Source organism: Mustela nivalis (genome assembly GCF_964662115.1).
Source record: "Mustela nivalis genome assembly, chromosome: 1".
Taxonomy (NCBI): domain Eukaryota; kingdom Metazoa; phylum Chordata; class Mammalia; order Carnivora; family Mustelidae; genus Mustela; species Mustela nivalis.
Genome location: NC_139020.1, coordinates 102,356,998 through 102,501,176, shown reverse-complemented (window position 1 = coordinate 102,501,176; position 144,179 = coordinate 102,356,998). Strand labels below are relative to the sequence as shown.

The 144,179-nt window shown below is 39.8% G+C and overlaps 2 long non-coding RNA genes across 7 annotated transcripts; one reads left to right on the top strand and one right to left on the bottom strand.

The window, feature by feature from the left end:
* Nucleotides 1-28,619: 28,619 nt before the first annotated feature.
* LOC309871599 lies at nucleotides 28,620-101,631 on the bottom strand. 6 transcript variants are annotated; one of them, XR_014315364.1, is made up of 6 exons: nucleotides 101,545-101,631; nucleotides 100,421-100,590; nucleotides 99,254-99,353; nucleotides 51,886-52,091; nucleotides 50,299-50,488; nucleotides 48,069-48,395 (listed from the first exon to the last, which is right to left on the bottom strand). It is a non-coding gene; the product is annotated as an uncharacterized lncRNA (long non-coding RNA). The 6 variants fall into 6 exon arrangements; XR_014315366.1 differs by lacking the exons at nucleotides 48,069-48,395; nucleotides 50,299-50,488; nucleotides 51,886-52,091 and adding exons at nucleotides 81,767-81,831; nucleotides 82,501-82,641; nucleotides 84,099-84,242; XR_014315361.1 differs by lacking the exons at nucleotides 48,069-48,395; nucleotides 50,299-50,488 and adding an exon at nucleotides 28,620-29,086.
* LOC309871610 lies at nucleotides 90,100-107,534 on the top strand. Its single transcript, XR_014315372.1, has 3 exons — nucleotides 90,100-90,195; nucleotides 99,635-99,769; nucleotides 107,313-107,534. It is a non-coding gene; the product is annotated as an uncharacterized lncRNA (long non-coding RNA).
* The last annotated feature ends 36,645 nt before the right edge of the window (nucleotides 107,535-144,179 follow it).

The window sequence follows — 144,179 nt, the reverse complement described above, 5'->3', positions numbered from 1 at the left end:
GAGTGTGAGCTCTGGGATCTGTGTGGCAGTAACCCAGGCTTCTGTCTGCAAACAGTGACAGAGGTAGGCTAGATAGAAAGTGATACATGGCCCTAAGTCATATGTCTAATAACCACAATGAGGCTACATCCAACATGATGCGAAAACAATCTGTCAGGTATGTTTCTTGACCAAACAACACCTTGTCTCATTGTGCTTTATAGTAATTTTCTATAGTGAGTTCCTTTGCTGTGGATCATCTTTTGTGACTGAGATTAATACGAAAAACATATTTAAAACAAAATTGTTTGGGAGAGTTTGTGAGCTTTTGGGTTTCTTTGAATGCCTCTGTGGGCCCAAAGCCTACCTTTTTACCATCTTCTCAGGTGTTGTATTATATGATCATTTAGCTTGTTATGATCCAGGTGGGGTCGATGGGATGGGACAGACATTCACAAGGGGCCTCAAAAGAGGTTCTGCTTCTAGTGATCCATTAGTGAAACCTTCTTAGGAAAAGGACACTTCTGTGAGATTTCACTCAGAACAATTCAGAGCCAAACTTGATAGAAATACTTCATTTTATCTTTTATTCTCCCCCCAAACTAAAGGGGACCTATTTCTCTCCTCTCGGGTCTGTGCTTACCTGGTGAGGCTAAGAATTGGAAGAATTACTGCTATTGCTCTGATCCCAAAAATAACAAAACAATTAAAGCAAGAGCATAGTTTTTAAAAATTAGCTAGAAAGTAAGTCAGAAACCAAGCTTGTTGTGCTTTATTGTATTGTGATCTATTTTTCACAAACTCTAAGGCTGACAACAGTACAATGGGGCAGGGATGAGGCGGTGGGTCATGCATCCTGATAGTCAGATATTTCTCAAGCCATGTAAATACCATCTTTTGGGTTGTTTCTTTTAGGTGCTGCCTCTACTTGATAGGGCAATAGACAGTTTTCCCTGAATGGGAAACACAATGAGCGCATTTTATAATTCTACTGTTTGAGATGATGACTGACACCCTGGATTATGGGTATGTCATGCTCATTTGGAGTTTTACATAGTTTGGTATTTTGTAGGGTTCACTCTGGGAGCTCTACAAATCTGTTCAGCTTGCGAGTCCTATTCCAGGGATATCTGCACTCTTACCTTTTGATTGTGTCCATCTTATCTGTCCAATCTCACCCAAAAAGTGAAATCCTGAGGGAGAATTCCATAGTCTTCATTAGCTGTGATTCTTCTCCATCAGAAAATGCTATTTCCTCTTCCACAGAAACAACACAATTTCATAAATGACAGACTACCAGCAGCCCAGACCAACATACCAACCGTGTAAGTGAATAATATCAGATTCTCCAGCCCCAATCAAACCTTCAGATGGTTACAATCCTTGCAAATATATTGGTTACTACCTTATAAGAAAACCTGAGATACAACCACCCAGATAAGCTCCTGAATTCTTGGCTTACAGACACTGAGATAATACATGTTTATTGTTTTAGGCCGCTAAGTTTGGGGCAGTTTGTACTGCGATGATAGATAACTAAACCTCCAAGATTCAGAAGTGCCAATTCTTAATCTTCTTTCTCATCAGGCACCTGGATGTCATGTCTAACTTCATTGGAGTCATTGTCATCTCATCCCCACTCTCATGAACTCCAGAAGCCTTTTGTCTACACTCTAGGGAAACATAGTGGCCAAGAGAAAAATTCCAGTTCCACCAGATAGACCAGACACACTATTTAATTTCTCTGAACCCCAATTTCCCATCTATGGGCATTTTATCCTGCCTACTTCGCAGGGTCTTGGGGAGATGAAGTAAGATTATTTTATGAAAGAATTTTTAAATGAGAAGTAAATGTAAGAAATACTTTGCAACAGCTGAGCATTTCAAAGAAGTTCTTAGCAAGAAGCATTCATTAATAAATAATAATTCATGAATAAATGGCCAACTCTATTGCAATTATCATTGTTGTCCTAACATTCACCAAGTATGACTCTCTAGAACTACCTAGCCATCTGTGAAAGAGACTTCAGGATAGATGACAGATCGATAGATAGATAGATTCAGTATCCAGCATCCTCAAGAGATGGATGTCTCATTTTCATTCTAATAGGAGATATAGATAACAAACTAAATGCATAACTACATAATATGTTATATGGTGAGAAGTGTTATGAATTTGACATTAATCAGTCACAAAAATGTTTCCCTGCACACTGTGGTAAGTGCCATGAAGGAAAAGAGTGCAGGCCCTGAGAGAATAAAATGGTGGTGGGGAGACCAATGCCATCAGCTAGGAGGGGACAGCAACCTTGAGAAAGACCAGTCTGCCCAAAGGGGTGTTGGAGCTTAAAGAAGGGGATGGAGAACAGGGCAGAAAAGAATTCCACATAATAATTATCCAAAGGGGCACGTGCACCTGAATGTTTATAGCAGCAATGTCTACAATAGCCAAACTATGGAAAGAACCTAGATGTCCATCAACAGATGAATGGATAAAGATGTGGTATATATATACAATGGAATACTATGCAGCCATCAAAAGAAATGAAATCTTGCCATTTGCAACAACATGGATGGAACTAGAGGGTATTATGCTTAGCAAAATAAGTCAGTCGGAGAAAGACAACTATCATATGATCTCCCTGATATGAGAAAATGGAGATGCAACATGGAGGGTTTGGGGGGTAGGAAAAGAATAAATGAAACAAGATGGGATCAGGAGAGAGACAAACCATAAAAGACTTTTAATCTCACAAAACAAACTGAGGGTTGCCAAGGAGAGATGGGTAGGGAGAGGGTGGTGGGGATGTGGACATTGGGGATGGCATGTGCTTTGGTGAGTGCTGTGAAGTGTGTAAACCTGGCGATTCACAGACCTGTACCCCTGGGACTAATAATACATTATATGTTAATTTAAAAAATAAAAAAATTAAAAAAAAAAAAGAATTCCACATAAAGGAAGCAGCAGGTGCAAAATTTTCTTACCCTAAGTGATATTTAATGTCTCTGGCTGTCCTCGATGTCCTCCCTTTATCCTAGGAGTGAGGATCAAAGGTTTTCATGTCTTACAGGCCAGATTTCGAGTCTCAGTTCCAATAGTCCAATAGTACAAATTTGTTCTAGGTGTACAGACTTGGGAGCAAGTTATTGAAACTGTTTGCACTGGATTCCTAATATGCAAAATGGGGATATTAACTCCTATCTCACAAGGCTGTTTCAAGAACTGAATGAATAATGAACATAACAAACCCAGTCCAGTATCTTGCTTTATATTTATAGTAAGCACTCAAAGAATGATAGCTATATAATTATATATTATATATATATATTTTTTTTAAATATAATAGTTATCATACCATTATTACCATACAAAGAGTGAGGGGTTGGATAAGATTTTGCCTAATTTTTCTTCCAGCTATAGGATTTGATGGACCACTAGCTATAGGTATTTGCACAGATTCTGTTGGGAAGTTGTTAATTATGGTGCAAAGGCAAAATAAAGTATGGAGTCTATAAAGAATATAGGTGTAAGTATAGGCATCTTCTCTGTCAAATTCTAAATCTGATGCAAAGAGAAAACCATTTGGAAAAAAAGAAAACATGAAAATACATTTGGGGGAAATTAAAAGTGCTAATATGATGTGAAAATCCAAAACAGTAAAACAAATATAATCAGTCATTTTCAAGGGAAGAAAGTAGGTGAAGATTTTCTGGTTGTATATAATTCAAACTAAACCAGGTGCTTTTAAAATTTTCTCATTACTTAACAAAATAAAGCAAGCTTAATATATTTTGGCTTTTCTGAATTCAGATGCTACAATTAATCAATAATTTAGATGTGTTTCATGGCTACAATTGGAAAGAACTTCTTGATGCCACACTTATGGCAATAGAAAATGGAAATATGGAGGATTAGATATAGACATAAAATAGAAAAATGGAGGATTAGAGCTAGAAGGATCTTTGGAGACCTTATAATGTCATCCCAGGTCTAGGATGAGGAAACTAAGATCCAAGGTGAAGAGGGACTTGCCTCAGGCCAGAAACCAGACCAGAAAGCAATTTTTAACTCTGTTTCCCCAACCACATCATTCTTAAACCACAAAGTCCCCAGGTGCTGTGAGCTCTTCAAATATGACGCATCATAAAAAGAAGTCCTATAGCTCCGAAAAGCTAAGTAGAGAAAGAGCAAGCTAAAGGCCACAGTTAGGAAATACCTTTGGCAGACTGTAGTAGGAATAGTTAAAAACAATTTCAATCACAATAAAAAAAATTATTCTAGCTTAATCTAAGCTGGCTATAGTGTGAATTGAATTCCTCTTAAGAGATTGTCTGGGGGAGGAGTGAAAGGGTTAAGTCTGTGAAGCACTTCATTTTTTCAGCCACTAGCTGTGGTGTCCTAGGTAATTACTGGGGCTTACCTGAGACCGCACCTTAGATAAACCTGTAATGCTGGAGTTTTCTGCAAACATTTTCTTCCCTGCAAGCTGTGGCTTGTCTCTTTCATATATTTGTCCTATGTTTTCAACTTGATTTTCCAGTGGCTAGTTTATTCTTGGTTGAGCCAACAAAATCAGGGGCTGTTGATTTAGCTTCCTATCTTCTTGGTGCTTGCATGAGACAACCACACCAGCTATGTGATGAATACAGTCAGGCTGGATGAATTATTTTCCTACTTGAGAAATAAAGTTAAAAAAAAAAAAAAAAGAAAAAGGAGGAGTAGGAACTGGTTTAGGTAAAGGTTATCGTTTTATTTCCCTCATTTTACTCATCGCTTTTTAAAATAGTACAGGCTTTGCTTATGACTGAAATTTCATTCTTATTTCACTGCTTAAATGAGCATTTAATTTTTCTCATCTTAAGAAATTCTTTTTTGTACACAGAGCCCAATACAAGAACACAGTCAAAGTGCAAGGTAGGTACTCAGTGTGGCAAAGGAAAGGATGTCCTTGAGGAGGCCAGTTCTCCATCATGGTGCCCTATGGAAAGTGCAATGACAGTACGGGAACCATTTTTAGGTCATATCAGTCTATAAAGAGTACAAAGCAAAGTGGTTTGTGTTTTAAGTTTTAGTGGTTCCTAAGTACAAGGTACTTCTCGAACCTGCATATTCCTTTGAGAAAAAAAGACTCATGACATCTAGGTCAATGGGGGCATATCTTTTTTCCTTTGTAAAGAAAAATGGTATTTCCTTCTCTCCATCTCCCTGCACCTTATCTCCACCACCACCATTGTCATGGACCTAGGAGACAGTGCAATGAAAAATCACAAACTAAGCACAAAATGTCACTGCAAATTTTCAGCGTATTGTGGGTTAGCAAGAATGACAGTATTACTTTTTTTGTTTTGCATGTGAGATAAAATATTAGGCCAAAATTATGGGCATTTGAAGCTACATGCTCAAAGTCCTGAATGAAAGAAGCTAGCGGTGGTAGTGGGATTACCACCCAGGCTGACCACTCTTCAGATGCCCTCTACCCACTTGTTGGGTAATGTTCAACATCGATATCACCCAACAGCACCTCTTGCACACACATTAGTGGAATTACTTTAATCAAAGTAATTATTAGTAGGATTAGGGAAATAGGAATTTTTGTTAAGCTGGGATGGAAGCAAGAATGACTTTTGAGCTAGAAGACTTGAGGGAGGTGAGCAATAGAGGAAGGAAAATGTGTTTATCAACTTTTTTAAATTTCAAAAATAATAAATGTTGAAGCAACAAGTACTACAGTCCAAAAGTATGTAGTTTTTAAAGTGAATATCATCACTCTCCCCTCCAAGATGAGTTAGTATTAACAGGCTGATACATATCTTTATAGTTTTTTTAAAATGCCACACACACACACACACACACAAAATATATATATATATATATATATATATATATATATATATATATATATATATATAAAGAGAATCTTGGAAGTGGAAGAAGTCAGGGAGGCAGGAAAAGGATTCAGTTTCAGGAAAAGAGGTGGGAGTGCTACACTCCCAAATTACCCTTGAGCTGGCCTCAGTCTTGACCAGGAGGCTGAATTCTATGTTGGGAAGGCAACAATTTCATTTTCTCTAGGTTAGCCTCATTGCCCACCTGCCCCTGTATAGGCTTGTGAAACCCATACTCTCCATTTAAGCCCATTTTCTCCCTACATAATCTCTGCTTTCCCCCACTCTCTGTTCCTACTCCCATTTCACACATTCACCTACTATTGCCCTACACCACCCATGAAGACAGAAAACCAGAAGACACAAGTGATAAGAGATGGTCCTCTTATTACTATTTTTTGGGGTGGTGGAGGGAAGACTATTGGAGGCATCTGGCTTCCTAATACCTTGGCACACAGGTCCTGGAATTTCAGGGTCTTCTGCTTCCTGAAATCAAAATAGCTCAAAAGTAGAATGGAATGGAATGCTCATTAAGTTTGCAGGCCATTGTTTCTGGAGATGTTTCAGGTCCTGGTGGGACCTAGAGCTCTGAGATTGCTGTCATGTCCTAAAGGTCAGCCTGAGGTTGTTGATCATTGAATTGGAGTTCACTTTTGGAAAAGCTAATGGTACTGTGGGTTATGGGCTAGTTTTAGGCTGGGCAGCCCTAATTCCTGCCTCCATTCCTCTACACACACACACACACACACACACACACCCTTTGAATATTTTGCCTCCCCAGTAAAGCTTCTGCATACAAACCCAGCCAAAGCAAGAACTGCCCTCTTGTAAAACACCATTTCAGAATTCAACCCATTTGCCAAGTCTCAGACAACCACTGGAAGCCATAGTTCTTACATAACAGGTTGTTCAAGGATAGTGTCGGGGTAATGAAGTAAGTTGTGAACTGATGACAAAATCCTAGAAAACCCAGACTGTATCCTTAAGCTTGGAGGAAAGCTGCCAACTAAAACTGATGTTGGCTTTTCAGCCACCCAAATGATGATGTACCTCCCCCCCCCCAGAATTTTATTTACCCTTCTGTGAGTTAAACTTCCACTATTCTTCCTGACATACAGTTGGTACCAGAACAGGGCAAGTCAATACCCTTTGAGAAGTTCTGTGCTGGAATTGTCTTTCCAGAGTAAATCTGAGTAGAAAGAAGGGAAATCTTTTCCTAGTGACCCAAGAAGTTCCAGAGTACATTATTCATCATACACACACTGGAGCACAACAGAGAGCTATAACAGCAATGGTTGATATGGTCTTCTACTTCTTTTTCTATCTGATTTGAATGAAATCTGGGAGTTTTTCTTAACAGTATTATAAGTGCTTTTATTTATTTACTGCTTCATGTATGCCAGACTCTGTGCCTAGCACTTTATTAACCTTATCTCATTTATTTTTATTAAACTGCTTGAAAAATACCTCCCAATTTGTCCATGAAATCAAGAAATATTCATTAGACCCAAGGTTTGTAAATTGGGGCAAAAGCTTTGCAAGAATTAAACCATTCTTATTTTTTTTAAAATTTTTTATTTTTATTCAAGCATAATTAATGCACAGTGTTATATTAGTTTCAGGAGTACAATCTACTGATTCAACAATTCCATGCATTACTCAGTATTCATCACAATAAATGTAGTCACTGTCTGTCACCAAACAATGTTATTACAAGATTATTGACTATATTCCCTCTGCTGTACATTTCATCGCTATGACTTATTTATTTTATAACTAAAATTTTATACCTCTTAATCCCCTTTATCTATTTCACACATCTCCCCATCAAACTCTCCTCTGGCAACCATTGTTTTTTTGTTGGTTTTTTTGTTTTGTTTTGTTTTGTTTTGTATTTAAGAATCTTTTTTTAAACTACTCTTCTTATTTTGAAGTCAGTTATTGATTCCAGCCTCTACTCTGAGTAATAAAGTAGGTACTGGTATGAACATCATATTCACTTTCTTGACAATCATTTGACTGTTGAAAACCTAGTCCTTGCCAACTCTCCCAAAATCAGCAAGGAAGAACAAAGTACATGGTGAATAAAGACATTCAGCTCAAGAAGGCAAGTAGATCAAAGTACTAATGATACACAATGACTTGTCACACCATTTTAAAATAATCGTCATAATAATTAGATTATTAATCTCTAAAAATGAATGACTCAGTTGAGCTAAGAACATGTGACATAACCATTTCATCATGGAATAACTTTTGAAAAGCAAACAATTTATTTTCCGAAAACACTGCAAATACACAAAAATACTTAAAAACAACAGATGGTTTTCATTGGGACAGTATTTATTTTTATTTCATATAAGAATACAACATTTTTCAAACTAACTTTTGGGCATTTATCACATTAGGTCATGGAACTGGGACCATTCAGGGTGGGCATCTCAATACTGTGTGCCAAGTAGAGTCTTCCAAGAGATTATTCAGAAATAATCTCATGAACCTACCTGCTTCTTAAATGCCAACTAATAAGGAGAACAACCTGTGCAGTGTCCACACTTGTTATTAAGATACCTCCTAAACAGCATTTGAACCTGCCCACTGCATCACATAAACAAACTGACCTTGTCAAAGATCCTTATTTACCAGGCTGGTCTGGCCTATGCTTCTTTTTAGTACAGTCTGCCATCCAAACTTTCAAAAACCTTTGACTTTCCTCTCAATCCAAATGTGTGGAGTTTCACCATAAAATTGAAACGAGAAAAGCAAAACACATCCTGGGATGGAAATATCGTCACTTCTACCTGTTGTTCGGAGAGTTAGGACTTCCAGGGATGTGAAGTAGACCTAACTAAAATGGCATTCGTTGGTGAGGGATTCGTGGAGTCAAAAGCGGGATAAGAAAAGGAACCCAGGCACTGGAGGGCTGGGCCAGGAGAAGTTCTTGGGAGTGCCTCACAGGCCTGAGCCTGCAGCCTCAGGCCCTGGAGCAGAGAGGTGCGCATGCTCAGGATGACACCTGCAGAAAGGCGTCTGAAACCCCAGTGATCCCAAGGTGATAAAGTCAACAAGCCTGCCTGCCAAAGTGCGCAGTCTGAAACCGACTATTTTTCACCTCACACATGAAGATACCATTCCTGTTTAAATATTTATTTGGGCTTGTATTCTGAAAAGGCTTCTTCCTCTGTTAGGTTTAAGCACTTCCCCATTCCCTTCTACTTCTGTTTAAGGTTATATGAGGATTTCCTTGTCGTTTGTCCTAAGGGACTGAGGTTTTATTTATTGAAATAGTAGCTGGAGCCTGAAAATGGTGAATTCAGGAACACATAAAGTTGTAAAAATTTAAATTGTTAGACAAACCCAAGTCTCATAGTCAAATCTTGAACTGACCATTCTAAAAACATCTTTTTTCTTTTAATAATAACAAAATACCCTATGAGATTTTACATCATTGGTTTCTCCCTTGAAGAATGTTTGGGATACATCTGTTTTGTTTTTCCTTTAAGATTAAATTCTTTAAAAGCAAATTAGCTTTTAATATGGATATTATGACTCAGCATAAGAAAGCTCCAGCCACATTATAGCTGTGGAAATTTTTCAAGAATAAACTATTCTCAGAAACAGAGATGATGCAAAAGTGAGCTTTTAGATAAAAATCTGTAATGGCTCTTTGGCAGGGTTCTGTACTGAATTCTACTGGCCAAAAAAGAATAAATAAAATTTTATAAAGTCTTTCAGATACCAGATACTCTCTCATAAACACCGGTCATTCCTTCCAGTGGGTAAATCCATGATGAAGGTACTATTATTTCCAGTTTACAGATAGGAATACTGAGAGCAGATGATTTGTCAAAATTGCACTGCTGAGAAAGTGCTGGGGTGAGGATGTATTCAGTTTTCTGACTTAAAATTTGGTATTCTTTTCACTCCATTGTGACACCCCTTGGACATAAATATTCCAATTTATGGAACTGTATTCCAATGGTTGCTTTTTAAAATGAGAATTAATTTGAATTTGCACTTTCCCATATCCTACTCCAGATATACACTTTAAGGATTAAATTACAATATAGGAAAGATGCTTTCCCTAATAAAGGAGACTTCTTTGAATCCTTTTTTTAAATAAAGCAGCCTATGCATAAATAAGCCAAGAAATACATTTTAATTAATTAAAATTTATAAATTGCTTTAAAAAATGGTATTATATATCATCTGTTAATCATTAGAATGCTAGAGGAGGTTTCCCTAAATGATACCCTAAATGAAATATCATTTTAAAGTATTACCAAGAATCTTAGGATTCAAAGAACTTTGGAGAGACACTGTCTCTTTAGTTTTCTTTAATATAGGTCTTTGAGATAAATATGCCGATGCAATAAACATTGACTGAAACATCCTAGCTTTGCATTTATGGTTTGCCATGATATCAAAGGAAAATTCTAATGAACTGTGCAAACGTATGACCTCATAAAGAGGTAGGTAATGATACGGTCAACGGCAAAACACACAGTCCTCAGCAAGAGCTCAAGCTTAAAGTGACATTTTATTCCTTTGTTCCATATGTTTATTTTTTAAATTTCTTAAAGACTATTAAAGGAAGTAAATTAATATCCTTCAATATTCATTGGCTCATGGCAATGGCAGTTTATGTTCCACTAGCAAGTTTGGTTTGATTTGAATAATACAAATAAAAAGCAGAATGTTCTCTCCCCTGTCAACCACAGAATTTGCATGTGTCTGTGAGTGTACATGAGTACAGAATATTTGAAACTAATCAATGCCTTTTAGAATACAAATCAGGGAAGATTTAGTTGGGTTTGTGGAGAAAATACATCCAGGAAAGAAATGTCAGTAACAGGCACTCAGAAAGCCAAATGTAGTGCCAGTGTTATGACATTTTAAACATGTATTTCAGAAGTGGGTTTAAACCGTTTAAACCAAAGCTCAAGTGTAACTAATATATTCCCTGATGAGGTTGGTTCCTCAGCTGTCTCGTTGCCCTGGGTCTTAACTCCTCCCACAGATTTCACAGTTTGTGTGTATCAGGTTTAGTCATTTATCTAGTGAAGCAGTTATCATATTCCACTATTCCATGGCTAATCATAGCATAAACAGTTAGCACTTTTCATCTTCAAAGCTCTTAACAGCAGTTAATTAATATAAACAACCCCCTTAGGAGATAAATTAATCACACTATAACAGTTCCCATTTTACCAATTGAGAAGCTGAGGTAAAGAGGCTAAGTAATTGGCCCAAAGCCATTAAGAAAACAATATCTGAAGACAGTGGTGGCCTGAGGAGCCCTGAGATCTCAAACTTTAATAAAATGTTTGCTTTCTCATTAGTCTTCTGGGCATAGTATAAAATGCCATTCAACCAATAGCTCTCTCCAGATGGCCCAGTAAAAAATGGGGTGTTTTGCTATCTACTTTAAGAGCATCAGCTTGATTCTCCGTGATATCAACTAACTGGTCATTAAGAAGTTAAATATTATCACCAACAAATCCTGGTCTTCAGACTAAATTTTACCTCTGTTTACTTGATCCTATCAAATCAGTCCCTATATCTCTATGGTCTCAAATATGATGGTAAACATCTGGTCTCAAAATGAAAATGTACATGAAACCAATGGCTTGATTTCCCATACCATGGAAGGACTGATATTAAATAAAATTTAGAGAGTCTTAGCTAAACTCCCTAGATGTACTGATATTGTTTAAAATTTAGATCAAACCACACTGGATAATTTCTGATAAACAATATATGCTTAATTCAATATATTCAAATGTATAATTAGCTATACAATTTAATATACTAGTTTTGGACTAGTAAATGGAGCACCTAAAATGTACTTTTTTCTCAGTATACATTGACTCACAAAATGAACTTATTTTTAATTTCTTCTTGTAATAAAAAAAAATCTTGAACTGTTCTTGAGTATACATATGAAACAGAATATATATGGACATATATTAACAAGGTAAAAAATAAATTTTGGGCATGCCATGTTAAAATTACTATCATGACAATCGTGACTCTCCAATTATTACTTCAACTGGAACTATGTGAACCCATGCTTGTATATTTTTTAAGATTTTATTTATTCATTTTTAAATTTATTCACTGAGAGAGAGAGAAAGAGAGCATGAGGGGAGGGGCAGAGGGAGAGGGAGAGAATCCTAAGCAGACCCAGTGCTGAGCATGGAACCCAACACAGGATCCAATCTCACGACCCGGAGATTATGACTTGAGCGAAAACCAAGAGTGGGACACTCAACTGACAGAATCACCCGGGCACCCCAACCCATGCTTGTATTAATCACTTCATTTGCTAACCAGAATCACGGTCTTTTTCTCCTTCTTTCTTTGGAAAATTAGGATATGGATAATGGGGATCACATTTTATTTTATTTTATTAAAAAGATTTTATTTATTTATTTGTCAGAGAGGAAGAGAGAGAGAGAGAGCGCACACAAGCAGGCACAGAGGCAGGCAGAGGCGGACAGAGAAGTAGGCTCCCTGCTGAGCAAGGAGCCCAATGCGGGACTCAATCCCAGGACTCTGGGATCATGACCTGAGCCCAAGGCAGCGGCTTAACCCACTGAGCCAACCAGGCATCCCAGGGATCTCATTTTAAACAAGAAAAGTATACATAGGCTTTATTCAACAAATTTTACTTTAAAAACAAACACTATACCCAGTCTTATGAGCACCTAAAATGCAAACACAAAAAATTTTTTTGAAGACTATAATTATTTATTTGACAGACAGAGATCACAAGTAGACAGAGAGGCAGGCTCCCTGCTGAGCGGAGAGTCCATTGCAGGGCTCGATCCCAGGACCCTGAGATCATGACCTGGGTGGAAGGCAGAGGCTTTAACTCACTAAGCCACCCAGGCACCACCCAAAACAAAATTTTTAAGAAAGAAAACATTCAAAAAATCATCTTAGGGAAGCTGGGGTAAAGATATATGGGAATATTCTGTACTATGTTTGCAACATTTCTCTAAATCTAAAATTATTCTGAAATTTTAAAAAACTTATTTAAAAAAAAAAAAGGCAATATAAAAATGAGTGTGGTAGACTGAAAAATAGCCCCGCAAGGATATTCACAGGTTAATCTCTAGAACCTGTGAATGTTACTTTATTTGGTGGGTGGGAGGTGTGAGGAGCTCTCAGAAAGTATGATTAAATTAAGGGTCTTGAAATAAGAAGATTATTTTGGGTTATCTGAGTAGACCCTAAATTTGATCAGATGTATCCTTACACGAAGGAGGTAGAGGAATTTTATAGGCACAGAGGAGAATATCACGTGAAGACAGAGCAGAGAGAGATTTGAAGATGCTAACCTTAAAGACTGAAGTAATACAGCCACAGCCAAGAAATACTGACAGCCAGCAGAAGCTGGAGGAGGTGAGGAGCACATTGACCCTGAGAGTCTCCAGAAGGAGTACAGTCCTGCTAACACCTTGGCTTCTGACCAGTGATACTGATTTTATCTTCTGGCCTCCAAAACTGTAAGAAAATAAATTTCTGTTGTTTTAAGTCACCAGATTTGTGGTCATTTGTTAGAGCAGCCACAGGAAACTAACGTGATTGGCAAAGAATATGAAAGAGCCGACTACAGAAGAAGTACACATAGCCAATGAGCGTATGTGGGAGATGTTTGATGTCACTAATAATTAAACAACTAAAACTGGTAAATCTGTTGCCTATGATATCACCAAATTAAAGGGATTGAGAATTTTTAAAGTCCCTTGGTACAATTTTTACCAAAGGTATCAAAACCCCCAATTAATTCTCTTTATAGACTAGTCAAGGCCTTACAAGCTAACTTGACTTACTTTCTTCAGGAAAACATGGATATCTTAAAAATATAATTCAAGGAGTGAGTGAATAATGGAAATATAACTTTTGCAACCCTTTATAAAAAATGTGTTATTACATAAAACGTCAAATATATACAAACATGGAGAGTTCTCATGGTCAATCTTATTTTGTCTATGCCTTTTTTGATCTCTCCCAACCTAGATTATTTTAAGCAAAATACAGACATCATATTTCAGTATGTATCTCTGCCTATAGATATTCATGTTAATAGATGCATATTTTATGTATAATATAAATTTCTCTGTAATTCACACATTAAAATTTATATGTATTATATATTCATATAAAATTAATATATGTTATAAATGCACACCGACCTATTTATTTATTCTGTTTGGTGCTTTTGGTGGAATTCTCTTTTCCATTACTTTCATTTTTCTAGAATTAGGAATTTTACAATAGGAAGTTTTGAGAAATCAAAGCAAGAGAAACGACTTCCCTATGAGAGTCAAAAGATTCCAAAGTCTGATGCTTATACTCTGAGAAAGAGACTCATAGGTTTTTTTAAGGGGTATGGAAAAGTGGACTCAGGTTTTTTAAGGTGTGCGGATATTGTGCCACCTGGATCTTAATCTATCAGTATTCCTTCCTTATCTTCAGCCTCTCTTCTACTTCTTTTGCTACTCTTACAAACATGTTTAAGATGCTTCCAACATCCCACACCACCAAAAATACACCTCATCTGATTCCACAGCTTCTCTAGCCATCATCTCAACCCTACTCAACCAAACTTCATGAAAGTATAGATCACGATTGTCTTCATTTTTATTTCCCATTGACTTTGCAACACAAAGCAATGCAACAAAAATGTTAACCTGAAACCACACTCATTGGTAAATGTTCATAAAGTAAAAGGATGTGACAATAAACAAAACAGATCTGACCCCTACCCTCAGAGCTCTGTGGTCTAGCTGCCCTTTAAGTCTAGGTTCCCTGGGTAAATGTTTGGGAAATTGAATGAATCTCTAAGCACTCTCTTCCCACTGTTCTTCACTGACTCCTTCCATCCCCTAAATTCTACTCCTGAAAGATTTCAGGTGACCTAGAACTTGAATGAGATTGAAAAACGATGGCTCATTTTCACTCCCACCAGACATCAAATCTCTGTGTGTGACAGGTCAGTGAGATAATAACTGAAGATGGCTATTTCTTTCTAGATACCTTCACGATTCATATGGAAGGATCTGTTAGGGCTCTAGTGGTTCCTAAGACTACCAGAACTGTTCATGTCATATTCATTCCTCTGCCAGGCACAGACAGAGACAGGTTCCCTAAGAAGCCATTTAAACCTTCAGGAAGGGCTAATTTCTTAGCATATCTGAATCTTCAAGCTCTAAGAAGAGTGAGCAAAAACATAAATGAAATGAAACAATAACGAAATATTGGGTCATTCCAAAGAAACTATTTGTATTTTGGACTTAAACTAAAAGAAACAGGAAATGTCTAGTCATTGCAAATGAGAGAGTTTAAAATAACAAAAGGAATGGATTAGTTAACAGAAAAGGATTACTGAGGAATTAGATGATAGTGCAATCTATTAAAATCTATGTTTTTCCCAGTCAACAAGAGATTACCTATTGCAAGTGGGGAAAAGTGAATAGAAAGGTGAATCTCTGAATATTGATTTTTTTAAAAATACACCATTGAGTATTTGAGAGTAGTCAATAATGGCAAAGTAAAAAAATGTCTCCATAGATAAATATCAACTAAAGAAATATCACGTGAACTATTACATGGAAACTCTGACCATGCACACATATGTGCACATAAACACATACACGCTCACCAATCTTAGGGGTCAAAAATACTGGTAGAGAATATGATTTGCGTTTTGATATTTAACTAGGCTATTATTTTAGCTGTTGTATTTCAGAAGTTAATAAATAAAAAAGAATACAATTATTGACCTATGATCTTTATAGTAAAATGAAATTTTCCTATTTAAGTGAGAGGATTATATGCACATACTTGAAGCAGAGAGACTGAGAAAATCAAAGGTAGTGAAAAGGAAGTATAATCACTCATCTCAGAAAGGACAGGCCCACGATAATTGCAAGCTCTGTGAGGACAAGAACCATGTTTGTCTTGCTAATTGTAATGGCCTCAGCAGTCGGTGAATGGGCGAATGAATATACTCCCATTTCCTGTCTTACCCAATTCCCACTTGATCAGAAGAGATGTAGAGCCAGAAACAGAACAATTAAGATAGAAATGGAGAAGAACGATTGGAATTGAGAAATATTGTTACCAGCTAGCCTCAACTGAGTAGTGGTATGTTGTTGAGTGAGTGTGAGAACACGGAGTCAAGGAGAGTAGCTGATCTTTTAAAAAGTATAGACGTGGGGGAAAAGAAAGGAAAGGGCAGAGGTGGTGGCTGGAGGAGGTGCTGGATCAAGGAAGAGTTTCATTTGTTTGTGTAGAAAGAGTAAACATAAGGGCAAAGATAAAAGGGAATGATTTCTGAGGAAGCAGGGGTACGTCCTACCCACACACATTTATACTGGCTTAAAAACCACATGGTTTGATTGAAAGAATAGTGGAAGGAGAATCTAAAGGTCCCTGTGCTGGCCCTGCCTTTGGTATTCATTTCCAAATGAGCAAGCTGGGCCAGGCTACTTGAGCTCTCAGACCTTCAATTTTGTATCTACGCAATAAGAAGATGGGAAAATATGTAAGTGGTTTCTCAAAAGTTGACCAAGAGGAAAGGGATTTAAGGAAACACAGCATAGGAAGACACACAATGCACTGTTACAATGCACTTGAGGGGAACTCGTGAGCTCTCACCAATGACTATGTCCCTTGGGTAAGATAGCAGTTTCCAACATAGGGACAGAACTGCAGACCCAACTGTCTTAGTAGGCCCGTTATCCACCATATCATTGGCCTTTTCGGCATTGACTTGGCTGAGCAGGCCTCCATGGGAATTCTGTTGTCTAAGCCAGAAAGAATAAGCTGAATCCTGCTCTTGGTCCTTTTGTATCAAGATTTAGCAATCAGCAAGTTAATAAAGTCTCAAAGATTAGTATCAGTTTGAAAGGCAAAATTCACACAAAACAATTAATTAAGAACATTAAAACAAATGCACTGCTGAGGATGGAATTGGATCCAGGAGACAAAATGGGTTAAAAAAATTTTTTCTTAAAGGAATGCTCTAATTGAAAACTGGCAGCGGCAGAAGACACAGTATAGTTAAAACAGTATCTTATCAGAAAATTAGCAAAATGTAATTTTTATTGGGTTTTACAGATGTTATTTTTAACCACATCAAAAATCCCACCTCATGGCTATTGGCACAAATTGTCATAATTACTATAATTTGAAGTCTGAGCGATGGAATGGCTGTTGAGATAGTTATCTCATCCCCAGACTAAGTCTGCATTAGTTGAGCAGCCAGAAGAAGAAGCTCATGTTTTTGTACTTGGTCTGGACTTCATTTGTGTCCTTTATGCAATCTTATTCTTAGGAATATTGAAGAATAATTTTTTTTCTACCTGAAACACTGGAGAAAATCAGGAGGTTAATATTAAGAGTGCTGAGGTCACCTTTAATTAACATACCAATCACCTCACCTCCAATCTGCAAGTAAAGTGTTGTATTTTATTCTATTTTTACATTTCCTGGTGAACTCTATCGTATTTAATGCATATACTAAATTCTGGGCATAATTATTCAACTACCTACATAAGCATGGCTAATAATGCCAAACTAAGAAAAAAGAGCTTTTAATATCCCTAATACCAATTTAACATATTTTCTTGCTACTCAGAGAATAAAAATATGACTATACATGTCCAAAATACATGTCACTTATAAAATTAGAAAACAAGATCAAGAAATGTGTTAGAAGGAAGTCTGTGGGTAACTTATATCTAGATTCCCAGTGAGATCAAGTAATAAAAACAATTATGACTGTACTATAATTTAGATTTGGAGCTAGATTGGCGGAGGGCCTAGCTGAGAGACTCAGCTGATGTAAAGAGAGGAGTCTCAGTAAGAGAACAAAGCTGATCAGACTTAAGGAAACACTTCCAAACACGAAAGGAAAGGTTAACATTTTATTTTAAATGATCACCCAAAGCTGAGTCATCTCATTGTCATTTTAGATCACGGAACGTTATCAAAATGGTTTCTTTCAAACTCTCAGCATAGTTACACTAAAGTATTGTATGACGAAGGGACCTGGATTTAATTCACACATTCAACAAATAAGTGCTTCTCCTGCTCTAGGTTCTGGACAGTTGTGAACCAGAAGGGGTGCTTGCAGTAGAGTAACACAGACAGGAATAATACAGATAACAGATGTATAAAAAAATAAGTCTGTAATATAATGACACAGTATACATGTCTTGAAAAAAGTCAGGCAATACAAGGCAATAGTGATGGAAGGGTGGTACTTTAGACAGGAGAGACCGCTCAAATAAGGTGATATGTGGGCGGAGACTTGAAAGAAGTAGTGGAGGAAGTCAAGTGGATATGTGGGCAAGGGTATAATGAAACAGGCTGGCTTTGAACAGGTAGGAGGGGGAAATCGGGGATTCGGAGTGGACCACAATCTAATTGTAGTTATTAATAGAAAACTCACTTTGTTGTTACTTTTACTTTTATACAAAGTGAGATACTGGATAAATGAGTATGAGGAGTGCAATTTTGGGGTACTTTTCCATCACAGTAAATACCATTGAATAAGTCTGATTCCGATGCAAGTCATCGAAGGGTCTTATTTGAAGAAATACTGCTCTAACATGCATCTTGGAAAGGAGTGATAATTAAGAGGAAAAATTAGCAGGTTTCTATATAAGTACTAAAAGTCCTGAAAGTAAATGCTAAAAACTCCTGAGTGTTTTGGCTCAAACAATTATAGACTAGAGAAGTCATTAAGTTTTTGAAAGGACGCACTAGATTTGTAGTAAATGAAGAATCTGTGTTTCCGCTGAGAATCGTGCAGTAAAGAAAGGGCAAAATCACTTAAGAAATATTTGGGCTAACTATCCAAAACATGTTCTGGTGTAAAAATTATGAGATACTGGGGGTGCCTGGGTGGCTCAATGGGTTAAGCCTCTGCCTTCGACTCAGGTCATGATCTCAGGGTCCTGGGATCGAGCCCCTCATCAGGCTCTCTGCTCAGTGGAAAGCCTGCTTCCCCGTCTCTCTGCCTACTTGTGATCTCTCTCTCTCTGTCAAATAAATAAATAAAATCTTTTTAAAAAATTATGAGATATTAAAATAGAGACAATTGAGAATCTTGAAAGAATTTAGAGGAAATGGACGAAGATCTCATCCAAGCAAAAAATTTATAGAATTACTTGAAATCAATCTCATACCTTTACAATATTCTATTTTTCATTCACCAAGTTGATTGCACATATTTTTCTGTTAGACACAAAATTAAATTTTAAGGAATCATTTGAGATGGGAATTAAGTATAGTCACACCTCTCATCTAGAAAACAGTTTTCTATAAACGTTAAATATTCAGCTGAAGCATTCAGAATGAAATTAAGTCTGGAGTTTTTGGTTGTTTCTTTGGTTTTCTTGGCTGTTTGCTTTTTAATTAGGGTTTGGTTTTTTTTTGTTGTTGTTGTTTGTTTGTTTGTTTTGTTTTTTCCTGTCAGGAGTAGAGAAAAGGAAACAAATAACTGAAAATTTGACAAACAAATAGCAATGAAACTAGCCAAAAAGGTCCCATAAGATGGAATAGGAGCCTTGGTTTACATGTACTTTGTGAAGAAAGGATGGTGATTCCTCTGAAAACCGGGACAGTTGGCTCAAGAGCCAACAATTGGTTAAACTAAAGAGAAGAGAAGAAAGAGACAAAGGGAACATTAGAAGTGGCAGAATGTAGTTTAAGTACCTGACTTTAAGCTTTTGATCATGGAGGCTTCCAATTCAAATGACTTCCATGTTGAATAAACATATTATTAGCTATTTGACAAAGCTACTAGCAAAACAACCAGATAAAGAATGAGCCTGCCCCCACCTGTGATGATCCCTCCTTCAGAAACCTCCTTCAGTCACCTAGATAACTGACCACTTGAGTGACTCTGCTTCTCCCTTTGGTGCCCTAGTTCCCACTCATGCTTTGAACTAGCCAAGAGTGTGTACCTGTGAAACCCTAGATTGCTATCCCCCGCCCCCGCCCCGGGCCCTGAAAAAGACAGAGCCCTGGGGCCTAGCTTCCTCTCTTTCTCTACCCCAGACTTTACTTGTGGCCCTTGTGTGTGCCTTCCAAGACCTGTGAATAATAAATTTTATTCCTGAAAGTTCCCTGCTGGTTTTTGCTGACATGTGGTTGCATCCTGCAATCACAAGGGCCTGTGAGAAACACACCTGTGGGGGCTCACTACCAGTAACACAGGGCTGGCAAGTGCCTCTGGCATTCCTAGTCATAGCATCACTATCAAAAGGCTGAGACCAACAACACAGAGGTGAAGGTCAATTAAAGCATTGAAGAGTGGACCCCCTGCTGTTAGGATCAGCTCAGGACCTCCAGGAATTCTGCGGTCATTCTAGAGATCTGGCACCAATAACCCACCTCATACCAGGAGCTTGTAGAGGGCACACAAACCCTACACAGCTTGGCTGGGTACAGGCTGATACACACATATTTGGAGGGTTTACAAAGATTTTTGGCCTGTAGTGATAAGTCTAAGTCGTCACAAATTTTTTTTCATAAATTTTATTTATGAAGGTGGTGATATTTACCCTCTATTCTCCAATGGCTTCCATCACGTGGTAAGAATCTACCTGCTACATATGAGACATAGCTTAAGGCATTGGAAGTACAAAGATGAGCAGGTCTGAGTCCCAAATCACAGGGAATTTACAATCAACCAAGGGGGAAGAGAAAGGAGTCTGATAAGGGCAGATGAGTAAAACAGATGCTTACAATACCAAATGGAGTGTCGATACAAAAAAGGAACTATAAACTCTGACTGTGGCTGGCAGAGAGATTAGGGAAAGCTTTCCAGAAAAGGCAATGTTGAGTTGAGCCTTGAATGATAAATAGGAGTGCTGAGGGTGAAAAACAATTTAAAGATCTGAACTTCATCTATTTGGAAACAATCCATTTTTTGGAACACCTCATTCCCCCAGTTGCACTAAATAACAGATTTTATTCTATGTAAGTCAATTCAAGTGAACATCTGGCAGCTTTTATTGTCATAGCAAAGTTCAGAATATTGAATCAACTTTGATATTTAATGAGATATCTATACCAGGCAGGTAATCACATACTAGAAATTGTAAGTTTTTATTCAATAAAGGGTAGAGTAAAACGTTTTGGCTTAGGGAAAAGGTACTATCAAAACAAGTTATCCTCAGGTTTACTATGAGTCAGGATTCTAATTGGGTAATGTCTAGGGAACAACTTGTTTTCATATTTTAATTTCTGACCAAACTAAGAGCAAAATGCAGAGAAATGTAAACTTTTTCAAATCTCAGAGGTATTCTGTTTTTCATCCTGTATTCTAATCTCTTTGCCAGTTATTAGTTAAAGAAAATTGACTGGCTGCCCCATTTTTCCTTTTTAATCTGGTTTACATGAACTCAGAAACAAATAAAATAACACAAAGGAATTTTCCAATAAAATATGACTAATGAGTTAGAAAGTGCTATTTGGTGCCTTGTGAACATTTCAAAATATTGTAAGCCTTTTTCCTCATTAAGATATTCCCAAAATGAGAAAAAAAAAAGGAAAAGAAAAATTTCATTGCAGAAGCATGAAATATGATAACTAATAAGAACAATTATAATCATTTTCCTTAGAATACAGCAATATGAATGACACATGTAAATAGTTCCAATATATTCATTTAATATTACTGATAATTAACATGAGCACTAAATTAGAATTGCCTTTATCAGACCAAGTTGTAAAGCATTGCAACAGCCTAGAGATTACTAGAGGGACTGATACGTGGGTGAGGAATATACCAGCCTGCTGATAAAGAAGGAGTGTAGAGACTTTTAATACCGTGAGTAAATAGAATGTTTTCAAGCATCGGACATCATCAAAATTTAGCTGAATTAATTAGTAAACACATCCTGCATGTTTGCCTAAATCCTTTTATTCCCTGCAGGAGCTAAATACCTTTCCTCATTTGCATCTGTTGGCATGTAGAGTTGTCCTAATTTTGAAATTCAAGTAAGCCCCACAAAATGCATTGGGAGTGATTTCTGTAGTGATTTTTCTGTAGCAATTTGTTATATAAAGTGGTTAAGTAATCTGTTCAATACACTTCTTTACCTTTTTCCCAGATATCATCAGAAAAATAAGCAAGATATGTTAGCTTAGGAAAAGGTGCTAGAAAAACAGGTTATCCCACAGCTCTCTTTGAAAACCCTTTCTCTTACACTCAAAATAGAAATTCAGACCAATATGAAATGAAGTAAAGCAGGACAGAAACTGACTTTGTGGTATATCTAAAAGATGCAAATGTACATATCTTAAACAACTTAAACTGACAAAAATGCCATCTGGAAAGTTAGAATATCTGGCTTGTAGCAGTGCTCAATAAATGCTTGCTGAATGAAGGAGGTCCCAGGGAATTTGCTTTAAAAGAAGCTTAAAAGAAAAAATTAAAAGTTCTGATCTGACCACTTATTATTTCTTGAAGCAAAATAACATTTTGTAGGGGCACCTGGGTAGCTTGGTCTGTTAAGCATCTGTCTTCAGCTCAGGTCATGTTCTGAGAGTCCTGATAGATTGTCCTGATAGAGTCCATGGATTGAGCCCCATATCTGGCTCTCTGCTTAGCAGGGAGTCTGCTTCTCCCTCACCCCTGCTCATGCTCTCTCTCTCTCAAATAAATAAATAAATAAAATCTTTTTAAAAATAAAATAATGTTTTATAAGTCTGCAATTTATATCACACAAATCAAAATACTTATTTTCATTACTCTGATACTGACATAATTTAAGCCCATCATCACTTCACTCCTCAGGGACTAAAACAGTCATAACAGTCTTTCTTTTTCCATTTCTTTGCCTGTTCCCTCCTGTTCCCACCCATTTTCCATTCTACAAGCTGAATGACCTTTCTAAAACCTTTCCATGTCCCTATATTATCTTGGGTAAAGCTCAAAACATTCAGATACTTCTTGGTGTGTCCCCAGGCGATCTTTCCAGCTTCCTTCATCTCCACTGCTGAACATTCTAGTGTTCCAACCATATTCAACTCTGTGTAGTTTTCCTAAGTGCCATGCTTGCACCCCAGGACCTTTGTACATGCTGTTTCCTCTGTTGGAAGGTTTTACTCTGTCTCTCCCGACTCTTGGCCTTCCATCCTTTCATCTGCTTTACCCCTGCTTATCTTTACAATTTCAGTTGAGATATTATCTATTCCACAAGTCTTCCCTGACAGCTTCTCTATCTGTTTCAAGACTACATTACTATTATGCCACCCTGTGCTCTCATTTAGCTAATGACTCAAAATAGTGGCTTGTTTGTTATTACCTCTTAATACATTTTCTGAACGCTAACATCTAACATGATGCCTGGCATATGGCAGGCATTTAATCAATATTCTGTGAACAAATTAGGAATGCCTTCAAAATGAGTAATCTGTTTTGATGACATTGATGTAGTGATAACTTACACTGTAAATGATAATACGGTAAAAAGTATACCAAACGTTGAAATCTGAATCAGGTAAGTGAAGGCCCTTTAGAAAATATAAAAGCACCAGTCATGCAAGATATTATCATTATCATCATAATTATTAAATGCCCAAATTGCCGTTTTGACTTAGTCATATTCCTGCTCCAAAGCTCCCAGTACCTTCACTCTCATCCCCTCTCCATACACTCTCATCCAATTTCACCTCCACCAGTATTTCTCAAAGCCTGGCTAAGTGGAATGGTAACCAATCTCATGGACATTTCTCCTCCATCTGCACCGACCCCCACCACCAATCTTGGACCATGCGTTCTTGGTGATGCTGACTCTTCCCCAGTACCCCAGATATAAAGCCCATGACTCTAACTAGGCCAATGAGCAGCCTGTATTCTCCTAGCCAATGGCCATAGTGCTTGAGTCTCCCTGAACTGTGGCCATGCCAGTCCAGTAACAGTGACCTCAGAACCTCTGTAGGGAATACAGAAACAAAAGTGGCTGTTCATCTGCTGTTGTCAACCAGGCAGCAAACAACCCTAGAAGTTGCCAGCAGTCTTCTTGCAACTGTAGGTAAAGTCTCCTGGCATGCAGCCAATGCACCTACAGCAAACAGAGACATGAATGTATCTGGTCCTTGGGGTATTCTTGAGTTGCTGATGCATGCCTCATCTGACACTACAACTCCCCGACATGACCAATTATCAGGAAGATGCAGCTCTGCATCTTGACACTGAACGTGATGTCTCTGAGCTTCTCCTCCTAGAAAATGGATTTTTAAATATGTTTTCTTCCTTATAATAATGCTTTGAAAAAGAGCTTACACTTAAATCCATATTCAACTACTGTTTACAAAGCAATGAGATCAAATTTATAAAAACAGTGTTGAAATGTTTATAAGTGAAGGGTTTTATTAACTCAAAGTATTCTTGTAAGTGGAATTACCACCATCGATTTATTAGTCATCTTACTTCTAGTTCAGCTGCAGGTCGCCAATGTTATTAAAATATTAGGTTAATGCAAAGGAAATGGTTTCTTTTCTACAAAAATCAGTATCCAAGGAGAAAAAATAAAGTCCAGGTGATCTAGGAAAAGCAACATTAAAAAAGATGTTACTGTTAAAATTCCAGCCTGACTTTTCTATCTAAATCTTTCAAAAATGTTGGCTCTACAGTTTTGGTCAGATCCAAGTTAACACAAACTTGTCAGAATTGCTTTCTTCAGAAGTAAGCAGTTAGATCAGGAAATAAACCACAAAAATTCCTTAATTGCTAGTCATCTAAGTAAGGTCTTATACTTTGGCTGAAACAGTAAACCGAAGGAAAGAAATACCTAGCAATCTTTTGGGGGGTATTTTTTTTTTCCACACAAGCTAAGAAAAACACCCCAACTAGCAAAGGAGTCAAAAGAATAGAGAGGAGATAGCTCTTCAGACTTTCCTTTCTAGGTAGAATTAGCCGTTTAAGCTTTGTCCACATTAGCACTAAGCTAGCAGGGCTGGAAAGTGACTTAACTCCTATCACTTTGCCAATGTGTTTATTTAATATTAATCCCATGTGTTTTAAGAATTGGTCTGAACCAAATTATATTGGAATTGCCGCCAAAAAGACTTAACCATGCCTCAGGAGCATCTTAAACTATTTATTATAGTAATGTATTTAGTACTTGTTTAAAATTTACAATAAATTCATTACAGAATTTGAATTACAGAATGTTGATGATCATTAGAGAAGGTTGGCTGTGGGCCACGTCTCATGTGTGCTCTTGGTATGGACACGACTCTCTAATATCCAGTCCTAGACAAGATCAATCTTTCAGAGAATTTCAGATAAGTAGTTTGTATTTAATGAGTTCATGATTCAGACACAATTATCAATAGGACCAATCGATTAACAAATAGAGACTAAAAATGACAATAACAAATTATCATTTACCACTTCCTATGAGCCAGGCACTATGCTAGGAAGGTAAAAAAATATACTTTCTATTTCTCAAAACCACTGTGCAAGGTGGGTTTTATTAAACTGATTTTACAGAAGATGAAATTGAGGGTTGGACAGGTTAAAGTCCTTTCCAAAGTGTTAAGGCTTGAATCAGAATATCCTGACACAGCAGGAATAATGTAGCTATACAGTTTTTCATTGTGGTGGAGCCAACACAGAGAATTTAGCTTGCTATTGCCTTTTCTGTTTGGTGGGGCTTGCTTCTTTGTTTTATGTAATCATGTGCACTTAGATGTATGAAAAAATTAGCATAGTAATTCAATATTAGTATAGAATTTGAAATTAGCATAGAATTTCAAGCATAACTCTCAAGTAATTACTGATGAACCTGGAACTTTCTTAAGATAAAAGCTTCTAGGATAAGACCTACTCATTGAATACATGACGGAAATGAGGCACCGAGGGGAATGTGACACCCCTTTGCTAGCCACAGAAGCTCCCCAGCTGCAAAGGTGTTTAAGTGCCTCAGGAAGGTCTTAGAAATCCTCTGGTCTATACAGGTGTTCCTCTGAGATGGAACAGGCCAACTGATCACGGGTATTCTATGACAGCAGTTGGTGACTGAGTATCGGATATGATTTCTCTCTATGATGCATTAATTCTCAGGTGCATAATTATTCTGCTTATGGTCCAGTCCAAGTTTTTGCAGCATTAGAGACACTATCGACACACTCGACAACTTCCTTCCCCCTGAAGCTCTGCTGCTGGGGGATAACAGTGCTAGCAGGTCCATAAAACCCAAGGTTTAAGTCATCATCTTCTCCAGCTGAGGACTGATGGCTCTAACTGGGAAACTTTTGAAGGGTTGAGATGTCAGTGTCTTTCAGCCACTTGCCTTTTTGGCCAGGGGACGGAGCATTTGTCCTTTTGTACAACCATCTCGCTTGGCAAATAAACAGTAGACAAGCATCAACCAACTCCAGGGGAAGCCTCTTCTGCTGCTGAGAAAAATCTCTTCCTTTAAGTTTCCTCACCTCTATTTCAATGTCAGGCAAGATTTTCACTGCAAACACTTGGATATCCCTCCTAACAAAGACAACTTCCCATCTAAATGAAAATATCTCTAACTCACAAGGAGATGTAATTTTTCAATGCCTTTCTTATCAGGGCACTTGGTGCTGGTGATCTGGCTTTCGTTAATAAAACGAAATATGTCCTGTGAATGAAAACCACTGTACAGGTAAATATTATGCAATCTGCTCAAAGGGAGGCTTATTATGGGTTTATGAGTTTTCAGTCAAGTTAGTGGAAAAGTTGAAAACTTCAAACCCTCTGCTGCCATGTGCATTTAAATGATGGGAGGTTGGCAGTTCGTTGAAAGTATGAGGAGTCTCAGTGATCCCACAGTCCATCAACTTATACACCACGCCCCACAGAGACATAGGGATCCTTCATTGCCTGATTCTGACAGTACCCGGATGGAGAGTACTCTGAGGGCCCTGCACCCACCAGCCAGAGCTGCTCTGCTCTTATAGTACTTATGTATTGTTCTTCTGCATGAGATTTATTTGTGTAAAAGGGCTTTTGCTTCTGCCTAAGAAAGACCTAGAATAAACAGTGATGACCAATATGACAGTCTAATTTTATGCAACCCCCTGGAAGGTGGGTTGACTTACCCCAGAGTACCCCATTAAGAAGTGACAGAGATTTCCTGACTTCCTCTATTACTTTCCACCTGACACTGTGACCAACCATTCTGCTCACAAGTCACCTTTATGCATATCTCAGTCTTTATGTCGTTTCTGGTTCTGTTGTGACCTAATTAATGTACGGCCCTGGAGAACTTTAATGGCTTGACTTACATATACTGTGAAATGATCACCACAATGAGTTGGGTTAACAACCATCACCTCATAATGTGTATCTCGGTCTGAAGCTGTCTTTGGCTTCCTGGACCGCACAGGTTTATGGCCCCATATTTTTACATGAAGCGTAAATGCACCAGAGCATCCCAAGGGCAAACTTCTCCCCCAACATTCAGAGTATTAAAATTATCAAAGGCAAATACTTCCAGATGTAGCAGTTACTTCTAATACATCCTTTGGCTGAGGAATGCATGTGTAGTCAAAGTCACTGGCGGAAAGGAAAACTGTGCCTCCTGTGAGCCCAGGCTCTCTACACGACAGGTGAATCACGGTGGTTGTATTTACAACGAAACCTTTTGACAAATGGCTGCTGGAGGTCTTATATCTCAGAATTTGTTTTGAAAAGACAAACCCCTTAAGATCCCAGTCCTTGACACACTGGACCCTTTGGGCATTTATCTCTGTCGCACTGATCCAAATGAACTTGTTACTGGTCCCAGAACTGACACACCAGTAGCCTTTGTTAATGCCCTTCCTTGTGATCCTGTCTGAATCTTCAAGGCTCAGGTACCTCACATCCCACTCTTTCTGAAATCTTTCTTGGCCTCCCACAAGGGAGTGGTGTCTTCCTGCTCTCACTCCACATGTACCACTCAGGTGTTTTTGTTGTTGTTGTTGTTTTTACCACATTCTAATGATATTAGTAAAATATACCAATAACAACAATTAGCATGCATTTGGCACCTACTATGTGACAGAGACAATAACTCTTCCAAGTAGGCATTATCCTTATTTTGTACATGAGGAAATGAAGTTCAGTGAGAACAAGAAACTAACCCAAGGTCAAACAGACAATAATGGACGCAATGGGTATTTGACCCCAGAATTCTATAGCCTGAGCTCTTATGGTGAAGCTGTGTGCCATTGTCTCTCCCCTGGCTTAGAAATTACCCAAAGATGTGATCCGTTTCTTATTTGTCTCCTATCACCTGATTTTTTTTTTTTTGGCATATCACCATGATTTTTAATACAGCCATGAATGGAATCGGGCCTCAATAAGGAAATGTCCTTGTAAGAGTCAGGGAGACCATATTCTGCAAACGCAAAAATCCCTCAACACTGGAAACCATTGGCTACACTCACAGACACCAACAGTCACACTCAGCATTTGGCTCTTTCTGCAGTGTCTGCAGCAGCTTGGCGGTTCTAATATCTGAAGGATTAGTGCTGATCTACACTGATTGCTCACACCTGCAATTCAAACTAACCCCTGTTCCGCTTTGTGCAATCAGCCATGCCCAGGTAAGACCATCAGCTTCCCAAATGACAGGCAAACAGAGACCTACCTGACAGGTCTGACCAGACACCTGTGAGATCTGCAAAGTGGGAAGGAAGGGGGAAGGTGAAGGTGGAATTACAAAATTAAAGCACCAAATGTAAACGGTAGAGGAATGAGTGCTTCGTTTACTTCTCAGAAAGATTAGAAACTTTGTAGATTGAAAACATCAAAGGTCTCCAGCTAATGAATACAGAGCAGTAACTTGCAATGGAATTTTTACAGGCACTAAGATCTGATACTTATGTTTTATGTATAGGAAGCTTTAGTCATAAGTTAGGTAGACCGTAGATTATCAAAAGTGCCAAACATAATGGTGCTTTGATTTCCAGTGCTGCCTCCTACCAGCGAGCTCTATATGCATTTGCTAGCATTGTCCTGGTAATCCTCATAAGGTCCACCTTCTGCAGGTAAGGGGTGTCGGTGGGAAAAGGCAGTCCAAGAAGGACGAGGACAACTTGCTCAGAGACTTGTAGCAGGGCTAGAAAGATGTCTTTGTTCCTCTTGATGAAGAGGGTCCAATTTTGTCAATTACATTCTCCATTCTGAATTTCTTCTTTTAGTGTTTTCAATATGCAATAACTGGAAGAAAGATGTATGATGTAAATATACAGAAGTGCACGGATGTATGAATGTGTGTGTATGAATGTGTGTGTATTTATGTTTGTTTTCTTAATAGTCATGGTCACAGAAATAAAAGCCATTGTCCCCATTCAGCACGTTTTCATCTTTAGTAATCCATATTGCCTTCTCAAGGGAATAGAAATTCAATCCTGAGAAACTGGACTGGTTCCAACTGCTACCATAAATAGTTGGCTTTGGGTTTATTTCCTTCTTTTTATATGTGTCAGATTTTTGCCATATACGTTTCACTAACTTTGTTTGTACTACACGACTAACCTTTTTTAAGAGGCAAATGAAGAAACATCAGAGAGGCAAAGTGTTAGACCTTGTTTGAGTTTAAAGGCATTCTTCCCCAAATAGAGCCAAAGACAGCAGATATCCATCACATTATCTCCTATAATAAGTCAACATTTTTCCTACTGCTGATGACACATATTAAAATATTGAACAAGGGGATTTTTTTTTAATTCAAAGTTTAGTTTGATATTTGTTGAGGTCTACAAGCTTCTAAACATATATGTTCTGACTTCTTCAGAAAAATTAGTGACAACTTGAGGCAGCTGTCCTGGAAATGACTTCCACTCGCCCTGCAACCATTCCACTGACTTTAATTAAAGGTAAAATGATGCAACAAATAACCAGGATCTTCTCCTGCCCTTTGTCCATTTATCTCCTCAGAGCAGTCATATGCCCTATCTTGTGATATTTGTTAAGTGTTATCATTACATTAGCCAGATAGTCAGAGTTGGCTCAGGGGGATATATTTGAACTTGAGTGGTTTCAGGTTCCAGTGAGAATGTTAAAGCTTGGCTCTAGATAACACACTCCCTTCTGGCCAAGCCCTAAGCCAATGCGGATGATGTGTAAAAACTGCTTTGGGGATGTGGGTTTGTCTCAACCTGAGAGAATAAAATCTAGGGCTTTAGCCAAGGCAGATCACACCAGACAAAATGGTTCTGTGAAACCTCTGAAAATGGAGTCTCCCATGTCTCTCTCTGACATACCTGCTTCTATTAAGGCAAAGGAAGCAAAGAGGCTCAAAGAGCCACACCACCAGCCTGGCCCCATATGATAGAAGGAGCCGCTGAGAACACAGGCACTTCACCTTCCCGTACTCTGTTCCTTAGTATTTTTTCTTTTTTTTTTGCCCCTGGGTTAGTTCAAGAAAGAACAACTCAAAATTACCACCAGTCACTACCTGTATGAAACAAGCCAGACACCATAACAGATACCTTAAATGTGATCTCATTTAGTTTCAAAAATTGGCACAGAGGCATGGTTAAGAGCATTGGCTCTGATCCCAAGACTGCCTGGGTTCAAATTCTGCCTCAACCTCTTCTTGGGTGTTTGACTTTAAGCAAACTCTCCACATCTCAGTTAACCTCCACTGTGACAGTAAACCAACTCTTGTGAGGGTTCTAGGAGAATGAAATGATAGAAACTTGTAACATTCTTACGTGGTGTTTGGCTGCCATATGGTAAGTGCTCGATACAAGCTCGATGTTCTTTTAAATCTTTGGGTCATTTTATAAATGAAAAGATTGAGATGAAGCTTATGTTACTCTGATGGTTTTCAAAGTCTGGTCCCTAGGAACTTGCTACTAATGCAGATTTTGGAGCTCCACCCACCATTTACTAACTCAGAAACTTTGGGGCAAGGCCCTGTAATCCATGTATATATAGCCATTCCTAGGGGACTCTAATGCATGCCAAAGTTTGAGAACAGGTGGATAATTCAAAGCTACCCATCTTTTGCCCAAAGCTACCCATCTTTTATTTAAGTAATGAAACCAAGATTTAGTCTGATTTAAAGAATTTCCACTGGGCATGCTAGCAGTTCAGTCCCAGGCAAGAACTGTGTGTTATGCCCCAATATTTGACATATTAGTGCCCTCTCCACACTTGCAAACATGGTTTCTGCTTTGTCCATGCAGCAACTCCTGCCTACAGCAACTCCTCTGCTACAGGAACGTTCTGTTTCCTTTTTCCAAATCCAGGGTTTTCATAGATTAGTAAAATCCTGGGAATGGCAAGAGCCAGGATAAAACATTGGACGATCATGAGAAAGACTCATTTTGATAAGTGACGTTTTCACCCAGAATTTTTAAATGTGATTTGCATTAAAAAAAAAAAAAAAAAAAAAAAAAAAAAAAAAAAACAAGGTAATTGCTATATAATTTGTCCTCCCTCCTCCCAAATTGAAAAGGACACAAAATTACAAACTTATTAATTGGTCCAGCTCTCTATCTCTCAACTTTGCCATGCCAAGGACAGGTTGTAGGTATGGAGGTAGAGATGAAGAATACCTCCAGGCACTGTGGCAGATAGACTCAATCCACATTTGCCATGTCCATCCTGAAGTAAGAGAACGCAGATCAGACTGTGTGATTTCAAAAAGAAAGAGAAGTATTAGTAATGACAGCATTGGATACAACTTTGTGCCCTTCCTTCTGAGAGGACAATAACATGGACAAATCTCCTGTTCCTTGAATCATCATTCTGTCTCTGCTCTTTCCCTGAAAATGATGTCTCCGCTAACACACACTTCATCTTCTGGACACCATTGTTATTTGTTGGGTTGACACAGAGTGGGAGCTGGCTTCTCTCTTTTCATGCATAACTGTTGCAATGGTCTTCCCTTACTAGATCCTGATGCCAGTGTTCAGAAAAATTCTGGAGAACAGCCTGGCAATTAGCTTACAAAAGAAGAAGATCCCTTGAACAGGAACAACTAGAATTTTGTATAAAGTTTCAGGGTGAAAAATAAAGAGTCCAATAAGCCTACCTCACCTTCTGGTTCAAAATTTCCATCACTGTGTTGTGAAGTATGTAAACCTGGTGATTCACAGACCTGTACCCCTTGGGATAAAAATATATTACATGTTTATAAAATAACTTTTAAAAATATTTTAATTAGAAAGAAAGAAAGAAAAAAGAAAATTAAAAAAAAAATTTCCATCACAATCTCTATTTCCCCACCTGGATGGGGTGCCAGTGAGTCATTGTCTTTCCAATTGCCCATTTTACCTTTTCCTAAACTCATAGATCTGATCTTCTTTGAAACCACCAAGTGATGTCCTGAGTCTTTCAAAGATTACAATCCATGACCCTGTCTGTGGTTCCAGCACCAAGCCCAATGACCAAGTCCCCTTCACACAAGGAAAGGCTAATTTCTTTACCTTTTTATCCTAGCTGATTTCCTCCTACTGATTCAGGAGAAAAATGCACCAATTCAGAAAAAGCAAATTCTGCTGGATCAGGTCATGTTCTGGGGCTCAAGTTTAATCCTCTGCCCAGAGAACTGTAACTGACAAAAAGAACCATCTATAAGGTGAAAGACACTCGTAATGAAACCACCCTAATACACCGGCTCTAGACCGGCTACCACTAGGTTAGACCTTTCTTCTGGACTTGGGATTAATGGGAATGGATCTGACATGAAGGACAAATCCCAGTGCAGAGCCCAGTGAGTGCCACCAAGCTCCTCTCTGGATACAGCTGGTAGAGAGTACTAGTGTCACTTTTAATTCAACCATCAATGATGCTGAAATTGCTACAAACACAGGTGGGTTTGACACCCAGTTGGAAGTGGGCTTAGTATTATATGGTGGCAGAAGAAGCTGGGCAAGATGAATAGGAGCATGATGTACACATTGTGGAATGAAGTCCAGAGGCACAAAGCACTGGCCTTCAGTGGAGGAGACATAATCACCCTCCCGAAGCTTGATGTTGAAGCCCAAACTGAATGACTGGTGTGCTCTCTTAGGAACCAAGAAAACCACAGGCCCCTAGGCCTGCTATGCTACATATTCACATATCAAACCCTATAGGAAAATCTAGGCAAATCTTTCCTCTGGGGTGAGAGGGAGGTGGGGATCTAAAGGTATATGTGATTATCTAACTGGAAACCAGAAGTTACTGAAAGTATGTCCCCTGCTAACCCCTGCTGAGCTGGGGCCAGAGAGTTTTGTTTTAATAGAGTGTATGTTATCACACAGTATCTAAAAAATAAAATACTGCAGTTGACTAATTAAGGTCCCCGTTGTAACATTCCAGTAAAAGCTGAAGCCACTTTGCATTTTAAAATAACTAAGTAAAAATAATATTCAGGCTTTAAAACAACTTTAGATGTAAGAAATGTCATAATTAACTGCTACTTGGTCACTGTAACTTCCTACTGATTTTTTCCCAAAGCCATAACTTTAGAGAGGTAGCTATTTTCCTCAAAAAGCTACTGTAGACATATCTTAGTCCCAGAGTCCATAAATCTTGCCAATTAATGTAGGCAGAGAGTCCCCTCCTCTTTATCCTCCTCCTCCACTGGCCACGCATAGCCTTCTTTTGTTACTAAAGGATTCCTGAATAGAAATGTCTATTCTGTGACCTTACAAAATTCAGATGTGCTATCTGTTATGTTCTAGTCTCACAGTGACTGTCCCCAGATTCGGGGTGCCCTATTTCCCATTTAGTTTTTTGACACTGTCTACCTTCCTTAGAGAGCTGATTAATCTCGGGTGCCTGGAATGAAGGCCATGAGGTCATGTAATATTAAGGCAACCAAGAAAACTTCAATAAGTGGTTTAATGTATTTGCAGTGCCCAAAATTAGAACAGCTTCCTTTTCTTTTGATTTGACAAGACTATTTTTGTGCTACAATTTACAGTTCTTCCCCCTCTAACAACTTGAGTTAATTTCTACTCTGAAAAAAAGTCAGAAGCAAAGAAGCGAAAGCAAAGCTCTGGATTGAGATAGATCTGGGTAGGTAAAAGTGCAGTCGAAAGTGAGGCAGAGTCTCTTTCTGGCTGTGTCTAGTGACTGAGGCGTCTCTGGATCCTGGGCATCCCAGCAATGGCCACGGGACAACCGAGGAGATGTGGAGATGTGTGGCCCGTTTGTGATGGGGGGGGGGGGTAAAAATGAAGGGTAAAAGAGGAACCCAAGGCTGTGATGACCAGTAAGCTTCCCCTCCTGCCGGAGCTAGTTAACATGCTATCAGCCTGGAAATAAGGCACTTTTAGTGGAATGTGTGTTTTACGTGCATGTCTGTCTTTATATACAACAAAATGTTTTTAGATTCTACCATTCAAAACTACAATTATTTTGAAAAATTTTTTATTAGACACATTTTATTTCTATATATGTCTTATGTATGATTCTCACATAAATACATATAAGCTCTTTTACACTGTACTAGAACCATTACATTGAAGCACTGACCACGTAATAAGATGGAAAGTGAAAACTCATTGTTAACCTTTTCACTGGGGAAATGAGAGTCAAAGGCACATGTATCATGACGCTAATGAAGCTTAAGCTCCAGGATCCCTCACTTGCACAGGCCTCTTCGCAGGCTGTGGGAGAGGCCCTGGCAAAGTGTTCACATGGTCATATGTTCTGGGCAATTTCAAAAAAGAAATTCCAATCTTGATTGGTGAACACTCTGGTCTCTTTCCACTCTGACCTCCTGTCATGCTTCTCCTTATTTCAAAGAGCCTTAGAGTACATGCATTTTTCAGATCCAGTAAAGGGGACGTTATTCTGGGGAAAAATTTAGTTTCATTTCAATAGGAAGTATTTATATGCTTTGCTAGCCATCATGGTATAAAGAGGGGCTTCCTGGTCTATGCCCACCACGACTGTACTAACTCAGTATCATGAGCCAAAGTTACAAGAGCAGGTATTATAATATGGATGTGTCCTACAGAAGCAGGCACCAGAAGTGTATGTGCAATAGAGAAGGAACACAGTTACAAATTTATGAAACTGGAAGGTGGTCTGTGGAAAATTTTTCCAGTCGTCAGATGTGCAGAACTGTGAACAGAGGATTAGCGGTCCTTTGATGTCTCATTTAAATGAGCGTTAACTTCCATCAGCAGTACACTTGCTATATGGTGGAAAATGTTTGGGCTCTGAAAGCAGGTGTGTTTGGGTTTGAATTTTCCCTTTTTAATATTTACAAACCTCAGTTTCCTCTTCTATAAGAAAGGAATAAAAATATCTTTCCGAGTTATGACAGGAATAGCTAACATTGACCTCTTTATTGTCTGCCAAGCATCAGGCTTTACAACAACCTGTGCAGCAGATACTAGTATTATTCCCATTTTACAGATGAAGTTAAGGAACTTAACCAAGGTCATGCAGGAAGTAGTGTAATTGGTATGAACCCAGCAGTCTGGCTCTGGAGCCAGCCTCTATATTGACTCTCCTGTAAGTCTGATTGCCCTTGTCCAGTGTAGTAACCAGTTCAATTTCAGAGCTTGCTCCACAGTCTCTATTCCCTTCTCCTCTATAGTTCCTTTCTCTAAAAATAGCTGGCTTTAAATTTTTAGTTGTCATTATTATTGGCCAATCTATATTATTTTTGGAAGTAGGTAACAAATTGTTTTAAAAACACAAAGACACAGGGGTGCCTGGGTGGATCAGTTGGTTAAGCGACTGCCTTCTGCTCAGGTCATGATCTCCAGGCCTTGGGATCAAGCCCCACATCAGGCTCCCCCCTGCTCTGTGGGGAACCTGCTTCTCCCTCTCCCTCTCCTGCCACTCCCCCTGATTGTGCTCTATCTCTGTCAAATGAGTAGATAAAATCTTAAAAAAAAAAAAAAAAACAAAGATGCTATTATATAAACTTAAAAAATCTATCAACAATCACCATTCTCTAAATGTACTAAAGTTTTGTTATAAATCATTTGTATGCATGTATCATTTTAAAATATTGGGTTTTTTTCCTAGACCTGCAATGATATTTTGTAACAATTTAACATTTCCTGGTCACTATATAACCTTTAGTCTTATTAAAAATCTTTCTTCCACCATAATATATTATTTAAATCTTATAACTTGTGAAGATGACATTATATACCAAGTAGCATATTTCTCTATTTCTGTTCAGTCCACCCATTCATTCAACCACAACACTTATTATTCACTATGTGCTAGATATTGTTCTCAGTTTTTAAAACTTGTTTGTACATGCAACTGTTACATAGTTGTATTCAAGGCTTAAATATAAGTCCGCATTCTTTTTTTCATTTTTTAAACATTTTTCAGGTCTTCATAATTTTCACTTTTGGTGGCTGCCTAATGTTCCATTAAAAATATCTGTCAGGGGGGTCCTGCGTGGTACAGTAGGTTAAGCAACAGACTCTTGATTTCAGATCAGGCCATGATCTCAGTGTCATGAGACTGAGGTTCCGAGCTCAGTGGGCAGTCTGCTCGAGATTCTCTTTCTCTCTCCTTCTGCCCCTCCCTGCCATTCTCTCTCCCTCTTGCTCTCTCTAAAATGAATAAAAAGAACTTGTCATACTATACCACTCATTAAACTATTCTTGAGCATTTAAATAATACATAAACACTGGAAGTAAGGCTGCAGTGAACATCTTCATACACGGAACTCTCTGCTTCCTTTGGGTCATTTCTCTACATTAAATTCTTTTAACAAGTCAGAGGACTGAACTTTTTTTTTCTTCTTTTTGGACAGCTATTGTTTTCCAGAGGACTTTAAGAATTCACACTACTATCAGATGTCAGGATATACCGACTTCAAACTTTACCAAAACTCGGCAAAAACTGGAATAATGTTACTTTAAAAATGTTAATTCGCACATGTAAAACAGTACTTCCTTCTTCTTTAGCTTTGCATTTCTCTAATAATTTGTGAGGTTAAACATTTTTCTTCTAATTTAAATTATCTACCTCTTAAATGATCTACAATAGGGGTATATAAAGAGCATCAACACCAACACTAAACACAGATCAACACAAAGTGAGTGTTAAGTACTGAATTAGGCCCATGTGACAAGTCTTCATGTGAAGACATTATATGAAAGTGACCGTAAAATGCAGCAAGCATTGAGTTGGAAAGGCTGTTCAAACTTGGGTTTGCATCCTTCTTCTTCACTTGACCTGTTGGGAAAACCTGGACTTCAAATTCATTGTAAGAAGATGGTATGAACAACAACAACAACAAAAAAAATGTCAAAGGTTGTGGTGAGGATTAGAGGTTTTATTCCAAGCACATAGCACGGTTCCTAACATGCAGGGTGCCCAGTACATATGTGACCTCTGGTGAGTCCTGGGAACACAAGAAATCCCCAATAAATGCTAAGTCTTAAGATATTTCCCTGATTTCCTGGAACTAAGAAACTAGATTTGATGAAAAGACAGAAAAATAAAATCCTAAATTATTTATTTATTATATATTCTCTATAAAGATATTTGCACATTGAACATTTTCAGTGTAGAAATAAAACACGCAAGGAAAGTGCAAAGGACTCTTGGTAGAAATGAGACACTAATAATCAACATGACTTAGTTTATCAGAAAAGGTAGGAGTGTCCAGGATGGACAAATCCACAGAGACAGACTGCAAATTAGTGGTTGCCAGGGACTAGGGAAGGGGTGAGGGAATGAGAAATAACTGCTAATAGATATGGGGTTTCTTTGGGAGTGATGGAAATAATATAAAATTAGTGATTGTACAACTTTGTAAATATACTTGAAACCACTAAACTGTACATTTTAAAAGGTTGAATTTTATATATGAATCATATATGTAAAGTATGTTATTTGCTGTGGCTTATAATTTAGAAACCATACCAATTAAGTAGGTTCTAAGGCAAGATTAAATAAGGAATTTATTCAAAGGCTCTAATATTTTCCTTTTGCATGTGACCAAGCCCCAAATTCATAAATTAAGAGATTGGTTGAATAAACTTTGGTATCAGTTGTCCCTATCGCCAAGAAGACAATGTCTTGTTATTTTTTTCCCACTCCAAATTAGCTATTAATTAGTTTCCTTAATTCAAAGAGTATAAAGATCACTGTTTTCAATTAGCCTGGGCCTGTTTTAATGCTGAGCAGTGTCTTAGGAACTGCTGAGAACATATCATAGTAGAGATCACAACACCTCAATATTACTCACATGAAAACTGATAATTCCTTGGGTAAAGACAATAGAGACGCCTTTATAGGGTCCCTTAACTAACCAATCTGAAACCAAATGAAGGCAGCTGAAGGCTGGAACACCATCAGTTTAACTCTATTTTATAATTACTCTTTTTTTTTTCCTGATGATCTCAGGGTCCTAGGATCAAGCTCCACATCAGGTTCTGTGCTCAGTAGGGAGCCTGCTTCCTCCCTCTCTCTCTGCCTGCCTCTCTGCCTACTTGTGATCTGTCAAATAAATAAATAAAATACTTAAAAAACAAAACAAAACAAAAAAACCCAAAAGGACTGGGTTCAGAGAGTTTCCAAGCTGGTGAACACATGGTGATTTGGGGGTAAGTGACTTGCTATGAAATGGCATGGAAGCTCTGAACCCTTTTTTCCATAGCTCACCCTATATGTCTTTTCCATCTGGCTGTTCCTGAGTTATAGCTTTTCATGATAAAGTGTTAACCTAGTAAGTAAAATGTTTCTGAGGTCTGTGCGCCACTCTAGCAAATTAATCAAAACCCAGGAGGAAGTCACAGGAGCCAGTGAGTCAAAAGCAAAGGGTAGCCACCTGGACATGCCAACAGCTCTCCAAATGGAGGACAGTCTTATGGGACTATCTGAATAGATAGCACTAGAAACTCATTGAGTTGAATTATAGGACATCCAACTGGTACTGGAACATTGCTTAGCGGAGTGGGGGACCCACACATTGATACTGGGTGAAGCACCCTTAGTATCATATACCCAAAATGACTACACATAGTCTAATCTTACATTTAATTCATATTAAGCTGTGTCAAATATAATTTTTCTGCTAAAACTAAAAGATTCATTTAAATTATATCTATTCCAAATTTGTAATAGATTGTGTGAGCAACCACATGCAAAATATGACTGTGTGACTATACACACAGTAACATATATTATACTCTGTGTCAAACATCAGATTGCAATATATTAAACATTAGTTTATCCTAAAATTGTTTGGTAAAAACTGAAAAATGTGATTTGGCTCCTTGTTCTATTTCTTTTGCTGCACATTTTTCAGCCATTACTTGCTCGATGGCACTCAGAATACCTGCCTAGTGACTCTAAGTTATCAATCAAACATGGATGAATCAAAGTCTGGCTTGGGTTTCCCGCTTGGCCAATGGGAAATAAAAATTAGTCTTTGGCTGTTTTGTCCTACTTAAAGTAAAAAAAAAAAAAAAAAAAAAAAAAAAAAAGTCATATATATGGGAAGCAAACAAAAGCCTTCTGCTAAAACAACTGATAAAACCTACATAACAATTAATGACTTAAAATGTCAAAAAGGCACCCTGGATTTTCCCCCTTAACAAACTCATAGTAGTTTAATTTTAAAGTGCATGTATCAGAGGGGAATAAGTGCAACAAATATATTTGTATTCAATTGAATCTGAGAGTTGGTAGAGGGTCCAAACTGGTAAAAAAAAATATCCACATTGCCTTATTTCCACTTTATTGTAGGCCACAGGAGACTGTAGTGAGTGTTCCTTTTACTGGAAGTTTCTTTCAACTCTTGCTGCTTAACAAAAGGAAGCTTACCCTCAGGGAGCCAAGATTTGGGAAAGGCTTGTCTGCTCATATCACGACCCCCTCCCCTTGTTTTATTCTCATTTTTGTGTCTTTGAACACTTGCAAGCTCTACTCCCTGTCCAAACATGGTAAGAATGAAATGGCCTTAAGAAGATCAGAATACTCTTGGGCGCCTGGGTGGCTCAGTTGGTTAAGTGTCCGACTCTTGATTTCAGCTCAGGTCATGATCTCAGGGTCATGATCTCAGGGTAGTGACATAGAGCCCCGCATATGGATCTGCCCTCACCCTCTCCTTCTGCCCCCTCCCCTCAAAGAAAAAATCAGAATACTCTGGATGATATTAGGCCTCAGTTCTAGGAATGCATGGATGAGGTTCTGAGAAGGAAGTTACCCCAAGTTTGAGCTATTCCAGAGCATTCATTTCTCCTAGGAAAGCCTAGTATTCCAGTGCGTAGACATTGTCCCCATTTTTCCCCATCTGTTCTTTCTCTTCCATCTCCTCTGCCGCATTTTGAAAGCCGTGACTGGGGGAAAAAACTCAGAAAAATGGGAGGTCTTCAGAGTAAGCAAACCCTTCCAACTTTCCTTCTGATGTGTCTGAGTTGGTAGAGGTATGAGAAAAAGTAAACAACTAAACTATCCTATGCAATTCAAGAGGCCAGGATTTAAAAATTGGCTCAGTTTATTTATCCCTGAATAAATCACTAAACCCCTCTGGGCCTCAGCTTCCTCATCTATTAAATGGGCATAAAATATTTTCCTTTACTGGTTTACTGTGAGGAAAGTACCTGACACATAAGTGTTTAATAAATGCTGTTGGCCTTCCTGTGTATGCTGGGAGGAGGTGGAAATCATGGCTGGGAGGGAAAGGGAGGATTGCCTCTAGCTTCTCCAAAATTAGAGTCAAATTGGGGTTCAAATTGGGGTTACCCAGGACCCCCAAGGCAGTTACAATTCATTAGGCACACTTTTTGAAAAGGGTTCACGAGAGCTCAATTAAAAATGTCAGATGAGGGATGCCTGGGTGGCTCAGTTGGTTAAGCAGCTGCCTTCGGCTCAGGTCATGATCCCGGCGTCCTGGGATCAAGTCCAGCATCGGGCCCCTTGCTCAGCAGGGAGCCTGCTTCTCCCTCAGCCTCTTCCTGCCATTCTGTCTGCCTGTGCTCGCTCTCTCTCCCCCTCTCTCTGTTAAATAAATAAAATCTTAAAAAAAAAAATGTCAGATGATAGCTTGTTTAGGGTTCTCTACATAATGCTTTGAGGGGTTTTTTTCAATCAGAACACTATAAAAATACTAGAGGATTTTTTGTGATAGACCAAATTCACACTGTAGAACAAACTGTACACAATTTTGACACAAACTTAGATAGAATGGTGTATGTAATTATATATAATTCACATTTTTATTGTAATTCAGCCCTTACTGATACAAAGATGACAAAAACAAAAGGAGATGAACAACTGGTAGATGAAAGTAGAACAAAATATAAATCAAAGTGGAACATCATTCCCAGCCACATTTTAGCACCTTTGATTTAGAGAATTATAAAAGTTCAAGTTTCAGACCCCCTTAACGATCATGCAAGCCTGTCGAACACCTGAAGCATGTTATTCATTTTAGATGCACACAAAGATTAGAGTAACTTGGTTTCAGATTACCCAGGCCACTTTTTCAAAGCATTTTACTCAATTTATATATATATATATATATAGCCACACATAAAGATAAATTGATATAAATATCACCATACACATGTCTTTGCACTACCTTTTTTCGCTTACATTTTGTCACCCAGGTTAACTTCATATATTCTTCCATATATGTCACCCCCCCAGGCTAAAATCAGTTTTTACACACACACACACACACACACACATATACACAAACACACACGCACACATTTTTTTTCTTTTCATCATTTGTTTTACAGAAATGGGATTACCTTACATAATATCCAAAGCAGCCCTGGTCTACACAGCTTCAACCCAATCTTTATCCACCTCTTCATCTAACAGTTGGAAGATAAACCAATACCCTTTAGAATTATTTTCAGAAGCTAAGTTGAAACAAAGGGCCTCATCCATCTTTAGTTAAGCTTGGTAATTTGCACATAGCACTTTTTCGGTAAACCCTGATTCCAAAACTTTTTCTAGTTTTTAGTTGTTTTTTTTTTTCTTTTCTTCTTAGTACCTGCTGCTCAAAGTACCATTCTGTCTACAAGGGCAAGTTTTCAGAGGTTTCTGAGTAAAAATTGCCCCTAAATATATGTATATTCTACAGGAAGTGGGCACACCCACACTGAAGGTCAAAGGAAAGAGTGGAGGGAGAGTGTCATTAGGCACCGCGAATGGATGCTTGAGTTGCCAAGAGAAATAGGCCAGAGATTCCACCTTCCACTAGCACACCAATGCCACTCATTTATGTGTCAGCCTCTCAGCCACTGAGGATCTTGGGGTCTCATTTGGCTTAGTGTCACAGGAAAAGCCCTGAAAAAGCATTGAGCCCTCAAGTCCCTCACTTCACATCTCCAGGCTTCTCCTTAGTGCCTTCTTCCCTCTCTCAGTTTCCCAGTGCCCGGAAGGTGTCATCCTCATTCCCCATTAAAACTGCTTCAAAGAACAAGATAAGATTGGGAGGGAGACAAACCATAAGTGACTCTTAATCTCACAAAACAAACTGAGGGTTGCTGGGGGGGTGTTTGGGAGAGGGGGGTGGGGTTATGGACATTGGGGAGGGTCTGTGCTTTGGTGAGTGCTGTGAAGTGTGTAAACCTGGCGATTCACAGACCTGTACGCCTGCGGATAAAAATACATTATATGTTTATAAAAAATTAAAAAAAAAAACTGCTTCAAAGAAAAAACTGGGTGGGTGGAACTAGAGGGTATTATGTTAAGTGAAATAGGTCAACAAGAGAAAGACAGTTATTGTATGATTTCAGTCATATGTGGAATTTAAGAAACAAAACAGAGAAGCATAGAGGAAGGGAAGGAAAAATGAAAGAAGACGAACTCAGAGAGGGAAACAAACTATAAGAGACTCTTAACCATAGGAAAAAAGCTGAGGGTTGCAGGAGGAGAGGGGATGGGGGATGGGATAATTGGGTGATGGGCATTAAGGAGGACACAGGATATAACAAGCACTGGGTGTTATATGCAACTAATGGATCACTGAATTCTACCTCTGAAATGAATAAAACACTATTTTTTTAAATAAAAGTTTTTTTAAAAAGTAAAAACTTGAGGAATACATTCACACTAAGATCATATCATAAATGAATAATAAGAAAACTTCAACATACCTAGAGTACTGTTTGCATTTTTATTAAAACAAAAGCATTATTTAAAAAAGAAAAATCCAGTAGGGTAGATGTCAAAGATAGCAGACACAACGGAAAGAAGGACTGCAGAGCCTTTCCAACACTCCTGAATGCACACATAAGCCTCCATAAAAGGTGGCCCTAAGAGCCCATTACAAAGAATATAGCACTGGAGTTAAGAAAATCTGTGGGTGTGGTTCCAGCTCTGTTGTGCTACAGACCTAGAAACTGAACAAGTCATTCCACTGTCTAGTACCCTATTTCCTCATTTGTAAAGTGAAGGTCTTGAATTAGATTACTTTGAGGTCACTTCAGCTCCAACATGCCAGGGTTCTAGGATTATAATGGCCCTTCTGAGCGGACCACAATATCATCTGGACTTAAAAGAGATCACATGCTTGCCATGGTATCATAAAGGATTTCTTAGCAAATCCAGAATGGAAAGACTCTTCTCTGCCCTAGTCACCTCCCTATCCCTTAACCCCCTCTTACTTTTAAGGTAGAGAGTGTGGCTTAAAGAAAATTTCACCTTCAGTTCTATATCAATGACTTGATACCTCATAACACTGTTCCATTTTTTCTCAGTTTTCTATCTATAAAACTAAACTCTACACTGATGACAGGGTGATCCTCTTTTTTTTTTTAAAGATTTTATTTATTTATTTGACAGACAGAGATCACAAGTAGGCAAGAGGCAGGCAGAGAGAGAGGAGGAAGCAGGCTCCCCGCCAAGCAGAAAGCCCGAAGCAGGGCTCCATCCCAGGACCCTTGGATCATGACCTGAGCCGAAAGCAGAGGCTTTAACCCACTGAGCCACCCAGGCGCCCCTAGGGTGATCCTTTTAAATGTGAAAATCTGGCCATGCCAACTCCTGCTCAATCATCTATAACAGTTTCTCATCATCTCCCATAACAAACACTGTTGGTTCCCAACTCAGCAGCCATTTGTCCTGTTTCCCCTACTTTCTATCAGAAGCCCAATATTGTTCCAATGTCCTCTACCTGGCCATGTACTTCAGAAGAAGTGGGTGTGTCCCCTCCAGGGGGTGAGTCCAAATTCATCTGAGCCAGTCATGGTGGTTGCATTCCCCTTGCCAGTGAATGGTTTAGGGTTGGGCATGTGATGTGATTTTGGCCACTGAGGCATGAGAATAAGTCTGAGGGGGTGGAGGGTGGGCGTGGGGGAGGCTTCTTAAGGAATGTTTTCCTCCCTGGTTAAAAAGACACACATCAAGTCAGAAAACAAACAAACCTCTCTACCTCATTGATCACCTTGTAATCAGAGGAAGAGCCAGTCTGAGGATAAACCATCATACCAAGAATGGTAGAGCAGAAAAGTGGAAAGAGCCTAGGTCCTTAATGACAGAGTTGAGCCACTGAATTCAGCCATCTTGGAATTTCACTGCCTTTGAGCATATTATATATGCTAGTAAGTTTTCTTTAGGATTTAAGCCAGTAGGGTTGGAGGTTTCTGTTACTGCAGAGGAATACCTGCTAATACATCTACAGTGGAAAACTAGTATATATTTTTTAGCATACAAGGCCCTTCATATTTTAATCAGCCAATTTCTGTCATTGTGCTTTAGCTAACCCCACCTTTGCCTAGAATAGTCCCCTCCAAATTGTCCTTTCCAGGAAACACCACTACTCATCCTTTAAATTCCAACAAAAGTATACCATCCTTAACTTTGCCTAGCCTCAGGCAGACTCTGCCGTCCCAATTTCCAATGGCATTTTGTACATGCCTCCATTATGCTGCTACCATTTGCATGCCCGTCAACCACACTAGACTGTGAACTTCTTGCGGGCAGGGGTCTCAAGTGCCTGTTTCTCTTGTATTACAAGCTCCTGAGCATATTCTGATTCATGGGCCCACAATCAATATCGGCTGAATGAGTGTAACACCTGACTTTAACTATCATTTTAGGAAAAAATGTTACTGCATTCACCCTTAATTTAGGAAGTTTAATTCCTTTTTATCTCAATGTGGGTCTTGTCTAATGCGCTAGGACATTACTCCACAGAGTCTGAGTAATTGAAATGTCTGAGACAGTATAACCACCAGTTCCTGTGTCCTTCACAAACTTTGAGAGGTGGCTTTGGAGTTCGTTACATTTGATAGTCTGACAAGCAATCATGTTCTCTTTATTAAAAGAAGTGAACAATGGAGGGAAAAGTGCCCACTCCATTTGGAAAGTATACTAATCCTATCCTATAGCTCAGTTCCAAGATGAAGAACTGCTAATGTGTAATAGGGCCACCTCAGCCCTACATCCATCTTGAACACATCAATGCAGGCTCATTTTTTAGAGCTACCAAAACTCTTATCAAATGAAATGTGGAACAAGGAGATTTTAGACCACAAGTCCAGAATCTAAATCCATTCAGCTTAAGCTTTCCTATATGTTGGGAAACTGCTTTGCCAAGATCAGACACCATCTTTCATACCAGCCTTCACTCTGCCATTTTCTGTCCCCTCCACACACACCACACACAGACAGACATCTGGAAATTCTGTTCAACTTCTTTCTGTAAATATATGCAGCTTGTATGGAGAGCTCTGCTGAGTCCACATCTGCCCAGATGTGAAACAAAAGACACACCCTGCCACGCACAAGATAAGCCACTGGGAACTGGAACCCACAATTTCAGCAATTCCCTATTCAGGCCCCAAGAGCTCTCTTGGAAATGTAGATCACGTTTAGTGTGACAGGGGGTGAACAATTACACTAGGGGTGGGATGACTCATTTAAATAGCATAATTCAAATATCTTATTCATGTCGCAACATCATCGAACTCCTGAGGGGCTGCTATACTCATTGCAGGAAAGGGGGGGGGGAGCAACAAAGGAAAAAAAATGCAGAGAAATTACCTCGTCTGGTGGGCAGGTTCCAAAGACCAAAGGGGGTCAGTGTGAGCAGGACACTGACCTGCCTTAACAATGAGCAGCGCCCCCCCACCCACTTTACACAGGGAAAATAGGAAAATTCCCCTCTACTGTTCCTGAAAGTGGGGGTCCCCACTGACCACTTACACTGTCTGTCTGAAAAATACAGATGCTAGTCCAGAGTCATTCCGTCGTCAAAATGTGCCAAGTACCTACTATGTGCTAGCATCGGGGATGCAAAGAGAAGACAAAATTCCTCCCCCAAAGCAGATCTCACGGAAGTAGGGAAGACAGACAAAACAGTGTGACCAGTGCTAGAACAGAGACGTAGAAAAGACACTTGCAAGAAGACACTTGAATTCTATCTGAGAGTGCTGTTGCAGGCCTCCGAGGACCCATGTCTAAAATGCCTTGAAAGATGAGTAGAATTCCCTAGAGGAGTAGGAAGGGTCTCCTGGGCCCATACAAGATGCAGAAACAAGGCGATGTGCCAAATGATAGGGAGCTGAGACTAGTGTGGGGGTGAATACTGGATACATGCGGGGTGGGGACAGGCAAGGAGGGCCACTTTTATACCCAGGCCCAGCCTCCAGCTGCCTCTCCAGCCTTATTTCCTCCCACTGGTTCCTCCTGACTCACACTCGGGGCACAACCCTAAACACCACTCCCAGGCCTTCCTGTGCTTTCCTCCCTGAGCACGCACCCTGCCCCCTGCCTTGAGTTTCCCTCACCCTATTCTTTCCTATGTTCCCCTTCTCTATCTGGACATTTCACCTCTGTGTGAAACCTCCCGACTTCCCTGGGCAAATCGAGGTGCTTGCCACTCTGCCTCCCCCATTTGGCCACTTGCTAGAAAGGACTATGTTTCTATTTCAAAAAAGCATGGATACAGTCCCTGCCTTCAGAGAGCTCAGGAACCGAAAGCCCTGAAACACAGACCAAGACTCATAAGCCATGAATTCAACCCCCAGTGCCCAGAGGATTACTGCAGGCTGAGCTGCCTCGTTATAACAAAGGGTGCAAGGACGGAAGGCCACATCCCTAAGCCAGCTCCACTCTGTCCATGGCCCTCACTTAACCTTTCCAATTCCAGCATCTCTCATTGCATTGTCTCAACCCATGACCCCAATCTTGTTTCGTCCCTTTAATCCTCCATTTCAAAGATTGCTCTAGTCTTTTCCTGTCCACAACCAGTTGTCAAGAGATAATATGACTGTAAGTGAGAGAACAAGCTTTGACTTCAGGCAGAGCTAGATGTTTATCCCAGCTGCAGCAACCCAATGACTTGCTCTGAATTTAAGGAGATGACAGCATTTAACAGCTCCAAGACAGAGTAAGGTCTCAACAAGCCAAAACCCTTGTGGCCATTGATTAGCTTTGGGGTCCCCCATCATTGCACCATCTCCAAGTTTCATATCTATTATCCCGAGTTCCACCAATTTTCTCCCTTCCCTTTCCTTCTCCACCCTATCCTTTATCTTTCAGTAAGAGTGACAGATCCTATACTGCTGTAAGACCTCCCAAGCTTCATAGAGGAGATGGCATTATGAGTCTAAAAGACCTTTGCATCTGGGGCCCTGACAAGAAGAGGGTATTCCAACAAGTACATAAAGACAGAGACAGGAAAGTATGTATTTAGAGTTCTTGTAGGGGACTGTAGGCTTTCTGTTTGGCTGGATGGTTGGGTCCATGCCAGAGATGTTTAGAGGTCAGGATGGACAGAGTCTGAGACAATCATCTGCAATTTTGGGGAAATCACAAGCATAGATTTGTGGGGATGGGGAAAGTGGGAGCAGGATATAGGTTGACTTATACAGGATGCACTGGGAAGGGAAGGGGCCCAAGACACATGTCCCTCCATAAGGATGACCCTCTTGTCATACAAAAGTCAGAAATTCAGAAGCCCTGAGTTCCAAGATCTTCAACCAATGAAGGACATGACCTTGGGACTTCACTTAGCTCATCTGCAAAATGAGAAGCTGGACTTCATGTGGAGTTACCCAAGTTCAAATACAGCCTGGTCACTTATCAGAACAAGACTTTAGGTACAATACTGAATTTTTTGATGTCATCATTTCCCTCATTTGTAAAATGATGGCAAGAGCAAAATACTTCCCTTACAGTGCTGTTGCAAAGACATGGCACAGACAGCCAGGCTTGGCACATGATAGGAATTTAAAAAGGAAAAGAAAGAGAAAAATGGTGACTGTCGAAAGTCCTTCCAGCTTAAAAAGATTCACAACGCTTCCTATTACAGTCTTTTTTCTTATTCAGAAAAAGATCTGGAACACAATCTGGGCTAGTCTGGGGTACAACATGAAAATTTCCTTTTCATCCATTTAAAAAAATATGATTTGAGAACATAATGATCCTTTCCAGATACACATTGTCTTCAGAATATGGAAATGTATCATTAGGAAGATAGAAAAGCAATGTAAAAGCCCTGAAAACAATAAAACTCTTGTTAAGCGTTTGATTTCTAACTCAGACTTCGCCAGCATTTCGAAGAAGAAGGGCTAACAAACAGCTATGCAGGCACACCACTCGTGTCTTCGTGTGACTCCTGGAGGCTCTGGAAAGCAAACAGATCACAGAACTATAACCAAGTGCTTCCCAAAGTCAACCAAACCTTAGATGTCCCCAAATTTGTCTGTGGCAGATCAGTTTTGACCCCTTCCAGAATCTGGTGATCAAAAACATATGACCTGTTTCAAGACTCAGGCCAACAAGGTCCTGTTTCAGTGCTTAAAAGAAATCCCAGGAGTTTTCAGTCCTATTCCACCCTTCCACACACCCTTCCACACACCCTTCCACCCACCATGAGGAAAACATTTGTCACACTGCAGTTTCTGGACGTCTGTCTTCCCCAGAGACTGAACATAATAAGGGCATGTCTCCTTCATGTTTCTCTCCCCAGTGCCTCCTATATGACAGTCACCACACCTACTGCATATTCAACCCCTGTGATCCAAGGCAGCCTGACACAAAACTGAGTCATAGTCTTGGAATTACACCCACTATATCCCAAAGAACTGAAGAAAAAAATATACCTGGAATACATGGGCGAACGAGCATTCACATCCCATGCCATTCTTTCCACCCCAAATACCCTTTCCTTTCATTTTGACACTGAAGGAGGCACTCAGGTCTCCTTCAGAAGGCATTTCCTTATTGATCTCTACTCACTTCTGACTATGTCTCACCACTGTGCCTCTCTTAGTAATTAGTACTATGTGTGTTAGAGGAATTTTCACCTCTTTCATTCTGCAGGAGTGTGCTGCCCTGAGGAGGCTCTTTCTGCCCTTTGGGTCTCCGTCGTCTACTCAGAAAGCTCCCCCACTTCCTAAGCCTCCCTCTTCCTGCCCTCCTTTCCCACAGAAGGAACATCTCTGAGGTGGATGGAGCAGGGCCCAGGTCAGAGATTCTCACCAGACTATTCATCACAATCACCTACAAAAGTTGGAAAATAATAGTTTGCGGCTCTCTGTTCATCTTCATTCAAAAGATGGCAGTATCTTCTTATGCAGTGCCAGCTGCATCCCCAAGACATGATGGTGAAGGTCAGAGTAAATGGATTTGGTCATATTGGGTATCTAGTCACCAGGGCTGCTTTTAACTCTGGCCAGGTGGATATTATCACCACAAATGACCCCTTCTCATTGACCTCAAATACATGATCTACATGTTCGTCTGATTCCACCCACGACAAAGTCAATGGCACATTCAAGGCTGAGAATGGGAAACTTGTCATCAAGAGAAAGCCCATTTCCCGGGCACCTGCATGGCTCAGTCAATTAAGTATCTGCCTTCAGCTCAGGTCATGATCCCAGTGTCCAGGGGTCAGGAGTCCTGCATCAGGAAACCTGCTTCTCCTTCTTCTGCTTCCCCTGCTTGGGCTCTCTCTCTCAAATAAATAAATAAAATCTTTAAAAGGAAAGAAAAGAAAAGAAAGCCCATCTCCATCTTCTAAGAGAAAGTTCCTGCCAACGTCATGGGGTGATGCTGATGCTGAGTACTTTGTGGAGTCCACTGAGGTCCTTCAGCACCATGGAGAATCCTGGGCTCATTTGAAGGGTAGAGTTAAGAGAGTCATCATTTCTGCCCATCCTGCTGATACTTCCATATTTGTGATGAGTTGGAACCATGAGAAATATGACAACTCTCTCAAGACTGTCAGCAATGCCCCCTCTACAACCAAATGTTTGGGCCCTCTGGCAGGAGTCATCCATGACAACTTTGGCAGAGTAGAGGGCCTCACGACCACAGTCTCTGTCATCACTGCCACCCTGAAGACTGTCAATGACCTCTCTGGGAAGCTGTGGTGTGGTGGCCAAGAGACTAGTCAGAACATCATCTCTGCTTCTACTGGTGCTGCCAAGGCCGTAGACAAGGTCATCCTTGTATTGAATGGGAAGCTCATTGGTATGGCCTTCCATGCCCCCATCCCCAACCAACATGTGAGTCATGAATCTGACCTGCAATCTGGAGAAAACTACCAAATATGATGACATCAAGGTGGTGGTGAAGCAAGCATCCCCCTCCAGGGCATCCTGGGTGATGCTGAGGACCAGCTTGTCTCCTGTGACTTCAACATTGACACCCACTCTTCCACCTTCAGTGCTGGGGCTGCATTGCCCTCAATGACCACTTTGCCAAGCTCATTTCCTAGCACGACAATCAATTTGGATACAGCAAGTGAGTGGTAGATTTTGTGGTCCACATGGCCTCCAAAGAGTGAGAGACAGACCCCTGGACCACCAGCCTCATCAAGAGCAAGAAGAGAGAGGTCTAATGCTCCTAGAGAGTCCTTGCCCCAACTCCCGTCTAACATACTGAGAATCTCCTGACCTCTACACAGTTTTCATTCTAGACCCTCTGAAGAAGGGGAGGGGCTTGGGGAGACCTGCTTTGTCATGTACCATCAATATAGGACACAGTACCCAGCCAAAAACAAAAAGGAAAAATAACAGTTGGGTATGTGTAATCATTGCTTTCTGTTCTGGAAGAAAAGAGATCACAAGCCACTGTTGGAAGTGTTTGCCTTTGGAAGGAAGAAGGACTAAGGGCTGGATGAAAGGGGTACAGTCTTTCTTTCCTATACTGTGAATTTTTACTTTGGGTATGCATGTCATTTAATTTTCTTAAAACATGGGAAAAAAACAGATGTTCAAAGTCTGATCCCAGATATGATTTTTTAGAATATCTGGGAAGGGGCCTCAGCAGCTGTATTTTATTTAAAGCTTTGGGTGATTTTGATGCAAAGGCAGAGTTGGGGCCCATGGGGGAGGAAAAGGGTATATTCACATTGTACAGGTGTAAATACATATGTGATTGTATGTGGGAGGGTAGCAGTTGGGAGCAAGATTCTACAACTAAAAAAATAATAATAATAATTCTCCTCCTCTTCAATATTCTATGCATAGAGTTTTCTCAGCCTTCTCCCCAGAAGCCAGATCAGACAGTGGGCTCAGTGTCCACTGCCTAAGAAAAGGCCAGAATGAAGCTTATTCCCCACTGGAGGGTGAGTAGTGAGGGGCAATAAGTATGGACTCAGAATCCAGGCAGCCCAGATTCCAGTCCCGGCCCTAACTGTGCCTTCCAGACATTTCTCTCTGCCTTCATGTCCTCAGTTATGGTTGATGTGTGTTGCTATGCCCAGAGTACTTAGAGCCATGTCCAATGCACAGTGCATCCCTGGCTATCAGCACAAGGAAAGCAGGGGGGCCCTCCTTATCATGAAAGCTGAACGAGGTCACCCCCTACTTCCTCTGTGTCCTGGCAGAACCACACTGTTGTCCCTGTGCAATCACGCCATGATGCCCTTATCTGTGCACATGCCTGTCTGCATGACTGGGGTGTTAGTGCCTGTGGGAGACATCACTTCCCATGGGATTTGTGTCCTCCCTTTCACAGAGAGCAGTAGGGGCCTTTGAGAAACTGTAAAGCATGCCAACGAAGGAGTCACTTAGTTAGTTGCAGAGCCAGAGCATCTCTTTCTTGCAGGAAGCCATCCTTGACCTAGCCACATTTAACCATTGACTCCTCTTCCTCTGTAGACTCACCTCCTGGTAGCCTGTCAACACCACCTGAGGCTGAAATTCCATCTCTCCCCCAAGGCGAGGGCTCCCGGGTGATGAGCCTTTTCTTCTCCCGTGTTACACAGGTCCAGATTTAACTGCGTTTCTTGGCACACAGCAGGAGTGCAATAAATGTCTGTTGAGTCAGATTGCGGTTCTCCTCTGACCCTCCCTGACATTCTCTCAGACTCCTACAGAAGGCAAACAAGATGTGAACCGGATGTTGAGTCTCCATATCAATGGAGGTGCGGTGGAGGTAGAGATAGGTTTACCTCTAAGAGAAGCATTTTTTTTTTTTTTTTAATAAACAGTCTGCAAACACTTGAAAAAGAGGAACAAGGTGTGTCCTGGTTCTAAAATCCGAGATAATTTTACTTCATTGGCAGCAGGGTCCTTTGTTCTTTATTAAAACTGCTTAGGAATAACCTTGCCACACTACTGCTACTATTAATAATGTGTAGACCTTATCACATTACAAATTGTATTATGAAAATTGAGTGCCAACACCAGGGAAAACTGATAGGACAGATCTACCTCATTCTCTGATAAGAGAGCAGACTTCTTCCGACTCCCTTCTGCGCCTGCGAACAAACTGCAGGCTCCTCAGCCCCCACCCTCTCCGCCCTCGGGTACCAATCAAAGGGATCGGTGAGGCCCTTCTGCCAAGTGCCGCCAAGCCTCCTGAAGAACTGGCGAGGAGCTGCTGCACCGAGGCCAGCAGTTTGCATTCAGAACAAACAGCCGGCCTTTCAAAAAGACAGGGACCCAGGCCAATCCACACAGTTCTCAGTTTTTATAAGGACATCTTCCCATACTTTCCACCTCAGGCTTCCAAACCACACTTGTCAATAGGGCGTGGTCCTCACTTTCCACGTCTTAGCCTCCTCTTGTGTGAATCAGGAATTCTTCTAAACAAAGAAGGGGTAGGAGACTGGCGGGGGGGGGGGGGTGCCGTGGGGAGCCTCTCACTAGATCTGCCCCTCTTTCCACTCAGGGCTGCCCAGGGGCTCCCCAGGAGGACCTTAACACCCTCTTCTGATAGTAGTGCTCTGTGAGGAGGCTACATGCAACACTGTCAGGGAGAAGGAGAAGGTTTCCATCTTCATACAGTTCAATAAACCCTCTTTGGTGGGGCATGTCCTCCATTAGGAGCTAGAGCATCCTTGTCCTGCCAGCAGCAGGAGGACCCTGAGAGGAAAACCAAATGAGATCCACACCTAAAGAGTGTCTGGTTTAACTTCCTCAAATCACTCTTATTCTTCCTGGGAAAGGCCTGCCCAGCGACCCAGACTGATTCTCTGGATTTCAAATGCAAATTGCACACACACGCACGCACACACAGGCACACACACGCTGTGAGAGTTTTTATGGGGTAAATGGTGGCGTCATAAACGTCCAAGTTCAGCACCACTTTTTAACTTTCCATCACCAGGCCTTATCTTTCCAGAAAAGAGATGAAAAGGTCTGAGGGAGGGAGGTGATCACAGAGATGGGAATGGCTTTTATTAAAAGAGTGTTTTCCCAGACCTTAACTAAACCTCATCCACTTTCGTCAGTCAGGGCCGACAGTTGAGAGCAATATTAGAGGAGGTAATTGCATGTATCAGTCAACAGCTTTTGTCCCGCGGCCGCTGAGAATTACAGTAAAACGGGCACAGGAAAACAGCATACTGGATTAAAGGCAAAAAAGCTCTTTCTCCAGTTTCTCTCTACTCACCAGCTGTTATGTTCGGCTACGGAGACAGAAGCAGCAATAATATCTGGGGGAAATCTAGCCTACCACAGTCTGGGTTTTTTTTTTTTTTTTCCTCCTTTTGTTTTTCCTCCGCCTTAAAAGTGATTAAGCTTCGACTTTAAAGAGAAACTTTTTCAAAAAGCTTTCTATCTCACCATAGCAACTAAGCTATTGACCGTATATGAATTTTTCTCCCATTCCAGTATATGAACACATATAAACCGAATCTTCTACCCTTGCTCAGGCTGACTGTACAACAGCCACCCCAGAGCTGTTGATGTCACTTGGGAACACCTCCCCCATAGTTGCTTATTCAGTTAAACAGTTAACAAGACATAGATACATTTTATGTACATTTGATTGTAAGTCACACTAAGTTAAATCATGCCGTGCTGAAGAGTTAACAGCGGGGTCTGAAATTCACCCCCGCTAAGTAGGAGTTGGAAGAAGAGAGAGAGGAGAAAGAAATGCCTATCCTTGTGCACTGAGCACAAATTTGCACAAGAGAAGTGTGATCGTCACCAGCTCCCTGGTGCTCCGGACACCACACACTGGCCCCCTTACCCCCATGCTAAAGGAACTCCCTTTCTCTCAAACATGGGAAAATAAACGAGTCTGTCCAAAAGCTGTTAGAGACTTTGGACACAAAAGAGGAACATTCTTAAGGCCAAGTCAAGGGTACCCGAGAGGGAGAAGTGGCTAAGCTGGGAAGGACAGAGACCAACTCCAGCAGGATAGCAGGGACCAGAGAGTTGTGACCCTGGGTCATTTCTGAGTGCCTCAGTGAAAGCGCAGAGCTGAGTCAGCTCCACCGTGACTCTGACAGAGGCCAGTTGGGACATGGATGCAGTGGATCACAATGAAGCTGTTGTTTTTAATGAATTTAATTCTTAAATACTTGAAATCCTATAGCCAAGATCAACTTCATGATGCAACAGTTAACGGGTTTTGTTTTGTTTTGCTTTTTACAGATCAAAAGCTGAGGTTTAGAAAGGTGAGGCAACTCACAAGACATAGTCAATGAGTAATACAGGTAAGATTCAAACTCAGCTCTGTCTTTCCTAAAGCCTTGCTCATGCCACTACAACTTCACCCTGGGGCGGTGCGTGTCTAGCAGTACTTGAGTGTGGACACCAGGGATGTAGGGAGCTACAGGATCTACAGGATAAAACTTAGCATCTTCCTGGGACTTCAAATGTATTCAAATAACGGTTCTATCAAATAGAACAGGAGGAATAGGGTGGTGTGGGATTAAGTAATTGCATTAATCAGTATTTTATAGCATACTTTTTCACATTAAATTCAATGACTGTGGGGCACCTCAGTGGCTCAGTGGGTTAAGCCGCTGCCTTCTGCTCGGGTCATGATCTCAGGGTCCTGGGATCGAGCCCCGCATCGGGCTCTCTGCTCAGCGGGGAGCCTGCTTCCTCCTCTCTCTCTCTCTGCCTGCCTCTCTGCCTACTTGTGATCTCTGTCAAATAAATAAATAAAATCTTAAAAAATAATAATAATAATAAAATAATAAATTCAATGGCTGTATTAGAGAGCAAGATGCAATATTCCTATTTTTAAAAAAGATTGAATAGGTAATGAATTAATATGATTCAAATTCAAACACTACAAATAGTACAAACTGGAAAGTTTCTCTCTCACTTATCTCCAAGCCCCAATTCCCAATTCCCAATTCCCTTCTCAATAGGCAAACTATTACCTATTTTATGCATATGCATATATGCATATGATAGGGTAAGTACATATATAGTCTTTTTTTCTTCTTTAAGCAAATAGCAGCCCACTAGACATGATTTTCTGCACATTGCTCTTTTTCATTAAACAAGAAACCTTGAAGTTCATATCTGTAAACAAAGTATTCCCTCATTCTTGTTGACAGCTTTTAGTACTTCATTAAATTGACACATCGTTATTTACTTAACCAGTCCTATTTGTGGACTTTCAGAATGTCCTGAAAACTTTGCCACTACAAACAATGCCTCAATTAATAATCTTTTACATGGATCACTTCACACATTTGAGAATATGTATGTGGGATGCATTGCCACAAGTAGGACTTCTAGGTCAAAGGCATTTGCATTTACATTTTGACAGATATTAACAAATTTCTCTCTATGGAGGTTGTACCAATTGGCAGAGAGCCATTTCTTAGTATTATCAAACTCTTTTAAGTTTGCCAATCTGACAGGTGAAAAATGAAATTTCACTGTCATCGTAATTTGCATTTTTCTTCTCCTGGGTTGAGCTGAATAGCTTTTCAGGTCCTTAAGAGCCATTTTTCTTTCATTTTCTGCAAACTGTCCATATCCTTTCCCACTTTTTATGGGGTTTTGGGCTTTTTTAAATTGGCTTGCAGAGTTCTTTAGAAGGTATAGAAACTAGCCCTTTGTCTGAAACTTGAGTTGTACAATTTCTCCAGGCCCACCAGTCCACCTCCTCTTGTCGGTTTCCACTGAGAAACCCAGCCCCACCATGGCAGTATGGCGTGAGCATCCTGAATGGCCCCATGTGGACCCATGCTGACCCATCTATATACCTGGACTCTCCTGAAACCTACTTGCTGCCTGGCCAAGCTTCCTTCCACATCCTGGTTTCTTTCCCCAGGGCCTGCTTATGTCCAACGGACATCCAAGTCACCCTGATCTAGCTATTCCATCTCCAGGCTCCCCTGAAGAGGTGAGGAGATAAGGGAGAGGCAAGAACTGGTACATATTCTCAACACCAAATCCCCACCCTGTATTTATACACAGCACTGTTTCTCCTCCACTAAGCATTTCCCATAGAACCGCTCGATGATAATAATCACTATCATGTGTTGAACATTTACTGCGTGCCAAGCACTGATCAAAGCACCTTGTATATAATAATTCATTTCATCTTCAAAACATCTTGGGAAGGTATTATTATCAACAACCCATTCTACATAGATGACAACACAAGTGACAGAAATGTTCACTAATTTGCCAAGGGTCTTAAGGCCAGTGTGAAGCCAGGCATTCTGGACTATAAATCCACCCAATTCAACCCAACAGGCATTCTGGGCACCACTCAGGTTATATATATCACATGTATGCATGCATGCGTGCACACATACACACACACACACACACACACTGCAATGCAGGGAAATTTCACTAATATTTTATGAGATTAAGGAATACTTTATCCTAATACCAACATGATATGAGATCTTGTGGGGCTTATATTAAGCCATGATATTGCAAGTTAAACATGTTTGAGGACTTAGCATGCCTAGTTTTTACCAAAAGCCAAGTAAGTGGTATGTAAGTCTGAGGAACTATCCATCGACTTTCAAAGAATCAAGGAAATAATACCTAGAAGAACATGGCTTAAGACTTGTGACCTGGGCTGATCCCAAGGGCCTACCTGGAAGTGATGCTCTCTTACTGAAACTGCTACAACTCTCCTATCCAAGGCAGAAACGCATCGCAACCCTCAGCACATGCATACGACAAACTTTACTACAAATAAGTGACTTAGGGACACCTATTTGTACCTTATATCTTCAAGGCCTAGGTCTATTAAAAAAACAAACAAACAAACAAACAAACAAACAAAAACCCTCCCCCAATCCAAACTATATCTCAAAGCCAAATATTCTGGGATGGACAGGAGGACCCCCAGAGTAACTCATTCAGCTAGGTTTCTGCCATGCCAGATGAGGCCAGCTCATGTCTGCCCTCCATACCTTCTCATTCCCTAGATGACCACAAAGGGAAAAAGCAAACAAACAAACAAAAAACAGTCCATGTCTTTATCCGTATGGTATCAATGCAGCTCAAAAAGATGGTTTCTACACTGTGCCATCTATCTTGGACAGCTGTGGCTGAAGGAGTTTGAAAGCCAGTCTGCCCCCTGACTGAGTGGTTCTATGCAGGAACAGGTAAAATACAACTCTCTTGCACTAATTCTATAAGGGATTCCAGCCAGTGTCTATTACTAACTATACAGTTAGATTTTGAATACTCAGGGTCTAATAAACCAGATGGTGATCTAATTCAATTTTTAGTTCCTCTACCAATATTCCCTTTTGATCAATGGACCATTAATTCAACCCTTGGGCTGAAGGAGAATCTATTCATTTATCATGTTCTGAGTCCTTATTATGCTATAGGCACCAGAAATAAAAAGACTAACAAACAAACAAACAAACAAAAAAGTTCCTACTTATAAGGAGCTTATAGTCTGTTAACATACAGGGATTGAAAAAGAAAAAAACTTTTAAGGGCTATTGCAATGCTAGGGAGCTTCTGCTTGGATGGAAGTTAAGAGTCCACAGGATGACCCTTAAGAACTGAAACCAGGCTAGATGGCAAAAGAGATGCAGGGGAAGTGATGACCGAGTGAAGGCACTAGCAGGTCTAGAGGTAGAGGGGGGAAGTCATCCGAGTAGAGGTGCCTCATGAGCAGAGGCCCAGAGATGAGAAAGCCGCCCCCACGTGAGAGGCTACAGCAGTTGAGGTTGAGAGAGGAAGCCCCCAAACAGGAGCGGGGCCAGACTGTGAAAGCCCCACGCTGTGCCACATGTGTCCCACTGAAGGTGATGAAAGCCATGGAAATATATGCAGCCTGAGCGTGGGATCACCACAGCAAAACTGCTCACGGGACTCATAATTCATAATAGAGTCCAAACGACTGTTGAGGCTTAATAGGTTAGTGTTTCGATAAGAGACAAAATCTTCAGCCAAAGAATGACTCCAAATGTAGAATTTGGAAAAATCAAATGAAATCGGTGGGATAAGTGTCTGGGGGGAGAAACCCCACTGGCATTTCCCAAATCACACTAAACAATATCTACCATTTCTTTCATTAGCACAAAATTTCACGCACACACACAGACAGTATCACATATACATCAGATTATTCATTACAGTATTATTTATAATATCACAAGATTGAAAACCTAAATATTTATTAATTTGGGACTGTTTAAACAAATTATGGCATATATATAAAATGGAATACCATGAAGCTATAAAAAAGACAAAGGAAACTCATTATATACCATGTAAAAAGAGCTTTGAATTATAGTATTGAGTGGAAAATGCAGAACAATGCATATACTGCACTACCATTTTTCCATAAAAGATAAGGAGAGGAGGAGGAGAGAAAAGACCTGCATTTGGTAGTGCATGCATAAAGCAACTCTGGAAGGAGACACGAGAAAACAATGGCATTTGGTTGCCAGTGGGAAGGGGATGGGGGTGGCTGGGGAAAGCAGGTTTCACTATATTCTCTTTTGTTCCTTTAGAATGATGTAAATGTATTACCTATTAACAACTGTCCCTGTCCTTGAATAGCTCACAGACCAAACCGGTAAACACATGGACAATGGAAAAGAGCTCATTTAAAGTATCTAATAGGCTATAACACGAAGGTAAGAGAGGACTTGAAAAAATATCTGGTCCTGAGCAACAGAAAATACAACTGGAAAAGATCGTATTCCTCCCATTTCAGTCACTTTTTCTGTTGAGCATTTCTTGACCATTCTCAGCCCACGTCCTGCAGGCACTTTTCATGACTGAATGCCCAGGGGGGTCCTTCCCGAGTCCCCTCACTTTACAGATGTGGAAATGGAAGTACAGCAAGATGAAGGGGCTTGCTTCAAGCCATGTGGGTGTTTAGCAGTGTCCTGAGTGAACCCGCCATGGTGTCCCGTCTGGCAGACAGACGCCGACACTACCTCGAAACCAGTGACTTTGGGGGCGCTCGGGACCGGCCAAGACACAATCTGGTCTGTGGAGATTCCACCTGCCAGTCCTCTTTGGAGACATTGAGTAACTTCTGTGCCCACCAGCCAGTTAGATGCCACCTCCGCTTCTCCTCAGCAGTGGCAAGTGAGCAAACCCATCCAAGGAAGACAGGAGTCATCCTCTCCTGCTCATCAGTACCCGAGCTCCCTTGGTCCCGGCCACTTCGTGAGACCGGCACCCAAACCCTGGGACTTCTACGTCGGTTTTTGCGAGGAACAGAATGGGATCCTCTGTGCAGTTAGCAAACAGAAATCTCAACAATAAGTTACTGATCCTGCCTTCAATGTAACAAAATAACAGCCTATCAACCTATCATCCTCAAGCTCCAGCCTCTAATGTCTGGATAGGATAGAGCGAACTGTGGTCATTTGCAAATCTGTATGCAGCCGGGCAGGCAGCAGTGAGCCTGGCTTCAGAAACAGACTGGAGCTTAGCCTGAGGTGGCAGGAGTCCTTAGGGATTTCAGAGCCCCGACTTGCTAATATATCTTTCATTTTTTCCACAGAACTGCTCTTCCTGTCCAGGACCTTTCGTTGCTCCCCAAACTCTACACAGTTAGCTGTTGATCTCCCCTCTGCCCTCCTCATCAGCCTCTTTATTCTTGCTCCTTCCTCTGAGCTTTCCAGCCGCAGCCCCATCCTAAAAATAGCTGCCCCCCCTCTTCATCCTGCCTGCTTTTTCACCTTTGGTGCTCTTCCTTTTTTCCTTTCATTTCTAGGTGTCTTTAGACTATGAAGGGGGAATCTCACTTCAGCAAATTAAATAATAAAACAGTCATAATGTGTATCACAAAAGTAGTGAATATTTATTGAGCATTTACTTTATGTCAGGGATTGAGCTAAATAAATAAATAAATAAATTTAATAAAGAAATTTAATCCAGCAATTGTGATCTTGGAATAAAAACATCTTCTGTTTGGCAAGCTATTTTTGTCTCAAAACATGAATGGCCTGTGGAAACAGACTATGATTGGTTTCCACACTATCTACTTACTACGATGACAATAATCGATTGTGTTACCATACGACTGCTTTCAAGTAGCCCTTAATTGTGGGAGAGCCACACTCTAGAACAAACCTTCTGGCTGTATGATATTTGCACTGTAGCCAGAAATGGAAGGATGGATGACCCTCCCCTTCCACCCCGGGAGAGCCATGAGACAGAGCTGTCTCGGTTTTATTCTGGTGGTACCCAAACTCAAATTTCAACATATCTCGCCAGAACCACATCACTCCAGCTTGAAATGCAGCAATACAACATGACAACCCAATGGCCGCCGTCTTAAGAGTCTGGGAGAGAAAAGAGTGTGAAGATGAACTTTGAAAATCTCTCTCTTCTACCTACCAAGTTCTTATCAAGCGTAACTGCCTGGGTTGGGAACGTTGATAATGTCTTCCTCCTAATAAATTCCGCTAGAACTAGAGATCTAAATAACTCATGGAGCTTATGATAATATATATTCTGTGCTCCTCATTGTGCATTTATTTAAATGACTCGGTTGCTGAATATTTATCTTGTTCATTCTATTAAGATAGTATCTGAACCTGTCCTCCCCTCCTCAAATCTTTTCCCGCTCTCATTGGTCTGCCTTCCACATGCTGCCATAAGTGTTATTTCCAATAAAAATATCTGACCAGAATTAGAAAGACTTATCATCCCTTAACTATTTTGCCCATTGATATATCCCAAGACCAATAGGCAAGAAATATGTTTTTAACAAATAAAGGAATTCATTAGAGGCCAAGAAAAGCACATTAAAATAGGAAGTTATTGTTATCCATCCACCTACATTTTTTTTTTGTTTTTGTGTGTTCATGATTCTTCCCAGTGCCGGCAGCAGTGTGTCAATGGAGCATCCTTATATTCTTGATGAGAGAACTTGACAACAGAGTTTTTCAAAAAGTCTTCATACTTTTCATTCTGAGTGATTAATTTACCTTACGAAATTAATTTAAATATTGGACAGAGAAAAAAGTTTTCTGTAGACAATGGCTGCCAAAGTATAAAATACATAGAGTCCAGCAATAATGAAATGTGCGGCCATGGTGGCACAGCCACTCAATGAAGTAGTATATACTTATCAAAAGTGATTATTAAGGGCGCCTGGGTGGCTCGGTTGGTTGGGCAACTGCCTTCAGCTCAAGTCATGATCCTGGAGTCCTGGGATCGATCGAGTTCCACATGGGGCTCCCAGGTCCATGGGGAGTCTGCTTCTCCCCCTGACCTTCTTGCCTCCCTTATGTTCTCTCTCACTCTCTCTCTCTCTCTCTTAAATAAAATTTTTCTAAAAAAGTGATTATTAGGTTTATATAGTAACAGGTGTAAAAAGTAACAGCACACACACACTGTGAATACCTCTGTCAAATATTCTTAGACACATGCCGAAAAGTGCTAACAAGGGGAACTGGAGTTGAATTCTGGCTTCCCCATTTATAAATGGTGTAAGTTTCGGTGGGTTAATCTCTGTGGCCCAATTTCCTCACATTAATTATAATGCAATGATAAAGATAACAATAACAAAGTAAGTGCTATCTTCGGAGTGCTGTGGCTGACGGGATAAGCAGTGAACAGATACGCTTACTATAATGATGACTATAAGGGTGATGGAACTGGGCTGCTCTGTCTTTGTTTCCTAAATCCTCAGTGATGTGCTAATAGTACACACATCAGGACCGTGATCTCTTTATCTTTCTCCTCTCTCCTCTGGGAGAAACGTCTGGATCTGGATTACTACAGCCACGGTGCTTTTGTCCTCTTCTTCCTAGAAATCCCTATGGTGCTTCCTGCTTGAAACTATTGCTTGGCAGTATTTTTATGTAGCCTGGAATTCATCATTACATTTTATATGGACATAATGATCTCTGACTCCCCCAGACATGACTTTCAGGAACAGGGCATTTTGGGTTCCTCCTCATGGACCTTCTGGCACAAGTCCAAATAAGCCACAACAAGTTATTTTGATTTTTAAAATATGTTGATTTGGCGATCATACAGATGGAAGTGTGCAGATTGCCCACAATTTCAACATCAGCTCTTTCTCCATTTCTTCCTCAATCATATTTTATTTCTCCAGGGTGACATAGGTGCTAAAAAAACAAATAAATCCTAGGACGGTTTTCCTTGATTTGTTTTTCACATCCACTTGGTTTTAAAACTCAGCAAAACCTAAAGTTTATCTTGTCTCTGAGATTAATTAAATTTGTACCTTTCCCAAACACAAATATAATAATTGAGGCCAGTGGTATTTAATGCCTAGAAAAAAGGATGTACCCATTGGAAAGCCAGAGGATAGGCCATCAATGACTTCCTGGGAAGAACCCCTTGGAAAGCAGAATTCCCTTCAACAATTTGAAGGATGCTCCCCATCCAAAGGTAAGTATTTCTGTTTAAAGTCTTTTGTGCCCATTATTTCCCTAGGGCAGGAGCCCTGCAAGCAAATACCTTTAAACTGTGCCAGCTCCTTTTTTGTTTTCCACAATTAGCTTATCTCCAATCATATAAACACACACATACACACACACACACACACACGTACACACGCACTATGACAGTCTTTGGTTGTGGAGTTAAAACAGGAAAATAAAGGTTTCTTTAACTTTGAGAGTTGGGTTTGAGGACAAACCAGATTAAAGCTTCGAGAGACATACAAAATAATAGATGAATACTGTTGTCTGCTTTCCTTAAATTATTTTATTAGAAAGAACATATTAATTATAATGGAAGCAAACTTGGACTCTGTGGGTTTCTAAAGAAAATTCCTTTGTAGCATCACGGCAGGATTTCCCACCATTTTTCTCTTTCTGATGAAATTAACTCCCCATGGTTGGTCAGCAGGATAATCTAATTTTAGCCAATCAGCTTGGGAGCTGCCGTTGACCTCACAAAGGGAGAGAAAAGTATCTGCAGTCATAGCAACCGCCCGCTCAGCTCCGATCATCTCTGGACCCTTCCGCCTAATGACAGACACCGGCTTGCTTCTTAGATGATTAATCTTTTCCCCTGTGAACCTCCTTGAATACATTAGCCAAACAAGTCTGATAAATTTGTTTATCCCAAGACAATCATTAGAAAATTACCTGCAAAAGTAATTCTCACTAGAGCAGTTTGTGAATGGAAAGCCATATGGCAGATGAGAGCAGAAATAAGCAATAAAATCTCTCGCTGTACGTTGCAACAGGTCAGGGAAGTTATTTCCCCTTTAAACTTTATCATTTTACATCCAATCACAAAAGCACAGCAGCCTAAAGCCCATTTTACATGGGCAGAAGAAACCTTTATCCAGTCACTAGTCATTCCTCCAACACTGTACCTACTACGTGTTGGGCTCTAGAGATGCGCCACTGAATATGAGCTTTCTCTGCCATCAATCCTACCGCGCAGTGAGAAGAGACACATGTGTAAAGGGATAATTACAGCACACCATAAGGGCCATAACGGAGACAAAACAGAGAGCTCTGCGAGCAATGAAAAGGAGGGGATAACTGTCTGTTTTTCCAGAGTCAACAAAGAGTGTCATGGCTATGACATTCAAATTAGGCAAAAAGGATGAGCAGGATTTTCCCAAAATGGAAGAGTGTTCTTTGCAAAGAGAAGAGCGTGAGAAAGGCATGAACTTTACGGACAACTGGGATAAACTCCTGGGCAGCAGCATGACTGAAGCAGCTGGATATTGGCCACATCTTCTTCCAGGAAGTGAGACTGGAAATGTGAGTTGGGACAAGATTGACAGTACTTTGTAGGATGGCATGAACACAGTTTTAGGACTTCAAGAAGGCTAGACAATGAGGATGGATGGGAAGAGACAATCTGGAAGCTCTTTCTGAGGCTGAATCGAGATGTAATTGTTGGCGTATCCTTGGTGATGCTCCTCATTTGTGGAAAGAATGGGAAGACAGTGAGCATTTGTCGCAGCCACACAACTAATAGGGGCCATTTCCATATGCAGTCACTGGATCCACTACTAAGCGGTCAGTTTGATGAGTGGGAAGGAGGGCAGGGTCTCCATTTGGTTGAGAGTTTTCAAATGACAGAATGTATTTAAAGCAGCTGATGAGACAACAGTGTGGTCACAAATGTGGGCATAGCCTCATTGACCCTACAGGCTTTTATAAATCAACATTTGACAAACCTCCACCCAAACCAGGGGTCAGGCAGCCGGAGGCTGGACTGCAGCCAAAGCAGTCTGAGTCCAGATGTGGACACTAGTGGTGGCAGAACAATCAGGCCGATGCCAGAACAACACTCTTGATCCATTAAGAAAACTTCAGAAACACAGACTGGAATGAAAGCTATCATGTAGCCAGAACCATCACTGATAACATTCTCCAAAGCTACTCAGGGCCCCAGCAAAAAAGGTGCTCCAAGCCCAGAAAAAGACCCTGGGCCAGAGGATTTTTACATCTTCAAGTCTGTTTAGGGATCCCGGTCCTGGACTCCGAGACTCTCCTGTCTTCTAAGAGGAATGTCACTTATCAAATCCATCCACAAAAACCTCAAAAAGAAGCCAATCATTAAGCTAAGGAGTGGGTATTTTCTATAGAATTTTCTAAATAATCAGTGGTGAGCATGTAACTAAGTTTTTCAACATAAACATATCTTCAAAAAAAAATTACAATCAAATGACCTCAAATGCTAGGTGTCTGTCATAACAAACACACAGCAAGTTAGACATAAATCATCGCAAGTGGTGACCAAACAGCTGCTCAGGACAAGGCCTGTGCCAAGCCCTCCACACAGCCTGAGTCATTTACTCCTCAGAGGAGACCCCATGAAAAGGGAGTTCTGTGGGTATCTCCTGGTTTTATGAGGAAGTGGAGCTGGAAGTGCATGTCTTAAAAAAAAAAAACTTATAAACGTAATTATAGTTTTAGATAGCCTCTTCTTAAAAAAAAAGGAACAAAATTTTGTTGATTCAAGATTTTAAAGAGAATATTGTCTGGAAGCTATTATTAAATATATATATTATATATATATATATATATATCTCCCCATATATATTATATATATATATATATGGGGGCGACTGGGTGGCTCAGTGGGTTAAAGCCTCTGCCTTCAGCTTGGGACATGATCCCAGGGTCCTGGGATTGAGCCCCACATTGGGCTCTCTGCTCAGCAGGGAGCCTGCTTCCTCCACTCTCTCTGCCTGCTTCTCTGCCTACTTGTGATCTCTGTCTGTCAAATAAAGAAATAAAATCTTAAAAAAATATACACACACATACATATATATATGTGTGTGTATGTATTTTTAATATACATATATTATATATAATATATATTTTATATATATATATATTAGATCTATGTATGTTCTGAGCACCTGTATGCCAGGCTATGGAGTACAAGGCGAAGCAAGTGATACAATGGGGGAGACGCAGACAGCTGAGCGTGCAGTGGTGTCACACGTGCCTCAAGGGTGAGCTGTGCAGAGTACTACAGGAGCACAGAGGCAGCACAAATCAGCCCACGAGTGCCTCGTTTGAGCAAGAGCTGCCCTTCACTGAGCGGCAGGCTCCACACTTGAGACTCAACAAACAGTACTTCATTGACACTGCATGACGACCTCACGAGGCACTGCTTTCCCCGGACATTTTGTTGCTGTGGATGATGGATCTCGGAGGTTAGGGAGCTTGTCCACAGTTCCATGATTATTAAATTATAGCTTTAGGATTTGAGCCTTAGTCTGTAGGATTCCAAGGTTTGTAAATCACAAAAATACACCGTATGGCCATCTCACAAGCTCAAGTTCTCTACGCCTGGATGATCGACTTGCACTCAGAAACTAACGCCCTCCTTCATACTGGAAGGGCTCTTCCTTACGTTTGCCTCACCTATTCCTCAGTTTCCTTGTCTTCTTTGCTCTCCCCCACAGCAGACCAAGAGACGATATTTTTCCAAGGACCCACCGAATATTTCGTTGTGAAAGAACCTGCGCTTCAGTACCAAACGACACTGGCTACATGTTTAATTTTTTTTTCTCAGATCTCTTTAGACCCTAGAGAATTGCTGGAGACCCCATTCTCTCCCTCTTTCTTTAATGCTGCAAGTCCATAGTCTACCTTCTTACAAAGAAGTTCTCCATCAATAATAATAGGTCCTCTATTTCCCTGTCCCTCTGAAACCCATTTGATCAGGACTATTGACCCTAATCCTAACTCTGTAAAGATAAGGCAATGTGTGTAAAACTCAAAGAGACAAGACACCAGTTGACTCCAAAAAATAGTTTGCGCATACTGGAACATGTACCTTCCTACATGTGTAACTTACTGAAATGTTTAAGAACCATGGCTCAGCACCCTCAGGGCAGTAAACAGCTCTACTCAAGTGTTACAGGGAGACCAAGTTATAATGGTGCATCCAATCTGATCCCTTAAGTGGGTCCCTGTCAACACAAAATGATTGGAAAGCAACAGAGCACAAAAGAAGACGCTAAGGTGGGCAGAGGAATTTGAAGCAGGTAAAAGATACAGTGAGTAATAGGAGGCAATGGGGAGCTATAGTGAGGCCGTCCATGAGGGTAAGAAGTCTCATCATTTAACCCAGGGTTACTGCAAACTCCGAACATAAGGCCAAAACCCTGGATCTTTCATACAAATGTTTTTCATGTACTTTCTTGCGTTAGCCCAGAGGAAATGACCTTTAGGACAAACCAATCTAGGTAGAAAGCCTGAGTGTCTCATGGCAGATGCACATTCCCACCTTTTTGTTCGGGCAAAAGTGTCCACGGGGATAATCACAGGGTCCTGCAGGGCAAGGGACAACCCATGGAAATGTAGAAGTTCCAGAGAACAGAGCCGGCAGAATGAGGATGTTTGGGTTCTAAGACAGAGTCCACCTGAATTAAACAAAGGATCTAACAAGTGGTCACGAGTACCTGACAGAGTTCTGATCTCCCTGGGACAAGATTGACTGAGAGCCTCTGACAAGCTTGCTGAGGTCCAGAAAGGGTGACCATTTCCACCATAGTGAGCTAGAGAAAAAATGAGAAGCCAGGACAGAAATCAAGCTGGATCACATGCTGTAACTCTAGAACAATCTGCTATCTTCTGTTTTCTCTAAATCATATTGAATACCAATGATAGAAGAATTATTTCATGTCCTTGCTCAAGAACCCACTAGAGCTCCTCCTATTACTGTGGTGATCATACCTCCTTGATTGCTAGAGTGTCCTGATTTACACCTGTTATCCTCATGTAATTACTAATGGTATCTCCTACCACCCTCAATAGTGTTCCAATTTGAATAATTAATTATGTAGTCATTGTATCTTTTAACCTGTTTCGTACTTCTCTGCCCACCTTACCATCTTCTTTTATGCCCTTTCGCTTTCCAATCATTTTGTGTTGATAGTGACCCACTTAAGGGATCAGATTGGATGCACCATTATAATTTGGTCTCCCTGTAACATTGAGTATAGCTGTTTACTGCCCTGAGGGTGCTGAGCCATGGTTCTTAAACATTTCAGTAAGTTACACATGTAGGAAGGTACATGTTCCAGTATGCGCAAACTGGTTTTGGGGGATAACTTTGAAGTTAAACACAAGTGTGTTGGAACCCTGGGGATGCAGCTTACAAACTGTGTGACCATGAGCAGATACTGTATCCCCTCCGGACCAGGCTTTCCTCATCTACGAAGACAGGCATAATCACAGAACTTAAGCTCCAGAGCAAGTCATGAACTGTAGGCAAGAAGACACAGGCCAGGTGCCTCCCATAGTTCTGCTGGCTAGGGGTGGAGGTCATCACCAGCGCTCCCACTGCTGACTCAGTGCCATGCCGCCTGACAGGTGATAGTGCATAGTGGCCACACTCACAGCAGTGATAGCCTGCACATGTTCAACGTACTTTTGAGGTATATCTGGTGCATAATTGTGTCTTAGGCAGATGTGATTTATCCAGGGAGTGCTGTCAGCAGAAAGGAGGTAGAGGGTGAAGGCTAGAGTGTATGGAGATGAGAGAGGAGAAGCGAAGCAAGAATGTGATCTCAGCTTCAGATGAGCTTCAGCCGGATCCCACGGAGAAGCTCCGAAGCACAAAGTACATCCCAAAGTGCGTTCCAGCTTGAGCAAGAGGGCTGGCCTTTTGTACCCCGTGCAAAGTGGTCATTAGCCAAGGTCTGGAGGGGCGTATCCTCTGGGGTAATGAATGCAGCTGAGGGATGCAGCTGGCAAAGTGGTTGCTACTGTGGGCGCCAGCAGCATATCCATTGATCTATGATTCCCACGCGGACCCAAGCACGCTCCACCACGCCTAGCCAACCTCCGGAAGACTTTGGAGGCTTGTGTGTTTAATACATGTGACCAAAGGCAAGTCACTTAACTTCTCTAAGACTCAGTGACTTTATCTGCAAAATGAAGCTGGTAATACTTAATATTGCAGGTTATTCTCAGGATTTAGAAATAACACATTCCTAATCCTGACAGTAAATGGGATGGAACTGCACATCTTTTTCTCACAGCCAGATTTTTCTTTGTTCGTTATGCAGAGAATCTAAGTTATTTCACTTACATGCCTTTCCTCTGGCTCTCTCTCAACATTCCCCCCACCCCCGGGAAAGTGGTGCCTGATCACATATGCGCAACACACACACACACCCTTCCCCTCAAATTGCACCCACCCAAAATAACCTCCACAGTATCCTCTACTTTCTATTTCCATATCTAAATCCTTCCTTCCTCTTCCCTCGGCCTCATCCACTTCTTCAAATTTACACTATTCTTGCCCTTCTCTGAAATCTCTTTTCCCTTAATTCCATACAACTTAATATTTCACTGATTTCTAGTTGTTTAGTGTTCGTTTGGTCTCTTCCAACCAGATTTTAAATATCTACTCCCCATCCCCGCTCCAGAACTCAGGCATTCAGGGCTAAGCATCTAGTGGGGACTCCGTATATCCTTTTGGTTCAGGTCAGAACATTTTTTGATCAGAAGAACAATGAAATACCTCGATTGACCATTTCCTTTCTCAAGATTCTTGAAGCTAGCAAAATTCTTCGCTCAGATCCAGAGGTGTTCATCTGACAACCCAGAACAATAGTGCATGTAAAATGAATGATAATGGCTTCCCCTGTAATTTAGCTCACAGATGAATCTTAGGTGAGATTTTTCTATTGGGTTCTAACAGTCTCTGAAAATTGGTGCCCTAGGAGGTGCAAAGTGGAATGCCCAACACAGCTCTGATTATGAACTGCAGCCTATGCATGCATTACCATAACGGCAGGTCTAGGCTGCTCTCAGCATTCTGAAATCTTTGATTAAATCAAACCTTAAGGATTGAACAAGTGCGGGTGTGTCCTAATTTATGCAATAAGTATGTCTCTAAAGAGTTGATTTATGCAAATTGACATTTTTGGGGAGAGGGGATCAAATTATAATTGAAATTCCATTGGAGCACTCTTTAATTGATGGCATAATGTTACTGGAAATTTTTCTTGTAAATGATTACCATTCAATTATTTAGTTAGTTTTAATATAGCATTTTCAGTCTTTTCAAGGCAGGATATATATTTTCTTTCTTTCTCAGACTTGTAGAGAAATAAAATTTAAAAGCCACCATGATTCGAGATTTTTAATTTTTTTTGGCATCTTTTTCCCAAAAATGAAATGTTATTTTACTTGTGTACTTTAAAATAACACCTAAGGGACATTTGGGTGGCTCAGTGTATTAAGCATCTAACTCTTGTTTTCAGCTCAGGTCAGGATCTTAGGGTCGTGGAATCAAGCCTTACATCAGGCTCTGCACTCAACAAGGAGTTACTTCTCTCTCTCCCTCTACCTTTCCCCCATGTGCTCACACACATGCTCTCTCTCTCTCTCTCTCTCAAATAAATCCTCAAAAAAATAAAATACCACCTATTTTTATGGCATAATATCCACTTTAAAGATAAGGACATGAAAGATTTCCTTATAGATAAAGATTTCCTTTAAATAGATATAAAGATTTCCTTTAAAGTTAAGGAAATGAAAATTCCAAGAGATTAAATATCCAGGGTTACACGGTATATTAGTATGCTAAGGCTAAGTATATTAGTATTCTAATGCAGTACCAAATGCTGCATTGCTTAAACAACAGAAATTTATTTTTCCACAGTTCTGGAGGCTAGAGGTCTGAGATCAAGGTATTTGCAGGGCTGGTTTCTTCTGAGGCCTCTCTCCCTGGCTTCTAGATGGTCTTCCTCTCTCTGTGTCTTCACAGGGTCCTCCCTCTGTGCCCAGAGTGTGCTAATCTCTTCTAGAGACACCAGTCATATTGGATGAGGGCTCAACCTAATGATGTAATTTAACCTTAAAGATCTCTTTAAAGGCACTGTGTCCAAATTCAGATACATTTGGAGGTACTGGAGATTTCAGGCTATACAGTTCAGCCTATGTCAAACAGCCAATGAGTGAAGCTCTCAGATTAGAGCCCAGCAACTCGAAGGTCTAAACCAAGGCTCTTTTTCACTGTACTTTCTGTGTTTATTACTAGCTATGAGTTGTTTGTGGAATTATTTTAAGAGTAAGGTATTAAGTAAATGTGAGGTTTCATTTACATTCCTATGTTGCATATACAGCATTTCTGCTCTAATATAATATATGTGTACCTGAAAACAAACAAACAAAACCTTGCTTTCTGCAAAATTGTACATGAAAAATAACAGACTTTACAGGGAAAATAAGGTTAGGCAGGCCCCTCAGGAACTGTAGAGCTTTGTAAGAGAGCACTAATAAAAACATTAACAGTTCTTTAAAAAAAAAATCCTTAGCAGTTAAATCTCTATTACCATTAGCACCTGTCCTCAAATCAGGCTCCAACATTTGCAACCTTAAGCCCCAGAGCTTGGGTGTCTTCTTACCTTGAAATGTATGTAGAAAATAATACTTGTTTCCAGTATAGACCACCTTCATCAAAATTTTAAAATCTGATCCTGCGTGCAGCCTTCATAAAGATGGTCTCCTAATACTCTTCTAAATACTGTTTAGAAGGAAGTACCCTATTTCTGGGTACCAGTAAGCCATGAAGGAATCCTAATCTATGAAGTCTATACATGCTTTTCTTTCCAAGAGCTGGTAAAAAGATAATTATTACACTAATAGTTACCATTTACCAGACACACAGCAGGCAGACACTGGGAGATGTCTCTTACACGTTTGTAATCCTCGTGGTAACTCTGCAAAGTAGGTATTTTTATCTTCATTTTTAAGCCAAGGGAACTGAGGCTAAAAGAAGTTATGAGACCTCTCTAAAAACACACAGACTCCCAACAGTGTAGCCAGGATTTGCTCCTGAACGCTGCTTGTTCAATTGCTCACCTGTTCCACACTTCCCAGGTAAGCTGGCTTATTGGGTGTAGGTCCAACCATTTGAACAAGCACCAATTTTAGTTAACTGCAACAATCACCACCATCCTCACTACTTTCCTCCCAAAAGTGAACAGTCTAATCAAAATGTACCTTCTGGCCATTGTAAAGTGGGATGACTTTACGTCTCGTGAGATAGGAAACAGCAACTGAGATGGGATGGTCCATCAAACTTGCACACAAACTGTTGGCATGCTGGACTCCCAACCCCTTCCATAGGCTTTGATTTTTTCTTTTTTACCTAAATCCAGAACTTTATAGTAATCTCTGTTAATTTTCATCATGTTAGTTTAAACCCATTATTCCAGGAATTGGTTATCTTTTTACACTTGTCATCTGTCTATGAACTTTCCCTCACAATCTGGACTTCTCTGCAAATGTGATGAATATTATATATGCCTTCATTTAAGTCATTAATAGACACTGAACAGAACAAGATCAAGGTTAAGACCCTTTTCTCTTCTAAAGAATCTCTCTCCATAGTCACAGAGGCATGCTGTTAATCCAACCAACTCTTCTGCCATCCAGGTTTTTAATGAGAGACTGTATCATCTTGCTGAGAATAAGATAACGGCTTGTCAATGCCTTTGGTTCTTCTGCATTTGGTTCTGACAATTAATAACTCTGCTTTTCTTTCAGGTACTTAGAAATCATTAGATTTGTAATTTGTTTTCAATTATTGCCCAAGATCAGCATTATAATTTCATCATCCGACAGTTTCTCCTTTCGTTAACAGCAATAGAATGTGCTCATTTCCTGTCTCCTGGCCCCACTCACATTGTTGGCAAACTCTCCTTAAGTTTTGTCAGCAGTGGATTGGTGGTCACATCTGTAGACTTAGTAATCATCCTGCATATGTCACTCAAAAATTGAAGTATGAATCTATTTAAAGGCATGAACTTATTTAACTTTTTATTCTGTCCTAGTCAAATGGGTCCTGTCTAGCATATTTACCCTAGATTTTAGAGTCTGAACATTATGTTCTTCAATAAGGAAGAGAGGCATTGATTTTATCTGTCCTCTTCCCACCTTCTATTAATACTACATTTGAACTTTTAAAAACACGGGGGTTAGGAGTACCAATACCATCCACCAACTCCCACATAGTCAAAAGTCCACATATAATATTTGACTCCCTTAACTACTAGTAAGCTACTGTTGACCACAAACCTCACCAATAACATAAAAAGTCATTAACAAATATTTTGTATATGTATTATATACTGTATTCTTAAAATAATGTAAGCTAGAGAAAAAGTGCTATGAAGAAAACCGTAAGGAAGATAAAATATTTTTATTTAGTACAATACTATACAAAAATCTGTGTATAAGTGGACCTGCACAATTCAGACCCATGTTATTCAAAGGTCAACCATATTCTGTCATTCCAAAGTTGTACATATTTTTCTTCTTGCTCTGAATGTCCTTTTTGTGGTCTTTGGAGTTTCATGAGGCTTAAAGAATTTTTTTAAGATTTTATTTGTTTAACACAAGAGAGAGGGAGAGCAGAAGCAGGGAGAGTGACAGAATAAAAGGGAGAAGCAGGCTTCCTGCTGAGTGGGGAGCCCAATGCAGGACTCAATCCCAGGACCCTGGGATCATGACTAGAGCCAAAGCCAAAGGCTTATCTCGCTGAGCCACCCAGGAGCCGCTATTTTATTTTATTTTATTTTATTTTATTTTATTTTATTTATTTCATTTTATTTTATTTATTTCATTTTATTTCATTTCATTTTGAGAGAGAGAGAGTGTGTGAATGGGTGGAGATAGGTAGAGGGAGAGGGAAAGAGAGAATCCTAAGCAAGCTTCATGCGCAATGCAGAGCCCAACACAGGACCGAGCTCATGAGTTTGAGAACGTGACCTAGCCGAAATCAAGAGTCCGACAATTAACTGAGCCACCCATGTGCCCCCGTGCATGTTAAAATTAACCCTTCTTACACCCTCTAAACAAGATTGTGCCACTTTTGCACTAATCCCAGCTTACATGGCCATTCTTCCATATTTTTTTATGATTTTTTTACAATTCCAATTTTACAATCTGAGCTCATTGAAGAACTCCCTGGGCCATCACATTTCTCTCTTTTGATACTTCCCTCAGTACTTTGAATGAGTTCTTTAAGATTTTTTGAATAAGACTTCTTTGTGATTTTGTATCAAACAATTTTGAATATGAAAGATACATTTGTGGGCGCCTAGGTGGCTCAGTGGGTTAAGCCTCTGCCTTCGGCTCAGGTCATGATCCTGGGGTCCTGGGATCTAGCCCCGCATCACGATCTCTGCTAAGCAGGGAGCCTACTTCTCCCTCTCTCTCTGCCTGCCTTTCTGCCTACTTGTGATCTCTCTCAGTCAAATAAATAAATAAAATCTTAAAAAAAAAGAAAGAAAGAAAGAAAGAAAGAAAGAAAGAAAGAAAGAAAGAAAGAAAGAAAGAAAAAGAAGGAAAAAAGAAAGATATTTGTTTCACAAGTTTATGGATGGTTAAGAAATATTGTAACACAAATCTTGGGATTTACATGTTTTCTTAATTTATGCAATAATTTACATAACAACTTAATATTTTAAAGAGCTTACAAGGTCTCACCAAGAACTAAACTTGGATCTTAGTTTTAATGTTTTCATGTTAAAAGAATGTTTAACACATTCTTTTAATTATGAGACACCTATAATTAATCTATGAAATACATAATTCTTTGTGGGGTTTTTTTTAAGATTTATTTATTTATTTTAAAGAAAGAGAGCACAAGCAGGGAAAGGGGCAGAGGGTGAGGGAAAGAATCCTCAAGCAGACTCACTATAGAGCACAGAGTACCATAAGGGGCTCCATCCTAGGACCCTGAGATCACAAGCTGAGCTGAAACCAAGAGTTGGACACTTGACAAATTGAGCCATCTAGGTGCCCCAGAGTTATTTTTAAATTAGTAAACTAAGATACCAACTTGATCATATTTACATAAAGGTAGAATAATCAGTTAAAATTTTTATATTGTTTTAATAGACACTACGCTAGTTAAATAGTACATTCGTAGTTTTAGTCACATTTTCAGCTCAACAAAATGTTTCAAAATCCTTAAAAAAATCTGGAAACTTGGCAAAGCCAAAGCATATTTTGTCAATATATCTAGCTTAATTTTTAAACCCATGTGAGCTCTAGAATAACTTCATTCATTCATCTGCTTTCTATTAATTTATCCTGAACTCATCAAAATGTAACATTGAAAGAACTACTTGATGTCTCCAGAATTTAAATTTTTAAGTACTCTTCTTGGAATTATAGTAAGTAGGAATCAACTCTCAAACATGTAAAATTTATGTCAAAATGTGTAATTCCATAGATGAAAACTTAATTCAAATTGCTTACTTGAAGACATTTGATGAGGTTATAAGAGCTTATGGATAAACAATGGGTTCTGTGCTCTTTACTCGGCGAGACTAAAGCATTATTTGCTAAGATAAGTTTACGCCTATAAACAAAAACAACCAATCCATGTCATGCCTCTGGCCACATCTTCTTTCCATTTAGTTGACGTGGATGTCTTAATGCAGAAAGATTAAGTGGAGATACAGTGGTCAGGAATACAGCCCAACAAATGATCACACTAAGTAGTAGCAAGGAGGTACACTGGGGATTAAAACTGACCTTTGGCTTGGTAGATATTCTGTTCTTGGTCATCTGTGTATTTTCCTTGCCCAACATGCTGCTTGGCCCATAATAAGCTTTCAAAAATATTTACTAAATAAGTGTACTAATAGATGAAATAATGACTGATTCCATGGCTAACTACTTAATAGACCTGAGACTGTGAACAGACTTCTTGCTAAAGTCAGAAGTGTTTCTTCATTCGGCAAAGCTGAGCTTACAGAAGATGGGTATCATAGATGCTAGCAAGAGACAAGGGTCTACTAGAAGGAAGATAAGTAGTGGTGTGTTGGTGAATGTTTAAGAACTAACTTGCCATCAGGGAAATAAAAATAAAAAACCACAGTGAGATACCACCTCACATCAGTCAGAATAACTAAAATGAACAACTCACAAAACAACAGTTGTTGGCAAGGAAGGGGAACTCTCTTACACTGTTGGTGGAAATGCAAACTGATGCATTTCCTCAAAAAGTTGAAAATATATAGGTACCCTATGACCCAGCAGTTGCACTACTGGGTATTTATCCCAAAGATATAAATATAGTCATCAAAGGGGCACCTGTACCTCAAAGTTTATATCAGCAGTGTTCACAATAGCCAAACTATAGAAAGAGCCCAAATGTCCATTGACAGATGAATGGATAGAGAAGATGTGGTATATTTATACAATGGAATATTACTCAGCCATTAAAAAAATGAAATCTTGCCATTTGCAAAAATGTGGATGGAACTAGAGGGTATTATGTAAGTAAAATAAGCCAATCAGAGAAAGACAACTATCATATGATCTCACTTACATGTGGAATTTAAGAAACAAAACAGAGAATCATAGAGGAAGAGAAGAAAAAATAAAACAAGATGAAATCAGAGAAGGAGCAAACCGTAAGAGATTATTAATCATAAAAAACAATCTGAGGTTTGCTGGAGGGGAGGAGGGTGGAGAGATGGGGTAACTGGGTGATGGACATTAAGGAGGGCATGTGATATAATGAGCACTGAGTATTATATAAGACTGATGAATCAATGACCTCTACCTCAGAAACCAATAATATATCATATGTTAACTGAACTTAAATTTTTAAAAAAGGATCAACTTGCCAGGAAAAAAAAAAAAAGCCCTGATTTACAGCATTTTAAAGCCCTGACAATTTTCATAATATAAACATTCCTATTCTGACTAAAGTGACATCATTGAATGTAGAGTTGGGAAGAGAGGCAAACAGTCCACAATCCCTGACATGGTGTGAGTGGCTTCAGTGCACCAGTAAGCTACTCAAGACATCAGTGATATCCCAGGTTTTGGCCACTTTTTCTTGGGTGTATGTATATATGATTTTATTCAAATAAAAAATGAAATGAAATACCTTAATCTTCAGCTATACAGAAATGCAAAAATTTAAGTTGAGAAAGTAGATGAATATTTATGGATATGGAAAGATATCCTGTATCAACATTTATTGATGGGGGGAGATGTCAAACCAGTTAATACAGCATAGCACTTTACTGAAAATATAAATACATAATCAAATTCACACCCAGAATAGTCCAGAGTAAAGCTGTAAATTATCAAAGAAAGAGAACAAATATCAAAAGCAATCAAGGAAAATAGACATCTTGACTACTAAAGACAATATGGACTTCTCATCAGTAGCAAGGGAGACCAGAAAATCATTGAATAGTATCTTCAAAGTGTTGAAAGAAAATACTGTCAACCTAGAATCCTATAACCAACCAAACTGCGATTCAAAAATAAAGACAAGTAAGGATAAGAGAGATCATAATACGCAGAAATCATCACTTAAATAAATGTTAAAAGAATCTGAAAGAACTGCTAAAATAAAAAGAAGTACAGAAAGAAGAAGTAGAATATCAAAACTATAAGTGTATAAATTGGTGTTAAGATTTTAAGAGTAACAACTAAAACTCTAGAAAGATTCTAAAACTTTTAACACAGTTAAGACGAAAATTTTAAAATGTAATTTACCCTAAAAAAGGCAAGAAATGAGAAAATAGAAAAAAGCATACAAGACATAGTAAATAGGATATACAAGTAATAAAAATAAATTTAAATAAGTGTAATTAATGTAATTAAATGAAATTCATCAGTTAAAACAGACGTTGTTGAGTTGGGGGAAAAATCCAGCTATATGCTACTTACAAGAGACACATCTAAGACAAATTGGGATACTGGGAAGGATTTTTAAATACACATTTGCTTAATGTTGAGGCTGAAGTTACTACAGTTTTGCCAAATCAGACATTGACATTCTAAGCAACCACTTTTAAAAACTTGATTAGAGCTGCCTTTAATGAAATATATGTGGTACTTTTACATATGTATACATAAATGCATACATAGGTGTGTGTATACCTGTATGTACTATGTATTATGGAATGTCGGCCAAGATTCCTTAGCATTAGAGCTTTCTGCCTTCTTTTTTTTTTTTTTTAAGATTTTATTTATTTGACAGACAGAGATCACAAATAGGCAGAGAGGCAAGCAGAGAGAGAGAGAGGTGGAAACAGGCTCCCCGCTGAGCAGAGAGCCCGATGTGGCGCTCGATCCCAGGACCCTGAGATCATGACCTGAGCCAAAGGCAGAGGCTTAACCCACTAAACCACCCACGCACCCCCAGCTTTTTGTCTCTTAACTGAATTTCTAAGCCATGTTCTTGAATATGCTAATCAGAATCTTTCCTTCAAGTATGCTAAACACAGTTTTATGGTCTAGAAGAAAACGTTCATGCACATATAGACAGGCAGCCAATGGCCATAGAATGTTACCACTGAAAACATTTAAAATATTCTTTTAAAGATCTCAGATCCTTTGGAGTCTCTGAATAAAGTTATGAACCCGGGGGGGGGGGGGGGATTATGTCCTTAAACAAAATCATGCATGTTATTTGTGGAGATTGGGGGGGATTTACCCATCCCCCAGAAATAAATTCTTGAAATACACTAACAGCTATAGCTGGTCCTCAGTTCAGAAACCTACAGTGACAAGATAAACCAAAAGAGTTGCTAGGAAAAAATAGTGTTAAGTATGCCCAAGTCTGCTTGACCAGGTTATGGCCGAAGCAGGACACAGAGTTAGGGCCTGCCTCTGTCAACCTGTCATGAAGCGTTCCATCCACCAGTGATCATTTTACATTTCCTTACACTTCTGGTGTCATTCCTTGAAAGAGCACTTCTAACAGAAATGGAGGAAATGTGACAAAAATCTCCTTCTATCTGCAGAGCCATTTTAAATGAAATTCTTGAATGAAAAGATTAACTATTAGTTCAATGAATACAGAAGAGTCATATGGACCAAATGATGATGAAAGAATCATCATAATGTATGCTATGTTTAGAGAGGCCTTGAAGATATATCATGCCTTAAAAATCAGGCATGCTAATAAAGAGAAAACAGAGAGCAGCTAGGGTAAGGCAGGTTGGTCTCTTAAACTATAATCCTTTCTAATAAGGGGCTGCTCAGATTTTAGAATGTTACTTGGCTCTTAAAAGCACCTTGGGTATTACCAGAAAAATGTATCTTAGAATTATAAATCATTATTAATAATCATATGTAGATTTTTAACTGAGTGGACATGGAAATGGTCTTTTAGTAATTCATGTAAAACTGGTCATGTCATGAATGGCAGAAGATATTTGCAAATGACATATCAGATAAAGGGCTAGTAACCAAAATCTATAAAGAACTGATCAAACTCAACACCCAAAGAACAAATAATCCAATCAAGAAATGGGCAGAGGACATGAACAGACATTTCTGCAAAGAAGACATCCAGTTGGCCAATAGAAACATGAAAAAGTGCTCCACATCACTTGGCATCAGGGCAATACAAATGAAAACCACAATGAGGTACCATGTCACTCCAGTCAGAATGGCTAAAATTAAGTTAGAAAACAAAAGACGTTGGCGAGGATGGGGAGAAAGGGGAACCCTCCTACACTGATGGTGGGAATGCAAGCTGGTGCAACCACTCTGGAAAACAGTATGGAAGTTCCTCAAAAAGTTGAAAATAGAGCTACCCTACGACCCAGCAATTATACTACAGGGATTTTACCCTAAAGATACAAATGTAGTGATCCAAAGGGGCACGTGCACCTGAATGTTTATAGCACCAATGTCCACAATAGCCAAACTATGGAAAGAACCTAGATGTCCATCAACAGATGAATGGATAAAGAAGATGTGGTATATATACACAATGGAATACTATGCAGCCATCAAAAAGAAATGAAGTCTTCCCATTTGCAAAGACAGGGATGGAACTAGAGGGTATTATGCTTAGCAAAATAAGTCAATCAGAGAAAGACAATTATCATATTATCTCCCTGATATGAGGAAGTTGAGAGGCAACGTGGGTGGTTTGGTGGGTAGGAAAGGAATAAATAAGACAAGATGGGATCGGGAGGGAGACAAACCATATGAGACTCTTAATCTGACAAGACAAACTGAGGGTTGCTGGTGGGGAGGGGTGTAGGGAGAAGGTGGTTGGGTTGTGGACATTGGGGAAGGTATGTGCTGTGGTGAGTGTTGTGAAGTGTGTAAACCTGGCGATTCACAGACCTGTACCCCTGGGGCTAATAATACATTATATGTTAATAAAAAATAAAAAAATTATTTTTAAAAAAACTGGTCATGTGTTCTCTCAAATTTTTTAAAGTAAGGGCTTGGATTGAACACCATGGTCAAGAGACAGAAACAAGAAAATCTCCTTTGATTTCAAAACTGCCTTATATTTCTTTGTTATCCTGACTCAAAAATAATTTTCTATAATTTACTTTTGTTATTGAGAAATGTAGTTTTTTGAGGGGCACCTGGGTCGCTCAGTCAGTTAAGCCTCTAACCCTTGAATTCAGATCAGGCCATGATCTTGGGTCCTAGGATCAAGCCCTGTGTCAGTCGGTTCCATGCTCAGCAAGGAGTCTGCTTGAGGATCCTCTCCCTTTGCCTCTCCCCGCCGCCCCCACAGCCGCTTGTACGCACTCTCTCAAATAAATATAAAAGAAAGAAAGAAAGAATGAAAGAAAGAAAGAAAGAAAGAAAGAGAGAGAGAGAGGGAGGGAGGGAGGGAAGGGAGGGAGGGAATGGGGGGGGAGGGAGGGAAGAAGTGAGGGAGGAAGGAGGAGGAGGGAGGGAGTGAGGAAGGAAGGTAAAGAAAGAAAGAGAATGGAAAAAAGAAAGAGGAAGGAAGGAAGGAAGGAAGGAAGGAAGGAAGGAAGGAAGGAAGGAAGGAAGGAGAAAGGAAGGAAGGAGTAAGAAAGACAGTTGTTTGACAAAAAATGACTCAAACTTTTTATGACAGGTGATGTATATATGGAAATAATTTTATGTTTTAGTTATCAAAGTATCCCTTCATTAAGTGGAGTGTGTTAAAGATGGGGAAATAAAGTAACATTTATGTTCCCCCATAAATATGAAGGACACTGTCTTGAGTCACTGCCTATGGGCTTATCAACATGGACATCTCGTCCTGAAAACCTATCCCATTGTCAAAAGAGACACTACATTTGGGAATTTTATGATTGACTGGATCCAGAGACAAATTCATATTTTAATATTGCTACTCCCAAATGAATTTCTGAATTTTTCCTACTGGATGAGTGAGTCAAAAATATGCAAGTTTGATTCAAATAGTGTGCATGATGGACCTGTGGAAGAAGAGAAATAGAAAGATAACCCTTCTCCACCAGATTGTAAACCATATGAGGACAGGCCCCTTAACCTCTCCATAGCCATGTCCTTTGTGTTTAGCACAAACTCTTAGAAAATATTTATTGAACTAGTGACTTAATGTATAAATTCTCCTGGTATACTTGTAGTTTTTATTTGAAGCACCTAGGCTTCAAAATCTGGAAAAATTTATTTAAATTTATATAAAAAATTTTATTAAAAAAAATACAATCCCTACCTCTCTGTAATTTTGTGTAAACACAAGGAGGAAAACAGAGAAAGGAGGACTACACATTAAAATATGGTCCAAGTATCCAATTCAATGCATAGTGAATGTCTACTTCATAAAGCTATCCACCTCATAGTGTTTGGCTTCAAAATCTGCACCTGAGGGTTCTTGGGATCACTTGGTCCAATATCTATCTAGTCAAGCCCTGACAGAATCAAGAATAGAATGAGGAAAGATCCAGGAACACAACACAAATCTGATGCATGGGAAGGTCATGCCAGTCAATCGCTTCTATTTCCTTCTTTGCCTATTGTTACTCTTCCACCTTTCAGAACTTTTGCCCACCTCTGCTACTCACCGCTGTCATTCACTCTTACACCTGAAATGTCACACCTTGCCTGGCATTTCTCCTTCCACCACACCTAGAACCTTTTGATCCCCACATGTAGGCTTACCTCCCTCCTCCTGTTGTGGGTATGTTAGCCATGAAAAATTCCAGCTTTCTTATCAGCACTCTGTCTACAAGCCAACAGAAAGTTTTGATTGATTTTTAAGACCATACAGCAATTTTCTCATCTTTATCTCTTGGACAAAGTCATCAATTACATGTAAACATGTACACATGGGCATATGCATGAGAATACATGTTAACATGTACACATACATATACAGAGACACTCATACATGGACACACATCTTAGATAACCAATAAGGGAAGGTGAAAAACCACTTTCCTAGTATCAAAAGTCTAAAAAATTTAAATGACTACTGTGTGTGGTACAGCACTGTTATGATAATTATTCATATTGGCAACCCTTGACATTGCAAGACCATGTGTTTTATGCTATAGCAAAGATTAATCATTTCTGAACAGTTTTAATGGCCAATGGATTTGAACCAGGTGAAATTTGGCAGTTCTTGCCTGAGGATGCTTACTGGTTAACTCCATCTAGGCACTGGCTTGGTAACCAAATGTCTACTAGTTCCTGAGAACTGATATTTCTCTTTTCAATGACATCTGAATGGAAATTTTAATGCTAAAGTGGACATTATTAAATTCTCTTGTCTATCTGTATATCTATTTTTTATGCATCCATCCATGATATATATAAAGTTTTAGAACAGCCTGGCACCTACTAAGTGCCATAAAAGAGTTCACTATTATAGAGTATTATGGGCAAGACTTACCATTGGGTAATGCAGTTTTTGCCAAAGTCTGAGCTTTTACCTCCTGTTGTCTGCTTCGGTATCTAGTGCTGTCTCTTTTTTTCTCTCCATGTTACTTGATCTGCACTAATTTTTCTTATTTATTCACCACTGAAATGCTGACTGGAGAATTAAAAATCACACAATAGTCTAGGCAAATATTCTAAATTCAATCAACAGAGCAGTAAGATTTTTAAATTTTATTATAAGAATTTAGTCACTGGTTTTCTTTTCACTGCTTTAATGTAATACAAATTTCTGTACCCCAAATGAAATAATTTGACACCTGAAATAACAGTCCTCAAACTTTTCATGAAGACTTTCTCAGGATACCCTTATAAGCCTATAAATGAGTCTCCAAATGTCAATGGAAGACTACAGACTTCAGGAGGCTTAGAAAGGAAAGAAGAGCTTCCCACAAAGTACTTTTCCTATCTCTCTTACTCCCAAATAATGCCAACTGAAAGAAATACTTTGCTATCAGCAAGAGGGAAGAGGAGAGAAAATATAATTTTAATTATCACACATGTGCTATAAATTACACAACTATTAGTTTGTTGATTTATCTTTTCATCTCAATATAATAATAACTTTTCAGTAAATGTTTATTTTTAAATAAAGTCAGTAAAGCAGATTTCATTCACTAGCACACCTAATTTTACATCATTCTAATATAAATGGAAGTTTATTACGTGTCCTACAACTGCTTTATATTACTTCACAAGCATGAAGAGAGAAACAAATATTCTAAGGTATTTACTACCTGAAACAAATACAACTCTTGCTATGTCCTTGACAAGATCAGTTAAGGAACTGAATTGGTTCAGAGAGGACACTTATATTGGAGATTGGAGTCCATTCCACCATGATTCGATCCTACTGTTAAAATCATTTTACTCAACACCTAATCAAAGAGACTTTCCCTCCTACAGCAAGTGTTACACCGCCCCGGATAAATGAAGATCTCATTTTGTAAAATTTCACCGTTATTTAGTTAACTACTCCTTAGATAGATACTACCCAAAATAAGTTATTTCCTTTCTTTTTAACTAAAACAATAAGAAAATTGGCAAATAAAAAACCACAGTATATGTTCATTGAGAAAAATATGCCATGGACTATGTAGTAAATGTTTTCTGACAATATAATCTTACCAGAAAAAAATGGAAATAAAACAGTGTAATTCATTGAACTTTAGTCATGCTTTTTTTTTTTTTTTTTTTTTTTGGTTAATCAAGAACAGTTCTCCTCTAATTTATTCAAAACTGAAAAAGAAGGCTGAGCAGATGTCATAATGAAAAGGAGCATGTTCTACCTTGTGTGACACAAGCATTGTTTGACCTCTAAAGAGAGCGGTGAGGTCTGACTTTTTATGTAGAAAATTAGAGCTTGGGAACCATTTGGCCAAAGGTCACAGATCAATGTCTTCAGGCTGAACTGGGCCCAGTGCCACAGGCCAACACATATGTACGAGGCACCAATATTTAGAAATCACAGATTTCCTATAAAAAGTCTAGATTTTGAGTTTCTCAAAAAACAAAAACAAGCAAACAAAAACCTGGGTTGTGGGCTCCTCCGACCTGGAGACTCCCCTCTCTGGGTGGGAGTCCGAAGCTGAGGGAGACTAGGTGTCCTCAGGTATCCTCAATTGGACACATTCCTTTCAGGCTGCTGTAGACATAAATAGGCCAAGCCCAACTTGTCATTCTTGTCAATCCTGAGACCTGGACAAGGAACAGAGTACAATCCAGATGCAAAAGGATATAATTCTGCCATTTTGAGTTTTTGCTTATTTATCCATTTCACAATTGGTAAAGAGCACATGACAAATCTCTAATGCCAAAAGCTATTCTCAGCATAAATGGCCATATTTTAATCAGCACAATATTCAAACTGAAGCAAAATTATTATTTGTTAGAGTTTGGTCTGCTAGCAAACCTCAACAGGTTGTTAAGTTCTTTGAGAGCAGAGAAATCTTCGCTAGGCTGTCTGTCATCATCCACCCATGCTGTCACAGCCCTATAGGGTGACGAATACCTGGGAGAAGGGGAGGTGGGCTGAGTCTCTGAAGGGAAGAATCTAAGTTGGAGTAACTACTTGTTACCTTGGTTTTCATGCGTACATAAATGACATGTCACAGCATTGTTTAGGAACATACAAAAAGTGGGGACCACTGGGTGACTCAGTTAGCTAAGTGACTTTGTCTCAGGTCGTCATTTCAGGGTCCCGGTTTCAAGCCCCATGATGGCCCTGAGTCAGTTCCCCCACCCCCCCAGCTCAGTGGTGAGTCTGCTTGTCCCTCTCCCCTCTGTCCCTCTCCTTCTGCTCTCTCTCTCTCAAATCAGTAAATAAAATCTTTTTTTTAATAACAACTGACTTTTCTTTTAAGATTTTATTTATTTATTTGACAGACAGAGATCACAAGTAGGCATAGAGGCAGCCAGAGTGAGGAGGAAGCAGGCTCACTGCTGAGCAGAGAGCCCGACACGGGGCTCAATCCCAGGACCCCGAGATCATGACCCAAGCAGAAGGCAGAGGCTTTAACCCACTGAGCACCCAGGCGCCCTAGTAAATAAAATCTTAAAAAAAAAAAAAAATACAAAGGAAACCTAAATATTGAGGTCAATTCCAAAAATATTCAAATTACATTGCTATTTCACAAAATGGGTTTCAGAGGCCAAGTTACTTTAGTAACTGGCTGCATACATTTCATAGCCTGTGTTACATCAACTACCACTTTAGGAAAGAAATATTTAAACATTAAGGAATGAACTGTTTCTTCACCATAATTGATTTTCCTTATTCTTCCCCCCCCCCCCCGCCTTATTCTTTAAGAGGTTAAAATCATTAATACTTTTCATTTAGGGAAAAAAACAAATCTAACTTTCAGTGAATATAAATATTTTTAAGGATAAAACTGAAATTGCTTTGAAGTGGTTCATGAAAACAGAAATAAAAATCATAAATAAGCATTCAGAATCTGAAACAAATTTATTTTATGAAGCAAAATGCATGGAACCAAATATTTTTCCATAGCAATAAATATCATTTTCCTTAGGGAGTTTGGAAAATTCCCTCCAAAGTTCTGATTGATAAATTTTTTAAGAGAAAGACTGCTTTTTGAGGTAGTAAATCGCCTACTGACATATTCTCCACAAAGCTTCAGTGTTTAATACCAAGCTGCTGGGATACAAGTACAAAGACATCAATTATCCCAAAATAGATTGGGGCAGAGTCCAGTTCACTTATTAGTCCTTTAGGCTATGTCCACAGGGGACAGAAAGAAATAGAGATTTGGCAATCAGCTGGTTAATTTGATCACTGCAGACAACTGCGTTGTATAATTTAGGTCGGAAACATACCCTGACCTGGTATTCCTAATTTGGAACATTCATCAAATTAATCAAATAATCACCAATTCTCAGTTTCACTATACCCTGTAAACAGAGTCCTAGCATAATGATCAAGTTTTCATTTACAATTATAAACAAAATGTGCCACTATCTGGGCAACTGCACCTTTTCGATAGTGTCCCATTTTCTACGCAGCCCTTCCAAACCATCTTCATTCTCCCCAGTTATCAACCTAATTCACTTATCCTACTCCTTCCTGCACAGATGCTCTCACTTCCTAGCATACGTAGAAAATGGAGGCCATCAGCTAGAAACTCCCTCAGCTCCCCATTTCTCAACACAGATATGAACACTGTCTGTAATAGCACCTTCCTTAACTCCTATCTCAGCAGGAGAGCTTTCTTTTACAAAACTACCTCCTAGCACCTACTCCAGATCTCATCAGTACTACTTCTCAGGGACCTTGGTCCATCTTTTTACCTTCTACCTTTCTCTTTACACTGGTTGAGTCAACTTAATACATAAACAAATGAACTCTCTCTTAGGTGAAAAAGGTACCTTCATCCTCCACTGTTAAAGAGTATAAATTAGTAGAACCTCTTTGGAAAGCAATCTGACAATAGGTATCTGAGTGCCTTAAAAAGTTCAGTTCTTATGACTAGATTAAGTCCTCTTCTAGAAATCAGTTCTACAAAATATGGACCAAGTTTAATTTCAAAGGTATTTCTGTCAGCGTCATTACAAGGAGAAATGTGGAAAGAGAAACTAAATACTTAACAGTAAGAGATTTCTGAAGAGTTTCTAATGTTGGGGGGAAATATCAAGTGGCAAAGTTGTACAAATGAAATTGACAGCTTGTCAGTAGGATCGAGCCAGGGAGTGCAATGGGTGTATACCAGAGGATGAAGTGGGGTCCCCCCTATTGGAGCATCATGAGCTAAGTGTCTGTCTGCTTCACTGTCCCAGCCCTCAGCAACTAATGCAGTACACGAGGTGGACAGCTAACAAATATTTGTTGAATGAATGAGTGAGAGGTTTTATTTCTGTCTAATTAAATAACTCCATATGGAGAAATACCCAGGGAGCAGTGAGGGAAGAAAAGAGCCTAGCCAATTAGTTCTGACAACTCCACCCCGGTAATTAATGCAGGGACAGATGCTAAAGCCAGTCCTCTATAAGTGCAAAAGGCAGGATGTGAAATCTCTAACATGGTCTCTTTTTAACTTGGTTGACATGCATGGAAAAGACTGGAAGGGAATGGTTAAAAATAGCAGCAGTGTTTAGAGTGATAAGATTACACATGATCTTTCTGGCTTTTTCATACCCTCATGTACTGTCATACTATTCAGTAATGAATATGGAGTCTGCCTATAATTTGAAATTTTCCAAAATAAATGCTTGCGTTGACTCCACATTGCTCCATGGCTATAGGCCTCCTCTCCTTACAAGCAAGCATCCTCCAAATTCCAGGCCTTGCTTTGCTCCCCCGAGAGTCCCCTCTTGACATGCCACTGTACTAACATTGGTATTGCTCTCATCACCAAAGAACTCAAAGGTGTTCAATCCCCTCGTTACTTCTCTGTCTTCATCTCACTGAACATTTTGGCCTCAATTAATATGGCCGGCTCCTGCCCCATCTGCTTGAAACTTTTTTCTCCTTGGGAGACCCACTACTTCTTGATCTTTTATCCTTCACTTGCTCCTTTTCCCTCTCTTGCGCTCCAAATGATGGTCGTGTCATCCAACATTCTCTCTTTACCCATCTTCTCACTTACAGATTACCTTTTGGTGATGTCTTCACAGCCTGACTTCAGCCTCTCTGTGTGTTTATAACTCTCTGAACTCACTTCTCCATACTATTCTGAGCTCTGACTGATCTATATCCAAGTATGTGGCCCACCAAAGCGTACACAGAATATTGAATGTGTATCTCACAAATTGCCAGATCTAAAAAATGAAAACCTGCTCTTTTGCCTAGAACCTGGGTCTCTGTTCATTGCCTCTAATCCAAAGATCCAGGATCCTTGAAGATACAGTCTCCTTCACAGTTTCTTTCACTGTCAATACATACCAGTCACTAAACAGTTCACCAAGTGAACTCTTCTCTGCGCACCTCTTGTTCTCTCCTGTGTTCTTTTAACATCTGTTATGTTCCTATGGGTAAAGCATGGATTAATACATCTCTGCCCTCAAGGGACCACAGTCTAGTGAGAGAACAGACCAGTCATAATGGCAAGTTCTGCGGTATGGGCGTCTATAGGATGCTATGGGAATGAAGAACAACTGGGTGAATCAGAAGGAGTCTTTGGGTGAAGAACTCCTAAAGCACAAATTCTCCAATTCAGGCAGTGGTGGTAGGAATGAAGAAAAGGAAATGATGAGCCTGCGGATATTCTGGATGATGTTGGGGGAGTGGTCAGAGCTGACTCTCAAGTTTCTGGCTGCAGTAACTAGATGAATGGCCACAAACCCTCCCTACTGCCACCACCACCAACAGGGTCAAAGGATGTAAGAGAGAAGCAAGTGTGGGATGTAATGAGTAGTTGGAGCGTGGTAAGCTCCAGCTTACCGTGAGAAACCCGGCACCTATACATGAGTATTTTTTTTTTCATTTGGTAAATGAAGAAAACACAGAGCTGAACAGTATGCATAATATTCTACTGTTTGTGTTAGGAAAGGCGGGAAAAAAAGAAACTATATCCTTATTTGTCACTAAATATAAATTTGTGTTTGCTAATATAGGCATAAAGAATGTCTGGAAGGATACATAAAGAGCAGCGACTGCCTGTGGAGAAATGAAAGACAAGGATGGGAAAGACACTGCCTTTTATTTCTGGGTTTGAAGCATAAATCAATTACCAATTCAAAAGATACTTCAAGGGGACGATAGTAGTCAAAAGTCCCACAAAGACTGAAGACTACAGCTGGATAAAGGGGACACTGTGACTGTGGGGACAGGAGAGGGGGGAGTGGTGTGAGGAGAGAGGACCCACAGGGTTTGGAACAGGAGGACGGTGAGCCCTCTGCAGCAGATGAAGGAGTGAATCGGGGGAAAAAAGAGATTGTGGGGACAGCTGAGAAGGGCTGGTGAGAGGCAAGGAGGTGGCAGGGAGAGACTTAGAAGTTAGAAAGGGAGTCAGATATGGCTGTCTCTAAGCAATGTCCCTGAAGTCTCCCCCTCTCCTCAGGCTGACCTTCTTGTGGTCACTGTGCTTTCAGGGCTCCCAACCATCCCTCTGTGAGCTCCAACTCCACACTTCTGACACAGAGGTCCCTTCATGCCACAGTGCTGCTCACGGCACCCACTGCCTCTCCCCATTCATCACAGATCTTCGCTCCTCCAGCCAGTGCCAAAGGAGTGGAAGACCTAATATTCCCATTCTTTGGACACTGACACACTCTTCCTTACCTGGCGAAGTATTGGTCAGACACCACCCCTCTCAGAAGTCTTCCCTACCTACACCCAGGTGCTCTATTGCTTAGCAGCGATTTAAGGTCTCCTAGCTCTCTCCCTGGCTGAGTTGGATGTGGGACATATATTTTCCTCATTGACCTCTGACTCTTTAAGCTGGTTCTGGACATGCACATTTGTCCACTTTCCTGATCGGGGCCCTCTGCACAGATGACTTATGCTTGGTCTTCTAGTGTCTGAGTCTCCCCTCTCCCTCCTGGCCTTTGGCTCTGCAGCAGGAAAGAACCACTCTGGGAAAGTCCAGATCACAGTCCCAACCCCCTCCCAACCCAACACCAGATTCAAATGTTGCTAAAACATTTTAAAACAGAGGGCAAGACCTCTGAGGTTTGACTGCTTTGTGAACAATCAGGAGCTCCTGTCCAAGCTAATAAGCTCAGTATGTTTGAACATAAAACTAATGAGACCAAGATCACAGACTTTTCCTAAACAAGTCAGTCAGCTCTGACTTTGCCTAAGGGACTAAAAATTTTTTTAAGTTTCCCTGTATCTTCTCTTTGACTTCGATCTGAGGTAAATTTGCATTGAGAAATATAATATGTCCCTCTAAGAGCCAGGTGACTAAAGGAAATGGGTGGATTTTCTTAGCTTTGAGATCTTCTGTCAAACCATGTGAATCTATTACTTATTCCTCAAAAAAAATCATTTTAAAAATAAAAACTAAAAGTAAACATGCTCATCTTGATGGCAGTGTTAGAACTTGGAACCTAGATAACCAGGAGTTCCAATATGAGTCCTTGGTCACCATTGGCTCTGCCTTCCACCCTCTCTATTTCTTCCCTCTTTTCCTATCCCCGTCCCCCAGGCTCCCTGATTCCTTTCACCCATGTGTCTGCTGCTTTCCATAATATGGTAAGTTCCTAGTGCCTAGAAGAGTTGTTTTGCATTTGAATTGCACATGTTTTTCTTGATACATGCTTATTAATCTTCTTAAATCATTTTATCGATCCAGAAAATATATACCTTTAATCCTCGTCAAATGTCTTATAAATAGACCTCTTTGGTCATGAAGTTAACAGTATAAGAATATAGAAACAGGGCAGCAAAAATCATGAGATCATTAGATCTGGAACATAAAAGATATCAATTGTTCACTTAGTTAACAAGCATGCACTAGCCTCTCTCATGGGCATGATGATGAACTTGAGGGCCCTCTGTTTGATATCCATAGACTATATTTTAATCCTCCCCTTTAATATTTAATTCCACAAGGATTGCCACTTTTGTGGCAAGCACTGGGTTGGCACTAGAGATACAATGTCAAACAAGTCATGGTCCCTGTCAGAGTCAGGTTGTTTGGGGGAACTGGTAGACTAGTTACATCCCTGGGTACCTATTTGCCTAAGGAGATGTGTATACACAATGTCTTTTTCTCTAAAAGAGAGAATACTAGTAACTGCCAAGGACTGGAGAGGAAAAATGGAAGAAGACTGGCAAGGACAGGAAAAGTCACTTGATTTTAGTCCGTTACCCCACCCTACCCCATCCCCTCAATACATGGGCCCTGGTTTAGATCCACCATAATGAGGGAAATTTTGGAGTGAGAATTTGAAGAACATTTCTCATGAGAGTCACTCACTGGAACACGCAAGATATAAGCAGTGCACCTGTGGGGCCCAGGGGAAAAAGTGCTCAGGGAGCTGGGAGAGCATGGTTCTTCCCCAAACATTGACCAGACTCTCCGCCTCTGTGGAACCCTAAAATTCCATTAGAGGAACCTTTTCTCAATGAATTATGTTGTCACAGGGACCTGTAGTTGGGCCAGGGACAAGTGACATGACAGGTTGCCAGACTAGGAAAACATGCATGAACTTGTTCCCACTCTGCAACCTGGAAGAGATGTTGAGGAGTGCTGGAGTCCTGCGGTCATCAAAGGGGACATAAGAGGTTACCACAATTTGATCCATAATCTTAATAACTCTTCATTTATACTCAAAGGTAGACAGAGTTTGGGTCCATTTGGGTGAGATAAAAATTGTGCTCAAAGTTTCTTTCATAGAGTTTCACACTTTGACCCCATTTCTGTTCCCAGAATTACCAGACTTTTTAAAAAATAGCCAAAGTGTGATCTACTCAAATATAATCTTCTCAAGGACAAGCACTCCATCTTATTTCTCTCCAGATCTGCAGTTCCCACTCTAACACCTGTGTTCAAGTGCTGAATGTCTTAAATAATATCCAGGAGCATCAGTTCCATGGGAAAATATTATAGATTTACATCTAAAAGTTAACAAACAGCCATTTTTCATATTCAAAAGGATAACCTGTTTCTTACCTTGGTTACATATCTACTAATTGACTTTTATTAGTAAAAATCATGAAAATAAGTCCCCAACACAGGATTTTTGAAGCTAATGAGAATACTGACACCCACAAAGACAAATGAGTAGTAAAGAGAAGAGTGAGAGAAAGTCTGCTATAGGAATGAAAGTGATAAAGGGTCCTGTCCTAAACGTAATGGTTCCCCCATTAGTACTACACCCATTGCTACCATCCTGCTTTTATCACCTAGCCTTTGCCTGGACCAGAGGATCACAGGTGGGTAAGAGTTATAGACATTTGCCATAATCTTACCAATTTTCTTATCTTACAGTCTCCAAAGGTCCTCACAGCTTTAGACTCTAGTGCTCTGAAAATGAATAACTCTGTAGGTTAAAGAACTGATTTCTATGAAGGTCTTGCAGCACCTGGCTTAGGCTGCTGTGACATAAATGGGGTGACTTATAAGCAAGGTTTTTTTTTTCCCTCATAGTTCGGGAGGCTAGAAGCCAAGATCAAGGTGCCAGTATGGTGAGTTCCAGTGTGGACCCTCTTCTAGGTTGCAGACAGCTGACTTCTCATTGTCTTCCCACATGGCAGAAGAAGAGAGACACGGCTCTCCGGGGTGGCTTTGAAAAGGGCACTAATCCCATTCATGGGTGTTTGTCCCTTGTGATCTAATCACCTCCCAAAGGCCCCACCTTCTAGTACCATCCCACTGGGTGTTAGGATTTCCACATATGAATTTAGGGGGGACACAAACATTCATTTCATTGCAGGAACTATTTAAATGAAAAGATTCCTAAAAGCTTCTGAAATTCATACCTGAACAAAATTTTTCAGGTTTCAAAATAACATGATTTCCATAGTACTTTGTAGCAGCAGAACTGCAGGATCACAACAGTATGAATATTTTAATTTGTAGGAGCTATTGTGAGGAGGTCTCCAAAAAGTTTGTAACAATCTACATTACTGAAAGCAAGCTCTTATTTTATCTGACCCGTCCTATACATGGAGAAAAGAGAACACAATATTAAGTTAGTAGCTAGCAGACAAAATCAAAAGCATCAAAGTTATAAACACAAACATCTCTCCTCTTTGTCCCTCACGTCCCCCTTCCTCATGGCAAGAGACACACATGTCCAGCAAAGGCAACCATTGCCCCAGATGGCTTTCTAGATAAACAGAAGGAAGAAGGTGGAGAATGTGGGCATTTAGACTTACTAAAAACAAGTGCTAGGAGTAAGGCCTTAGAGATAAACCAAAAACTATGACAATTTTGCTGTCTATTCTCTAAAAATACCCATATGCTCCAAAATAAATGAATAAGGAAGGTCATGGAAGCTGAGTTTGTGATACCCCAAAATCACCTACAGGTTTTTCACTAGGAGAGTGATTAAATACATTCTTAGCAATGCTCTGCAGACATCAAAAGGCTAGAAGTGACCAAGAAAGATGTCTCTGATAGATTGTTAAGAAAAGCAAGTGACGGGACAATCTGAACAGGATGACCCATTTGGTTATAAGTACGACTGTGTGTGTTTGTATGTGCACATGCCTAGCATGACACACACCAAATTACTACCAGTGGTGTCACACATCCTCCTGGAGGAGGGTAGCAGGAATGGAGTGGAACAATGGCATGGGCTTTTCCTTTACCCTTTACCTCCATATATTTATGTAAGCTTTTGTATATCATTTACTCGTATAAATCTTTCATGACAACTAGTTACTGCTTCTGTAATTATTCAATAAAGTGCCATAAGAGGAGTCTCTAAGACACCTCATATACAGGGAAAGACGTTGTGGGTACCAAGGATACTTCCGTTTTCCCTAGGGACAGGGGCCAGCGATTTCTACAAGTGCCATCAGGTCAGCATCACAGGGCCTGGTGATTAAAACATGCTTCTGAGCTGCCATTGACCATATAATCTAGCTCTCAATGGGATTCAAATATATCACAGCTTGACTCAATTCCATTTTATAGGATATAATTTCACCCCAAGCCAGGAATCCAGGCCCCCTAGATAACAGATCTTTATTGGGCATCTGCCTCTGAGAGGCTGTGCCATGAGGCAGATGGAATTAATGCACCGGAATTAGTGGGAGATGAGAAAGCATTTTTTTCAAGTATATATTGATTTTGAATGACAATACCTCCCCCTCAAAAATCATCTAAATCGTACCATTATACACAGTGGAAATTCTCTCTCTTTACAATGTTCATTCAGAAAACTCAGGCTAAAAGCCTGGCCAAGGCCTGCCAACATCTGTCTGGGTCTCCTGGAATGTGACACCTGCTTACCATGGCTCCAAATGCACAACCAGCAGTGGTCAACTACTAAGGAACCCAACACAGCACCAGAAGCCACTACTGTAGTGTGCTCACGGACAGTATAAATCCACTAAGTTTTACTCTCATTTTGAAATCTAGAAAAGCTCTAAAGCGGAAAATTTTTTTCTAATTCATTTGCCCCTAAAATGAACCAGACCTGAATTCTGAACTGATAGAAGTAATTTACAGTCTTCATATTTATTTCACATACTGTAGATATTGAATATATTAAAAAATATTAGCATATCCATATTATGAAGTAGTCGTTATCCTGATTCCCGAGAGATATTTTATTCATTCAGAATATGCAGTATCGGGGGTATAGCTCAGTGGTAGAGCATTTGACTGCAGAATATGCAGTATACTACCTTTCTTTAAGAAAAAAAAAAATGCAAAACTTTTCTTTTAACTATGCATGTAAAAATGTATCTGACCCTAAGAGTTTCAAACAAGGAATAAGGACCTATATATGCTCTGATCAATGAAGCTTTGAAAGAAATGAGATTGAAGCTCTAATAATTAAAAGCAACATAGCTCTTAAAACACACACACACACACAGAGAACCTTATTAAGAGCTGATAAATCATAGCCTCATTATCCAGAGAAATAAAATGAGTCACTAGGAATAAGGAGAAGTGGAAATACGCCATGTCAAAACAGCTGGTAATAGGAAATTACTTTACTGCATTGGTATTGAGAGAGAGTGCCGTACATTTGCTAAATGATATAACACAGAGAATAATCTATTTATGGTGTAGGAAATAAGTATGATTTCTTCAAAGAAAATTTTTCCTGATTCTTCTAAATAGATATGATCTTACATTCTATCTTGGGAAAAAATTTTAAGGGGTCAGTAACAAAGACCACTGTAGTGATTCTGTAGGTACACAATCTAGTCAAACTGTAAAAACCACTGTGAAAAAGTAGAAAAGAACTGTTCTATAGATTTAACTCCATAAATCCATTGATTTTAGTCAATGAAGGGCCTACAGAAAACATTAGTTTCATCCAGTCTTTAAAACTTATAAAATCACCTTGTTTGTATAAAACTTCTAGAAGAAAACTTAAGAGAAAATCTTAGCAACCTTGAGGTGAACAAAGATTTATCAGCTATGACACCCAAAGCATCATCCATAATAGAAAAAATTAACAAATTTAGACTCATCAAAATTAAATACTTCTCCAAAAATCACCACTGAGGAAATGAAAAGACAAGCCAGAGATTAAGAAAAAACACTCACAAATCATTTATCTATATATGAATCATATGCATAAATATATATGGGTGTTTTGTATTCAGAATATATAAAGAACTCTTCCAATAATAAAAGGCAAACAGCCTGGTACAAAATAAACACAAGATTTGATGAAGCACTTTACCATAGAATATACATGAATGGCTAATAAACACATGAATATGTGCCCAATATCATTATTAATGGGAAAATACACATCAAGATGACAATGAGATAGCCCTACCAGACCAGTAGAAGAACTACAATCAAAATGACTGACAATACAAAGTGTTATTGATGAAGTGAAGAAACTGGGAACTTTACACATTGCTGGTAGGAATATAAAATGACCGCTTTAGAAAATAATTTGGCCTTTTTTTAGGAAAAAGTTTAAACGTACACTTAATCATAAGACCCAGGATTTCTACTCCTACATATTTACCCATGAGAAATAAAAGTATATGTCCACACAGAAATTTGTACACAAATGTTCATAGTATCCTTCTGTGTCATAGGCAAAAACTGAAAATAGCCCCACACTGGAAACAACCCCAGAGAATAAGTAAAATGTTTATCCAAGTACTGAATACTACTCAGCAGTAACTGATGCCTCCAACAACATGCCTAAACCTCAAAAAACATGTTGGTAAGGATAAGCAGACACCAAAGACTACATATTGTTGTTTCATTTTATGAAATTTAAGGCAAAAGTTGAGACAAAAATCATTATCAATAGTTGCCTCGAGATGGGGTAGGTGTGGTCAAAAGTCAAAGAGGTACAAAAGGGGATTTTGGAAGTTACTGGAAACTCCCTACAACTGGGATGCAGTGATAATGGTACCAGTGGATCCGTGTCTCAGAAAGCCCCGCACCATTAAAGTCCCGATCTTTGTTCCTATTTGATGCTCTCTCTTTCAGAAGGCAAATACACCAAGAATGTGTTTTAGGACCTAGGGGTTGAAATGACCCCAGGTGGTAATAAGTGACCAAGTGGCTACAGTTGGTACTTTCTGTGCTCACTGCAGCACTGTTCGCTCTAGAAAAGCTAGAAATAACCTAATGTTTATCAACAGAACAATGGTCAGACAAGAAAAAACTCATCCACATTATAAAAGACCAGGAAGATGCAGCTGTAAAAAAAGAATGAAAATATCCTTAAGATATGTTATTAAGGGGAGTGGGGGGAAGCAAAGTCATAGGACATTAATAAACAGCATAACATGTATCTGTTACGCACATATGTGCGCATAGACACTGAACTACATAAAGCTTCCCTCTGGGGAGACTGAGACGACGAGGGCAGAAGAGGATTTTCTTTTTTCATATGCTCTCCTGTAACATTCTATTTTTTTTTTTTTTTTTTTTTTTTTTTTCACAAAATCCATATACCACCTTAGTTGTTTAAAAACTTTAAACACTTTTGCTGGCCCGTGACTAATATCACCTCTCAGCAATACCTGCTCCTGGGGAAGCCATGTTTTCCTTAAAAGGAGACTAGAGTGAATTACTCTGAATCATGTTAGAAAAAAAAACACGTACTAGAATTGTCTAACAGCCAGCACTTTGATATACTGTTAGCTTAATAGTAATAATTACAACAGTCTTGATGCACATAGTTTTCTTCAATGACAGCCCTGTGATGTAATGTGGCCACCCCTACTTTGGATGCTCAAGAGGTCAAGACACCCGCCCAAGACCACCCAGGCAGGCAAAGTAGAAGTGAGGTCTATAACTTACAATCTGGTATTTTTATTTAGCTGCCTGCCTCATCAAGGATGACGATCTACATAATGGTGACCCTGAGGCACTACAGGATCCTAAAGGACTTATGAATCATCAAAGAAAGATTTAATTATATTTACTGTAGTTTGGGTTTTACCCATACTTTATTGTGTTATAATCCCTGGAAAAGTATTCAGCCACATATAACACACACCATCACCCTTGTTCAGAATAGTTGATTAACCAGAATGCCTCTGGCCAAGACTGAAACATGGAGAACGTACTCCAAGTTGATTCCCTTCATGATAGAAGTCTTAACTTTCCTCTCTAAGAGAAGGTACCTCTCTGCCCTAACTATCTTCCACCTTTAGCTCAGAAGGCCTTCAGTTCTCTCTTCCCCCAAAGACCAGGTCAGCCCCAACTTCCCACAGTGGGAGGGCAGAAGGCTCAGAAGGCGGCACGCTGAGCCACCACCGGCAGAGGCTCAGGGTGCTCCGGCCTTGAAGCTCCCCTCCCGGCTCCCATCCTACAGCCGGGGCTCTGATGCCAATCTCCTGGCCACCATACCTTCACTCTAGCCAGATATTCCCGCAGCCTAGAAATAGGAACATTCACAACAAAAAGGAAGTGGGTAAGTAATTGAAGGCCTGTAGCCATACTGCTTTGAGGAGCAAACGTGAGCCTTCGAACTTGGAAGTGGGCTGCTTCATGGCAACGCCTGACTAATCCAACAAGAGGACTGTAATTTGAGGGTGGATCCACACAGCTAACACAGGTTAAAACAGACCTCGGTTTTAAATGTGGCAACAAAAGATAAATCTCTAAGACTGGGAATCATGTAGTCTATGCTGAAAAATAAAGAGGCAGAATTGTGTATGAGGAGCCCATTTTGGAACCAAACAGGGAGCCCACTTTTGACTCCAGTTAGAAGCTACTTTATAGATGAGAAAGTAGAGGTGCAGAGAGCACTTAATCATCCAATTGCCTCTATAACATTAAGATAAGAATGATGCATACCTATGTTAATAGTATGATTAAAGATTGACCTACATAAAGTCCCTAGTACCATTCCTATCACATAGTGGCTGCTTACTAAAAGGTAATATTACTATCAGACTCTCATCTTGGTTCTGCCACAAAGATGAGAAAACATAGTAGATGATTCTTTAAGATCCCTCAAGGTCTAACACTTGGTGATTCTATTATTGAAATTAGCAAGCTGGCAGCATAACTTCGTTATCATGACAAGCCCACAGGACTCCATAGGTAAGGAATTCATTTCGGGGACTTATCCTGGGACATTTCCAGGTCTCCAGGACACCACTGTTTCTGCTGCCCACAGAGAACGAGAACAGATCCCAGATTGCCTCCTTAGTAAACCACCACCCAGGTATTAGGCCAGGTGTCCCCTGCAGAAGTCATTAACCACAACAATGAAATGAAAGAAGTACGATTCCTACCTCCTACATTATTTCTTCTTAAAAAAAATTTTTTTAACCCTCCATTGATAAAAATAACACATGTTCTTTGTGGGTTGGGAAGTGCAAAAAACCAAAGGAGGAAGCTATCAATTATAACCTCACATGCAGCTGTAAATACCTCCATTTACTTCAGATCTTTTATCTATACATATTCCTCTTTAGGTAAGTGAACTCATCATTGCATGTCAAACTGCCTGCTTTACTTAACATTTTAACAACAATCGATCCCCCTGGCCGGTGCCCAAGCTTGAAGCTTGTGGCTCCACATACCGGCAGATACACATTTTACTCCACCAGTCTCCTGAAAGCTTTGAGGGAAAAGAATTCCAGAGAAATCAGCAGTCACCTCTCATAAACTACTTGAACCCCATGATTTTCAGAGCCCAAGGTTATTCCCAAGACACAGTTCTCCTTTGGCCCTTAAGGAACACCCTCGGGGAGGGAGGGAGGCATAAAAGGGGAAAGGGGCTTAATTCCTCTCTCACCCCTGGGTTTCTGCATCAGAACTTCAGGCAATGGACATAAAAGACTGAATGGGTGTAAAGTGGGGATGGGAAGTTATGCCCATGGAGCAGCTGGAACAGAAAAACAAAGATCAGGGCACCTGAGTGGCTCAGTGGGTTAAAGCCTCTGCCTTCAGCTCGGATCATGATCCCAGGGTCCTGGGATCGAGCCCCACACTGGGCTCTCTGCTTGGCATGGAGCCTGCTTCCCTTCCTCTCTCTCTGCCTGCCTCTCTGCCTACTTGTGATCTCTGTCTGTCAAATAAATAAATAAAATATTTAAAAAAAAGAAAAACAAAGATCCTCCTCCCAGTACCTTCTGTCCATGCAGTGGCCACCTGAAATGAGTCAGGGCCCTATTTAACAACACTCACCTAGTGGTCCAGGTGACAGGCCATATGTACCCCTGAAAGCTTTGACCTCAGGAGGACCCCTCAAGCTGGGTGATCACAGGAGGTCGTAGTCAGGAGGTTTCTGTGGATTATAAAAAAGAAAAAGAGAGAGAGAGAAGGGAAAGAAGAGAAGGAGATGATGAGGGAGGGAGGAAGGATTAAACTATTTTAAAGGAGAATATGAAATAAATTAATGTAATTTAAAGTTTAATATTGTCAGTATCTTTGATAAACTTGTGGGTGGAAATCCCAGAAACCGTTTAGGGCTAAGTTTTAGTCAGGAATGATAGAGTTAGAATGGTGGTAGCACTATTGTCATTTTTTAAAAAATAATACCAAAGAATTACCTTTCCTTTCAAATAGGACATCTTGGTCCAAACATGAAGTCAAAACTCAGAACTACCCACCTGCCAGCCACTAATATTTGGTTAAAACTCCAGATGGAGAAGCATAGCCAAGAGGAGGATGCTGTTGGAATTCAGAGGTTTGCAACAAGAGGTAGGCTTTTATGCACCTGCCACTTCAAGGGAACTGAAAGTTTGGCAAAGAATCAGTGAGTTCGTATTGCACTGAAAGCGGGCCTGAATAATTCAGGGAGAAAAACTTCCAGTGCAGGACAGTGTGGCCACCTCTGCAGGCTGGTTGGGAACACCCTGTCAAGCCGTATACCAGACCCCTTACTTCTCACCCCTTCACTTGGTACTTGTTATACTTGGCCAAAGTGCAAATGATGGCATTACGAGAAAATGATTATTATTTCCCTTTTATTCTCTTTTCTCCAGGGTTTAGAAAATTTAGAATTAGACTTCCTCGCATGTTAATTCTCTAATGCATGTTATGTTGATCCTCATTTTCCGAAAGGGCCAGTGCAGGGATAAGCACCTATTGGAAAAGTCTCTTAAACTTGTTATTATTTTGCATCTACCATTTTATAGCAGCCTTGTATACTAAGATAGAGCCAAAAGTAAACTAGCATACAGGTATTTATCTCAGGTAGTAAAATGTGCGCTCACATAAATTATTCAAATAGCCACATTGAAAAAAAATCCATTAATTAATACATGTCTTACTTCCACCGATATAGTTCATTCCCTTTAAGGATAAAACTTCATCCTAGATACAGCTCTTACTCCAAATCTTTAGACTTGCCTTTCAACTTCAATTTTCAATTTGTTGTTGATGGGCGTTTGGTTTTCTTTCCTCTCTGATAATCCTCAGGAGTGATCACCTTGGAAGATCACAGTAATGAGGTAGTTGTGATGGGGACGGGGGTTTCTCTATGAGTCTCCTCAGTAAGTCAGGGCCCCTCATAATGACACCTGAAAAGATGGAGAAGACACTAAAGAACCCAAAATAAGCACAATGGTTATAATGGGCAGGATATTGAAGGTGCCAAAAAGCTCTAACCAAATCAAGGTATATCTCACCTTCTAATGTTTCTCCCTCCAACTACCTCAATGCTGTCCCTGGTTTTCTGTTGAGGCTTCTCTAACCCCTCTCTAATGACCTTCCCAGAAACCCCTTCTTCCTTTGGATCACTAGTGCTTTGTTCGTACTATTTTAAAATGTCACTGCCCTGTAGTAATGGTCATTAGTGTCCCATCATTTTACATAGATCATTCTTTTTTTTTTTTTAAGATTTTATTTATTTATTTGACAGAGAGAGAGATCACAAGCAGGAAGAGAGGCAGGCAGAGAGAGAGAGAAGGAAGCAGGCTCCCCGCTGAGCAGAGACCCCGATGCGGGGGCTCGATCCCAAGACCCTGGGATCATGACCTGAGCCGAAGGCAGTGGCTTAACCCACTGAGCTACCCAGGAGCCCCTACATAGATCATTCTACCTTTAAAATTAAGAAATTTCTCTCAATTCCAAAAAAATCCCCACAGGCCCTCAGAGCAGTGGCTGATGATGTGAGGCTTGGTACTTACTTGGTCTGAGAGTACTGACCCATTCTTAACCTCCAATGACCCTGCTGATCTATCCTTACCCCTGCCTGTATTTCCTTATTCCCACCTTCTAATCTCCAGTCCTAACACCTCTCTCCATCCCACACAGAAACATCATCCTATCTAATGCTCAACTCTCTCAAGTGCCTGGAACCACAAATGATATTGATTTGTTTTGTTTTTCGGTTTTATTTCATAATCCTCTCATTCACAAGGCTCAGGTATGGTGTCCAGGTGGGTTTAAATACTTTGTCCTTGGAAATACCACATCTTTCCAGTGAAAAACCCCACTGCTGAGTCTATAGTCTATCATGTAAAATGCCTTACTTTGGATGATTTTTCTCTCAGGAATGTAGGGTTCATCAGCAGTGCCCAACCCAACCCATCAGTTACAACCGTCAAGGTCTAGATCTCAACTGCCAAGAATGTTCAAATTCTTTCCCAGGGTGCTCCTGGGCACCCAGCCAATCAGGTGGTGAAATGTCAGTTTTGTCACCTGAGCATTCTATGGCAGTTAGGAAGGTTTCCATCCAGAGCCAAGGAGGAACCTTGGGCAAGGAGGGGCGTACTCCTCAGGCCAAGGAGTTAGAATCTTGGTGCTGACATATTCCAAACCTTCCGACCAAGAAATTCCTGAGAAATTAGGGTAAGTGGCTTTTCAGTGAGGACTCCAAAACTCATGTTGTACAGAGCAGCACTTGGCAGAACACTTTTTTTAATAAGAGGTTTGTTTCTTTTAAAAATTTCGGTTTAGTACTAGAAAGCTTTGCTGAAAACGTGCATTGACCAATTCTTATGAGCATTTTAGCTGCTTTTTAATGTCTGTCCTTGGGAGACAGTGTCAACTCTAACAACATATGTGCCTGTGTGGTCACGCGTGCCTCGCAGGTTGTCTTGAACAGCTTGGTGCCTCTCCCCAAGACCCCGCCTCTCCCCATGGACTGTAAGTTCTAACAATAACCAGTCTCCCATATATTATTGCTGAATAATTCCTTCTTGGTGGCTTTATAATAACATTTTTAAAAGAATCTGTATTGTTCTGTTGGCTCTTTTGAGATTCCTAGTATCTCATTACATCAGGGTAGTCTTTGTTTCCTCAAGGTAAAAAAACAAAAAACAAAAAAACAAAAAACAGAAACCCACATATTACTGGCCTTTTTATTTAGCTGTCACAATACCAGCAGTGGGAGAGTCAGTATGTGGAGGAAACAATAGTAACATGGATCACTTCACATTAAAAAGTGGTACCTAATTATTGTTTTTAGGGGCAGTTAATGAGTGGTACTTGTAGGTGATTAAACACATTTGGGTTTGGAAGACCAGTGGGGTGAGAAGCAAGCATCTCTGATCGGTAACAGTGTGGGGAGAGAGAGACTTTGAATACTGCATCTGCTTTAAGAGTCCCAGCCCACCCCACCCACAGTGCCTTCTCATGGGGCATAACAATGGGCTGAAGATGACTGGGAAGCCACCCAGCCAACAGAGCCCATTCACAAAGGACATCCTGAGTTTGCTATGTATCATCACAGATTCAGCTCAGCAGCCACTGAGAACAAAAAATAGCGAGTGTATTTACAGCTGGTGATGCTAAATAGAAGGGCCCTGAAAATGTCAAAGTTCAGGGGTTCTTACTCTACACCCTGTATTGCACCAGAGAGCAAGGACATGAAGATAAATAATAACCCTCCCAGCCCTCAGGGAATTCCACCTTGCAGCAAAGATGGACCCACCTACACTGCTATAGATTAAATGTTTGTGTTCTCCAAAAATCAAATATTAAATCCTAACCTCTAGGGTGATGGTATTAGAAGGTAGTGCATTTAGAAGGTGGTGAGGTCACAAGGACAGAATCCTTATGAATGGGATTAGTGCCCTTATAAAAGAGACCCCAGAATTAAGGAGTCCACTTGTCATGATGAGTACCGGGTGATACCCAGAAGTGTCGAATCACTATATTGTACTCCTGAAACTAATATAACACTAGATATTAACTAGCAGGAATCAAAATAAAAACTTAAAGGAAAAAAAAAAAGAAAAAAGGATGATGCAGAGAACACCTTATGAGGATACAATGAAAAGTCTGCAACCCTTGCTGGACCATGCTGGCAACCTGATCTTGAACTTTCAGCTCCCAAGACTGTGAGAAATAAATGTTTGCTGTTTATAGACCACCCAGTCTGTGGTATTTTGTTATAGCAGCTTAAATGAACTAAAATATCCACTTAACCAAAAATGTACTATGATGTGTTAAAACAAAGATATGAACAAAGTACTGTGGGAGCACAAGGATGAGAATGACTAAGTCTGGCCAGTTTGGAGACACAGAAGGGGAGGGAGGTAAAGACTCAGTAGAGGAAGGGTCATTTGAGTTGGTCTTTCAAAGAGGAAGAAGTTGGGCAGGTAAAGGCTGGACGCTCTGGTGGAAGAAACATAACAAAACAGCAATGAGGTATTAAAGTGTGTAAGTGACAGAGACCAGATTGGCAAAGCATGAGCCAACATGAGCAACAGCAATGCATTCAGTGCTTTCTCGAAGATGTCTCTTTTTTTAATGGTTTAAGTTGCTGAACCTTTCCCTGGTTCAGTCAGAGCTTGAAAATCAAGTTCGTACTGTGTCAAAACTGCCTGTTCCCAGCTTTTCTTCCTAAGTCTTTTGCTCAAACTATGAACACCAATTTAAAGAGCAACTCTGGAAATGTAATTACGTGAAAAGAAAGCAGTTCCAGAAATAAGGGATGCTTTCTCATTGGAATCCACAATTTAGCAGATATCCTCAGCCACTGTTTCATTTATTCTTTCTTTGTTTTAAATTTAATTTTATTTTCTTCAGTGTTCCAAAATTCATTGTTTATGCACCACACCCAGGGCTCCATGCAATACATGCCCTTCATAATACCCACCACCAGGCTCATCCAATCCCTCCTCCTCCCCCCAAAACCCTCAGTTTCTCAGAGTCCAGTGTCCCATGGTTTGCCTCCCCCTCTGATTTCCCCCAATTCACTTCTCTCCATCTCCCAATATCCTCCATGTTATTCCTTATGCTCCACAAATAAGTGAAACCATATGATAATTGACTCTCTCTGCTTGACTTATTTCACTCAGCATAATCTCCTCCAGTCCCGTCCCTGTTGATAACAAAAGTTGGGCATTCATCCTTTCTGATGGAGGCATAATTCTCCATTGTACATATGGACCATATCTTCTTGATTCATTCTTCCATTGAAGGGCATCTTGGTTCTTTCTGCAGTTTGGCAACAGTGGCCATTGCTGCTATGAACATTGGGGTACAGATGGTCCTTCTTTTCACTACATCTGTATCTTTGGGTAAATACCCAGTAGTGCAATTTCAGGGTCATAGAGAAGCTCTATTTTTTATTTCTTAAGGAATCTCCACACTGTTCTCTGAAGTGGCTGCACCAACTTGCATTCCCACCAACATAAGAGTGTTCCCCTTTTTCTACATCCTCTCCAACACTTCATGTCTACTGTCTTGTTAATTTTGGCCATTCTAACTGGTGTAAGGTGGTATCTAAATGTGGTTTTGATTTGAATCTCCCTGATGGCTAATGATGATGAACATTTTTTCATGTGTCTGTTAGCTATTTGTATGTCTTCTTTGGAGAAGTGTCTGTTCATGTCTCCTGCCCATTTTTTGACGTGATTATCTGTTTTGTGTGTGTTGAGTTTGAGAAGTTCTTTATAGATCTTGGATATCAGCACTTTGTCTGTAGTGTCATTTGCAAATATCTTCTCCCATTCTGTGGGTTGCCTCATTGTTTTGTTGACTGTTCCCTCTGCTGTGCAGAAGCTTTTTATCTTGATGAAGTCCCAAAAGTTCATTTTTGCTTTTGTTTCCTTTGCCTTTGAGACATAATCTTAAAAGAAGTTGGTGTGGCTGATGTTGAAGAGGTTACTGCCTATGTTCTCCTGTAGGATTCTGATGGATTCCTGCCTTACGTTGAGGTCTTTTATCCATTTAAAGTTTATCTTTGTGTATGGTGTAAGAGAATGATCAAGTTTCATTCTTCTACACATAGCTGTCCAATTTTCTCAGCACCATTTATTGAAGAGACTGTCTTTGTTCCAGAGTATATTTTTTCCTGCTTTATTGAAGATTAATTGACCATAAAGTTGAGGGTCCATATCTGGGCTCTCTTCTCTGTTCCATTGGTCTACGTGTCTGTTTTTGTGCCAGTACCATGCTGTCTTAGTGATCACAGCTTTGTAATAAAACTTGAAATCAGGCAACATGATGTCTCCAGTTTTGTTTTTCTTTTTCAACATTTTCTTAGCAATTCAGGGTCTCCTGGTTCCATGAAAATTTTTGGATTTTTTGTTACAGTTCTTTGAAAAAACCGGTGGAATTTTGATCAGGATGGCATGAAGTATAGATTGCTCTGGGCAGTATAGACATTTTAACAATGTTTATTCTTCCAATCCATGAGCATGGAATGATCTTCCATATTTTTGTGTCTTCTTCAATTTCTTTCATGAGTGTTTCATTTATTCTATTGGCACGATCCTAAGCCCTGAGTTTAAAAAGATGAATTTGTTAGTCTTCCCTTCTAGGAGCCCAAAAATTAGTGACCAAAAAATGAAGTGGATGAAAAGTAAGACATGGTTTTACTCTGATGATACTGAGAGGACAGAGCTGGTTAATGATGATGTTTTCACCCGTCTGGGGCAAAAGAAGCAAACCTCAACTTTTTCCTTCATACTCTTATCTCATCCTTTGCAATTGCTACATGCCCTCTTACCGCTCAAGTTTGCAATTCTAGGGTGACACTCGTCAGAGAATGTGTCTTAATTTTCATAAAAGTAAATGTATTTGATTTTTTTTGGTAGTTGAGTTACTGAAAGGGTTAGATGGTAGTTACGTTATGTAAATGCCTTTACTCATATGTCAATTCTATACTGGTCCCAAAAAGATATTTTACCAGTTAAGTACAAAAAATATGAACAGTATGAAAACTTTCAGTCTATATCATGCCAAACAAAACATTTTGCTGGCTATTTTTTAATGTGTTTGCTAATTGTTTGAGAAATATTTAAATTCAACCATGAAAGTAGATCCTTGTTGAATGCAGATATAACAGATTAGGAATTAATTATTAACAAACTAGAAAGAAAAACTGCAAACCAAGATTTTAAAACACTGAGTATAGTGCCCACAAAAAAAGGAAAAAAAATTATAAAACACCATCATGTTTAGGGATGCCTGGGTGGCTTAGTTGGTTTAGCGTCTGCCTTCAGCTCAGGTCATGATCCCAGGGCTCTGGGATCAAGTCCAGCATCAGGCTTCCTGCTCAGCCGGAGCCTGCTTGTTCCTCTGCCCACTACTACCCCAGCTTGTGCTCTCTCTCGCTCTCCCTGACAAATAAGTAAAAATAATTCTTTAGGGGCGCCTGGGTGGCTCAGTGGGTTAAGCCTCTACCTTCGGCTCAGGTCATGATCCCAGGGGCCTGGGATCGAGTCCCGCATAGGGCTCTTTGCTCAGCAGGGAGCCTGCTTCTCCTCATCTCTCTCTCTGTCTGTCTCTCTGCCTATTTGTGATCTCTCTCTCTGTCAAATAAATAAATAAAATCTTAAAAAAAAATAATTCTTTAAAACACTATGTTTAGATATGTGTCTAATATGTATTTTTCATGTAATATTCTACACACACATATAAGGAGGAGAAGAACTGGATGGAAAATATATATATATCCCAAGAAGTAGAATTATGGAAAGGTTTATTTTTCTTTTTACTTATCTGCTTTTTATCATTTTTCTATGATGAATCTATATTGCTCTTAAAAATTATATAAAAGAAAAGTATGTGCTGATTTTTTAAGAAGGCACTATAAAGATTTTCTTATTTATTTATTTATTTATTTGGCACAGAGAGAGAGAGAGAGAGCACAAGATGGGGAGTGGCGGGCAGAAGATGGGGAAGCAGGCTCCCCACAGAGCAGGGGGAGCCCGATGTGGGACTCGATCCCAGGACCCCGGAATCATGACCTGAGCCAAAGGCAGTCGCTTAACTGACTGAGCCACCCAGGTGCCCTAAAGATTTTCTTTTAATTAAAATTTTATCTCCCTGATTTCTCTTTCAGGTCTCTGGACTAAGCAAATAGTAACCAAGATTAAACCTGCTGAAAGAGGGGCCCCTGGGTGGCTCAGTTGGTTGAGCGACTGCCTTCGGCTCGGATCATGATCCTGGAGTCCCGGGATCGAGTCCTGCTCAGTGGGGAGTCTGCTTCTCCCTCTGACCTCTCCTCTCACACTCTCTCTGTCTCTCTTTCAAATAAATTAAAAAAAATCTTAAAAAAAAAAAACTGCTGAAAGATGTGGTCAACATGATTTAGTGAGCACCCACTGTGTGCCAGATACTGCATGGAGCATGGAGCACCAACAGTGCACGAGGCCAGTCCGCAGAAGCTCCAGCTCCATATCGGTGGTCCCTTACCTCCAACAGGAAGACGTAGAGACACCAACCTTTTTTTTTTAACCCCCTTAAAAGTCACCTTCCTCCCCACAGGTAAGCCTATGGCTCAGGATCCGCAGGGTGGAAGGCAGAAACCTCCAACTTTAAAGTTACCCAGGTCACAAAATGGGAGCAGTTAACTCTTGCTGAACATATACTAATTTTTTTTTTAAGTGAAATAATCCAGGAGTGCCTGTGTGGCTCAGTCAGTTAAGCGTCAGACTCGTGATTTCTGCTCCGGTCATAATCCCAGGTTTCCTGGGATCCAGCCCCACATGGGGCACCATGCTCAGTGGGGAGTCTACGTCAGGATTCTCACTCTCCCTCTGTTCCCCCCAAAACAAATAAATAAATCTTCAAAAAAATAATCTAAAAAACAATAGAAGTAAAAAAAATCCTTAGGAAGCACAAACTGCCAGCATCACCTGATTTTGTCTCTTAGCTTCATGGTGCACAGACACACATGAAAAACTTTCTCCCCAGGCTTGAGCTAAGGGGGTTGTGAGCAGACCCAACTGTGCTGGGTCCAAACAGATTAATTTTCAGTACTAAGAAGAATTTATAGAGAAGCAACCATGTTGCTACAACGGACAAATACAATAAACATATGATTTCTATCCTAAAGCTTTATGAACAAAAAACTGTAGTTAGAATGTATGCTTTTGGGGTATATGTAAGGGAATGTGTGTGTGTGTGTGTGTGTGTGTGTTTGTGTGTGTGTGTTTGATTTGCACACTAATGTAATAAAAGAAATACAGAGTTTAAACTTTTTAGACAGGTTCAGTTGACCACCCTAAGAAGTTTAAACTCTTCTTGCAAGACTTGTACCAAGAGAAATATCACTGAGTTAATTCTTACTCTTTAAAAACAACTAACTAATGGGGCACTTGGGTGGCTCAGTGTCTGCCTTTGGCTCAGGTCATAATCCCAGAGTCCTGGGATTGAGTCCCCTGCACAGGCTCCTGGCTCCTGGCTCAGTGGGGAGTCTGCTTCTCTCTTTGCCCCTCTCCTCCCCCCACCACCCTGTTCTCTCTCTCTCTCTCTCTCTCTCTCTCTCTCTCCCTCTCTCACTAAAATAAATAAATATTAAGAGGAAAAAAAAAAACTAACTACAAAATGCAATGTGCTCTCTTGGATTTAAACCGGAGAGAGAAAAAGGACATTAGTGGGAAAAAAACAGTCTGGAGCTGTGTTACCAGGAATATACAACACTGATCTCTTCATTATATCAAATGTAAGTGGTGATGTAAGATGTTAATATTAGAGGAAACTAGGTGAACAGTATCTAAGAGCCCTCTATCTTTGCAACTTCTGTGCAAATCTGACATGACTCCAAAATTTAAATTTTATTAAAAACTAACCATAAACAAATAAATAAATAAAAGTTACCCAGGTGATTCTAAAGTGGTTAGCCTGGAATCAACCTCAGAGTGCCACTAGTGAGGCTGTTTGTTCCTATTTCTTTATAATCCTGAAAACCAAGTAATGGTTCAATAATAAGAAAAAATTTTACTGATGTCAAGATAGTTCATATAATAACATTTTATACAGACATTCAAAAACCTATTTTCAATTACTATTAAAGGTCTGGGGGAATTCTCATAATGAAATGGTATTGGGGGAAAAAAAATAGTAAGAAAGTTTTATATTCATTATATTTTTTATTCATTCATTAATATTATACAAAATATATACAGAGAGGAAAAAAAATAAAAGATTGGAAGAAAATTGGTCAAAACAAGAACATCAATATCTATTATCTTATCATGACATATTTTTATTTTCTATCTTCTATTTTTAACTTCTCTGAGTTCTCTATAAAATGAATGTGTATTGCTCTAATAATCACAGAAAAAAAGAAAAATCACTTCTTGAAAAAACTACCAGCCAGGAATTATCATTCCTCCCTAATCACCAAACTCGCGAAAAGCAGGAGACTGTGGCAGCAGAAATACAGGCCTCTGTCTCCAGTGTGGGCCTAGAGTATGCACAATCCCTTGGCTTCTGGGAGGCAGGACTTTATGAAATAAGTTTGATGATCCTCATTTTACAGATGAAGAGATAAAGGCTCAGAAAGCTCCATTCACTTGTTAATCAAAAAATTCTTACAAAGCCCATTAGACAGGCATTCAAGTGTGACCAGGTCTCACCCTCTCCCCACCCAGATCCCAGGGACTAGTGATTCGTCATTCAGGAATTCACTCACAGCCAGAAAGTGGCAGAGCCAGACTGTGAATCCAGTTCTTTCTGGTTTCAAATTCAGACTTTTTTTTGGCTGGAGCAGGACTCTCCCTAGCTATGTCAAGGTACACTAGACCACTTCAGGTGGTCATGGAGGCACGGAGCCTCCTAGGTAGGCAGAAAAGCTTATAGCTACACTGTTGAGGTTCTCTTACCCTCTGCTTATCTTTACAATCCCTCCATGCCATCACTGCACTCATTTACAGACCTAGAGAGAGCAGATCTCCACCTCTCAGTGGAGAGTAGAGGGGAGCTCATGAGCAAAAAGAATAGGATCGTGTCACGTATACACTTCCGCCATGTCACTTCCGTTTCAAAAACTTTTCAAGCATTCTGCCAGTGCCTCCTGACATGGCCATTCAAGGCCCTGCAGGACCTGTGCCAGGCCTCCTCTCCACTCCTCCTGCCATGCCTCCTCTCTCTGCGGGCCTTGCTCTTCACTGGGCTACACGTCTGTGTCGGCTCCATGGCTTTGGGCAGCTTAATATCATTAAACTCCATTCCCATACGTGTAAAAGGAAAATAATATTATCTCATCAGAATCTGTTAAGAGTTAAATAAAATGCTTGCCAGTGAGCACTTAGTAAAGTCCCAAATTAAAAGGATTTCTAATGTTAATTTATTGCTATTATTATGGTTGTTATTGTTGTGAATCCTCTGCTTTGTGATTTTTTTTCCTCCCATATTTTTATTTGTACTTGTTCCTTTCTGAATTGCCTTTTATATTCCTCTTCTTCTTCCTCCTCATAACTTAAATCTAAGCCATTCAAATTCCAGATCCTTCCTGGAAGTCCTTCGGGGCAGTCCTAGCCCATGCAAACTTTGCCTTCTCCAAACCCTTTTTGGACTGATAGCAATTCTATTTTGTACCGATAATTGCAGAATAATCTAGTAGTGAAATGTTCAGTCTCTGGTGTCAAAATACCCTAATTTTTTTTTTTTTTAAGATTATTTATTTATTTATTTATTTGACAAAGAGAGATCACAAGTAGACAGAGAGACAGGCAGAGAGAGAGAGAGAGAGAGAGGGAAGCAGGCTCCCCGCTGAGCAGAGAGCCCGATGCGGGACTCGATCCCAGGACCCTGAGATCATGATCTGAGCCAAAGGCAGCGGCCCAACCCACTGAGCCACCTAGGTGCCCCAAAATACCCTATTTTAAGTCTCTGCTCTACTATTCACTAGCTGCAGGCAAACTACTTCGCCCAGACTTGGTGTCCCAACCCAGCCAGCCATTCTAGAAAAACACCAACAGACTCAGAGCTCTTACTCCCGCCCACTTCTGCTGGACATTGTGGTTGGGCTGTCCTAGTCTAATCCCCGAGCCCTACTGTAGGTCACAAGGCATTTTTAGGGATTGCACTGCCCAGATATTTTAGGAAGAGTTAGATATTCAGAGGCTTCCAATCCCCAAGCAGAAACAGCCACAAGGCCTTGGAAATCTTGCAGTCAAAAGTCAATCACAAATTCACGCTGCAAGGTCCTAAATTGAAAACCATTAGGGCATGATAAAATAGTCTCAATCTGCAGTACAACAAAGGCCTATAGGCTTTAATTACATTAGAGGACAGTCTTGTTGACCAAAGAAAGCAAAATTATTTAAAAATGTTTTGTCTGAAAAAGCCTTGGTCTCATAAGGGAGTCATTCATATCCCCGGTTAAGACATATATGTCTATGTCTTGCCTAAAGTTCCGTGCACATAGTAGATATACAATGTATGCTAGTAATTGATTTATCAATTAAAAGATGAGTTTTTTGGGAAAAGGATAGCAAAGTTGACACTTTCACCTACTAATTCTACTTGTAGAAATTTCAGCTAAGAATACATTAACACACTTATGGGGAGGGTGGGAGGAATTGAAAGTTTCACTATAATAGAAAAAAAAAAAAGACAGACTCAACGTACATCGACAAAGGAATGAGTAATCAAGTTATGGTAACTATACACCAATGCAGCCATCAAAAAATGCAAAGACTCAAATGAATACTGACTTGGAAAACTCGCCAAGACAAATTTAAAGTCGGAAAAAAGCAAATTTTAAAAAAAAAAAGTGGACATATTTCTTTTTATGTTTATTTTTCACACCTCCAAAGAAGTTATATTTGTATGTATTCGGGTATGTATATTTGTATGTAAAAGTAGTGAGAGGAAATTCAAAAGATACAGAACAGACTTCTGTCACTTACCTCTAAGGGAGGGGGAAGGACAGGGCATGACTGTGTCTGGGAGGGGAGGGCTGGAAGGGTTAGGATACAAGTATATCTTGCATCTTTGACAGTAAGACTGTATTTGTATATTACTTATATCATTAAGACAAAAAACAGACTGTCAGAGGGGAGATAAACAATTTAAATTTTGTTAGCAATGATTATTCTACAAATTATGCAATCAAAAAGATATTTGCCAAAGTCTGCCCACCAGATTAAAAAAACTAATTATTTCAGATCTCTTATTCTCCTCTCCCCCCACCTGCTGTGTGTGTGTGTGTGTGTGTGTGTGAGAGAGAGAGAGAGAGAGAGAGAGAGTGTGTGTGTGGTTTAAAGATTGCTTTCCTTCACGTCATTATGTTTATACCGCCACTTTACTCTGCCTTATCTGAGAATAAATTCATTTGCTAATGTGTTTTTAAAAATTAGAAAGTTTTCTTACTTAAAAGGCACCAATCAACGAGATTGACTTTGTTAACAAATGTGCTGAGCAAAATCTGATTTGGGTGGAATGGCAGGCCAGGAAGTGAAAAACTAACATCGCGTGGCATTTCAGAACCTGACAGTAGTCACTTAACAGATTTTCCTTTATCTTTCTAAAGGAGAGCCTTTGAGGACAGAAGTTGCCTAATTGTCTCAGGACACCCAGGTGAAGCCAGGCTGCGTTCACCTGCCCCCCTCCTCATTGTTCCCTTGAACACTCACATGCCCAACACCTCAGCAGTTTACCTGTAGCAGGCTTAGGGAGCTAGCCCCAGGGGGTGGGGGGGTCTGTTTCTCCAAGTCAGCATGCCGCATCATGCTCTGAGACCCTAAAGAGGCTTTGTGGTATCTTAACTTTCAGACAGACAAGCTACTAGGGTAAACAGGAGGGGAGAGCCACGCCAGGCCACACACCTAAAAGACATCTACATTTCGACCATTAGCCCAGGTCAGATGGTTGAAGATGGACCGAAATAAATAGTCCTGGGCCATCAGAAGTCCCTCTTTCCGTTCTTAAACGGGTTTCTCTCGTTTTCCGCTCCCGCAAAAACACCAGTAATCAGATACCAACAGTCTCAGAGACCTCAGAAATTCAGGGGCCACAGCAAAGTTCCCAGACGAGGAATGGTGCAGGACATCCAGGAGGAAATATGGCGCCAACCAAAAAACATCCAGCTGGTTCACAGAATAGCAAATGATAAAGATCAGGAGATGTGTTCCAGAGAGCAGGAGACAGTAAGACTATCAAAAGGACATTTGAGAGGTTTTTGTTGAGGTTAGTTTTACGGAGCATTTTCTTCTGTCAGATGGGTTCTAAACATCAAAATAGGAGTTTGAGTCCAAAATTGAGGAAGAGGTTAGTGATATACACGATGGAGATATACGTTTGTGTCTCCAGTGCAAGAGAAGGTTGGCAATTACCTAGATAAATCAGGTTTGAAAATCTGAGTAAGGCAGTCTTACTGATTACAGACTTCTAAAGCTAGACCTCCTTTTAAATCTGTGTCTTGGATTAGATTTCTCAGTGAGAGATAATTTGCTCAATTGTGCACTGTCCAAAATAAACCAGAGCACAGAGGAGAGGGAGTGGATTTTGCTTTTCCTCTCTTGGGATCTTTTCAGGGCAAAGAGAAGTCAGATTGGGGGACTGGTCAGCATCAGCTCTCCCTCACCCCCAAACAGAAATCTCTGTATGTCCCCTCTTGACGAAATCTGGGGCCAACTCTCTCAACATTCTTTCTGTGACAAACGCTAAGAGAACATGCTGGCCTTTTCCTGTAACAATTCCTACACTAAACCTCCCTTTTAAGTGTAAGATCTGGAATGAAACTGGGAACGTGAATCTGAGAACACTGGGCTATTGGATTTCCATTTCAGTCTGTTTCTGGCTTGATTTGATTAAAGTCCACTCAGACTATATATGCGCCGTCTTACTTTCTCATTCTTCCACCACAGTTTAATCCTTAATTTCCTCTACTGCTGGAATGCTTCATGCTGAATGATTGGATTAAACTCCAGCACTTGGGGATGTACCTAAGTCCGCTTGGTGGTCCAAGTCTCCTTTAATTGATAAGTGGCTTTTCCACATGTATGGATATTAAATGTGGCCTCCTCCTTACTTTCTTTAGTTCATATGAGCTGTTTCCAAAGGAGACAAAATTTTGCAGAAGGGCTTACCCCTTTCTCGGGTGGGGAGGAGGATGCTGGCAGCACAGAACTTACACTCACCTTTTTTTTTTCTCTTTGGTTCAAAACAAACATTGCATTTATTCTTTGTCTCTAGCTTTCATGGACTTTTTGTCTTTTCTCTCCTTTAGATCTGGGTATGTTCACAACACCTGTCTCTCTGGGAAGCACATATCCCGTTTCTTCAGCTCACCAGAAGTAGACATATATATTATTTCCCTGAGGGTTAGAGAAAGCTATCAGAACTTGGCAACATATAAAGTAAATACCCACTAATTGCAATACATTCATTTAAATCAGGTCTTTATCCTCCTTAGGCATTGTAGTAGGTGGCTTCCTTTGAAGTCTTGTTGAATTTGTCCAAAATTACCTTGCCCCAGGCAGACGGCTGTTTGGAACATTTGTTCTGAACCAATCCCCAAAGCAGTAAATCTTAGCGTTGGTAACGGCTCACATGCCACAAAGAGGAAATGTCCTGGGTAGGGCATGGATCCAGGCTTAGATCCCCCATTATACACAAAGAAAAGAAAGAGAAAGGGAGAGATAACTGCACAACTCTCAGGGATATAATGCTATTGTACAACTCTGATGATGTTATAAACCACAAACCCTGTACATTATTGAAATACATAACCAAAAGCCGACTGGTGAATGTTTTCCCTCTTTTTTCTGCTGCATCCATACACGCATGCACCTCTCATTTTAAAATAATTGTGTCAGTGCTGTTCATCTGTTTGCTTGCTTGCTTGCTTGCTTTAAACACAGGTAGCTTAAACCCCTCATTATTTTAAACTCAACCTGGGAATTTTATTGTACCTCTATGAGAGAATCATGCTCTACGGGCATGAAGATATCAGACCTGTCATAGACTCTCACCATCCCCACAAATGCCAACAATCACACTCCGAGATCTTTGGACTTAACTCAGGGCTTTGTTTAGGCTGTGTCACATACTTCTACCATGTACATAAAACAGCTTCCAAGTCTTTTCAGTCTGTTACTAGGCTTCACATCAATTATATCAGAAATTGCTCAGCAGTAAGCTAAGGAGCTATCTGACTTAGAGCAAATGACTCCCTAGTTAATTGTCATGGATACAGCCTTAAGTCATGGCCTCTTGAGTAAGGGGAGAATTGGAATCAGGTTGTGAAACAGTCATACATCATATGATTTAAGTGCCAAATGAAAGTGCATCATGGGACACTTAGGGTAATGATAACTCATTGGGACAATGCTCCAGTGATATCCCCATCTGGGGGTAAATGAGAGATGAAGGAGAGAGGACTATAGTTATGAACCTCATCACAGTATCACACCAAAGGAGTTAACTATGCTTTATCAAAACAAGGGAGGAAAACAAGGACAGTGAAAGGGGAACAAAAAGGCTGGTGACTTTACTCATGAAAAAGGACAAAATTCCCAGGATGGCGGTGAAAGGAGATGGTAAGGGAAGGGATGACAGCTGTGCAGGAGGCCAGATTACAGCACGCAGCAGACTCTGGGAGTAAAGACTCAGAGTTAGACTTGATGGAATACTGGGTGTGCTTAAATACATTGAGAACAAATTGAGATGGGGAGTGCGTGAATATCAGTTGCTGTTAAATACCTAGAAAAAGTAAGCAAACAAAAAAAAAAGTGGGATAATGAGAACGAAAAGCTTCAAAGAAAACAAAAAGCTATGAAAGATGCTATAAAAAGAAATAAGGGATATCTTTACCTCCTACGATGGTGTAATCTCCGTGATATGTTGTTAAGTTCAATGCTTCTGCTTCCCTAAAATACTCATTTGATTATATTAAAAATAAAACAAGGGGAAGGGCAGGTGGGTGGTGGGTAGCAAGAACTTAAAAATCAAAAAATGAAACAAGTGAAAAACAAATCATAAAATTAAAAAAAATTTAAGGGTTACCTATAGAATCAGAGACCTAATAGCTACATTTTTTAATATATTTTCCCTTACAGATTTGACTTTGAAACCAAGTTAATATTTTACATAATTACTAAACAAAATAAAATTTTAAAATGCAATCCCTGAAAAATCAAAAGTAAAGCAAAACAAATGAACTTCACTGCATGGCCAACTGATAGCATAACCTGACGGAGAAGAACCGCTCCAAATGACTTTTACAACAGTCATTTGACCATATGTTCTTAGTAGGAAACACTAAAAGTAACGGTATTCTCTCATCATAACTGTTTTCAGTAATTATATTAGTAGTAGTGGTGTTGGTATTGTTATTCTGAGAATGTTATATAATTATGTTGGTATACTTGAGAAATGAAATTTTCAGTGCAAATAAAAAGAGGTACTTACCTCTATAAATAGAGTTAGATCGTAAGCTCAATGAAGTTCAGAAAAACCTTTGAATATGAATTGAAAATATCAGCACTTTTTGGGGCGCCTGGGTGGCTCAGTCGGTTAAGAGGTGAACTGTTGGTTTCGCTCTGGTCGTGACCTCAGGGTCCTGGGATGGAGCCCCACCTCAGGCTCCACACTCAGTGGGGAGTCGGCCAGAGATCCTCTCCTTCCCTCTCCCTCTGCCTGCTCATGTGCGTGCATGCTCTCTCTCTCTCTCTGTCTCTCTCTCAAATAAATAAATAATTTTTTTAAGTATGACATCTTTATTATTATTATTTTTATTATTAACATATAATGTATTATTTGTTTCAGGGGTGCAGGTCTGTGATTCATCAGTCTTACACAATTCACAGCACTCGCCATAGCACATTCTCTCCCCAATGTCCATCAACCAGAATAAATAAATCTTTTTTTTAAAAAAGAAGGAAAGGAAAGAAAATATCAATGCTTTTTTCCCTTCTCATGGAATATCTTTTTCCATCTTTTCCCTTTCATTCTGTCTGTGTCTTTAGGTCTGAAGTAAGTCACTTGTGGGCAACACATAAATAGGTCTTGTTTTTTTTATCCTTTCTGCTACCTTTGTCTTTTGATTAGAGCATTTAGACCATTCATGTTAAAAGTAACTATTGATAGAAAATATCAGTAAAAAAATTTACCATGTAAATAAATGTTTATACACACACACATATATTTCCTAAATCTGTTCACTGAAAAGTGAAAAACCCTGTAGCAATAAGCACCATGAGTACCCAGACATACTCTCTAAACACCATTTCCCAAAAAAAAAAAAAAAAAAATGGACCAGTGCTCTTTGAAGAGACGTCCAATTCCAGGTGTGAGGTGGGAAATGTCCATAATGATCCCAGAACGTCTTACACACGAGAAAGCAAAGAAACTATCAAAGATTATTGAGGTTATATCAAAAGGATGTGGGAGCCAACTCAACTTCACCAGCTAAAGAAGAGATCATTTGAGCATCAATAAAGATAATAACTGCAATGGATACAAACATATCAAATATGATATTAGCACAGTTCCATAAATGGAGTAATTAAGACAATTATTCAGAAGCTCATTTACTAATGTCTCTCTCAAAACTTTGTAATGCCCACTGACTCATTTGATAATGAATAATATGTCAGCTTATTTTATTTTCAATATAGTCTCACTTTGGATGCCTCTTAGAAATGATTTGTATCTTAAAAATAGAATCAATATCTACACATAGTAAAAAAAAAAATCAAACCATGCCAAAAGGTATAAATAAAAGTAATTCTTTCCTTATACCACAGTTCTAACCTCCCATAATTATCCCCAATCACCCAAAAAGTAACTATTATATTTCTTATAGAACATTAAGAAAAAGTATGCTTATCTAAGCATACACACTATTTATAGACATCTTTTTCTTTCAAAAAAAATGCACAGGTAAGCTAATTCTAGATCTATTATTCTGCTTTTATTTAATCCCAGAAATGTATCTTGAGGTTCTTTATATACCAATACATGCAGAGCTACCTAATTCTTTTTCATGTGTGTACAGTATCCCATTCATTATATGGATGTCCCATAATTTATTTACCTATTTCCACATAGATGAGTAGCTAGCCTTATTCCAGTTTTATTCTATCTATTTGGTATTACGATCTAACTCTATTTATAGCTGATTTGATTATGAACTCTTTATCGGGATATGAAGACTTTGGCATGTTTCTCTGCATCACACACTGTAAGCACTCGAAAATAATGTGTGCAAAGACTCCTTGAGAAATGCCCATAACCAGTTGGGTACTACAGATTTCCACACTTTCACTTTTGAGGTCAGTGAATAGATGCTAATAATTCACCATTGTTCCTCGGGTAAGCGAGGAGCTCTTTACAAGGCCATAGACCATTTCGACACTTTATAAATCAGAACTGATACTTGAAATTACACTCAGAGGTGAAGAAACAGTCACCATTGTGAAGGAGCAGCATAGGCAACTTTGTGCCCTGAAGATCTGGGTTGATTTTGTCCCCATGGCTCTTGTTTCTCCTTAGGGTCATTAGATAGTGTTTGAAGGTGAAAGATAACATTGTGATCGAACAGCACACTGTGTACCAATAACAAGGCGACTGTAGTCTCCCATGCTTTCCTCTTCTACATCATCGGAGAGCATCACTATGGTCGGCGTAAGAGATTTGTCAAGCTTCGGCAACAACCAAATTCAACGAAGCTCCGAATATGGAGCATATGTCAGATGTGGATACCCCCCTGGCACATTAAAGGCTAATTCCCAGGACATTAAGTAAGTAAATAATGCAACAGACTTAATTTTAAGAATAAAACAATTTCATCAGATAAGACAGATTCTGCTTACTTTTGAAGTAAAAGGTAAAAGCATTAAAGGTCAATTCAGAGGTCTTTAAAATGATATGATTAAATCAGAGGAAATATTAGGATCCAATTCCGTGGTCATTTGTAAGGTTATTTCTTTGAAATTTAAGTGGATCTCTCTTCACACTCACTCACGCTCACACACACACAAACAAGCACACACACAGGTGTGAGAAGCCCAATCACTCCAGGATTAGCTGTTCCTCAGAAAGCTCAGTAATGATCTGAAATCCGAAGCCCTACTTGAACTTTTCTACTAATTCAGTAATTACTGCTGTGCCTGAAATTGGCCCCTTTCCTGCAATTACTCAACATGCACTTTCAGTCAAAGAGTTTAACACCTGAATTTAGATTCTAATTAGCACCTAAGGTAGAATTTTTTGTTTAAAGCTTATTAAAATGGGGACTTTTCCCAGCATAAGATTTCACTAGTGTACACAGGTAAACACATGTTTTATGGATCAATCTGTTTCTGGTTATCTCAAAAGCAACAGAGGGTAGAGGTGAAACCAAGAGCAACATATCACCATTTAAGATGCTAACATCAGAATAAATCAAATTCAAGCAATATCTGGAGTTGTCCATCTAGACAGACCCTCAATACAAAGATCACTGTTTGTAAATCCCCATTTAAGTAAATGATTTATGTCAAAGGGAGATAAATAAATGGAGATAAAATTAAAAATTAACATTGGTGTCAGTGGCTTTCGCAGCTACTTGTCTATTTCCTTCCCCCAGTTAGGTACCAATTTTAAAAGATAGCAGTAGCAAAAACTCAGAATTATGTAGAAGTGGGTGGGCTTGAGTTCTTCAGGCAGCAATTAGTATGAGTTTAACTCCAACCAGCAGTGTGTCTTCAAGTTAACTAGGTATCCTCTGCCACATCCCTGTGGTTACCCAGTTACTACTGCTTGGACACCTCCCGCCATGTGAAATTCATGTTCTTATTTCCTAAGACAGCTCACTTTCTCACCAGGCACCCCTGAAAACATGGAATCCATAAACAATAACTTATAAGAACACTGGATATGAAGGACTTCTCATGATTCAGTTGACTCATAATGAGCTTTCAATACATGCTACTGCTGAACAATTTCTCTCCTACCTTGTACTTATGCAATTGACATTTTTAAATCTATGTTCAAGAACTTATATTTATCTCTTTTGAATTTTCCTCTACTTCGGTTCAGCTCCTTGCTCAACCAAGCAAGATGATTTGAGTTGTCTGTGCCCTCTGGTTTCTTGTCGTCTACAAATGCAATAAGCATCCTTTCTTTGTTCCTGTTCAAGGATAAGCTTGAAGATGTTTACAGGGTCCCTCAGCATCAAACCTGACCCACCTAACACTGCAATACAGAAATGAAATTCTTGAGACTCGTTAGCTATTCTGAGAGTCACATCATATTCAGAACCAAATTAAGTAGAAGAAGTGAAACAATGCTGTGTCTTCAAAAACAAAGGCAAGAGGGTCAAAGGGCGGGAAGTGGTAAAAACCACTTGTATTAGTTTCCTAGGTCTGCCATAACAAAGAACTACAGACTGTGTAGCTGGATTGGTTTCCTCTGATGCCTTTCTCCTTGACTTGTATGGAGATGTTCTTCTCCCTTTGTCTTCACATGGTCTTTCCTTTGTACATGTATGTACCATAGTCTCCTACTTTTATAAGGACATCGGTCATATTGGATTAGGGTCCTTCCCCCAATAAATGACCCCAATTTATCTTAATTATTTTTTTAAATTATCTTTTAAAAATTTTTTTAATTTTCTTTTTAAATTTTATCTCTTCAAATACAATCACATTCTGGGGATTAGGGCTACAATACAATACAGTGAATTTGGGGGGGAACACAATTCAGCCCATCACACCACTGAAGAGACTTTTCTCTCCATACTCTGAGTTATAGGTCGCCTCTGTTCCTTCAGTATCAGTTTCTGCAAATGTTTGTGTTAAATCTCACTATATTTACAAACTTATTTATTTAGTGCACAGTCTTTTCATATTTATTTTTAGGGCCTTATATCAGTACTTCAGAATCTGCCTTCAAATGGATAGAATCCTAATAATGTTTAACCTCTTTAAATGTCACAGCTGTTTCATAAAAGGTATCCTTTGCTGATGGACTTATTTACTGCAATAACTCAGATTTTAATATGAACTTTAATGAACATAAATATGTCAACATATACAAATTTATGAAATTACAACATATATATTTATATTCCTGCCACTATATCCAATCTTTCTTAGAGCGATTTCAATATGAATATGGAGGTAGATGGCCTTGGTTATCTTGAGCCAGATGTCACCAAGGAAATTTGGTTAACTGAACTCCCAGTGAGATCAGTTATATACCATGGACTGGACTTTCAACTCAACTATTTATCTCCTTTAAATGTGTAAGCTCTGTGTTATACTCCCAGCCCTCAAAAAAGGCTCAAAGCCCATAGAAGTAAGACTACAGGAATATCTTAGGTTAATGTATGTCAGTCACATTCAGTCACTAATATACTTTCCATGTCCTAAAATTCTTAGAATCTAGAAATCATTAGCATGTAGTAGATACTTACAAGTTCGTGAAGGAATCAAGTGGTTTTTTAAAAAGCACTAATGGGGCGCCTGGGTGGCTCAGTCAGTTAAGCAGCTCAGGCCATGATCTCAGGGTCCTGGGATCAGGGCCCTATGTCAGGCTTCCTGCTCAGTGGAAAGTCTGCCTCTCCCTCTGCCTCTGCTCCTCCTCCTGCTTATGCACTTTCTCTTGCTCTCTTTCATGTAAACAAAATCTTTAAAAAAAACAAATAAGTAAAAAATAAATTCAAAAAGCACTAGTATAATTCCCTTTTTACCATATCATAAACTATAATGTTACTTTATAGTCACTATTCACCTCAATCACTTAAACAAAAACTCTTACCATGATATAAAATTACTCCAGTTATACCATGTAATCAAGGTAATAATATATTAAATAAAGCAAAAATCTAGATTGAAGACAGCCACTAGACTCAAGAAGTATCTTGATTGCTAAGCGGGCCAGCTCCTTTAATAAGTAACTAAAAGATGTATGTTCTTATCCCACTCCTTCCCAGTATGCTCAGTTACTCCAACCAACTTCCAAAGGGCTGAGCTTCTCTAAGACCAGGTATATAGGACTATACCTAACAGATAATAAATCAGTAATCCAGGAGGAAAATGCTAAGTAAAAAAATAACATGAAGGGTGGTGTGTTATTTTTTAATAGCATCCGTTTTTTCTATAAAATAAAAAAACTTCATAGCACATTCTCTCCACGCCCTGGAAAACAAGAGAATTCATGTAAAATGAAAGAAATCCCTTTAAAAATGTTTTACTAGTTTTCTCCAATATCAGAATAGGAGGTTTTTTTTTTTCTTTTTAAGATTTTTTTGTTGTTGTTGTTTATTTGAGAGAAAGAAAATGAGTGGGTTGGAGGAGTAGAAGGAGAGTGAGAAGCCGGTTCCCTGCTGAGCACGGAGCCCAACATGCAGGGCTCTATCCCAGGACCCTGAGATCATAACTTGAGCCGAAGGTAGATGCTTAATCAATTGAGCCACGCAGGCACCCCAGAATAGAAATTTTATCCATAGCTTCAATTAACCTTACCCCAAGGAAACAGCATATTGATGGAGGACACGGACTCCGGTGTTAGGCTGCCTGGAAGAAATTCTAGCCCTTCCACTTGCTCACTATTAGCTTGGAAAAGTTACTTAAGCCTCACTGTCCTCACCTGCAACATGAATATTATATTAGTATCTACCGCTTAAGACTTGGAAGATTAACTGAAGTCAGCCCTTAGGGTGATGTCCAGCATATAATAAGCACTCTAAAAAACTTTGCCATTATTATTTTTGGTTAATAGCCTTAGGAGTCACAAAACTCTGTGAGTTGGCTATTATTATCTCTATTTATACATGAGAAAATCAAGATTTGCCCAAGGCCAAGCACCTACTAGAAGATGGAATTGAAATTTCTGCCTCATTCCTGTGTCTGTTGTCACTTCTGCTGTAAATGTAATCATATATGGAAATCGCTTGTCTCCCAAAGGCCAAGAGCTCATTGCAGTGAGGGGTCGGAGAGAATGTCCTCTAGAGAATACAGTCATTACACAGTTATTTTCCCATGGTAATGAATATGGCAAATTCGGGCACAGTTTGGGCAAACACCTGAAGTGGGGGCAGGCAGGACACCAAGTGGGGGATTAGAGGCATCGGGCAGTTCCTGAAGTCAGGGCATCAATGGCATTGGGATTCTGAGCCATCTGTCCACAAACAGCAGGATGCCAGCAAGTGACAAGTCAGGTTAAGGCAGTAGTCTTTGAGGGCAGAGGCTTTGTCTTCTCCAACTTTGTGACATGCCCAATAGAGCATAATAAATACTCAATAATAACTGTTTGTTAAATTGAGTTGTCTTGAACTAAATTGAATTGGCCAGCCATCCTCACTCGTATTGCTTAAGAAGCATAAAAGGCCCCACCCCTGCCCTCACATCCACACATGCCAAAATAATTCATTTATTCATTTGTTCATCAGATATTAATTGAGTACTTGCCATTGGAATACTCGATAATAAGCAAGACAGACAGGGGCCTGCTATCATGAAGCGTAGGGTCTGATGATGGAGGAAACGGATAATTAGGCAAGTAATTATGTATAGTTCAATGAGTGTTGTGAGAGGAAAGCATGACAGGCTACAGGAGCACATGGTACGGAGACCTAAATAAAGTGGGGGGGGCATGGTGGCAGGGGGTCACAGGGTGCAGGGCCCACAGAGATGAGGCTGGAGGGCCAACAAGGGCCTTTATGTCTTGATAAAGAGTTTGGACTCTTGCAAGTGACAATCGGTAGGGATTTTTATGCTCCTAAACGTTTTTAAGCTGGGAAGTGACATGTTCGAACTCGCATTTTTAAAAGATCAGTCTGGCTCCATTATAGAGAATGAAGAATGGACTGGACAAGAACAGCCTGGAAGGAGAAGATCATGCTGCTGTAGTAGTCGAGGCAAGAGATAGTGGTGCCCTAGGTTAGGGGAAGGAGAAAAGTGGAAAGATTAGATATATAGATATATCAGATTTGCAAGTGGGAGAAGTGTATGGAAGTCTACAGAGAACAAAGATGAGCTGAGAGTTTTGGCTAGGGAAAATGTGATGAATTTGGTTCCATTTATTTGAGATATGAAAAGAGGATGAGGCCAGTTTGATATGCTAACTTTGCAATGTCTGTGGAACATCCAAGTTAGCAGATGCTCATAGGAGTCTGAAGCCCAGGAGTAAAGATGAAGATATCACATGCTGATATGCCATAAACGATAGCATAGAAGTAGCCATTGATCAAGTGAGACCAAAGAAAAACAAAGAAGTGAGCACGGGGAAGGATATTGAGGTATACTATTATTTAATGTAGTAGACTCCAACTTCTAACGTGCATCTGAATCAAGGCGCAAATTGTTAAAAATACAGGGTGCCAGTCTATGAGTTTCTGCCCTGAAACCTGAGCGTTTGCATTTTGCTGGATGCTTCCGACACAGACAGGCTGTGGACCACACCATTAGAAACGCTTGTGTTACAGATGGCCAGGGGAAGAGAAACACAATGTAATCTGAGGAAAAGCAGTCAGAGTAGAAAGAGTACAACTAGAATATGAGGTCTGGTGGCAAAGAAGACAGCTTCCACAAGGGAAGAGCGGTCAGCTACATCATTCTCTCCACTAGCTTTCCCAAGATGGTTACCCCTAATGTCACAGCACCGAAGGCCCCTGTCAAAACGGAAATGTTTCGTTACCTAAAATGAATCACCCATTTTTGGTCCCTACAGATCCAGTTTTTTATCTAAAATCCTTGCTGCCATATGTGTTTCATATGTATCCAATTGGGGGGATATTAGAAGGTTGCATACACCATATACTACTTAAGCCTACAGCAGGGCCTGAGATATCATCTAATTATCAAATACAAAAGTATTTTCACAGCAAAGTGTATAAATCTTCACACCACGTGAAATCAAGAACCTCATATCAGTTCAAGCCAGGTGGTAACAAATGATCCTACACTGGGACTAGTTTTACCTAAACTGAGTTACCAAAAGAATTTCAGACCACCTCTCTTGCAGCACTTCATGGTAACTCACAATAGCCAACCCTTCCAAGGCATCCTCCTCCAAGTAAACGTCAGCTCTTTTCTCAGATACAGCACCATATGTATTGCAACATTGGTACATTTCATAACTGTTTGGCGGGGGTACAACTGTGCTGCCATTTTACTAGACTTCTATCTTTCTGTGTGTCACCAACAAAGTTTTTGAGTGTCGTCCCTTGAATCTCATTTTCTCGTAAGTACTATGGTTCCTATTGTGCAGTTCTGCAGAACATGTGTATTCTCAGAAATGCATATATCACGTTACAACAGAACTGACTGTACCTCTAACATTCAGCAGGGTCTTAAGAGGAGATACAGAATAAATGAATCTTGATGGAAAGAAGGGTAAAAACTAATCTTAAGGGTCAACTATGATACCCTCACTCATGTTGAAGATGTGTGTGACATATAATAGAATAATCAGAAAAGCAAATGTTATTATCTCTGAGGAATGGGTGAAGAGTAATCGTTGTCTTTATTCTTTACCCAATATTCCAGGTTTTCTGCAGTTAGTATCTACTATCTTTATAATCATAACTACATAAACTCTTGGCTTTTGTTTTTGTTTTATTCGTTTCTTGTTTCTTTTGAAATCTGGATCCCCACTAAACAGTCTAGGCTTAGATAGGAAATAACAGTTACGGTACCCACTTTGGAATTTACTGGATGCCTAAGTTGGGAGTAGGGATGCATCTGAAAATCAAGCTCTCCATTCTCCATAACTTTGCCCTAGGCTAGCCCTGCCCAATTCTTAACCCTCCAGCCCATCCAGGCTCCCATGGCACAAATTTCTGTTCCTCCTCTCAAGTGGATGAGAGTTGGGTATACTTCCTTCCAGATACAGCCAACTATTGAACCAATTGCTAAAAGGGTATTGTGTATGTCAAAACCAAATACCAATCTCCAGGTCTTAGATCCTATCCTCTTTCTTAGAAAATCCAGCCTTAATCCAGTTTGCATTTTTCCGCAAAAGCAGCTTATTCACTAATGGAACAGTCAGATTCCTCTACTTGTTCATTTGTTCACACAGAAAAAGCTGTCTGGGAGACCACCTGTATGGGAAGGGCAGTTGAATAAGGGTTGTTTTTTCTAAAAACAGATTTTCAGGATAATTCTCAGGATTTCACACATGTCAAAGTCTCACTTCTTTATATGCCTACAGAATAGTTCCCTTGTATTCTATGGAAGTCCCACCAAATGGAGGACAGAAATAAAATGTGCATTAGTACCTGAAGCTAGGAAGTAGCACTTCTCCCTCCCCCACCTGACACACAGACACCAACATTTCACACATTCTCTAGAATTTGCCTACTCAGAATCTGCATGGGGCCCAGTTTTAAAGTGATTTTTTTTTAAGATTTTATTTATTTATTTGACTGACAGATCACAAGTAGGCAGAGGGGCAGGCAGAGAAAGAGGAAGGGAAGCAGGCTCCCTGCTGAGCAGAGAGCCCGATGTGGGGCTGGATCCCAGGATCCTGGGATCATAACCTGAGCTGAAGGCAGAGGCTTTAACCCACTGAGCCACCCAGGTGTGGGGCCCAGTTTTAAACGAGTTTCTCAGACATAACTCCCAGTGATGTTCAAGGGCATTTGATCAAGAAAGGAACTAGTAAATCACACTGCAAAGACAAAATGTATTAGGCAGTTAATTTACAAACAAGAGTGGTTTCTGCAAAGTAGCTAAAGGCTCCCTTCTCAGATTAGACTTTCAAAATTCCTAAGTAGTGTTTAAGAAGCACCATGTGTTTTACTTGATAATGTTTTATTTCGTCTCCTTTACCACCCTGTCTAACAGTGAAGTTGTAAACAAGCTGCTTTATTACATAAATGACTTAGACTATGAAAGACTACCTATAGAAAACAAAAAAAAAAAAAGTCTGTTTTAAACAGAAAAAAATTCTTTTACCAGCCTCTTTAACTAAGATGTCCCAAACTTAATTAAGCACTTGACTTCTTAGCCCAGGCCATGTCCACATTATGGCAAGCCAAATTTTGGAGTTGAAATTAACTAAAGCACTTGGAAATAAGTATCGCTTTCTTTATGTGAGAAGTGTATGAAAATGTTTGTTTCATAACAATGACTTCTATGCCTCTAAGGAGGTTCAAGGAAAAACCTTGTCTATGCAGATAGTTAAGAGTTCCTAGTTAAGTAACACAGTCTGAACGGGGGATGGTGGTGAAGGAGGAAGTCAAGAGAGATTCACGGTGTTGTAGATATATGCACGGTGCACTCAGAAGTGTTTATCCTGTCTTCCATATGCTCTTCTTGCTCATGTTCTTATCAATTCAGCAAGTGGCATGACACATTTAAGAATATCAAGTTAATTTTACTTGCTTTACTCTGGTCTGAAGGGGTTATTGAGTTATTGTTTTGATTAAATTGGTCATTTGTTTCAAACAACTTGTGTGGCTAATCTGATTTTTCCCTGAGTTAACCAATTTTGAGGGGTTTTAACCATTAGAACAGTAAGTCTAAACACACTTAGCCTCTGAATAGGTAACCCTGACTATGCCATCATGTTCCCCAGACTACCCAGGTCTCCTAGGAAAAACAAGGAAATAATCAAACCAATCCAAAGAACTTCCAGACTTCTGGGGAATGCTGGGGTCAATCCTGATGAGCTCCTGCTCGTTTTTCTCCCAGTACTGGAGAGATGATTCAGTAGCAAGAAGATGATTCACAATTGTCTCACAAGCAGTTATAAAAATACTGCTGTGTGCCTAAGTAAATTTCAAGTAGACCCAGACTCCGTATTTTATTAATATAAGGCAAAACCAGTTTTTAAGCTTCTTCTCATTGTCAAAAACGATTCTGAAGTCCATTCACTATGGTCTCTTCTATCGTGAAAAGCGACAACAGCATGACCACTCACTGGAAAAGAGCCAAGCATGAAGAGAAAATGAGAGCTGTGCTCTCCTGAGTGCCCACTCTGCGCTTCCGTGCCTGCTGTATACCTTGTTTTACAGACAACGGAACAAGGGCCCGCAAATACTCCATCTTGCCTGAGGTCACATGGCCCCAAGCTACAGACGCAGGATTCAAGGAGAGGAAAGTCTAGTGCAAAAGTGTTTCCACTACACTTTGGTAGATATGTTTATCCACCAAAAATGTACCTTCACGACTCTAAATGAAGAGCACCTCTCACCCAGGCTTCTTCACCCTTCAGGAGGCAGTTGCAAGGTAGCCCCATGCTTGGGACCTGGGCTTTGGTTGCAGTTAACCTGCCATTTATTGATATGTGACCTGGGGCAAGTCATGTCAACTCTCTGAGCCTTGGGACTTATATGCTGAAAAACACAGACTGGACATTACATATGTTAAAAGGTGTTTACAAAAGTTAAATGTGATAATGATCATAAGGTCCTAGTACATATTAAGTATTTTGTGAGAGACCATTACTATCAACTGTTATTATTTTGCTGACTTGACCAATTTAATTTTTTTTTTAAGATTTATTTATTTGTTTCAGAGAGAGAGTGAATGGTGGGGAAGGGCAGAGGGAAAAGGAGAGAGAAACTCCAAGCAGATTCCAAGTTCAGGGTGGACCCTGACATAGGGCTGAGGGCTGGATCTCCTGACCCCAAGACCATGACCTGAGCACTCAACCGACTGTGCCCGCCAGGCACACCGAGCTGCGGTATTTTAACCAAATGACTGCAGAGGGTTCACTTGCCTCTTCTCTTCTTCCTCCTCATCTTCCTCTCTCTCTGTGTCTCATTTCCTTTTATATTTTTATCTTCGAAATTTACATTTTTAAATTTTTTATTATTTTTTAAAGATTTTATTTATTTATTTATTTAATAAGTAAGATAGAATAAGATATATTTAATAAATAAGAGAGAGAGAGGGAGAGCGTACAAGCAGAGGGAACAGCAGGCAGAGGGAGAGGGAGGAGCAGGCTCCCCACTGAACAAGGAGTCCGATGGGGGACTTAATCCCAGGACCCTCGGATCACGACCCGAGCTGTAGGCAGGCACTTAACTGACTGAGCCACCCAGGCATCCCTGAAACTTTGCATGTTTTTATTATAGAAAATTTCAAACATAAAAAATTATGGACAATAAAAACCCTCAAATATCCATCACTGAGCTCCAACAATTATTAATGTGGACTAATCTCCTAAAGGTTAACACTAAATTAAAAAAAAAAAAAATCCTCTTCAGTGTACTTGTTAAGTAGGACCACCTGAGCTTCTCTTAATAAAATCTCAAATACCCCCAGAATTGGTTTTGAACATATCAATACAGCTCACAGTTTACTTTCCTTGAGCTTATTTTAAAAAGAGAGAGACCAATCTTTTTGGAAGCATGGTTTCTAGTGTTACAAGCTGCAAACATTTTACAAAAGATATATGATCCACCAAATTCTCAAACTCAGCATAGAATCGAGGCGAGCATATGAATTTGAGTAGAGACTGAGATTTGTAAAGTTTACAAATCCTCTAGGAAGTTTTTTCCCAAACCTGGTCCTAGGGTTGGAATCTAAACAAAATACAAAGAAAATGAGTTAAACCATGCTTTATTCCCCAATTAGAAGAATTCCCAAGAGCTCTATCATTGAGAATTGGGCCTTTCTCTTCAAATGCAGGCCTCCAAAGTCTACGTTGTTGGTACAGAACCACTGGAGTTATTGCAAACCACATCTCCTGGACTCTGAAAATGATTTCTTAGTAATGGCAAACTAATTATGTGATTACTAAACTCCCTTCATGTGCCATTAGTCATAGGAAGCTGGAAAATATGCCTGTTTTCAAGGCAAATTACTCATTTTGAATTGTGCCTCAAAATGTAGATTCTCATCTGTAGGTCTAAACTGAAAAATCCAAGCCAAATTTTCAATTAAAACTTCTAAACAGCCATCCTTAGCCAGGCCAGCAAATGGTCTGTGATGACTTGGAGAATCTTTTAAATGGAGACAGAAATGAAAAGACTGGAGTCTTCTGCATATTTTCTTCCTTCCCTGCAAACACTTTGGGGGAATTAAAATCACAACCACTTTTCTTCCCATAACTCAGAAAACACAGCATAACTATTTTTTCCCCTGACAAATCCGTGTTTCACCAAGCTTTTGGTTCCACTTGTCTGATAATGACAACTGGCCTCATTTTCAAATCCAGATGCACCGGCCCATCCTCCCAATGCTGCTATTGCCCTAGAACTAGGAAGACTACAGTAGAGTTAGGAATGGGGCCGGGGAGAGTCTTATCCACAGCAGCAGGGGGAAAAAAGACCCACATGTGGTGTAAGACCCACATTCCCAAAAACAGGAGGTGGGGGGAGGGGGCGGGGAGAGAACATGGCTGTGAGAGCCGAGAGAGAAAGACTCCAAAACTTGCTAGATTAAGAACTCCTTCGGGCACAAACCGCATCCCATTCATTTTTGTAACCACAGTGCTTGGCACACAGTAGGAATGCGATGAATGTTTGGTAAATTCAATTTAATTGAAATGAGAAGAAACAGATTGACCCAATGTGGCTTGCAGTGTCTCTAAACATAATTAATTCTGGAGATTCTCAAAATCATCTGAGAGTTGCTTGCAGGCTCAGTAATAATTTTCATCTAATGACAGCTCCTAAGACCAGATATGAATTTCATTAAAAGAGTCAGCATGCCAGCAACTAGAATATGAGCAAAATGTTAAAGATCTGTATATCACCAGGGTCAGGGGACAGAACAGGATATAGGTTAATTACGCTCTATCAAGCTTTTGCTATATGGAATTTGTTTCTAAGAATAGGAACAGATCTGTTTTCGATCTGAGTCAATGTGATAAGGAGTGGTGTTCTACAAGCATGCGTGCAGCTAAGGGCTTGAGCTGCTAACTGCCAGGACTCCCGGCCTGGACAGTCTGGGCTCTGCGGGCCAACTCTGGGGCCAAACTGAAATGAAGTGCTCAAACCGGGCTTTGACCCCCTTTAAAACAACTCTACGAGGCTGTCTCAGTTCTTCTGTGATGTTTGCTGTTTTAAGTCCCCAGTAACACTCAAGTTCAATCTTGTTTCAGCACCAAACTTCGCATTCAGGTGTGGCCTCAGCAAGGCTGATCACCATTACACACTTTCCCTGACCTTGCTCCAACTTTCCTGTAAACGGGTTTGGTATGAAAAAAACTGCAGAAAGGTAACCTGATCCCAACTCCAGCTTTGTGGTGGCTGCTAAGTTGCTCTATTGTGTCTCGAGGAATGCTTTCGGCTACCACTTACATGGAGTCAAAGGAAAGGGTGTGACACTGCAGGTCTAAGAGACAAGGTTGTGAATGGCATCTTCTTTTCGTAAGCCGAAGATGAGTGCTATACCAATAAACAGCTGGGCTGCCCATTGTCCCATGTCTACATATCAGGAAGTTTTGGTAGTAGAGACAATGTGAAATGCTAGAGACAAAAATAATTACTTGAATCGGTACAAGTTCCCCTGGCTGTGTTGATTTAAGATGTTCTATAAACCACTGTACCAAGTCAGAGCTTGATTTCTTTTGGTTGTGTTTGCTTTCTTCCCAAGTGAGCAAATAAAGAAAGTACAAGACCGGAAACTAGAGAGTACATAAACTAGGTAGGTGGGATTCGATGAGTTAAACCTTTAAGCCTCACAGAAAGCTAGACTTTGGGGGGCCAAGAAATGGCTCGCCAGAGACTTAAACTCCATGCTTCCATCGCTAGGATGACAGCTAATTAAATATCAGTCTTTGCAATATCGTACATCAGCTACTCTGCACGAGAAAGCAAAGCCAGATGTTGTTAAATATGATGTCTCTATGTCCTAATGCTGTTTAGTTAACATACAGTTCTTTCACAATAAAAAAAATTAACGTACATTATATTCAGTATTTGAAGAGTGACCCTTGAGCAAAGCCATGTGGTACAGATGAAAAACCATTTTATTCGAATTGAGATGGATTTGGGTTCAAGTCCCAGCTCTGTCACCTCCTAGCTCTATGAAATCGGAGAACTCTTTTACTCCTCTGAACTGCAATGTCCTCCCATGTAACATGGTGAGTGAGAACACCTGCTATTTCACAGAGTTGTGATGGGGATTAAAATGGTAAGAAGTGCCTGACACCTACTAGCCACTCAGCATGTGACAGCTATTGCTGTCATTAACTGAGAATGTAGGTTAATTATATTAACCATTGCTAACATTAACTAAGGAACTTCCTTCATCCCACTACTGTTATAAAGAAAAAGCCAGCATCATGCTGCAAGGGTGTCTTTTTCAAAGACAAGCTAATTCTAGACAACCATATATTTTTAAAATGCTAATTGAGAAGCACTGTACTGATATGAAAGAGTATTTTTATGAAGTGTACAATTGGGTGAAAAGGGCCAGGAGCTGGGAGACGGGCGCTGTGACAGCCTTGAGAAGTAGCACGATCTTAGACAAGGCTCCTGTACCTCAGTCTCCCCATCTCAGTCAAACTGAGATGATAACACCATCCTGGCCTACCCCATGCAGTGGTTGTGAGGATCAAATGAAAAAACACACAAGAAAGACCTTTGAAAGTTAAAAGATCTGTATTCACAGATGATGGATGTTATTATAATTCCATAGTTTGAAATTATACATATTAATATCTACTCTGGGTTCAGTTGTGCTTTTGAATCATGGCCTCCCTAACCTACAGCCCCAAAACAAAACAAAGCAAAACCAAAAAGATCTCGATTGGTTAAAAAACAAAAACAAAAACCAAAAAAAAGATAAATTGCTAAAAGCTAAATCCTACTCCAAATATGTTTTTATAAAAGATTCCAGATAATGCAGTATGTACTGGGTCTCTGGAGGTTCCAGGGAAATTGCAAATATATCACCAAATCTGTTATATCAAACAGACAAGCAAGTATCACAGGAAACAACAGCCCTCTGGCTTTTCTAGAATCTTAACTAATAGAACTCTTCATTTATTCAGCATACACAGTCTCCTTGTTTCATTTACTTATTTCTTATGAATGAATGAGTCAGAAATGGAAGGTCCTGGCAGACAGGGATCCTGGGACATGCCTTCACATATGGCTGGTGAATAATTGATTTAAAATAATCACTGTAAATGACACACATTCATTGCTGGTGTCAGGTTCATTGTTACTAGCCTTTGGAAAGCAATATGGCAAAATCTATTAAGAGCCATAAAAATGCCCATATATTTTCACCCAGTCATCACACCCCTGGGAATTTATTCTGAGAAAATAATTCATGTACAAAGATGTTCACGGTGGTTTCATATGTAAAAGTGAAATCACTTAAATGTTCAACTGTGGTTATAACAAAGAAATAATAATTATAAAGATACTGCAGCAACCCAGGATTGTAATAACAATAAAATGTAAAATTACAAGTGCAGAATATAAGATGGTATTCTAGCATGACTTCAAGTCTGTAAAAATTTGGTGTGTGAATAATGACCAGAAATAATATGCAAAAATAAAAATGTGTTAAGAAAGCCAGATCTATTTTTTTAATCTTTTCCTGACTATGCTATTTTTCACAATTAAAAGAAATAAACATTGGGGCACCTGAGTGGCTCAGTCGGTTAAGTATCTGACTCTTGATTCTGGCTCAGATCATGATCACAGGGTCCGGACATCAAGCCCCACACTGGGCTCCATACTCAGCTGGGACTCTGCTTGAGACCCTCTCTTCCCTTCGCCCTCTGCTTCCCCCGCGCCCCCACCCCACACTTAAACACTTACTCAGACACGCTCTCTCAAACAAAATATTTTTTTTTAATAATATTGGTCAAAATACTGTCATTTAAATAAAGCTAGAAGGTTTTCAAAACACTGGCATTATCTTGTTTGATTTTCATAAAACTCTGAAGAGGTGGTGAGGACAGATTTATCACCACTTGACAAGTGAAGAAACTGAGGCCAAGAGAGACTTAAGTCTTATATAGAGTTCCTCTTAGGAAGTGGCTGTCGAGAGCTTGTGGCAAGTCTACCTGATGCCCTTGCTCCAGCGTCTTTTCGCCGACATACCTGCTTTTTGCTCACCCTGAGGAGACGGGTTGCTCCAACCTAGACTCATCAGGACATCTGGGTCAAGTGCTTTAACCCAACCCAGCCTTTGAGGTGTCCTGGTTTTCTTTAAAAGCTCATTTGCCTTCTCACTCACTTCTGGACCTCACCTCTTCAACAAGACCTGACCCCCCAAATCTACACAGATTTTTTTTCCAGTGCCCTAAATTCTATGGACTGAGAGCAAGTTTATGGGAAATCACAGCACTCTTTGACTCTGCGTTACAGACCATCTTGTATCAGAAAAATATTAGTATGAATATTGATTTAAACTCTGAAAAAACAACCAACTTACTTATATCTATTCATAAGGCTCACAAATGGGCTGGAAGTAATAAAGAATCACCTTAAAAAAAAGGTAAAATTGGACACATGAATTCCAGAATGAGCTTTCCCCCCCAAATATGAGATTCTGGTAAAACCTGAGCAGATCAAATACATCTCCAGTAAATCCAGCTCTGTGTGGTAAGTGCTGCTGGGGAGAGCAACATTTTCCTGAACGGCCACAAAGAAAACATCATTAAAATGAATTTCTGCACATTCCAAATCTCCAGCTCTCCTCAGGACCCAGGAGAGACCACAGATATGATTCTCCTTGCAGAAACAAATGAAAGAGGGAAGGAGAGAGAACTGGAGGAAAGGGGACAGGGAAATGGAGAAAAGAAGATGGAAAGAAGAAAAAACATAGTGCAAACAGATGAAACATGCCTGAGAATTACTTTTATGGGAACATGGTTGACAAATTATTAGCACTTTGACTTGGGGAACGTTATCTGTAAAATGCTCAGCATATGGTAACAGTTTAATAAATAGGAGATGAGACTAGGTTTCTCTATATAGAAGTATTCTGGCTAGTAAATATATATACTGCATATGAGAATAGTATAATAAATGAAGGAGGAAAGATAGCATCCAAGTACCACCAATTTATGGCCACTGATGAGTTAATGAATTAGATGAATTAAAGATTGCCAACAACTGCTAACCTCACAAAAGAGAGAGTGGCACTGATGAAGGAACCAACAGCTTGGAGAAATAACCTTGTCAAAAGAAAAATCTAATCTGAATCCAGTCAAGCCTCTAAATCTGAATACTAATTTAAAAGAAATACAGACAGAAGGTACGGGAATCTGCTAAGTACACTACAGGGATACATTCCACAAAATCCAGACTGGACAATGGTCTTGTTTCTTCAACAAATAAATCACATCACATGAGGAGAGAGAGAGAAAGAAGGAGACCTAGAGATTAAAAGATACTTCAAGAACATATCCATAGGGACTCCTGGGTAGCTCAGTCGGTTGGGTATCTGCCCTCAGTTCAGGTCATGATCCCAGGATTCTGGGATTGAGCCCCTCGTCCACCTCCCTATTCAGCAGGGAGTCTGCTTCTCCCTCTCCCACTGTGCTTTCTCTCTCCCTCTCTCTCAAATAAATAAATAAAATCTTTCTTAAAAATCAACAAATCATAATGTGACCTCATTTGGACACTTATTTTTTAAATGTATTTATTTATTTTAGAGAGAGTGTGTGCAAGAGAAGGGAGGGGCAGAGGGAAGACAGAGAGAGACAGAGTCTCAAGCAGACTCCTCACTGAGCAGGGAGTCCAATGCAGAGCTCGATCTCACTGCCCTGAGATCACGACCTGAGCCAAAACCAAGAGTCAGGAGCTTAACCCATTCCACCTCCCAGGCACTCTTGGACACTGATTTAAATAAACTATAAAAACAATAGGAAATGCATGAGATAATTGAGAATTGAAAACACTGATGAGGTGTTTGATGATATTAAAGAATTATTGTGAATTTTTTTAATATTACAATAGTACTTTGTGTTTTTGTTAATAGCCTTTTCAGAGACACATGCTTAACTGTTTGTGGATTAAATGATAGGCTATGCTTGTGGATTCAAAATAATATGAAAATGGGGGATTGAGATGAATTAAGAATGATCCGAGTTGAAGCTAAGTGGTGATGAGTACATGGGAGTTCATCATACTATTCATTTGTATGTTTTAAAATCTTCCTTAATAAAGAGGGTTCTTTAAATAAATAGTATCAAAAATGTTAGTTCTCTTTCTCTAATTAGTAAAGTAAAAGTTTAAGATGGAAGCATTTTAAGAGAATAGCGTAGATGCATAACTAAAGAAGCAAAAGGTCTCTTTGGTAGGCTACAGAGTAGAGAATGATGAATGAAATAACCTTTGCTTTTCTTAAAGTTACATGTTGTGTCTCTTTGCTTAAAAGATATGAAAAAGAGAATTAAATACGATGAAAGGAAGGAGGAAAGAAGGAAGAGAGTATAAAGATCAGCTAAGGAGGATATAGTACAAACTAATAGCGGGCTTTGAATAGGCCACTGGAAAACAGTCAAATAAAGCTATAGGATTGGGTTTATAATAAATCTGTTGTACCAATAATTGAATAAGCATCAGACATATCTGGGTTCTCAAGCAAGTTTCAGACCTGATGACTGAAGTCTTCTGAGCTTCAGTTTCCTCCTCTGTGAAAGGAAGGACAACCCGAGTCTGCGTGAAGATGAGACGAGGAATGTGAAATGCCTGGCCCATGGCATGGGCCATGGTCCATGAGTAGATGATGGTCTCCTTCTTCATCTAGGGAAGCCCAAGGCCCTGTGACTCAAGTAAATAATAGAAAGACCAAAGATGTCAGATTAGGGATCATTTGGCTTATGGACTCCAAGAAGTCCTGCATTCATGGTTCTGTGGCTTACCTAAAACATTACAGCTTATTCATGAGCTCTGACGCCCAAGTATCCGTTCACCTCCTGCAAGTCCACAGGATTAAGAGTTGCCAGAGCTCATGAGCAACCCCAGAACACCTCTACATGCTAACATGGACTAGCATGACCTCAAACAGTTAGCCTAGAATTTTTTGCATCCTCAGAAGGTTCATCAGCAAAAAATATTTGACTAAAACATTTCCTTTCTGTGATGAAGTCAGTTTCACCTGGACTTAGGAAACCTCATACCCATGCCCTGCCAATATTTCCACTTACCATAACATGAGAAATGAGCCTGGGTGCCAGGTTCCAACATACGCAGGCCTAAAGGCTATGGCTTTGTAGGGGAATTTCTGGGTGCTTCCTATCATTTGATCCTTCCACAAGGATCAAATGAATCATGAATTTTGTTCTTCTTGTTTAAACTGAGGCCAAGGGCCAGGCACAAGTGGGAAGCTCCAAGAGACCACATAATTTGTTTTGTTCCTTTTCTTATATTATTATCATTATGACGTTTACCAAAGTAACACACATTCTCTGTATCTTAAAATCCAGGGATAAAAATATATGTTTATAAAAAATAAAAAATTTAAAAAAAAAAGAAAGAAAATTAAATCCCTTGCCATGCTGCCACCCATAGATAATTAACGCTAACTTTGAACATCTCGAAGTACACTTTCCAATCTTACTATATGAATCAATCTTTTTCTCTTCTTTACCTTCCCTTCCCCTCCCCACACCAAGGGATACAGCTGTACTACAGTTTTCTACTCTGGTTTGTTTTTTTTTTTTCCACATAAAAAATCTTGAAATTCCCATTTTCTTCTACATCATTTTTACTAGCAATGTACTACTCCATCATGTGGCTACATTATAATTTATTTAGTAATCCCCCATATTGGATACTAGGTTGCTTCAATTTTTTTCTAACATAATCCGATTCCTTAAAATAATTTTAAAAAGTTATTAGGGAGAGTTTGGGGAATTTCTTTTTTAGTAATTCCAGACCAAACCTGTTATCCAAATAGACTAAATGCAACTAAGAAAGCCTAGATCTAAAGTTCAAAACCTCTTTGAACTCTGGCGACTCTATTCATGGGCCTCAGAAGGCCTGCACCTGTGTCCCACCCCCCACCCTCCCAGCTCGGCCAGAATTCCCAAGGTTAATGGTGCCACGCGATGGAGCAGGAAGCTTTGTTTCTCCAGAATCCCGTTGATCTTGGGTTCAAGCAATGTCATGTTTGCAAAGCCTGAGTCAGAACCTCCACCACCCACTGAATGAAAAGCACTTTTACTCTAGCTTTGTTTCAAGTTTTGCCGCAGAAATAAAAGCAGCATAAGGGAGGGTAAGAGAAACTATCAAACATCAGGCATCTTTTCATTTCCAATTGGGTGGCTGAGGCTACATCTCCTTTTGCTTCTGGAGTTCTCAGCACCATTTCCCACCAGCCACTGGAGCTGCTCCAACTCTCACGCAATCCTAGACATCCAGTGTTGTGCCCTAGATTGTTTTGTCCAGAAGGAAATACCTCTTGAACAAAACCAGCAAACCAGGAAGCAACTGTGAAAGTAAGTCAGACCTGGTGGGGGTAGAAAGTCATTCTCAGAATTCTGGCTTCTCCCAGTGTTGATTTTTCTGTACAAACAATGTCAAGCACAAAAGCAGGCAGCAAGGATTCATTCTAAGGACAGAAAAAAATACGTGCATGTGTGTGTGTGTGTGTGTCTATGTGTGTGTAAATATACACGCATTTCTTTACAAATATTTTGGAAACATGAGGCCTGAAGGCATAGCTAGAGTCTTAAGGGGAAGAAAGAGAATAAGAAAGACCTAGGGACAGAGGGAGAGAGGGCAGGTCACAAAAGGACAATTATTAAGGTGGGGGTAGAAAAAGAGAATTCTCTTCTAAACCTGGATTATCTCTCTGCTTTTGAGTGTTTGCAATAAATACACTTTTTTTTTTTCCTCCAAGCAAATTAGTTACCAGAAAAATATCCTGCCTCCCAGCCCCTTGCCTGACAGTACCTGTCAAAAAGATAAGATCTTTCAATGAATTAAAGAAGGTGAAAGGCCAATCCCTCCTAGGCATCTCACTGTGATTTACATCAGTATAATTATATCTTCTATTGCTCTGGGAAATTGACTATACCTACAGGGAAATGCTACTAGTACATAGGAAGTTTCTTTTTTAATTACTACAGAATACAGACCTGCAACTTTATTTCTGGGCCAATCTCACACTGTGCTTCTGTGCTGGGGTGCGTGGGGAATGCGGTCCATAAACAGGGAGAACTTTGTTCTTAATGAATAAAACCTCAAGATCGAAGTGGGTTTAGTACTAAAGAGACAAGGAAACCAAACCAAAGGATTACTATGAATGCGGGTAATTATTGAATCCTGTGTGTGTGTGTGTGTGTGTGTGTGTGTGCGCGCACGCGCGTGCACGCACACACTTGCACACTCTGGGAGGGCGTTGTGTCTTCAATCCCACAGATCTTTCTGTATGTTATATTTCCTTACACAGGACCGCTTCCCAAGCCAATGGTGCTCTTACAGTTGTCCTTTAAATCACACTTAATTTGCACTTTCAATGAATACCAGCATACATGAGGTTTTGCTTCTTTACATCATGTTTACTTTTCCATTCTTTTCTTTTTATTTAAATTCAATTAGCCAGAATATAGTACATCATTAGTTTTTGATGTCGTGTTCAATGATTCATTAGTTGTGTATAACACTCAGTGCTCATCAGGTCATGTTACTTTTCAATTCTATGAACCCTAGAATGTTATCTTTTATGTGTGCATCACACATGCACACGTATGTGCACAAATAGGCAGCTATACACACATAAATATGTGTTTATATACACAATAAAATATTTTTATTTAGCCAAAGGTGTGACTCTGTTCATCTTTCACTGAAGGAGTGAACCAACTTTAATTATTAACTGGTTCTTACCAATGTAAACATTAATCTCATGTGACATATTAATTTTTAATTAATATTTATTAAATTTAATTAATTTAATTAATTTATTTATTTAAGTAATCTCTACATTGAGTGTAGAAAGGCTCAAACTCACAAAGACTCACATGCTTTTCCAACTGAGGCAGCCAGATGCCCGTGATGTATTAATTTTAAAACATAGTCACTTGCTGCTTACTGCCAGGGTTAAATTAAGTACTAAAAAACAACAATAACACAATGTAATTAATACTAACTCAGTGGCTCTTTTCTCATAAATGGTCCAATTTTATCAAACAGGAATGACCCTTAGAATCTGATTTAATAGCCTCACTGAGTTAGTTTAGGAACTGATCTGATACAATTTGTATACCTAAGCTAAATTAAACTACCAATTTAAACATTGATATATTTTCATACCAGATCATCTCCATGGCATCATTCGATGAACTTTTCAAAGAATTCAGTACATCAGAGCCTTAAACTTGGGAACTTTTTCGGAGTAAATTCCTAATTTGTCTCAGCCACAAATTCAGCACTGTAACACTGAACTCACCCCCGATCTCTTGCCATCAAACATGATTCGATCTCTGGGTTGTTTATACCGAACATCACAAACTGTCAGAGATAATGCAAAATGACAGCAATCTGGAATATATGAGCTAAATGTGTGTGTTTATGACTAGAAATCATCTTGTTCAACACCCTTATTTACAGGTTAGAAAACTGAGGATTGAAGACGTTATATAACGAGCCCAATTTCAAAGGTAACATAATAGTAAAACCAGGACGTCCCTCAAGCCTCTTGAATCTCCAACCAATTTCCACATTATCTCCTCTGATGGACTATTTCACACACCAGGCTTTCTATGGAAAGTTATCCAAAGCATCACTCTACACTTAGCAACAGGTTTCTTAAAGAAATTTCAGCGTCCCTTAATGGGAGATACATTCTGGCAGACTGTATTTTCCAAAGACAGTGGCACTACTATCTCCCATCCCACATGCTCCCTACCATGTATTAACGTTCCTCCCAGTAAGAGACAGAATTTACATTCCATGCCCTTAAATCTGGGCTTTTATCTATTGTGGAAGTGATGCTATGTAACTTCTGACACTAATCCAAAGCAGTGATACAGCTTCCCCCTGGTTCTTTTAGAGTATTTCCCCTGGCACCTAGCTCCCATGCTGTGAGGAAGCCTATGCATCCAGACACAGTGGCCCCATGGCGACTTGGTGGCTCATAGACCCAGCCGAGTTACCAGCTAACAGCCAGCATCAGTCGCCAGATCGGTGACAGAAGGAGCCTTCAGCCATGATTCCTGCACCCTGTCATCAAGTCACCCTCATTTCTGGATTCACCCATTTCTGGCTAGAACTACAGCGTCTGCTGCTTACAGTATACTGGGAAAGAGATTGGGAAGAAGCTAGAAACCAGAGGAAGGACAGTCCAAACTTTTTCCTACTCCTTCCTCACCTGAGTTCTGCACTACTGAGGGAAGGGTCAGCAGAAGCCCACTTGGGCCCCCCTCCTCTTCCTGTGTCCATCGATTTTCTTATGCCTTTTCTTCTACGAGCTACCTTTTCTCTCCTTCAAGACTCAGTTCAAAAGCCCTCCCCTTCCAAAGAGATTCCCTTGAGCCCTGGGAATTTCAGTCATATGCACCAGTTAAGATTATATCAGCTACCGATTACAGACGAGGCCCAAGGATGAGCCACATTTGTCACACTCCAAAGTCAGCGGGATTACTACTCTGGATTATATGGATATTGTTTTTACAAATGCTATTGTAGCCACCATAGCTTTATTTGTTTCCATTAGTGGTGTCTATTGAAGCAGCAGTCAACTTAAACCCCAACATTGTTTTTCCCTAATATGGAATTCTACCTAAGACTTGTGTGCAGGGCTCCTGGGTGGCTCAGTGGGTTAAAGCCTCTGCCTTCGGCTCAGGTCATGATCCCAGGGTCCTGGAATCGAGTCCCACATTGGGCTTTCTGCTCAGCAGGGAGCCTGCTTCCCTCTCTCTCTGCCTACTTGTGATCTCTCTCTGTCAAATAAAATCTTTTTTAAAAAGATGTTTAAAGACTTGTGTGCAAACTCAGAAATTTCCCTTTGAGCTTCCTGACAGCAGGGACACACCTGTCGATCTCTTTAGTATATACAGAAGGGGCACGCGAGCTGCCTTGTTCTTGCAGGTGCTCCAGAGAGCTTTATCTTGGGAGATTTTCCCCGGTCCAATACTCCCACTAATCAAATTATTTTGAATCTTGAACCAATCATGGCTCTCTTAACCTTTTATATTTTATATTCACAAATTTCCCAAGCACACCTGCTATGATTTCACATAAATCATTTATTTTTCTAAGGCCCCAAATAGAATAAGGTCAGAAAGAGAAACTCTGGTACAATAATTTTTGATTTCAGTATCTTTTAATATACCTAACAATACCATTGTTTGGCTCAATTTCACCCCTATCAGTCAAAATCATATTATGGTAAGCATGTTTATAAGGATGAAATTGTTCTTAAGTTAATTTATGTACCTATTCATTGGTTCATTCATTTATAAACATGTGTTTGACATTTATATATTCCAGGCACTGTACTAAGCACTAGAAACAGAAAAATAAATAGAACTATTTAAGAAACACTAGACAAAAGGACTAGGCCAGGAGTGCAGCTTTATTTCTATTAGCAGAAAAATTGGAGACAGCATAAATGCCACCAATATAGAAATAGTTAAATAAGTTTTAAATAAGTTATAATACAATCTTAGCATCCTGTGCAACAGTAAAGAAAAATGAAATACATTTATGATTTAATGATGCAAGATTTTTTAAGACATTATACAATTTTTTTTAAAAAGTTGCCAATAGATAGGACACAAAACTACATAAATAATTTTTTTCTTAAATAATTGGGTGGCTCAGTTGGTTAAGCACCTGCCTTTCGGCTTAGGTCATTATCCTGGATCCCCAGGATAGAACCCCACATCAAGCTCCCTGCTCAGTTGAAAGCCTGCTTCTCCCTCTCCCTCGGCTCCTCCCCTCCACTTATTCTCTCTCTGAAATAAATAAATAAAATCTTTTTTTTTAATTATATGTTTTTAACCATAAAAAAGAATGAACTCTTGCAATTTGCAACACGACAGATGGAGCGAAAGAATATTATGCTGGATGAAATGTCAGTCAGAAAAAGACAAATGCCATATGATCCCACTTATATGTGAAATTTAAGAAACACAAAACAAGCAAAGAAAAAAGAGAGAGAGTGAGAGAGAAAAGCCACGAAACAGACTCTCAACTAGGGAGAACAAACTGGTGGTTAACCAGAGGGAACCTGGGTGGGGGATGGGTTAAATAGGTCAGGGGGATTAAGGAGGGCACTTGTTATGATGAGCACCGGTGATGTATGGAAATACTGAGTAAACATACTGTACACCTGAAACTAACATAACACTATATGTTTACTGAAATTAAAATTCCCCTACAAAACCATGACCTTTAGGCCTGAGTGTTTTAGAACTTGGCACTCAGGCTCATTTCCCACATTATGTTAAATGGAGACATTGGCAAGGCATGGGTTTGAGGTTTCCTAAGTCCAGGTGAAACTGACTTCATCACAGAAAAGCAATGTTTTAGTCAAATATATTTTTGCTGATGAACCTTCTGAAGATGCAGGTTTTAGCCCAAATGTTTGAGGTTGTGCTAGTCCAGGTTAGCACATAAAGACGTACAAAGATGTCAGATTAAGGATCACTCGATTTAGGGACACCAAGGAGTCTTGCATTCATGATTCTGTGGGTTATCTAAAACACTGCTGCTCATTCATGGGCTCTGAAGCCCAACTGTCCATTCAGATCCTCCAAGTCCACAGAGTGAAGAGTTGCCGAAGCTCATGAGCAACCTTAGAACGTCTGTCCATCTGGATTGAAAGTTGTAGTCTGGGAACCTGTATCGTTATCTGTATTGTCTGCATATTTTTAGAACTCTTGGGGCACTTGGGTGGCTCAGTCAGTTAAGCATCGAGTCTTAATTTCCGCTCAGGTCAAGATCTCAAGGGTCGTGAAATCAAGCCCCATGTTGGGCTCCACACTGGGCGTGGAACCCGCTTAAGATTCTCTCTCTCTCTCCATCTTTCTCTCCCTCTGCCCCTCCCCCCACCTCCCGTGTTGTCTTTCCCTCTCTAAAAAAAAATAAAGAGAATTACTTCACATAGTACTGGTATTGTTTTAAATGAATTTTCACAATTAAAAATGTTTTTAAAATAACTGTCCTACA